This window comes from Acinonyx jubatus, chromosome C1, assembly GCF_027475565.1.
Source record: "Acinonyx jubatus isolate Ajub_Pintada_27869175 chromosome C1, VMU_Ajub_asm_v1.0, whole genome shotgun sequence".
Lineage (NCBI taxonomy): Eukaryota > Metazoa > Chordata > Mammalia > Carnivora > Felidae > Acinonyx > Acinonyx jubatus.
The window spans coordinates 97536175-97672378 of record NC_069381.1 but is presented as its reverse complement, the minus strand read 5'-3'; the positions used below and the strand labels follow the sequence as shown (position 1 = coordinate 97672378).

Below are 136204 nucleotides of genomic sequence, written 5' to 3'. Positions count from 1 at the left end.
CAATAGTGTTGAATATTTGATTGCATTAAACATGAAAGTGACAGTCTCATATATATTTGGTGATGTGTAAGATCACTTTGTAAGTTATAAGGTTCATTTCATACATGCACCTGTGATCCTTTAAGTTACTATCATCTATCATAGAAAGGCCTGATATAAAAGAATTTAGCATAGTACGTGGCACATGGTAGGATCTCAATAAACATTTGTTTTCATACTCCATTTTCTTTGCTGGGGAGGGGACCCTTTCTTTTAATGGATGCGAGTCACTGTCCTGGTCCTATCTTATGGTAAGATCTTTCATTGGGTTGGTCTTCAAAGTTCCATCAAAATGCTAGTCTCCTTTTCTGTCATATCAGAAATGGCAACTGAGATAGTCTGAACTTGATCTTTGTCTAGTTCCAGAGGTAGAAGATCCCAAAGTGAAATGCCTACATGGATCGGGCAGGTAATAAAATAAATCAGGATAGAGTAGAACAATGGAAAGGGGTGGGGCCTATGATGGACTCAAGACTATATTCCCTATCTAGGGAGGATATTTGTGTGTGTGTGTGTGTGTGTGTGTGTGTGTGTTTAAACAACACTGTACTATCAAATTCTGGACAATATAAAACCCACCCCTGCACACTATACTCCTGCAATACTAAAATCATTGCAGTCCCCTAAGAAATCCTTGACATCTTCTCTGGCCCTTATGTAGGCAATGCTCTCTGCTTGGGTACTCTTCCCTACCTCCTTCCCCCTTCACTAGACCAACTCATATGCAGACCTTCTCTAATTCTCAAGGCTGAATAGGGGACTCTATGCAGGGCTCCTAGACCAATTGCTGGTTTACTTTATCACTTGTTGCACTGTATGCTCCTTGAAGGCAAAGTACTTGGCATCGAGTAGGTACTCAAAAAATATCTGCAGGATGAATGAATGCATGCATGAGTAAATAAACGAATACATGAAGGTGGCCCCTTTTCTCATTCTTCGGTCTAATCCCATCCTATCTATAGGCACAAGATAAAGTGTGAAAATAAAAGGTTAGTAATAAAGGTTCATTGGTTCACTTGGGAACACAATTAACAAAAGTAGAAAGGGAGTCAGATAATGACCCATTTATTTATTTATTTTATTTATTTTGAGAGAGAGAAAGAGAGAGAGAGAGCGAGAGAGCAGGGAAGGGGCAGAGAGAGAGGGAGAGAGAGAATCTCAAGCAGGTTCCACACCATCAGCACAGAGCCCGACATGGGGCTCAAACCCATAAACTGTGAGATCATGGCCTGAGCCGAAACCAAGAGTCAGCCATTTAACCAACTGAGCCACCCAGGTGCCCCAGATAATGACCTTTTAAAAAAGCTGACTTCAGGGGCGCCTGGGTGGCTCAGTCGGTTAAGCATTCAACTTCGGCTCAGGTCATGATCTCAGGGTCTGTGAGTTCAAGCCCCGCATGGAGGTCTGTGCTGACAGCTCAGAGCCTGGAGCCTGCTTTGGATTCTGTGTCTCCCTCTCTCTCTGCCCCTCCCCCGTTCATGCTGTGTCTCTCTCTGTCTCAAAAATAAATAAACGTTTAAAAAAAAAAGAGTACATTATTTCTTAGCTGCAATTATTATCCTAATACATCCAGAAAAAGGAAAAGTTTTCCAACATCAGCCTGAAGGGAGAAAACATATGTTTGCTTTACACCAATGACTCTACCACTTGTATCACCTGGGATCAAAAGAAATAATGAGGGGCGCCTGGGTGGCTCAGTCGGTTAAGCATCCGACTCTTGATCTCAGCTCAGGTCATGATCTCGCAGGTTAGTGGGTCTGAGCCCCACATTGGGCTCTGTGCTGACAGTGCGGAGCCTGCTTAGGATTCTGTCTCTCCCTCCCTCTCTCTCTGCCCCTCCCCCACTCGTTCTTTCTCTTTCTCTCTGTCACCCAAAACAACTAAGTAATCTTTAAAAAAAAAAAAAAGGAAACAATGAGAAATAATTAGTGTTGTCAACACCAGCTTTCCATGCAGCAAAGATAACCTATTTTAGTTACACAATAGTTTGTATTAAATGATCCCAGTTTGGGCTAGGGGAAAGGAAAGGAGACTATCTCGAGCTGTTACTATCTGTCTGTGTCCATGCATCTATATATCTGTGCACTGGAATGTCATTCTGGATTTTCCTCATTCAAACCACCCATGCTGAAAGGTAACCCAGAAACTTATTTTTAACAGAGACCAGTTGTTGATGTAATAAAACTCCTGCTGTGGGTTAGATGACAATTTATTTTCAAATTAAATAGTAAAAAATGTTTCCATTTTCCTATCTCCCTACCTGGTAAGCGGAGTTGTATTTTCACTTAAAACTTTTCCTTAAGTCAGGGTACAACCCCCTTCCCTCTGCTCTGGGTCATGTGAGGCTGGCATGCTTTTCAGTTTCCACACTGAGGAACATGCAGAGAGTGAGGGAAGTATTTAAGAAAGAAGACATTTGGTTTTACTAAGTGGTTACACCATAAAATTAACTGGTAAGTTTATCGAACTGTTCAGCTCAGTTTCTGTGATGTGTGACCTAGGAGGTGGCAGGAAATAGGTAATAGGAGGAATGGGATCGCTGCTAGTTCTTGGGCACACAGTGAACTGCTTTCCCCCATCCACCCTTTATTGTTCATGACACAGGACAATTATTTCTATTTTTTGTTTGTTGGTTGGTTTTTCAGTTAAAAGAGACCCAGAGAGAAGATATATAGACACAGAGATCAATGGAACAAAACAGAAACTCCAGAAATAGATTTATGTAAATACAGCCAGCCATTTGACCCTTGACAAAACATAAACACCATTCAGTCGAGGAAAGATAATTCTTTTCAACTAATGGGTATTGGAACAATAAGTCATCCATAAGGGAAGAAAGAAACCTTAATAAAAAGTTCACACCTTGCAAAAAGAAAGATTAACTCAAAATGGATCATACGTCTAAATGATAAACAAAACAACAAAGGCTTTAGAAGAAACATACGATAAATTCTTGCGACATGAAGTTAGGCAAAGAGATCTTAGAAATGACACCAAATAGATGATCCATAAAAAAAAAAAAAAGGATAAACTAGACTTCATCAAATTTAAAAACTTTTGTTCTTCCAAAGAGAATGAAGAGACAAGCTGTGGACAAGGAGAATATATCTGAAAACTACCTATCCCACAGTGGACTTACATCCAGAATATACAAAGAGTTCTCAAACTCAACAGTAAAAAAGCAAATAACACAATTAAAAAAATGGGTAAGGGACTAAAAGAGACACTTCACCAAGGAGCATATAAGGATGACAAGCGCATGAAAAGCTAGTCGACATCATCAACTATTAGAAGCATGCAAATTAAAAATACATCAGATACCATTACTTACATACCTATTTGAATGGCTAAAGAGAATACAATTCCAAGTGCTGACAAGTACACAGGCAACTGCAACACCAGACATTTCTGATGGGAATGTGAAATGGTACAGCTACCCTGGAAAATGATCTGGTAATTTCTCACACGGTTAAATATCAATTTCACCCCCAACAATCCCACTGCTAGGTTTATAGCCCAGGGAAATGAAAACTTGGTTTATATAAAAACCTGTACGTGAACATTTACAGCAATTATATTTGATAGTCAAAAGCTGTTGAAGAGTCAAAGCTCTTCAACAGGTAAATGGCTAAATAAACTATGTGACCTCCACACCATAGGCCACTATGCAACAATAAAAAGCAACAAACTACTGATACACACAACACAGATGAATCTTAAAAACACAATGCTGAGTGAGAGAACCCAATACCAAAAGGTGACATACCATATGATCCTATTTTTTTGCCATTCTCAAAAATCCTCAAAGAAAGATCAAGCTATAATGGTGGAGAACAGATCAGTGGTTGGCAGGGTGTTTGGGGTGAGGCGAGGATGTGACGACAAGCAGACGGCTGAGGGAACTTTTTGGGATGGGGGAACTGTTCTGTATCCCAATGTTGGTGGGGTTTTCATGAATCCATATATGTGTTAAAATTCATAGAAATTTTCACCAAAAAAGTGTTACCACAGATAATTTTTTTTTAATTTGTTTTGAGAGAGAGAGAGAGCACGCTCATGCCAGTGAGCAGGGTAGGGGCAGAGAGAGAGGGAGAGAGAGAATCCCAAGCAGGCTCCATACCATCAGTGCGGAGCTGGATGTGGGGCTCAATCTCACAAACCGTGAGATCATGACCTGAGCCCAAACCAAGAGTCACTCAAGTGACTGAGCCACCCAGGCTCCCCACCATAGATCATTTTAAAATAAAGCAACCCAATGATATTGATTGTAATGAAAATAAAATCAAGTTACCAGATTTCTCAGAATATATTGTGTTATTTTATTGAAAAAAATTAAGTATTGTGAGAAGTAATTGAATACTGCCGTTTAAAAAAAAAGACCTTTTTTTTTGAAAGAGAGTTTTAGGTTCACAGAAAAGTTGAGAGGAAGGAACAGAAATTTCCCATGTACCCCATGCACAGCCTCCCCCCATTACCAACACCTTCCCATGCACAGCCTCCCCCATTACCAACACCTGCCACCAGATTATTACATTTGTGCAGCTGATGAACCTCATTATCACTCAAAGTTCGTTATCACCCAAAGAGTGCTATCTCTTCAGTGTTGTTGAATTTGATTTTGCTGATTTTTTAATTTTTTAGTTGTTGACCTAGGGTTTTACAACTAATTCAAATCTACTTTCAAATAACACAGTACCACTTTACGGGTGGTCTGAGTACCTTACAATAACAAAATAATCTTGACTCCTTCCTCCCATCCCATCTATCCCTGCTGTCATTGCTATCATTCATTTTACTCGTATACAAGAATACATAAGTAGTAATATACATTCAATACGCATAAGCATACACAATTGAATACACTATTATTTTGAACAAACCATTTTCTGTTAACTCAATTCATAAGAAAAATAAAAGTTTTAACCAATAGGGGCTCCTGGGTGGCACAGTCGGTTAAGCGTCCAACTTCAGCCAGGTCACGATCTCGCGGTCCGTGAGTTCGAGCCCTGCGTCGGGCTCTGGGCTGATGGCTCGGAGCCTGGAGCCTGTTTCCGATTCTGTGTCTCCCTCTCTCTGCCCCTCCCCCGTTCATGCTCTGTCTCTCTCTGTCCCAAAAATAAATAAACGTTGAAAAAAAAAATTAAAAAAAAATTAAAAAAAAAAAGTTTTAACCAATATTGTTAAAATGTCCATACTACCCAAAGCAATCTACACATTTCATGCAATCCTTATCAAAATACCAACAGCGTTTTTCACAGAACTAGAACAATTTTAAAATTTGTACAGACCCACAAAAGACCCCAAATAGCCATAATAATCTTGAAAAAGAAAAGCAAAGCTGGAGACATCACAATTCCAGACTTAAGTTGTATTACAAAGCTGTAGTCATTAAAAAGTATGGTACTGGCACAAAAACAGATACATCGATCAGCAGAACAGAAAGAAAAACCCGGAAATGAGCCCACGATTATATGGCCAATTAATCTTCCGCAAAGCAGGAAAGAGCATCTAATGGGAAAGACTGTCTCTTGAACAAATAGTGTTGGGAAAACTAGACAGCTACGTGCAAAAGAATGAAACAGGACCAATCTCTTTTACCATACATAGAAACAAACTAAAAATGGATTAAGGACCTAATTGTGAGACCTGAAACCATAAAAGCCCTTGAAGAGAGCACAGGCAGTAATTTCTCTGACGCTGGCCAAAGCATTGGTCTCCTGAAGCAAGGGAAAGGAAAGTAAAAATAAACTATTGGGGGCACCTGGGTGGCTCGTCAGTTAAGCATTTGATTCTTGATTTTGGCTCAGGTCATGATCTCACAGGTTTGTGGGCTCTATCTGCACTGATGGCATGGAGCCTGCTTGGAATTCTCTCCCTCTCTCTCTCCCTCTCTCTGCCCCTCCCTTGCTTGTGTGTGCACACGTGCTCTCTCTCAAATAAACTTAAAAAAACTAAAAAAATAAACTACTGGGACTACATCAAAAAGCTTCTGCACAGCAAAGGAAATAATAAAACTAAAAGGCAACCTATGGAATAGGAGAAGATATTTACAAATGACATATTTGATAAAGGGTTAGTATCGAAAATATAGAAAGAACTTATACAAGTCAACACCCAAAAACAAATAATTCAATTAAAAAATGGGCAGAAGACATAAATAGACATGTCTCCAAAGAAGACATCAGGGAAATACAAATCAAAACTACATGAGATATCACCTCACACTTGTCAGAATGGCTAAAATCAACAACAGAAGAAAAACGGGTGTTGGCGAGGATGTGGAGAAAGGGGAACCCTCTTGCACTCTTGCTAGGAATGCAAACTGGTGTAGCTACCATGGAAAACAGTAGGGAGGATCTTCAAAAATTTTTAAATAGAACCACTTTACGATTCAGCAATCGCACCACTAGGTATTTACCTGAAGAACAGAAAAATACTAATTCAAAGGGATATGTGCACCCCAAAGTTTACAGCAGCATTATTTACAATAGCGAAGACATAGAAGTAGCCCAAGTGTCCATCGATTGATGAATGGATAGAGAAGATATGGTAGCATACACAATGGAATATTATTCAACCATAAAAGTGAATGAAATCTTGCAATTTGCAACGATGTGGATGGAGCTAGAGCATTATGCTACGCAAAATAAGTCAGAGAAAGACAAATAGCATATGATTTCACTCATGTGGAATTTAAGAAACAAAACAAATGATCACAGGGGGAAAAAAGAGACAAACCAAGGAACAGACTAGTAACTATACAGAACAAACTGATGGTTACCAGAGAAGGTGGGAGATGGGTAAAATCGGTGATGGGGATTAAGGAGTGCACTTCTGGTGATGAACACTGGGTGATGTATGTAAGTGTTCAATCGCAATACTGTACAGCTGAAATTGATATTACATTGTATGTTACCTAACCAGAATTTAAATAAAAACCGAAAAAAATTAGAAACAAAAAGAAAAGAAAGTGAAAAGTTTTTATTTTACCATCTTCAATCCTCTTTTTTCTTAATGTAGATCCAAGTCTCTGACCTATATTCTTTTCCTTCTCTAAAGAACCTCTTTTACCATTTCTTGCCAGGCAAGTCTACTTGGCAATGTATTCTCTCAATTTCTGTTGGTCTGAGAATGTGTTTCTTCTTCACTTTTGAAGGATAATTTCATAGGGTACAGAACACAAGGTTGGTGGTTTCTATTCTCCCAATGCTTTTAATACTTCACCCCACCCTTTCTTTGTTTGCATTATTTCTTTTTTAAAAGTTCATTTATTTTTGAGAGACAGAGAGAGAGACAGAGAGAGAGAGAGAGAATGATATCAGGGAGGGGCAGAGAGAGAGAGAGGGAGACACAGAATCCGAAGCAGGCTCCAGGCTCTGAGCTGTCAGCGCTCAACCCCACGAGCTGTGAGATCATGACCTGAGCTGAAGTCGGACACTTAACTGAGTCACCCAGGCACCCCTGTTTGCATCATTTTTGAGAAGTCAGAGATAATTCTTACCTTTGTTCCTCTGTAGATCGGTGTTTTTTTTTCCCTTCTTGAAGGATTTTTTTCATTATCTTTGATTTTCCTGTTATTTAAATATGCTATGCCTAGATGCAGTTTTTGATTGGTTTGGTTTGCTTTGGTTGGCATTTGACACTGAACAGACTTGGTGTTCTCTGAGTATCCTGGATCTGTGTTGGGGCCCCTGCCATTTAATTGGGAGGATTCTCAGTATCGTTGTTTCAAATATCTCTTCCGCTTGTTCTCTGTTTCTTCTGGTGCTCTCATTACATATATGCTTACTTTTGTGGTTGTCCTACGGTCGTTAGGTGTTTTGTTCTGTGTTTTACGATCTTTGCTCTCTTTGCTTTTCAGTTTCGGAGATTTCTGTTGAGATAGCGTGACACTCACAGATTCTCTCCTCGGTGTGTTCAGCCTATCATAAGCACCTCAGAGTTAAGTCTTCATTTCTCTTTACGTGGTTTTTATCTCTGGCATTTCTTTTTGGTTCTTTCTCAGGATTTCCACCTCTACATACACTGCTTATCTGTTCGCATATGCTGTCTCCTTTATCCACTAAAGCCCTTTACATATTAACCACAGTTGTTTGTAACTTCCTATCTAACATTTCCAACATCCCTTGTCATGTCTGATGCTAACTGTGATTTTTGTCTTTTCATATGCCTTGTACATTTTCCTTGACAGTTGGACATTCTGGGTAAAAGAAACTGCTGGAAATAGGCCTGAAGTAAGGTGGTGCTGGGACATGGGATGGGGGGGGGGGTGTTAGGGGTGGGAGGGGGATGAGGAGCCTTCCCTAGTCCCATGATTAGGGTTGCAGACTTTTAGTGAGTCTGTGCCCCTGGACTGTGAACTTTTAGTGTTCTTCCATTTTCTCTTCTCTCCTAAAGTGAGATAGGAGTTGGCTATTTTTCCTTCTTCCCCATGGAGGGTTAAAGCTGACTGGGGTTGAGAATTTCCCTTCTCTCAAGTCAGTTTTGGTAAGTCCCCTGCAGCTTTGGCTTTGGTTAACTAGTTTCTGCTAAAGGCGGGCCTTTTCAGAAAGAACAGCTTGCTTGGATATATTTAAAAATGGTTCCTTCTCCCTCCCCCGCAGGAAGTGCCAGGATATTTTTTTCTGGTAATTACTGTGAGGATCTGATAGAGAGCCGAGAGGTAAATCTCACAAAATTGTGGAGGCCTCTCATGACTGGGCCCCTGGAGTTTTTATCTCAGAATTCTCTGCACTGAACCTCTAGCAATGTGCCCCACCACCCTGCCGCTGATTCCCAGGGGGGATTCTTTCTCTGTGTTTCTGCTCTGCTAAGCAGGGGTGCTCTGTATTCACCTCGCTCTTCAATTTGGAGGGCAGTGGTCTGCCTGTGGCATGTTCGCGCTTACGAATCCGAGAAGAGTTGTTGATTTTTCAGTCTGTTCAGCATTTTACTACTTAGGATGGCGTGGCGACTCCCAAGCTCCTTACGTGTGGAATAAGAGACCAGACGTCCAATAGTGTCTGTTTAGAACTCTCATTGTTAGATCTCATATACTAATTATTAAAATGCCAGTGATGGTTTTAAACTTTAAAATCAGACAGCTAACAAGTCAGATTGAAATAATTAAATCTAATATTATGAGTGAAAGATCAGGAGGGTCATTCTGGACATGTGTATGTCCTATTACTCCCTTGGACGGTGGCCTTTCTGAATAATACATTTTAATAACCAGGTGTACTGGAATTTTTTGAAGAGTGTGTAGGAGGAAGGAGAAGGGGGGAGAAAAATACAAAATGAAGTTGACAGTTGTTATTTTGGGATGGTGGAATAATTATGGGCTTTTTTGGTGTGAATTTGTTTTTATATATTTTCTACAATGAGCATATGTTATTTATAATCAGAAAAAAAAGGTGTAAATGCTACAAATGCTATGTAAAATAAAACACTCATTTTTTTAAATTTTATTTTAGAGAGAGAGCGAGCAGGGGAGAGTGGCAGGACAGAGAGAGAGAGAGAAAGAAAGAGAATCCCAAGCAGGCTCCACGCTGAGCACAGAGCCTGATGAGGGGCTCGATCTCACAAACCATGGCATCATGACCAGAGCCAAAATCAAAAGTCAGCATCGCAACCTACTGAGCCATCCAGGTGCCCCTAAAACACTCATTTCTTGATACTTTCTTTATATTTGCTTTCTAGTTTTGCCAATATTATTCTGCATAATTAGAGAACAGATTCAGGATACCTGAGTGGCTCAGCCGGTTAAGCATTTGACTTCAGCTCAGGTCATGATCTCATGGTTCATGGGTTCAAGCCCAGTGTCGCGCTCTGTGCTGACAGCTCAGGGCCTGGAGCCTGCTTTGGATTCTGTGTCTCCCTCTCTCTGCTCCTCCCCAGCTCACTCTCTGTTTCTCTCTCAAAAAATAAATTAAAACAAAATTAAAACAAAAAAAATAGATTCAATTTTGTAAAAGTTTTAAAGTAGGGAAATATTGGCACAACTGTAAAGTACATATTTCTGTGCTGATTTTCTTTATTAAGATGTATCATGCTGAGGCAGGAAAGATATAAAAAAAACGTAAAAATATATGTATGTTGGAGGCTTAAGAGAACATTCGTAAATCATTTTGTAGTACACCTCTATCTTTCAAGGTAGCTATACAATTTCAAGGGCAAGCATCTGACAGAAATAGTTGCAAGTACATTGGAAAATTTTAAAAGGATCTTCAGGGGCGCGTGGGTGGCTCAGTCTGACTTCAGCTCAGGTCATGATCTCATGGTTCGTGGGTTCAAGCCCCACATCAGGCTCTGTGCTGACAGCTCGGAGCCTGGAGACTGCTTCAGGTTCTGTGTCTCCCTCTCTCTCTCTGCCCCTACCCCACTTGCACTCTGCCTCTCTCTCTCTCTCTCAAAAATAAATGAACATTAAAAAAAGTTTTTAAAGAATCTTCAGACCACACAGTCAAACTCATCGTGCTCTGCTGGGTACCAACAATGCAAAGATCCTACTGATTCCATAGGCTCCTTCCTTAGGTAAAGTTTGAGAGTCAAAGCCAAAGTATAAAGAATGACGTCATCAGCCCTGTCCTGATGGGGCATGTCCCAGCTGGCCCAGACAGAAATTGCTGCAGGGAATCACGGAGAGGAAGGCTGAGAACACACTGAGGAGGTGAGAGCTATGAAAGGAAGGTGGGAGGAACTATCTTAAGCCAGGGATACCATCCCGGCACTGGCATAGAGACATTGTCAGGGACCGTGGTCAGAGAAGTCAATCTGGAGGATGCCTGACTAGTCTGGAGAGATTACATAAGGCACTGAATTCAAAGCTAAGATATTTTTATTTTTCTCTGTAGGCAGTGGAGAGCCTTTGAAGGATTGTGAACAATACATTGATATGATAGAGATTGTTCTTTTGAGGCGTTTGGATGCCTCAGTTGGTTAAGCATCTGACTTTGGCTCAGATCATGACCTCAAGGTTCATGAGTTCGAGCCCCGTATCAGGCTCTGTGCTGACGGCTTGGAGCCTGGAGTCTGCTTTGGATTGTGTCTCCCTCTCTGTCTGCCTCTCCCCTGCTGGCTCTCTGTCTGTCTCTCTCTCAAAAAATAAATAATAACATTAAAAAGAATTTTAAAAAATTGTTCTTTAAAGTGACTTACTTTGCAACTAGTTGTCTGTGGGATTATCCACCTCTACTAGCCGGTTAGCCTTGCAGGCAGAGATTGTGTGTCTGGTTCGCTGTTGTCATGGGACTCAGAACTGATATTAGACACTTCAACACCCTCTGTGCAAATCGGAGAAGGGTGGCCCCTTCCCTGGTCCTGCAAAGCTAATGTATGGTGAGCTGGCCACACCTGCATTAGCAAGATCTTCCAGGCAGAAGCAGTCCACACAAGGCTTCACGGGTTGGTGAGAAGAGCTAGATTTCAGTCCCACTCGCCCCTCCCTCAGGTATCCTTGTGCAGTAGACCACCTAGCATTAGCTGAAGACACTGAGAAGCTACACGCAGGGGACTAGTTCAGAAGTGATCCCACTAGGCAGTGAGCCAGGGTAATGGCAGTGGGGTTAGAAAGAAGAGGAGAGGTCTAAGCGGCACGTACACTCTCCAACACTTTGACTGGAAGGCTGCTCTGAGAGATCCTGGGTAGTATATGTCATAAGCACGGGCCTTTCTTAAAAATTTACTCCATTCAGCTCCTCAGTGACGCCTCTACCAGCAAACTCTGTTTTCAAAGTCTTGTGTGAAGGAGAAGGCTTCTCCATAGATTGGCCCTAGTCTCCTCTAGTCTCATTTGGGGGTGTTCAAGCGTGAGAGCTTACTCAGGAAGCTTTGGTTTTTCTTGAGTTAATAGTACTTACACATACCTGTCCTCCTGCTGTCTTAGAAAGAAGTTGTGAAGAATGTTGAACAACTGGTTCGCAATAATATTCTGGTGGTGGAAAGGACAGGGTGGGGGTGGGGAGAGAGGTTATTTCCCTTATGAGTTTCTGGTCATGAAGACCACTTCTATCAAAGTGAGGCCCACCCAAACCCCAGACCACTCAAAGTCTACTATCCCAGAATCACTTGTTTGCCTTGTGGCATTTCTGGTGGTTCCATCCTGCTCTCTTTCACTGGTGCTTCCTCTTTCACTGAATATCTCTTTGCCAGAGTTCCTTCTGGCATCGTCTTGTGTTTTGTTCTTCACTTACTTTACATGTCCACTCAGCAGTCCTATCCACTCCCATGATGCCCCAAATGTCCCACTGCCGTGACTCCCACTGATGATCTCCAGCTCATGCTTCTCTTCCAAACACCAGACCTTATAGCATCTTGATCATTTGACATTGCCTTCTAGATTTCTTTTTTTTTTAAATTTTTTTTCAACGTTTTTAATTTATTTTTGGGACAGAGAGAGACAGAGCATGAACGGGGGAGGGGCAGAGAGAGGGAGACACAGAATCGGAAACAGGCTCCAGGCTCTGAGCCATCAGCCCAGAGCCTGACGCGGGGCTCGAACTCACGGAACGCGAGATCGTGACCTGGCTGAAGTTGGACGCTTAACCGACTGCGCCACCCAGGCGCCCCGCCTTCTAGATTTCTTGAAGATTTCTTAAAATCAACATAACCAAAACCGAACTGATTACTTTTCATGTTTCATCATAAAAGTAATATATTCTCATAGTAACAAGTGAGACCATTTGAAATATGAATATAAAAAGGAAAAAGGAATCTCTACATCACTACTACATTTGTACATGCATATAATTTATGTTCGTTTCTGGTGTTTCTTAAAAAAAAAAGACTACATACACTCTCTCTGCATCTTGCCCCCTAACAGTGTAGTGTAGAAATTCCCACCCCCTTGCCCTACCACATTTACTAGTATAGACAGCATTCACTCTTTAAATTTTTTTTTTTTCAACGTTTATTTATTTTCGGGACAGAGAGAGACAGAGCATGAACGGGGGAGGGGCAGAGAGAGACGAGTCACAGAATCGGAAACAGGCTCCAGGCTCTGAGCCATCAGCCCAGAGCCCGACGTGGGGCTCGAACCCACGGACCGCGAGATCGTGACCTGGCTGAAGTCGGACGCTTAACCGACTGCGCCACCCAGGCGCCCCAGGATTCACTCTTTAAATAGCTGTATAGTAGTCCATGGTGTAAGTGTGCTAGGGTTTACTCCACTTCTCTCTTTTTTTTTAACTCTTTAATGTTTATTTCTTTTTGAGAGAGAGGGAGAGAGACAGAGACAGAATGTGAGTGGGGAGGGACGGAGAGAGAGGGAGACACAGAATCTGAAGCAGGCTCCAAGCTCTGAGCTGTCAGCACAGAGCCCGACATGGGGCTTAAACCCAGACCGTGAGATCATGAACTGAGCCGAGGTCGGATGCTTAACCAACTGAGCCACCTGGGTGCCTCAGGTTTACTCTACTTCTGATGGGCATTTCCCTTGTTTCGAGGTTTCCCTGAAAACAATTCATCTGCAATTCATCTATATCTTTCAGTAGTCTAGAATGGCTTAAGTAATATAAGAAACATCTTTTCTTCAAAGCTTAGATACAACTCAGCTGCCAAAGCATTCTGGCCTGGTCTGGTCCTTTTAAAAGGGAAAAATCTCCATTTTGAACATCTCCCAAGGCTACTGATATGTTTAATTTTTCTGCCTCTTCTAGGGTCAGTGTTGGCAGTTTACATTTGACTCAAAATGGGAAGGAAAGGAAAAATAAAATAAGATAAAAACAGAGATGGGGGGCAAACCATAAGAGACTCTTAAGTAGAACAAACAGGGTTGCTGGAGGGCAGGTGGGGGAGGATGGGCTAAATGGGTGATGGGCACTGAGGAGGGCACTTGTTGGGATGAGCACTGGGTGACATATGTAAGTGATGAATCACTAAATTCTACTCCTGAAACCAGTATTACACTATATGTTAACTAACTTGAACCTAAATTAAAAAAAAAAAATCATCCATTCCATCCATTTTCAAGTTTACTGCCACAGACTTTTATATAATAGTGTTCCTTTATGATCATTTTCATCTCTTTCCTACTAAATTCTTGACATTTCTCTCAGATCTGCTTTTTGTCCAGTTTTATGGAGACCAGGAAGAGGAACCACTACCATCCCCAAATTGAAGTCATCTTTGACTCTTTCCTGTCCTTCACCTTCCACATTTAATCTTCCATTCAGCTCTGCCCACCTCCAAAATAGCTCTTGGGTCCATCAACCCAATCTGGACCACAAGTGCCATTGCTCCTCCGTATCACCATCACATCTTTCCTGGACTATTCCAGTATAAATCATCCCTACACTTCCTCACTTGTACCTCAGCACCATTTCCACACTGGGGTGAGCAATCTTTTTTTTCTTTTCTTTTTTTTAAGGAGGGGAAAAACCCAATTTTTATTACATGTATAGGTATGGGAGCCCCAAAGAGAGGTGAGACTCCTGGGGTGAGCAATCTTAAAATTCCCATTGGATCATATCACTCTTCTGCTGAAACTCTTGCATGAAATTGCCTTTTTTTTTTTTTAGTTTATTTATTTATTTTGAGACAGAGTGCGAGTGGGGGAGAGGCAGAGAGAGAGAGAGAGAGAGAGAGAATCCCAAGCAGTCTCCAGAACCTGACCTAGGTCTTGATCCCACAAACTTTGAGATCATGACCTGAGCCCAAATCAAGAGTCAGATACTTAACCAAGTGAGCCACCCAGGCACCCCTGGAATTGCATTTTTAAGGTAAGTTCCAAAGTCCTTTCTTATGCATAGGATCCTGTGTGACCAGATTCCTGCCTACTTCTCAACTCTCACTCCTCACTATTCTTCTCCCCTATTCCGGTAAAATTTTAGTCCCAAAGACCTTTTCTTATTTCGCTAGAAGCACCAAGCTGGAAAGGATGGCTTATTTAATAAATGCTGGTGTAAAAACTGGCTCTCCATCCTGCAGAAAATAAAGATTTCTTCACCCTACCTCACACCATATTTTTAAGGTAAAATAAATTCAAATTTCTTACATCTTGAACCAAATTTTAAGAGAATATATGTATAGCCTACGAATTGGGTTCCAACCAAGAAACCCAGAAGCTATATAAGAAAATACAGATATATTTGATGATACAAACATCAAAACTAATCATGTGAACAAAGGCACCACAAAAAAGCTAACAAGATAAATAATAGTTTGGGATAAAATATTCACAAGGTAAATGGAAAAAATAAAGGTCACACTATATGTGTTAACAAAGAGCTCTTACAAATGATAAGAAAAAGACAAATATTCCAATAGAAAATATAGGCAAAGGAAAATAAAAGGAGAATCTCTCTCTCTTCCTCTCAGTGTTCCCTCTGAAACATTGTCAGCGTAAGTATGAATCATTACCTTTTTGGAAAATATTCTGACAATATCTATCAAAATTGTAAAAATATATCCCAGAGGGGCATCTGTGGCTCAGTTGGTTGAGCATCTGACTCTTAATTTTGTCTCAGGTTCTGATCCCAGTTGTGACAGTGAGCCCTGCTTTGGGCTCCGTGCTGAACATGGAGACTGCTTGGGATTTCTCTCCCTCTCTTCACCCTTCCCCTGCTCATACACACACATGTTCACTCTCTCTCTCTTTCAAAATAAATGAACATTTAAATATGTAATATATATATCCCAGAAATCTCACCCGTAAGAATCCAACCCAAAGAAATAATCATAAGAATATCAGATACAAGTAATAATGATGATACCACCAATAATAATAGTTGACATTTGTTAAATACATTTCATATGCCAGGTACTGTTATAACTATTTTACAAATAGTATGCCACTTTATCTACATGGCAACCCAATGAGGTAAGTGTTATCATTATTTCCCTTTTACAAGTGAACTAGAAAAGGATGTATATAATAGTGTTATTTATAATGGAGACACAGGGATTGCCTATCAATGGTGGAATGGTTGAATAGAATGTGACCATCCAGAGGCACCTGGGTGGCTCAGTTAAGTGTCTGACTTCCGCCCAAGTCATGATCTTATGGTTGGTGAATTGAGCCCCATATCGGGCTCTGTGCTAACAGCTCAGAGTTTGGAGCCTGCTTCAGATTCTGTGTCTCCCTCTCTCTCTGACCCTCCCCCTCCCCCACTCATGCTCTGTCTCTCTCTCTAAAAAACAAAAAAACATAGGGGCGCCTGGGTGGGTCAGTTGGTTAAGCGTCTGACTTCGGCTCAGGTCATGATCTCATGGTTCTTGAGTTTGAACCCCGCGTCGGGCTCTGTGCTGACAGTCCAAAGCCTGGAGCCTGCTTCGGATTCTGTGTCTCCCTCTCTCTCTGCCCCTCCCCTGCTCATGCTCTGTCTCTCTCTGTCTCTCAAAAAATAAATAACATTAAAAAAAATTTTTTTTAAATAAACATAAAAAAACTTTTTTTTAAATGTGACCATCCATATTATATGATAGTGTGTGACTATTTGAAAGAATGATTTGGATTAGTGGTTCTGAATCTTGACTAAATACAGAATCATTTGGGGAGCATTTGAAAAACACAGATGCGTGGACCCAACTCCAAACCAATAAATCAGCATCTGGGGGCAGTATGTATGTGTGTGTGTGTGTGTGTGTGTGTGTGTATATAACACAAACACAAACATGGAAAATGTTTGGAAATATACAGGTGTGGTTGCTATTAGTTAAGAAATGGGGTACAAATGGCCCACAAGTCCAGGACAGAGAGAGAGGAGGCAGAGACAGGATGGGAAGAAAGTAAAAAAGAAAGACAGGCTTTAAACTGAAGTTTACCATACAAAACAGCATATATTCTCGTAATAGTTATCTCAAGGAAGCGAGATTTTAGGTAATTTTTAATACTTTAATGCATAAAATACATATCCTATAAGCATGCATCATTTTTATAATCAGAAAAAGCTTTCACCGCTTATGAAAGAAATTGAAGAAGATACAAAGAAATGGAAAAACATTCTGTGCTCATGGATTGGAAGAATAAATATTGTTAAAATGTCAATACTACCCAAAGCAATCTACACATTCAATGCAATCCCAATCAAAATTGCACCAGCATTCTTCTCAAAACTAGAACAAGCAATCCTAAAATTTATATGGAACCACAAAAGACCCCGAATAGCCAAAGTAATTTTGAAGAAGACCAAAGTGGGAGGCATCACAATCCCAGACTTTGGCCTCTACTACAAAGCTGTAATCATCAAGACAGCATGGTATTGGCACAAAAACAGAAACATATACCAATGGAATAGAATAGAGACTCCAGAAGTGGACCCACAAATATATGGCCAACTAATCTTTGACAAAGCAGGAAAGAGTATTCAATGGAAAAAAGCCTCTTTAAACAAACGGTGCTGGGAAAACTGGACAGCAACATGCAGAAGAATGAAACTAGACCTCTTTCTTACACCATTCACAAAAATAAACTCAAAATGGATGAAAGACCTGAATGTGAGACAGGAAACCATCAAAACCCTAGAGAAGAAAGCAGGAAAAAACCTCTCTGACTTCAACCGCAGCAATTTCTTACTCGACACATCTCCAAAGGCAAGGGAATTAAAAGCAAAAATGAACTATTGGGACCTCATCAAGATAAAGAGCTTCTGCACTGCAAAGGAAACAATCAACAAAACTAAAAGGCAACTGATGGAATGGGAAAATATGTTTGCAAATGACGTATTGGATAAAGGGCTAGTACCCAAAATCTATAAAGAATTTGCCAAACTCCACATCTGAAAAACAAATAATCCAGTGAAGAAATGGGCAGAAGACCTGAATAGACACTTTTCTAAAGAAGACATCCAGATGGCCAACAGGCACATGAAAAGATGCTCAACATCACTCCTCATCAGGGAAATACAAATCAAAACCACACTCAGATACCACCTCACGCTGGTCAGAGTGACTAAAATGAACAACTCAGGAGATTATAGATGCTGGCGAGGGTGTGGAGAAACGGGAACCCTCTTGCACTGTTGGTAGGAATGCAAATTGGTGCAGCCACTCTGGAAAACAGTGGGGAGGTTCCTCAAAAAATTAAAAATAGATCTACCCTATGACCCAGCAATAGCACTGCTAGGAATTTACCCAAGGGATACAGGAGTGCTGATTCATAGGGGCACTTGTACCCCAATGTTTATAAAAGCACTTTCAGCAATAGCCAAATTATGGAAAGAGCCTAAATGTCCACCAGCTGATGAATGGATAAAGATGTGGTTTATATATACAATGGAGTACTACTTGGCAACAAGGAAGAATGAAATCTGGCCATTTGCAGCAATGTGGATGGAACTGGAGGGTATTATGCTAAGTGAAATGAAGTCAGCCAGAGAAGGACAGATACCATGTTTTCACTCATATGTGATCCTGAGAAACTTAACAGAGACCATGGGGGAGGGGAAGGGGGAAAAATGTTACAGAGAGGGAGGGAGGCAAACCATAAGAGATTCTTGAGTACTGAGAACAAACTGAGGGTTGATGGGGGATGGGGGAGAGGGGAAAGTGGGTGATGGGCATTGAGGAGGGCACCTGTTGGGATGACCACTGGGTGTTGTATGGAAACCGATTTGACAATAAATTATATAAAAAGAAAATGCTTTCACATTATCCTTCCCCCTCCGCCTGCTATGTGTTGCTCTTAGTTCACATAATGGCCTCTGCTGGAACAAGGTTCCTTTGATTATTTGCTGGCTGTTATCCCTGGGCCTGCAGAATTCGTTTGAGATGGATTTGTTCTCTCACACTCAACCCTGTCCCATTGTCCTTTGCTTCTAAAGCACTTAACACAGTTTGAAATTATTTGTATGGCTATTAGTCTGTCTCCCCCTCTAGAGTAGAAGCCACAAGAGGTCAGGGGCCAGGTCTGTTTTGCTCTCCATCAATTTCCCAGTGCCATGCCCACTGTTGGGCACATAGGGGGTCTCCAAAAAAAAAATCTTAGTAACCACTTGGATCATTTCTCTGTATTTAATAACTTTCCATACATTCCTTCCTTGTGTTTTAATGAGATTTTGTGGTCTTTGATGTCTGGGACTGTGTCTTACACCTTTTTATTCTCTTGAAATCTCAACAGATCTGTCTGTGGGTGATTTGATGTGTTACTAACCCTTGTTTCCCTCCGGAGCATCACCATCTTCCCTTATATCATGCCCACGGCTGCTGTCACTTTCTCCTGCTGCTCTGGGAGAAAGATAAATTGGAATGAATCCCAACCATCCCAGAGGCTTCCGTCCTTTTAAGTACACTTCAGCTCCTTTGATTATACTTTGATGGTCATCAGCTGCCAAGTAAGTTACCGTTCCCTTTTTTTTGTGAACTTCCCCTTCTCCAGCCCCCAGTGGTAGAGTTTCCCATCCCATGTTGGTATTAGCTGAATGATGTCCCTCGCAAATTCATATGTTGAATTCCTAACCCACAGTACCTCAGATTGTGACTGTATTTGAAGGCAGGACCTTTCAGGTGGTAGGTAATAAAATTAATATGAGACCTTTTGAGTGGGTCCCCAGTCCAATCTGACTGGCGTCCCTATAAGAAAAGGAAGACACAAGGATGCACCTACACAGAGGAAAGGCCATGTGAGGATACAGGAGAAGGCAGCCATCTGAAAGGAGTCTCAAAAGAAACCAACCCTACTGGCACCTCGATCTTGATCTTGGTCTTCTGGCCTCCAGAACCGTGAAAAAATTAATTTCTTTGTTGAAGCCACCCAGTTGGTGGTATTTTGTTACGGCAGCTCTAGCAGACTAACACACTCACTTGGGTTTCCCACAGCTGGACAGAGACATCTTAGTGGCACCACCCTGTGTTGTCCTACCTCCTATCAGTCAACCAGTTGCCCTAGGAAGGGGGGAACAACCTTTCAGCTGATGTCTTCTGAAGGGTGAGTTTCTTGCTTCTCTGGGGTGGGTTTCTGATACTCTTTCTACCTCTCCCAGAAGTTGGGGACAGTGTTCCTCTTTACACAGGAGTTTCAATCTTAGGACCACAGGAAGCTCACTATGACCACTGTCCCAGCTTTATTATTTCTCTTCAGGAGGCCTATCAGGTAGTCTTCAAATGAGTCACCTGATGTTCAGTCTTGGTAACAGAGTTCTTGGTTTAGGCATCCAAATCAGGAATCTACTAAAGTTAAATCTTTCTTCTGAGCTTTCTCTCAGGGCTTTGGGAAACCAAGAAAGCCCACAAAGGCTACATTGGAGAGAATCTTTCCTTTGAGAAAGAAAAAACGTCTCAAAATACATGCTGGAGGCATCATCACCAAAAGGAACACTCAGACCCTACTTCTGTTCCACTACTCAGAAACCACAATATTTGTTATTGAAACATGATTAAGGAGACCAAATGCCAAGGAAAACGAGGCATTTTACCACAGGTTTATGGAGGTTTATAATCTACAGTCAATGTTGAGAAAATAAAATTTGGCTTTTTGGGTCCCGCCAATAAAAATGATCAAGGTTAAACCATCTAGACAAAACAATAACAATAATAAAAATAGAAAAAAAAATTAATGAAGTCTGAAATCTAAACATCTATGAGTCTTTATTTTTAAACATTTCATAAAGAAAAAAAACTCTTGGAACGAACAAAGTGTCAAATGACTGGTACTAGTCGAAATAAGTCTTACATTTGGCTGTAGTTCCTAAACTTATCATATAAACACTAAAAGTCTTTCATTACCAAGTCTCTGCCTCATATCTAAGCCTCCTTGGGGTCATGGGATAATGGAGTGAAGACAGAGACAGGTCTGATTTGCAGAACATAGTATATTTTTACTGACTTCATTTCACACTCTAGCATCAGGAAAGGAACACAATATTTCAAACCCTATGCATTGGAAGGCTATGACAAAGTCCTATTAACAAAGGATACGTATGTTAAGTCCCCTTCTTCTGCACTGTAATACCTATCATGGCTACATGGCTACCTGCCAATTCATTCTCTCCCATTACCATGACAACCCCCATCATCATAAGCAGCCAGAACAACCCGGAAGTAAAGACTAAGTCTTTATCCCCAACTCATGTGACTTTATTTCAAATAATAATCTTGTTTTTCTGTAAGCTCTTGCCTTATTATGACATCAAGTAGCCAGTCACTAGCACTGGGGAGATCCAAGGGCTCTTGGGCTCTTGACATCTAGGACTGCTTAGATTCTGGTTTCCTCTTCAATAGCCCATTAAGAGTAAGATTAAATAAATCCTCAGTTTTCCAGCTCAATCAAATTATACCCCCATCATTAAATGAGACTAAAATGATCCAAGATAAAAGGCCACATTAAGCGACACTAGGCAACAAATAAACCACACAAAAAAGCCCTATCAGAAAGGAAATGGAAGAAACAGCATACAGGTCAACCCCATCTGTGGGGTTTTGTATCCCAGCTGGAGTGCCTTGAACAATTCACCATAACTTCTTTTGATTAATAATCTCTAGAAGCTTCCTAAACCAAAATGTCTGTTATAAATATTTCAGGTTCATTGAAATGATATAGTTAAAGATATAACAAACCATGGCTATAATTACTGGGGAATTATATTAGAGCTTTTCTCCACAAGCTGAGGACACAGTAATTATTCTTTGTATAGTTTGTAATCCTGAATTGGGTAAAAGCCAACTACTCCTAGAAAGACCGCTATATAAAATAGAAGAATACATAACTGACAAATCTGTCTGCCATTTGAGGGCCTATCCATAGCTGGGTGTTAGTCTCTTGATAACTGAATTTTACATTTTCTCCCTTAAAGCCTTAAGTAAAGTCTGCAGATTAGTTGTGTGCATTTAAATGAAGCTGAACACTGAGAATGCTTTTCTTTACGTGAAACGTGGCACGACACTGAAAACTTGCAAAATCATGGAAGAGAAATGAAAAGGGCCCATTTTAATAATGGGAGAAATAGAGACACTTAATTGTAATTCTGGGTGAGAGTGAGGACAACAGTGATACATACACACAAGACCATGAGTGGTGCCAAAGCAAATAAAAGCAATGTTCCCAGCAGGTTAGGGAAACACTTCACTGAAGAAGGAACATTTAGACTGACCCTTATAGGTGAAAGGATTTATGAGGCTATTTAGGAAGGTAAGGATGCTTATGACAAGAAAATGGCAGGTTGAAAAGCATGGAAGCAAGTGATGTCAGTGACAATGGCAAAGACCTTCAAAACTTCTCTCCTCCCTAAAAATAATGAGAAAACTGGCAACAGTGGTCAAAATCAACTTTTTCAGAAAGCAGTAAACTAAAGTAAACTTACTTTAAACTTACAGCAATCTGGGCAGGATTTAAAGTAAAGTAAACTTACAGCAATCTGGGCAGGATTTAAAGTAAAGTAAACTTACAGCAATCTGGGCAGGATTTATTCGAGAAAAACAACTGAGGGGCTCCCGGGTAGCTCAGTCGGCTAAGCGTCCAATTCTTGATTTCAACTCAGGTCATGATCTCACAGTCATGAGATCGAGCCCCGCGTAGGGCTCCACACCAAGCACAGAACCTGCTTTGGATTCTCTCTCTCTCTCTCTCTCTCTCTCTCTCTCTCTCTCTCTCTGCCCCTCCCCAACCCATGCTTTCTCTCTCTCTCAAAATAAATAAATAAACATTTTTTAAAAAAGGAAAAGTAGTTGAATCTTGGTGAAAAGAAAGCGTTTTGTGGTGTTTTAACTTTTCCTCTATTTCACTTGCTACTCTATAGTAGCCTTGAAAATTAACAGCCCATAATCATGATGAAAACCAGCAGGCTGGCAGCCACCAGAAGAGGAACAGGAATGGAGCTCCCCCACGGCCTCATTCCCAGAGAATTGTCACAATTTCACCTGGCTAGTAATTCCTTTCTTGCTGTCTATATCTGACCTCACTTGCTGTCTATCATTTGACTTGACTTTGGTTCTTCCGGTACAGACTTGTCCCTAAGCACATTTGTCAAAACAATTACAATCAACAGTTTTACTTCATGGCTGCCCAAAGAGGTGAATTATAGTTGGGGCAAGGAATAGACTAACCAAGAACTTAAAAAGAACTGGAAAATGAGATCTTCACAGAGGCTTTGGAAATCTCGTTGGCATTTCTGGGAATCCAAAAGGCTATGCCTGTACACATGGTTGTGCACATTCCCATGGGATAAAAAAATGCTCAGGAAAGAGCTGAAAAAGCCCTATGCTCTCACCTCTGGCTGACTTGAGGCTCCACATCAAGCCAGAAATGAATGCTAAGGCAAAGTTGTAAATTGCCTGGCTGTTTGTTGAAGGCAGGTTCTATAGGAAAGACTAAAAGGTGTCCTTCAAGCTAAAATAAAAGGACACTAGACAGTAGGTTGAATCCATATAAAAAATGAGCATCAGTAAAGGAAGCAATAACTGACGGAATTAAAGAGAGAAAAAGACAATTAAACAATAATAGTTGAAAACTCCAATACCCCACTTTCAATAATGGATAGAAGAACTAGACAGAAGATAAACAAGGAAATAAAAGACTTGAACAACACTATAAAGCAACGAGACCTGATACACATTTATAGAACACTCACCTATTGACAGAATATACTTTCTTCTCAAGTGAACATGGAACATTCTCCAGGAGAGGCCAGATGCATGGCCTTAAAGAAAACATCAATATTTTTTTAAAAGGACAGAAACCACATGAAATATATTCTTCAATCACAAAAGAATTAAATTAGAAATCTATAACAGTAAGAAATTTGGGAAATTCAAAAATAGTAAAAATTAATCCACACACTCCTGAATAACAAACAGGTCAAAAATGAAATCACAAGAGAAATTTTAAAATACTTTGAAATGAAAACATTAAAAACAAAGAAAGATCTCAAATAACTTCAACTTCTACCTAAAGAAACTAAAATAGAAGAGCAAACTAAACTCAAGGAAAACTGAAAATAGTAAGTAATAAAAATGAGAGTGGAAATAAATAAATAAAAGAGAAAATAGAAAAATAATGGAGAAATATCAATGAAACCAAAAGTTGGTTGTTTGAAAAGATCAATGAAACTGACAAACCTTTAGTTGGAATGACCAAGAAAAAAGGGAGACATCTCAAAATACATCTCAAGAATGAAAAAGGGGACATCACTAGAAATCCTATAGAAGTACAAAGATAACAATAATAATGGAACACTATGACCACTTGTATGCTACCAAATTAGATAACCTAAATGGACAAATTTTAGTAGCAGACACAAACTATCAAAACTGAGTCCAGAATAAAGAGGACATTTGAATAGACGTAAAACAACTAAAGATTTTTAATTAATAATCAAAAAACTTCTCTGAAAAAAACACCTCAGGACCAGATGGCTTCACAGGTGAATTCTACTAAACAATTAAAAAAGAATTTAAGGGCACCTGGGAGGCTCAGTCGGTTGAGCATCTGACTCGTGGTTTTGGCTCAGGCCATGATCTCATAGCTTGTGAGTTTGAGCTGTGCTTCGGGGTCCATGCTGGCAGTGCAGAGCCTTCTTGGGATTGTCTCACTCCCTCTCTTTCTGTCCTTCCTTGCTCTCACACATTCTCTCTCTCAAAATATGTAAATAAACTTAAAAAAGAAAGAAAGAATTTGCACCAATTATTTACAAACTCTTCCAGAATAAGAGGAAACACTTCTCAACTTATTTTATGAGGTAATACCCAAACCTGACAAAGACATCACAAGCAAAGAAAACTATTGAGCAATATTCTATATGAGTATAGGTTGAAAAATCCTCAAAATACTAGCAAACCAAATCCTGCAACCTATATAAGGACCATACATACAAAATGACCAAATGGGATTTACTGCAGGAACACAAGGTTGTTTTAACATATAAAAATTTAAAAAATGTAGCACACCATATGCATAGTATAACGAATAAAGCTCACATGATAAGCTCAGTAGAGCTGAAAAAGCATTCGACAAAATCCAACACCATTTCATGATAAAAAATGATAAACAACAAGTTATGAAGTTTGTTAGGCCATCTATGTAAATGGCCATCTACTAAAAGGCCACAACTAATATCATACCTAATGGTGAAAGACCTGGTGATCTCATAGTTCGTGAGTTTGAGCCCTGCATCAGGCTCTGCACTGACAGTGCTGAGCTTGCTTCGGATTCTCTCTCTCCCTCTCTCTCTGTCCCTCCCCGACCTCTCTCAAAATAAATAAACAAACAAAATAAAATAAAATAAAGACAAATTAATCATGTGGACAAATTTGAAAAACCTCTGCTAAAATGCAAAGAAAAAAGACAAAAACATTAAAATGACGAGAAGGTGATGGATATGAAGGAAAGAAAATGGAGACCCAACACAGAAAATCGGTGCACCTTAAGAAGAGATCAGAAGAAATAGGATAGAATCAATAATTAAATAAAAAATAGAAGAAAGCCTTCACCAGTGAAAAAAAAAAACCTGAATCCAGGGAATAAAGGACTCATGCGTTCCCTACAACATAAATGAAGAGACAAGATACGTTAGACCTGCCCAAGCAAATCTTTGTAATTTAAGTGATAAGCAAAGAATTCTACCAACATCTAGGATGGAAAAAAAAACTAAAAAGGAGCAAAAAATAAGGTGGCCTCAGACTTCTCTATAACAGTAAGTGACAGACTACAACAAGTTGACAGTTTTGAAGGAAAATGTTCTTAATCATCATGAAGACAGCAAAAACATTCTCAGATATCTAAGAATTTAGAAAGCATACAACTACATAGCCATCCTGAAAAACTGACCCAAATTCATGAGGACAGCTGGATTTCCACAGCCAAAAGAATGAAGTTACCTTACAAATACATGAAAGTTAACTCAACATGGATCAATGACCTAAATGTAAACACTAAAACTCTAACACCCTTAGCAGAAGATATAAGGGAAAAGCTTCGTGACATTGGATTTGGAAGTGATTTCTTGGATATGATACCAAAAGCATAGGTGACAAAAGTAAAAATCGATAAATTAGATTGTATCAAAACTAAAACATCGTGCACCAAAAAGGACATTGTCAAGAGACTGAAAAGACAACATACAGAATAGGAGAAAATACTTGCAAATCATATATATTTCTGAAAAGAGATTGATATACAGAATATATAAAGAACTGCTACAACTCAACAAAGAAGCAACTCAACTTAAAAATGGGCAAAGGACTCAAATAATTTATTTTCCAAAGATCTTCAAGTAGCCGATAAGCACATTAAAAGATGTTCAGCATCACTAATCACTAGGAATGCAAATCAAAACCCGTAATGAGATACTACTGCACACCCATTAGAATGGCTCTAATTCAAGAAATTGGAAAATAACAGAGATGCTGGGGAGGATGTGGAGAAATTAGAACTTTGTGCATTGATGCAGGAAATGTAAAATAGTGCAGCCATTGTGAAAAATGGTATAGCAATTCCTCAAAAAATTAAACATTAAATTAACATGATATAGCAATTCACTTCTGGGTATATACTGAAGAGAAATCAAAGCAAAAACTCACACTGTTACTGTACACCTATATTCATCATTTTTTCAGTTTATTTTATTTTTTTATTCTCAAGTTAGTTAACATACAGTATAGTCTTGGCTTCAGGAGTAGAACCCAGTGATTCGTCTCTTACATATGATACCCTGTGCTTATGCCAAAAAGTGCCATCCTTAAGGCCCGTCACCCACTTAACCCAACGCCCCCTACCCTACCCCACCAGCCCTAAGTTTGTTCTCTGTATTTAAGAGTCTCTTATTCACTCTGGAAAACAGTATGGAGGTTCCTCAAAAATTAAAACTAGAACTACCCTACGACCCAGCAATTGCACTACTAGGCATTTATCCACGGGATACAGGTGTGCTGTTTCGAAGGGACACATGCACCCCCATGTCTATAGCAGCACTATCAACAATAGCCAAAGTATGGAAAGAGCCCAGATGTCCATCGATGGATGAATGGATAAAGAAGATGTGATATATATATATATATATATATGTATACACACACACACACACACACACACACAAACTGAGTATTGCTCGGCAATCAAAAAGAATGAAATCTTGCCATTTGCAACTACGTGGATGGACATAAGGGAAGGGAAGCAAAAATAATATAAAAACAGGGAGGGGGACAAAACAGAAGAGACTCTTAAATATGGAGAACAAACTGAGGGTTACGGGAGGGGTTGTGGGAGGGGGGATGGGCTAAATGGGTAAGGGGCATTAAGGAATCTCCTCCTGAAGTCATTGTTGCACTATATGCTAACTAACTTGAATGTAAATTTAAAAACAAAATTAAATTAAAAAAATAACAAAAAAATAAAAATGAATAAAACAACACTGCTGAAAATAGAAAAAGACTCTCTTATTGTACACCTATATTCATAGCAGCATTATTCACAGTAGCCAAAAGGTAGAAGCAATCCAAGTGTCTATGAACATATGAATGAATCAGCAAAATGTGGTACACAACATAATGGAATATAACCTTAAATTATATTCAATATAATATTGGAATAAATTGTATTCCAATCTTAAAAGGAAGAAAATTCTAACATGGTACGACATGGGTGAATCTTGAGGGCATTGTGTTGAGTGAAATAAGCTGGTTACAAAAGCACAAATATTGAATGATTCCACTTACATGAGGTACCTAAAGAAGTCAAATTCATAGAGTTAAAAAAGTAGAACAGTAGTAACCAGAGTCTAGGGGAAGAAAGAATGGGGATTCAGGGTTTAATGAATAGAGTTTCAATTTGGGGAGATAAAAAAGTTCTCGAGATGGGTAGTGGTGATTGCTATATAACGATGTCAATGTACTTTGTGTCACAGAACTGTGCACCTAAAAATGGTTACAATGGTGGCTTTTATGCCACATATATTTTATCACCTAAAAACACAATCCATATAGAAAAATATAGTGTATGGTGTCTGCTCTTGTTTGGTCTGAGCAGGCTTCGTCACCAGTTTGTCTCACCAAGCATGCCTGTACAACTTCAGTTCTTTATTTTTCATAAAGGAATGTCCCCTATGGATTCAATAAAATTCACTGCAGAATAGAAAAAAAAAGAAAAATATCGTACATAATATAGCAAGGAAACATACAAGCCAGAAAAATACGATGACAGAGGCTAAAAATATCAATTATGACAATAAATGCTAGTGGGTTAAACTCCCTTATGGACACAATGATTTCAATTTTCTGCTCTATTTTTTTTTCTTTTAATGTTTATTTCTTTTTGAGAGAGAGACAGAGACAGAGCACAAGCAGGGGAGGGACAGAGAGGGAGGGAGACACAGAATCTGAAGCAGGCTCCAGGCTCTGAGCTGTTAGCACAGAGCCTGACTCAGGGCTCAAACTCGAGAACCATGAGATCATGCCTGAGCTGAAGTTGGATGCTTAACCGACTGAGCCACCCAGGTGCCCCTCAACTTTCTGCTCTTTTTAACAGACACTATGAAAACAGAAAAGCCAGGCAAGAATACTTATGTGTCATTACTAACATCAAGAATAATCATATAAAGCATATACTACTAAGAAGTACTAAATAAAGCTGGCAGAAACACTATGGCAGTAGAAGTTTTAACATGCCTCTTTCAGTCTTTGGCAGATGAAGAAGGCAAAAAATAAAATAGAAATGTGGGCCATCTTATCAAAAGCTCATAAAAATTGTGTAGGGATGTTTGGCTGGCTAAGTCTGTAGAGCATGCGATTCTGGATCCTGGGGTTGTGAGTTCAAACCCCACAATCCCCAAACATAAGTAAGAGATTATTTAAAAATAAAATCTTTGGGGCACCTGGGTGGCTCAGTCGGTTGAGCGTCCGGCTTTGGCTCAGGTCATGATCTCGCAGTCTGTGGGTTCGAGCCCCACTTCAGGCTCTGTGCTGAGAGCTCAGAGCCTGGAGCCTGCTTCTTGTTCTGTGTCTCCCTCTCTCTCTGCCCCTCCCCTGCTCATGCTCTGTCTTCTCTCCATCTCTCAAAAATGAATAAGCATTTAAATACATACATACATACATACATACATACATACATAAAATAAAGTAAAATCTTTAAAAAAGATTTTGTAAAATCCATGGCAAAGAGAATCTTAAATATTCTAAAAAGCCATCATACTGGCTACATCTTTTGACCAGTGCAAAACAACAACAAAAATAATGATTATATACAAACCAATTCCAACTACTTGGATTTTTCTTAATAATTAAAAACAACAGAGACACAAGACACTTTAGCTAATCTTATAAAGTAAAAAGAAAATTACAATATACAATACACAAAATAAGAATCAGAAAGATATAGACACAGATATGGAGAGATTACTCTGTTAAACCACATGCTAATCAATTTAAAATCTGAATGAACTAGATGATTAATTACGAACATTGATTGAACAGAAGTTAAGAAAAAAATTAAAAAAATAAAAAAATAATTAAAAAAAGAAGTTAAGAACATTTTAAGAGAAACCACTATAGAAGATATGATAACATTGTTAAGAAAGTGCAGGGCTCAATTTACTAATTCTTTTAAACTTCCAGGGAATATATAGTTCCCACAATTTTTTTTACAGAGCACCAGAAAAACACAGAAAAACTCCCAGGCCCATACATTCAGACTTTATAAATGAAAATATCTGTCATTTTTGCTGCTCTTTTAAAAAATATAAAATTGACAATTGAAATCTCCTTCCTTAATGCCTTTCCCAAGCCCCCCATTTCTTCCCACCCACTACCCTTCTTCTGCCTAAACTACCTTGTCTGCACCTGAGCTCTTCCTGCTTACATGCTTTGAGATAAAGGTGGGATTTTAATCAGTGAGGACAAGATAAACAACTGAGTAAATGATGGAAAGGAACATACTCACCTCTTTGGAAGAAAATAAAGCCAGGTCCCTATATTCCTCCATATACCAAAATGCATTCCAAGTAAAAGAGTTAAATTTAACACATTTCAGGAGTTAAATATAAACACAAATTGTAAAAGAAATCAGAAGAAAATAGACATGAGCATTTATCTAAGTTTGTGTGTATGAGGAATATATTATATACTGAAGGTACAGAAAAAAAATTTAAAGTTTATTCATTTAGAGAGAGAGAAAGAGAGAGAGAGGGCGGGGGAGGGGGACAGAGAGGGAGACAGAGAATCCCAAGCAGGCTCTGTACTGTCAGCGCTGAGCCTGACGCAGGGCTCGAACCCACAAAACACGAGATCATGACCTAAGCCGAAACCAAGAGTCGGATGCTTAACCGACTGAGCCACCCAGGCACTCCTGAAGGTACAGAAAATTTTAATTAAATATTCAAAACTTCAAAATCAGAAAACATAATTTCACAGTAGAGAATAAGCAGAGAACCTGAATAGGCAATTCACAAAAGAAGAAATACAAATGATTAATAAGCACAAAACTACTACATCTCCAGTTACCAAAAACATGCAAATGAAAATCTAACAATGAGATACACTCTTCAGTGCCTTCCAGCCCACCCCCCCCCACCAATTTGATAATTTGATGAAAATCAGAAAAAGATAATAGTGCTTAGGAGGCTGTGGGGAGTCTGTCCTCATATATGAACATTTGCAGTGTAAATTGATATAAAAAAATCATGGCCACTAACCCAATGAGTCTACATCTTAAAATTTATCTGAAGGATATATGAGAGGTATTTTAAGTCTCTGTATGCCTCATTTATAGTAGGAAAAATGGACATAAACTACATATCTGGTAATTGGACACTGGCTATAAGTCAATGGAAGACTCTGCAACCTTTAAAAATTACATAGTAAAAGAGAGGAGTCTGGGTGGCGCAGTCGGTTAAGCATCCAACTTCAGCTCAGATGATGATCTCACAGTTCGTGGGTTCAAGGCCTGTGTTGGGCTCTGTGCTGACAGCTCAGAGCCTGGAGCCTGCTTCAGATTCTGTGTCTCCCTCTCTCTCTGCCCCTTCCCCACTTGCACTCTCTCTCTCTGAAAAAAATTAAATAAACATTAAAAAAAATTTTTAAATTACATAGTAAAAGAATATTTAATAACAAAAAAGTGTTACTAATGTTTTGACAAATGGGAAAAAAGCTGGTCACAAAACACTACCCATACACGGAGGTTAGGAATCATTTTCTCGAGGCGATGGGATTATATCTAATTTTTATTTTCATGTTAACTTTTTTTCATTGTTTGACTTTCTTTTTACAATTAACATACTGAGATTTTTATAAACAGAAACAAGATGTAATATGCAGATAATCAAACTCAATATTCAGAGTAGATGATGTTGCGATCGCTCGGAGAGAGTGTATAAAATGGAAAGGGCAAAGGATACCACCCATGGGAACAACTAGATATGAATGAGTCTGATGGTATTTTTTTGTCCTTAAAACAGTGAGACCTGTCCATCAACCTTAAGGGTGGTGCATATAATGTGTAATCGAATTTGCTTTCCTGCTCAATTACCTAAGTCTTCCATGGGTTTTTATGATTTAAATGCAGATAGTACCCAGGGCATATCACACTCTTCCTGAGCACACCCAAAGAATCCTGAAGGATCATTCTCTCTCCCTTGTGACCCATATCATGGTGCAACCAGGGCTCCTGGCTTCCTCTCCCCAGTTCCCTTATAGAGATCTAGATCTCACACACACACACATACACACACACACACACACACACACACACACACACACACCCTTCCCAATTAACTCTCCCACACTTACCCCTCCAAGCTGGTTCCAAAAGGGGCAGAGAGAAGATCTGTTGACCTCAGCTAGAGGAGGTGTTTTAAAATCCTTCCACCCCTCCCACTAGGAGGCTATTCCCTCCTCCCAATCCAGGATTCCTCAGAAAAGTGGGGGCGGGGGGGGGGGCAGCAGTGGGGGGGATGCTCTTCACTGCTCATGGGCAATTCCTCTATAGGAAATGCAGATCTTCAAGTACAATAAAGAAGACGGAAGTAGTTTTACAAAAGTCCTATCTCCTCAATTACGAGATTAGTTGGCCAACAAAGTAGATCTGATGAAAATAAATTTTCTTGAAACATTCTATATCAATTTCATTTTTGAGAAATAATGGCACCATGAGAGTTCACCTTTTTTTCATCACTTTTAAAAATGTGTGGGTTAAATCCTTGTTTGAAAATCTGGGACAGTTCCTAAGTGGTACCATTAATCGAAGCCCTCCTACCTGGCAGTTGGAATGCTACATACATATTGCAGAGCGATCAGCACAATGGAATTGTAGTAAAGATGTTATTATTGACATTTCATGTTAAAGAAGAAGAAAATGACAACGAGAAGTTTCCCTGATTCTAAAACCATATTCATGTGATACTGTGAATACCATAGAAGGTACTTAAAATATGTTTTGGGAATATTTTGAACTGCCCTAAAGCTAAAATTTATTAAACATCAAATAAAGATGTTAAATACGAATGTGGGGAAAAAGTGGTGGAGTTGGGGAAGCCTGGTCATTTGCTCTGGGCTTTGAAATGTGGCTAATACTAGAAAATGTTTATGGTTCCCTTTGCTGTTAGCAGCAAGCTTCTTCTCCTAACAGGTTTTAGGCTGTTGATTAATTTTAATTATTGGCATAATTAAAGGTATATGGGGAGGGATAACCTAGAGGCTATATGACTTGGACTTCCCTTGAAATCACGGGTAGAAGCCTTGGCCTGAGATCTTACTTCTTAAGAAATTCTTCCTTGAAAAAGATCCATTGCTGTTACTAACCAGTTTCCTAAACTTGGATCCCAGAAGTTCTAACTCCTGCCCCCCTCACCCCCGGGTGCCCCAGGCCTTTTCACCTTTGCTGTATCAACCCCTCCCACATCCCATGTAGGTCAAAGACTCTGGGAAGGCTCACTGCTTGAGCAACCCACCTCACTGTTTTCTGACAATGTCAAGCCTACTACAATGCCTGGCACAGATTAGGCCCCAGTAAATCTTTCTTGAATATACTAGGTGGAATGTCGGGTTAATAGCAGCCCTAGAGTGAATAATGAAAGTAATCCCAAAGGGTCCCCTACAGACATGGAAAACTTTTCCATTTCCTCTATGAGCTCATAACTGGATTTGGCCCATTAATGAGAAGTCTGAATTTTGACAAGCTTCTCAATCCATAATATTGACTCATTTAATTCTGGAGAAAAAAAAATCTCAATGGTTCTAAATATAGGGAGAATCTTCCTTAAAATGGTCTGCTGGAGAAGGAGCCCAATCAAAATGTCTGAGACTTGGTCTAAGATCAAGAAGATAAGATACAACAAGTGTTGGCAAGGATGTGGAAAAAAGGGAATCTTCAGGCACTGTTGGTGGGAATATAAATCAGTGCAGCCACTGTGGAAAACAATAAGGAGGTTCCTCAAAAAATTAAAAATAGAAATACTGTAGGGGAACCTGGGTGGCTCAGTTGAGCGTCCAACTTCGGCTCAGGTCATGATCTCATAGTTCGTGGGTTCGAGCCCTGTGTCGGGCTCTGTGCTGACAGCTCAGAGCCTGGAGCCTGCTTCAGATTCTGTGTCTCCCTCTCGCTCTCTGCCCTTCCCCCACCTGTACTCTGTCTCTGTCTCTCAAAATTAAATAAACATTAAAAAGGTTTTTTTGAAGAAATACTATATGATTCAATAATTTCACTATTGGGTATTTCCCCAGAGAAAATGAAAACGCTAACTCAAAAAGATATATGCACCACTATGTTCACTGCATTATTTACAATAGCCAAACAACCTAATGGGTCACAGTCTTGTGGGCCAAGCTCCCATTTACATGGGAGCAACCTGAGGGTCCATCAATAGATGAATTAATAAACAAAATGTGGCATATATACAATGAAATATTACACAGCCATAAAAGATGAGGTCATGCCATTTGAGACAGAATGGACAGACCTGGAGGGTACTATGCTAAGAGAACTAAGTCAGACTAGAAAGACAAATACTATATGATTCACTCATAAATGTGATCTATGCACCAAAAGCCATAAAATACCTAGGAATAAAGCTAACCAAAGAGGTAACAAAATCTACCCACTGAAAACTATAGAAAGCTTATGAAAGAAATTGAAGAAGACACAAAAAAAATGGAAAAAGATTCCATGCTCCTGGATAGGAACAGATATTGTTAAAATGTAGCTACTACCCAAAGCAATCTAACATATTCAATGTAATCCCTATCAAAATAACACCAGCATTCTTCACAGAGCTAGAACAAACAATCCTAAAATTTGTATGGAACCAGAAAAGACCCCAAATAGCCCAAGCAATCTTGAAAAAGAAAACTGAAGCTGGAGACATCACAATCCTGGACTTCATGCTGTATTACAAAGCTGTAATCATCAAGACAGTATTGTTCAGGCACAAAAACTGACACATAGCTCAGTAGAACAGAATACAGAACTCAGAAATGGACTCACAAATGTATGGCCAACTAATCTTTGACAAAGCAGGAAAGAATATCCAATGGAATAAAGACAATCTCTTCAGCAAGTGGTCCTGGGAAAACTGGACAGAGACATGCAGAAAAATGAACCTGGACCACTTTCTTACACCATACACAAAAATCAACCCAAAATGGATGAAAGACCTAAATATAAGACAGGAAGCCATCAAAATCCTCAAGGAGAAAGCAGGCAAAAACCTCTTTGACCTTGGCCGCAGCAACTTCTTATTCACCGTGTCTCCGGAGGCAAGAATAACAAAAGCAAAAATGAACTATTGGGACTTCATCAAAATAAAAAGCTTCTGCACAGTGAAGGAAACAATCAGCAAAATTAAAAAGCAACTGATGGAATGGGAGAAGATATTTGCAAATGACATATCAGATAAAGGGTTAGTATCCAAAATCTATAAAGAACTTATCAAACTCAACACCCGTTTCTTCCAGTGAAGACATGAACAGACACTTCTCCAAAGAAGACATCCAGATGGCTAATAGACACATGGAAAAATGCTCATCACTCACCATCAGGGAAATGCAAATCAAAACCACAATGAGATACCATCTCACACCTGTCAGAATGGCTAACATTAACAACTCAGGCAACAACAGATGTTGGAGAGGATGCGGAGAAAGAGGATCTCTTTCGCATTGTTGGTGGGAATGCAAACTGGTGCAGCCACTCTGGTAAACAATATGGAGGTTCCTCAAAAAATTAAAACTAGAACTACCCTACGACCCAGCAATTGCACTACTAGGTATTTATCCAAGGGATACAGGTGTGCTGTTTTGAAGGAGCACATGCACTCCAAGGTTTATAGCAGCGCTACTGACAACCGCCAAAGTATGGAAAGAGCCCAAATGTCCATCAGAGGATGAATGGATAAAGAGGATGTGGTATATATGTACAGTGGAGTATTACTCGGCAATCAAAAAGAATGAAATCTTGCCATTTGCAACTATGTGGTATTATGCTAAGCGAAATTCGTCAGAGAAAGACAAATATCATATGACTTCACTCATATGAGGACTTTAAGATAAAAATAGAGGAACTTAAGGGAAGGGAAGCAAAAGTAATATAAAAACAGGGAGGGGGACAAAACAGAAGAGACTCTTAAATATGGAGAACAAACAGAGGGTTGCTGGAGGGGTTATGGGAGGCGGGAGGGACAAAATGGGTAAGGGACATTAAGGGATCTACTCCTGAAATCACGGTTGCACTATATGCTAACTAACTTGGATGCAAATTTAAAAATTAATTAATTAAAAAAATAAATGTGATCTAAAAAAAATAATGAATAAACAGACATAAAGCAGAACCAGAACTATAAATACAGATACAAACTGATGGTTGCCAGATGGTTGCCAAAATCGGTGAAGGAGAGAGGGAGATACAGGCCTCCAGTTATGGAATGAGTAAGTCCTAGGAACAGAAAGCAGAGCACAAAGAATACAGTAATACTGTCATAGCGATGTAATGATGTAACGGCACAGATCGTAGCTATACCTGTGGTGAACACAGCATCATGTATACACTTGGCAAATCACTTGTGTGACACCTGAAACTAATGTAACAATGTGGGTCAACTACACTCACACTCAAAAAAAAAAAAAAAAAAAAAGTTCTGTCTTGGTTTCATAAGGATTCCGCCAGTGTCTGTTCTCAACTTACTGTTTGTTCCCTGAACTTGTCCTGAAACACTCTTTGAAAGAGAAGTGTCCCCTTTTCTCTTGAGTTAACTCTCTTTCACAGGAGGCAGACCAGAAGGGGTAACTAAGTACATGGACCTTGGCAGAAGACAAAAGGGGATCTAGACCTAGCAGTCACATACAGTCAGAGTCTGGAGGCTGCTTCAGATTCTGTGTCTCCCTCTCTCTCTGCCCCTGCCGTGCTTGCACTCTGTGCCTCTCTCTCTGTCCCTCTCTTGAAAATAAACATTAAAAAAAAAAGCTATTTAATGAACTCCAAGTTTATTATTTTCATCAACAGAGGAGGGATTATAAACCTACTTAATAGAGTTGTTCTGAGAAGTATGACATAACCATAGAATGTATTTCACATGGTCATATGGAGCATGGCACTCAATGCATGGCAGTTGCCATCCTCACTGTCATTATTGTCATTGAACAGCCCATGGAAACATAAGGGCTGGCTAGAATCAAAACCCCTCAAGAATCGTAGCAGTATACAGCAGAGTGACTTAACAAGTGATCTCTAAAGTCAGATAATCCAGGCTTTGCCAATTATTAGTTGCATGGCTTGGGAAAATTACTTAACTAGAGCCTCAGTTTTCTCATCCATAAAATGAAATCAATAGCACGCATTTCACAGTTTTCTTCTGAGGATTAGATATGCCAAGGAATGCAAAGGTTTAGGACAATGCTCAACACACGTTACCTCTTTTAACATAGAACCTAGAAGAGAATGCAGCACATAGTAGGTACTCAAAATATTTGATGAATAAATAAATGTGATTCCTCCCCCCCACTCCGGAACTATCTTTGGAATACTAGAAACTAGTTAAGGAAATTTTTTGATACCTTGTGTACGTACATCTTCCTAGGATAAACTTGAAGCTATCTGGGGTGGTTTGAAATGCTTGAAAGGAAACTGAGACACACAAAGCTTCGGTGCCCACTCCATTTCTCACTGAATGCCATTTTATGACCCCTTGTCATAAAACCTTTTACCTAGTCCCCTTTCTCCTTACCAGCTGACTCCTTATCAAGCCACATCCCTCTCCAGATGGACTGGATTGGGAAGATTATAAATTCTTTCGCCGTGAGAAAATCGTCTCTTCACAACAAAATGAAGATGTTTTGGGAGCTATTCATAAATTAATGAGTAGCTTCTTCTGGGATGCAGCGGACTGGAGGAATAAAGACAGCTATTTATTGTCTAACTTTCCCCTTAGGCTTTATTGACAGTTGTCTTCATGTATGTATTCATTCTTTTGACCAAGCATTCCTTGGATAAATCAAAGGTAACCTATATATTAGTCAACACGCAAGAGCCAGCTTCTCAGCTACCAAGCAAACAGAAAAATCTAGACACTGATCCAACTCCTAATGACTTTTTTTTTTCTCTGAATGTGCTGCTCCCTCAAATGCCTGGAATGAAACTGATACCATTTCTAAAATGTTTCCTTTAGATGAATTATTTTAGGAGATCTGATGGTTGTACCAAAAATTCCTTAGTTGAGGAATTAAGATAATACATTACCTCTCTATGGAGGCAGGGAAATGTTTGTTAAAAAAAATCACCAAATTCATTTATTCTACAACTCTAGGATGTTGGTACTCTAGGATGAATGGTTATTTTGGTAATAAATCTATAAATACATGGACAAGATTATTATTTTTTTTTACAATACCATTGACTATATTCTCTATGCAGTACTTTCCATCCCCATGACTTACTCATTCCATAACTGGAAGCCTATACCTCCCACTCTCCTTCCCTCATGTTGTCCCCCCCCCCCCGCCAACAAACATCAGTTTGTTCTCTATATTTATGGACGTGTTTTTCTTTTTTGTTTTGTCTTTTAGGTTCCACATATAAGTAAAATCATATGGTATTTTTCTCTTATTTCATGTATCACAATACCTCTAGGTCCATTCATGTTGTTGCAAATAGTAAGATCTCATTCTTTCTTATAGCTGAGTAATATTCCATTGCATATGTATGCCACATCTTCTTTATCCATTCTTCTACGGATGGCCAGTTAGGTTGTTCCTATATTTTGGCTATATATCTTTTTGAGTTAGTGTTTTCATTTTCTTTAGATAAATTTTCAATAGTGGAGTTCTGGATCACATAGTAGTTCTATTTTTAATTTTCTGAGGAACCTCTATGATGAGGCTGCACCAGTTTGCATTCCCACCAACAGTGCACGAGGGTTCCTTTTTCTCCACGTCCTCACCAACACTTGTTATTTCTTGTTATTTTGTGGACAAGATTATTTAATAATCAACCCTTGTTTGCTTACTTCCATTTTCAGAATAAGCATCTCGGACCTTGTTAAGGGGGATCATTTCTCTCGAATATATTCTAGTCCTAATTCTAATTTTGCACAGAATGGTGAGATTAGATAGCAAGAAGGTTAATGTGGAATGGTCGTTCTGGTCATCTGTAAGTAGCTTTCTCAGAGCTAAGCAACCCACAGACCCCTTGTCAAGTTAGTTCTAGAGAAGAATATTCCTTTTGAGTACATTACTTGATAGGTCAGTTAAGCTAATCTTGACTTGTGTCTGGGCTTTCATTTAAAACATCCTCTGTGTCCCAAATACTGTGCTAGTTCTTAGTTACTAAGATGAATAAGATAACAGTCCTTGTTTGCTTTTGAACGCAGTGCAGCAGTAGAGTTGATAAGGAGGAGTGGTGAGAAATTCATGCATTCCTTCAAAATCATTTAAATGCCTATGACACCCAGGGTTCAGTGCAGTGAGCTAGCATGTAGTAAAAACAGAAGAAAGACATGTCCCCCGTCTTCACAGAGCTTATGGCCTATGAACGACCTAGGGAAGACATCATCATTTATTACATTATACAGTAAGTGCTATAATGGAAAAGTATAGGATGCCTAAGGGCACATGACAAAGGTAGAGGGAATAATAGAATTGATTTCGATGAAAGATTGCTAGAAACTGTTGAGGCACAGCAACAAATAAAACTCGGAAACAAAGTTTCAGTAGGTTTAAATTCTGTTGTAAGTGGTTCAATCTTCAAACAGTAAGTGAAAGACTTCAGACTTAACTAACTGGGTCAATAAAATCAGCAATAAATGTACATTTCAAACTGTACCCATGGTCTGGGTCTGGCTTCTCCAACAACGGTGAGGTTACCCCACAGGACTTACAGTTATACGCTAATGAGCCAGCACGTCCTGTGTACTTGGGCTCCCTTGATGGCACACACTTAAAAAACACCTGTGATTAGCTATATACTTGTCCCCAAAGACACCCACATTCTAATCCCCAAAACCTGTAAATGTTACCTTTTATGGCAAAAGAGACTCTACAGATGTGATTAAGGTAAGGATCTTGAAAGGGGGAGATTAGCCTGGATCATCTAGGTGAGCCCAATGTAACCACCAAGGTCCTTAGAAGGCGGGGGGTGGGGGGGGTGGGGGTGGGGAGAAGGTCAGAAGTAGAACGCTACGCAGCCACAGAAGCAGAGACCGGCGTGATGAGGCCAGGACCAAGGAATACTGCCGTCTCTGGATACTGCAAGAGACAAAGCATGGAGTCTTCCCTAGAGAATTCAGAAGCCACTAGCCCCACTGACATCTTCCTTTTAGCCCCTGAAGACTCATCTTGTAGCCTGACCTCCGGAACCGTTCTAGAATAAACTTGTGTTTTCTAAAGCCACTAGGTTTGTGATAATTTGTTAGAGCAACAGGAAACAGATACCACACTCCATTACTTAAGTCAGCAAAGAGGGACCTCGGGAGTCTTTATGGAAGTTAGTGTGGTTGGCATTTCCTTACCACTGGTCTCTTCTGTTGCCATACTTCCTGTAGAAGCAAAATACTCTTCATTCTCCTCCTCACCCTTGGCCATAGTGTCCATTCAGAGGAAACTAAGATGGAAAAACAAATTACAATAACTAATACATTGAAAAGACGATTATTTGAAAGTGAACTGCTGCTCTCTAATTTTCTTCCTTATAAACTTGAGAATTAATCTTTCCAATCTACGCTGCGTAAGAGGCAAGAATATTGTAAGACATAACAACTCATTTCAGATTACTGTTTTTCTATTTGCTATTATCAAGGAAATTAGTGTGCGGGGTGGGGGGAATCATGAGGCTTTGAATTGTTTGCTGGTGACAATCAATCTTCATTTCCTCACAAAGGATCAGCAATGTGGTGAGATGCCATCCTTGATGTTGTCAGCATTTCTTCAGTGCCCACTGAAAGAATGAGTGTGGGGAAGGAAGGGACGAGTGGCAGACCACACTCCAGCTGTAGGCAGTGTAAAACACGTTCCAGCCCTCCTTCTTTTATCTCCGAAAACGTATAATTGAATCGTGCTACACAATTAAGCGGATGCGAGCCGCCTGCAACAGCAAATAGGAAAGCAAACATTTGCAATATGAAGTGCATCTATAATAATTAAAGTGGCTCGAGGAAGCAAATGAGTCTGTTGTGTTACCACCTGCAATAAGAGCTTGGCTTCAGTGATTTTAAGACCCTAATGATCTGATGTGATGGATATTCACCAACTCTCAAGTGCCTCCCAGTGCGAGGTATCTCCTGTCTGCCTCTCTGGATCCAGAGCCCCTGTGATCACTGTGTCCGCTGTTATCAGCGGGCTTCCTTCCGCATACTGACTTCTCTTCTGTGGTTTCTGGAGGCTCTGCCCACATATTGATAAATCACGCATTTATTAAACTCTCCTCCGAGTTGAGTGTGCATTTTTTGCCCATCTTACACAATCATCTCATTCAATTTCTTGAAGTTATATTTTGGAGCAAAGCAATTCCATCAGAATCTATTCTTTTGTTTTAAATATTTATTTTTGAGAGATACAGCACGCATGAGTGGGGAGGGGCAAAGAGGGAGGGGGGCAAAGGATCTGAAGCAGGCTCTGCGCTGACAGCAGAGACCCCAATATCTGAAAACTGTTCTATGATAAATACATAGGAGCACAATTTCTGTACATTTTCAATCTGATTCTATTAACAATCCAGTTGATGAATGAATTTATGCTTCTATGAGTATGTAAGTGAATTTCTTTTTCTTCGTATCTTTAAAATTAGATTTTATGACTCTCCCTCCCCAATCTAACAGATTTAAAATTATATCTTTATGTTGTTTCAATTTACATTTCTCTGACCCTCCAGTGAATTGGAGCATCTTTTCATCTGTGAATTGCCTAACAAAAATTGTGAATTTTTGTAAATTTCCTATTACTTTTCTTTCTAATTTGCAGGGTTTTTTTAAAGAAAAATCTTAAATTTTATTGAAGATCACACATCTAATAAATGACAGGGTTTTGATTCATACCCAGGCAATCTAATTATAAAATTCTTACTGTTTTGCTTGTAATCAGCTGAAATGAGGTACATTTTCATTTTAATTTCCAATTATTCGTTGCTATAATATAGACATACAATTGATTTTTACATACTGACTATATCCATACACCTTATACAATTTTTTAGTTGTAGCAGCTTTTTGGTAAATCGTTTAGGTCTTTCTATGAGGTAGGAAATGTATCCCTCTCCTCTATTTTCTGAAAGACTGTGTAGAATTGGTAACATTACTCCCTTAAATACTTGGTAGAATTCACAAGTAAAGCCAGCTGGACCTGGAACTTTCTTTGTGGAAAGATTTATAATTGGGATGTCAATTTCTTTCATTGATAGAGACTCAATATTCAGGTTACATATTTCTTCTTGGGTAAGCTTTAGCAGTTTGTGTCTTTCAAAGTATTTCTCCATTTCATCTAAATTGTAGAATTTACTGGAATAAAGTTGTTCATAATAATGTCTCACCAACCTAGAGGATCTGTAGTGATGTCTATTCTTTTACTCTTGATATTGGTAATTTGCTGCACTTATTCTTGATATATTCTGAATATTAATCCTTATCTCATACAGAAGTGGCAAATATTTTTTCCTAATTTATTGCTCTTCTTTGGACTTTGTGGTATGTTTAGTCATGTAGAAGGAAAACTTAAATTTAGATATAATCAACCATATTAGTTTTTTTAATGATTTGTAATTTTCACTTTTTATCTGAGAAATCTATCTATCCCACAAGGTCATAAGAATATTTTTCTGTATCACTTTCTAATAGTTGTAAAGTTTTTTTGTTTTTTTTTTTTTTTTTCCATTTAGGTCTGTAACTCACTTGGAATTTACTTTTATTACAGTGAGAAGAAAGGATCTAATTTTGTTTTCTTTGATATGGAAACCCAGCAGTACTCACATCAACAACTGAATAGTTCGCTCTTTTCCCACTGACTTGTGAGGCCATCTTTTAAAAACGCCAAACTGTTTTATATGCTTGGTCTTGTTCCGGGATCTCTATTATGTTCAGCTGTTTCACTTGCTTTTGCTGCATCAACACTACAGATTCTCCATAAGTTTCGATATCTGGGAAGTCAAGTCCCTCTGCTTGCTCTTATCTTTCAGGATTATGAAACATTCAGTGTGAATATTTTTGGACCTTTATTTTCCAATCAAATACTAGAATTATTTTGCCAGCTTCTATGTTAAAACCTTGTTCTATCTAGGTTCTATCTTGTTCAATCTATGTTCTATCTAAAATCTTGGTAAGATGTTAACCAAAGTTGCCCTCGTCAATGATGCTGCTGAAACTGCCTCAGCAAAACCAAGTGCCTCGGTCACTGCGGACCCCAGCTGAAAAAAACCAACACATCACACACATGGCCTCCACATCACTCCCATCTTCCAAATTCCAGCTGTCGCTGACTGATGGACACTAAATCACACCTAGAAGCCTGGCTATAAGGGACTATGGGAAAAGTACATTTTAGCTTTAAAACCTTTGCAGTACAGAGCAGTTAACAGGTTTCACACTATGGGTGGCAACCTCTTAGTGGGTTATGAAATTAATTTCTTGATTTCAATAACCGATTTATTTTCAATAATTGATTTCTATTAGTGGGTCATAAATGGTATTTTAAAAAATGAAATAGAACAGAATATAAGTTATCAGTGTACCTAGCAAGAATAGTTTCATTAAGGGTCTATATATATATATATATATATATATATATATACATATATTATAACTATATATATAAAACTTCTATGAAACAATACTTATTCATTCATATACACACACACACACACACACACACACACACACACACAAACACATACATATAAAATATTTTAGGGGGAGGAGCCAAGATGGTGGAAGAGAATGGAAGGTTTTTTTTTTTTGCTTCTCGGGTCCATGAAACACAACCAGACCAACACTAAACCATCCTGCACACCTAGAAAACCGATCTGAGGATTGACACAACAATATGCACAACCTGAACCACAGAACTCAGCAGGTATGCGGTGTCGAGAGGTGAACCAGGGGAGAGAAGCCACAGAGGGCAGGGAGTTGTTTCTCCTCGTGGAGAGAGGATGCAGACGGGGGAGAATATGGGAAAAGCACCCCCCCCCCAAAACAGCTGGAGAGAAAACAGAAAAGTGGAAACAGCCGCAGGGACTGAACTGAAAAGGGAGAAAGGAGAGGAGAGGGTTTAAATTCCATTAAGACTATAAACAGGGAAAGCAGAGTCTGCAACTCCGCAGCTGATACCTGGTGGTGCTCCGGTGGGAAGGGTGAAACCCCAGGAGCAGAGTGGGGTCCGGGGCTCTTCGGGCCACACGGGGAGAGAGAGGTGGTTCCCCTGCTGGGAGGACATTCGGTAGAGGCTGTGCGGCCACCCGGTCCCAGTGGACCCCGGAGAACAATCGCATTCGCTGGTGCTGGAACAAGGTCGCTGGGGGTGAAGCCAGATGTGCATTGAGATTTTCCATAATCCCTGAAAGGCTGCTGCCACCCGATCGCGGGAACTTTCTCTGGGACGGGCTGGCACCCAGCCCAGCCGCAGTCTCTGGGAGTCAGCAGCACAGTCCCGCCAACGTTCCTGGGGGCAGCGGCACCCGGCCGGTGCTCGGTGAGAGCCTCCCGCAGAGGGGCGGAGTGGTCAGAGCCACGGTCCCTCGGAAGTGAGGGGTCAGGAAACACAGTCTCATTTGAGATAAAACTCAGGAGGGAAGTGCTGCCTGGCACCCTGATGGCTTGGTCACGCAGGGTATAAAAGCAGGGAGCTGCCGCAAGACAGAGACAAAGGTTGGGTGCGCCACGAGAGACAGGGTAGCTGGGTGACGCCATTTTTTGCCCCTCCCACGCATGCGCATATACACACCTACACGCGCCACAACAATCCACCCTGGTAAGCTAAGCAGCGCCATCTAGTGGAGAACGGAGCCATTACACTGAGCCCCGCCCAACTGGGCCAACCTCACTCTTCAGAAACATGACAAATCTCTCCGCCTGCTTAGTTTATGGACTATAAAGTGCTTCATAGTTTGACTTCTAGGGGAAAATGGTGTAATTTCAATCGTATTTCAGTCTGTTCAATTTCTTTTCTTTCTCTTGAATTCAGAGAGAGAAAAAATTTATTTTTATTTTCAATTTTTATTAAAAATATTTTAATTTTTTTCTATTTTTTTACTTTTTTGTAAATTTTCAAGTTCTATTTTACTTCCATCATTTCATTTTATTCTATTTATTAATTTTATCAAATGTTCAGTTTTCCAGTTTTCCTCCCCCCCCCCCCCCCCCCCCCCGTTTCTCTAATCTGTCAAGCTCCTTTCAACAACCAGACCAAAACACACCTAGGATCTAGCTTCCTTTATTGAGTGTGTGTGTGTGTGTGTGTGTGTGTGTGTGTGTGTGTGTTGCTTTTAATTTTTTTACCTTATTAATTTCTTTTCTTCCTTCAAAATGATGAAACAAAGGAATTCACCCCAAAAGAAAGAGCAGGAAGAAATGACAGCCAGGGACTTAATAAACACAGATACAAGCAAGATGACTGAACCAGAATTCTGAATCCCAATAATAAGAATACTAGCTGGGGTCAAAAATAGATTAGAATCCCTTTCTGCAGAGATAGAAGAAGTAAAAGCTAGTTAGGATGAAATAAAAAATGCTATAACTGAGATGCAATCTCTAATGGATGCCTTGCCCTGGCAAGGATGGATGAGGCAGAGCAGTGAATCAGTGATATAGAGGACAAACTTATGGAGAATAACGAACCAGAAAAAAAAGAGGGAGACTAAGGCAAAAGAGCATGATTTAAGAATTAGAGAAATCAGTGACTCATTAAAAAGGAAAAACATCAGAATCATAGGGTTCCCCAAAGACGAAAAGAGAGAAAAAGGGGTAGAAGGATTATGTGAGCAAATCATAGCAGAAAACTTTCCTAACCTGGGGAAAGACACAGACATCAAAATCCAAGAAGCACAGAGGGCTCCCATAAGGTTCAACAAAAACGGGCCAACAACAAGGCATATCATAGTCAAATTCACAAAATACTCAGGCAAGGAAAGAATCATGAAAGCAGCAAGAGAAAAAAGTCCTTAACCTACAAGGGAAGACAGATCAGGTTTGCAGCAGACCTATCCACAGACACTTGGCAGGCCAGAAAGGAGTGGCAGGATATTTTCAGTGTGCTGAATCAGAAAAATATGCAGCCAAGGATTCTTTATCCAGCAAAGCTGTCATTCAAAATAGAAGCAGAGATTAAAAGTTTCCCAGAAAATCAAAACTTAAAGGAGTTTGTGACCACTAAACCAGCCCTGCAAGAAATTTTAAGGGGGACTCTCTGAGGGGAGAAAAGACTGACTAACTAACTAACTGACTAAATAAATAAATAAATAAATAAATAAATAAATAAATACCAAAAGCAACAAAGACTAGAAAGGACGAGAGAACACCACCAGAAACTCCAACTCTATGAGAAACATAATGGCAATAAATTCATATCTTTCAGTACTCATTCTAAACGTCAATGGGCTCAATGCTCCAATCAAAAGACATAGGGTAACAGAATGGATAAGAAACAAGATCCATCTATATGCTGTTTACAAGAGACCCACTTGAGACCTAAAGACACCTTCAGATTGAAAGTAAGGGGATGGAGAACCATCTATCATGCTAATGGTCAACAAAAGAAAGCCAGAGTGACATACTTATATCAGACAATCTAGACTTTAAAATAAAAACTGTAACAAGAGATGAAGAAGGGCATTATATCATAATTAAGGGGTCTATCTACCAAGAAGACCTAGCAATTGTAAACATTTATGCTTCAAATGTGGAACACCCAAATATATAAATCAATTAATCACAAACATAAAGAACTCATTGATAATAATACCATAATAGTAGGGGACTTCAACACCCCACTTACAGCAATGGACAGACCATCTAACAGAAAATTAACAAGGAAACAATGGCTTTGAATGACGCACTGGACCAGATGGGCTTAACAGATAGATTCAGAACATTTCATCCTAAAGCAGTAGAATATACAGTCTTCTCCAGTGCACATGGAACATTCTCCAGAACAGATCATATACTGGGACACAAATCAGCCTTCAACAAGTACAAAAATATTGAGATCAGGGGTGCCTGGGTGGCTCAGTTGGTTGGGCGTCCGACTTCGGCTCAGGTCATGATCTCACGGTCTGTGAGTTAGAGCCCTGTGTCGGGCTCTGTGCTGACAGCTCAGAGCCTGGAGCCTGTTTCAGATTCTGTGTCTCCCTCTCTCTCTGACCTTCCCCCGTTCATGCTCTCTCTCTGTCTCAAAAATGAATAAATGTTAAAAAAAAATTAAAAAAAAATATCGAGATCATACCGTGCGTATTTTCAGACCACAACGCTATGAAACTTGAAATCAACTACAAGAAAAATTTGTAAAGATAACAAATACTTGGAGACTAAAGAGCATCCTACTAAAGAATGAATGGGCTAACCAAGAAGTTAAAGAGGAAGTTAAAAAGTACATGGAAGCCAATGAAAATGATAACACCACAGCCACAAACCTCTGGGATGCAGCAAAGGTGGTCATAAGAGGAAAGTATATAGCAATCCAGGCCTTCCTAAAGAAGGAAGAAAGGCCTCAGATATACAACCTAACTTTACACCTTAAAGAGCTGGAAAAAGAACAGCAAATAAAACCCCAAACCAGCAGAAGACAGGAAATTATAAAGATTAGAGCAGAAATCAATACTATTGAAACCAAAAAACCAAAAACCAAAAAACAAAAAAATCAGTAGAACAAATCAATGAAACCAGAAGCTGGTTCTTTGAAAGAATTAACAAAATTGACAAACCACTAGCCAGTTTGATCAAAAAGAAAAAGGAAAAGATCCAAATAAATAAAATCAAGAATGAAAGAGGAGAGATCACAGCCAACACAGCAGAAATAAAAATAATAAGAGAATATCATGAGCAATTATACGCCAATAAAATGGGCAATCTGGAAGAAGTGGACAAATTCCTGGAAACATAAATTACAAAAACTGAAATAGGAATAGACAATTTCAACAGACCCATAACCAAAAGTAAAGAAATCAAATTAGTAATCAAAAATCTCCCCAAAAACAAGAGTCCAGGGCCAGATGGCTTTCCAGGGGGAATTCTACCAAACATTTACAGAAGAGTTAACACCTATTCTCTTGAAGCCATTCCAAAAAATAGAAATGGAAGGAAAACTTCCAAATTCTTTCTATTAAGCCAGCATTACCTTGATTCCAAAACCAGACAAAGACCCCACTAAAAAGGAGAACTATAGGCCAATTTCCCTGATGAAAATGGATGCAAAAATCCTCAACAAGATATTAGCCAACCAGATCCAACAATACATTAAAAAAATTATTCATCACGACCAAGTGGGATTTATACCTGGGATGCAGGGTAGTTTCAATATCCACAAAACAATCAGTGTGATTCATCACATCAATAAAAGAAAGGACAAGAACAACATGATCCCCTCAATAGATGCAGAGAAACCATCTGACAAAATACAGCATCCTTTCTTGATAAAAACCGTCAAGAAAGTAGGGATAGAAGGAGCATACCTTGAGATCATAAAAGCCATATATGAAGGACCCAACGCTAATATTATCCTCAATGGGGAAAAACTGAGAGCTCTCCCCTAAGGTCAGGAACAAGATAGGGAGGTCCACTCTCACCACTGTTATTTAACATGGTATTGGAAGTCTTAGTCTCTGTAATCAGACAACACAAGGAAATAAAAGGCATCCAAATTGGCCAGGAGGAGGTCAAACTTTCACTCTTTGCAGATGACATGATACTCTATATGGAAAACCCAAAAAATTACACCAAAAAACTGCTAGAACTGATCCATGAATTCAGCAAAGTGGCAGGATATAAAATCAATGCACAGAAATTGGTTGCATTCCTACACACCAATAATGAAGCAACGGAAAGAGAAATCAAGGAATTGATCCCATTTACAATTGCACCAAAACCCAAAAAATACCTAGGAATAAATCTCACCAAAGAGGTGAAAAATCTATACACTGAAAACTATAGAAAGCTTATGAAAGAAATTGAAGAAGACACACACAAAAAATGGAAAAATATTCCATGCTCCTGGATAGGAAGAACAAATATTGTTAAAATGTCAATACTACCCAAAGCAATCTACATATTCAATGCAATCCCTATCAAAGTAACACCCACATTCTTCACAGAGCTAGAACAAACAATCCTAAAAATTGTATGGAACCAGAAAAGACCCCAAATAACCAAAGCAATCTTGAAAAAGTAAGCCAAAGCAGGAGGCATCACAATTCCGGACTTCAAAGTTGTATTACAAAACTGTTATCATCAAGACAGTATGGCACTGACACAAAAACTGACACATAGCTCAATAGAACAGAATACAGTACTCAGAAATGGGCCCTCAAATGTATGGCCAACTGATCTTTGACAAAGCAGGAAAGAATATCCAATGGAATAAAGACAATCTCTTCAGCAAGTGGTCCTGGGAAAACTGGACAGCGACATGCAGAAAAATGAACCTGGACCACTTTCTTACACCATACACAAAAATCAACCCAAAATGGATGAAAGACCTAAATGTAAGACAGGAAGCCATCAAAATCCTCGAGGAGAAAGCAGGCAAAAACCTCTTTGACCTTGACTGCAGCAACTTCTTACTCAACATGTCTCTAGAGGCAAGGGAAACAAAAGCAAAAATGAACTATTGGGCCTTCATCAAAATAAAAAGTTTCTGCACAGCAAGGGAAGTACTCAGCAAAACTAAAAGGCAACCAATGGAATGGGAGAAGATATTTGCAAATGACATATCAGATAAAGGGTTAGTATCCAATATCTAGAAAGAATTTATCCAACTCCACACCCAAAAAACAAATAATGCAGTGAAGAAATGGGCAAAAGACATGAATAGACACTTCTCCAAAGAAGACATCCAGATGGCTAATAGACACATGGAAAAATGCTCATCACTCACCATCAGGGAAATACAAATCAAAACCACAATGAGATACCACCTCACACCTGTCAGAATGGCTAACATTAACAACTCAGGCAACGGCAGATGTTGGCGAGGATGCGGAGAAAGATCATCTCTTTTGCACTACTGGTGGAAATGCAAACTGGTGCAGCAACTCTGGAAAACAATATGGAGGTTCCTCAAAAAATTAAAACTGGAACTACCCTACGACCCAGCAACTGCACTAGTAGGCATTTATCCATGGAATACAGGTGTGCTGTTTCGAAGGGACACATTCACCTCAATGTTTATAGCAGCACTATCAACAATAGCCAAATGTCCATCGATGGATGAATGGATAAAGAAGGCGTGGTATATATATACAATGGAGTATTACTCGGCAATCAAAAAGAAAGAAATCTTGCCATTTGCACCTCCATGGATGGAACTGGAGGGTATTAGGCTCAGTGAAATTAGTCAGAGAAAGACAAAAATCATGACCTCACTCACGTGAGGACTTTAAGAGACAAAACAGATGAACACAAGGGAAGGGAAACAAAAATAATATAAAAACAGAGGACAAAACAGAAGAGACTCTTAAATATGGAGAACAAACAGAGGGTTGCTGGAGGGGTTGTGGGAGGGGGGATGGTTAAATAGGGAAGGGGCATTAAGGAATCTACTCCTGAAATCATTGTTGCACTATATGCTAACTAACTTGGATGTAAACTTAAAAAATTAAATTAAAATACCAAAAAAAAAAATGCTACCAAATAAAAGGTTGAAAGTAAAAAAAATATTTTAAACACATAAATAAGGGATAACAGAAAGAGAAAGTAAGAATAAGAGGAAGAAAGAAAATATATATAAAAATAAAAAAAGAAAACATTTCTTATTGTGGGTCACGATGAAGAAAGTTTGGAGGCCAAGGTCCCAGGAAGGTGTAGAGACACTGTGTGCTAATTCATCATGTCTTCTACAATATCCCTTAGTTTGCTAAGGAAGTCTCCTTTGATTCATCATCCGCTAATACCTTTTATTTTGAATAGGTGAATTTTGCCAAATAATATTTACATATATATTGAGGTAATCATTAAGTTCTTTCTCCTTTAATATGTGACACAGATGAATTTTCCAACACTGTATTATCTTTGCATTTTTCTCTCTAAAAATATTTTTATAGTTACCTGTTGTGCCCTAGCTATTGGGCCATGACTCTCTTGCTACAGCCCCTGCTGCATATACCACCCGTAATTTCCAGCAGATTCTGTATTTGCCCAGTTTGTCAAAGATGCTACCATACATCCTGAGTCATTCTCTAACAACAAAATAGACCTATGCTTTGTGATTCTTTATTAAATTAACAGGAAGCCTAAATACCTGCACTTTATTTTTAAAAAAAATCCTTTATAGATACTGTTCTAATTTCAGAACCAATAATCTAATAAGAATTTATAACAGAGGACTAAGTCCTACTGGAGAGCTGTATTTTAATTCTGATATACTAGTGACAATTATTTCCATGTTTTTGTTGAGAATACAAATCTACTAACAGTATCTTCATCAACTTGACCTCCACAAAAACACCTGCCCAGATTATATTCATGTAAGCAGTGCCCCAGACACGTTCATGTGCTTTTTTGTTCTATCGTGTTTATTTGCTCCTTTAAAAAAATTTTTTTAATGTTTATTTATTTTTGAGAGACAGAGAGACAGAGCACGAGTTGGGGAGGGGCAGAGAGAGAGGGAGACACAGAATCTGAAGCAGGCTCCGGGCTCTGAGCTGTCAGCACAGAGCCCAACGTAGGGCTCGAACCCATCAACCAGGAGATCATGACCTGAGCTGAAGTCAGACGCTTAACTGACTGAGCCACCCAGGCGCCCCTATTTGCTCATTTTTAAATACTAAAGAATGTCCATTGGCTGCTCGAAAGCAGCCAAATGACAAATACTGCATTTTCAACGGGCAGTGGTTTTCACTCACCAAATCAGGAAACTACAGCACAGTATCTTTTAACGTATCAGTGTGGTACCAAGGTTCCGAACCAGCTGTTATAAGACCTTTGACCTTTAGGCGTCTTATATTTCTCTAGCTGCTTGTGAGGAGAAAAGAAATTTAATTTTGAATGCAATAAAAACATTAAAAGGATGCTTTTTACAAATCACCTGCACAAACAAAATATGTTACCTGTAAATTAGCTTTCTGATCATTTAATCAATGCAAATACACACATGTGCAGTCTTCGACAGTTAATACCGAAAGGAAACAAAATCTGATTTTATAAAAGGCAGTACAGTGAACACACAGTAATTATTAAACTTCCCAGAAGACCATCTAGAAAGAAATGACTACCTAATTAGCTGACACGAGCAGCTGATCACCTGCCCGGCCTGTTTAAGTAACATGTGTTCAAACTGTGTGTCCTCCTTCCGTTCTTCCACCCCATAGCTGGGAAAAGACGATACCCAGGGATGGGGCTAATAGAATCCTCCTCTATTTAGCCAGAGGCAGAGGGAACCCCAGTGCCAACCGAGAGATAGGTTCCCAACTGGTCTTCAGTTAGAACAAAGCCACCACACTGGTTGCCTCTGGGCGTTGGGCCTATGAGTGATAGATTTTTTTTTACCTTCTAGTTTCCAAATTTTCTATAACGGGATGTATTCCTCTTCTAATGCAAAGGCCGTGCTAACTGACCAAAGAGCACATATATGCTAGATCGTTGTTTTATTTTTAACGCCTGACCATTAAAAAGAGCTTCTAAGTGTCCTTATAAGTTCTTTCTCTCTTCCTCTCCTGGTGGTGGGCAGGGTCTCCATTTGCCAGAGAAAGACAAGCAGGATTCCACAGTTTGGGGGTTTGGGTCAGATTTGCCTGATCTGGGATTTTTTTTTTTTTAATTTTTTTATTTTTTTTAATTAAAAAAAATTTTTTTTTCAACGTTTATTTATTCTTTGGGGGACAGAGAGAGACAGAGCATGAACGGGGGAGGGGCAGAGAGAGAGGGAGACACAGAATCGGAAACAGGCCCCAGGCTCTGAGCCATCAGCCCAGAGCCTGACGGGGGGGGGGCTCGAACTCACAGACCGCGAGATCGTGACCTGGCTGAAGTCGGACGCTTAACCGATTGCGCCACCCAGGCGCCCTGCCTGATCTGGGATTTATAAAAATGATACTGCAAAGAATTCCACGGTTTTCTTGATGGCTAGGAACAGTAACATTTATTAGATCCTCACTGGGTCTAGGGCCCATATTCTTCTGGGCATGGCAGAGAGAAACAAACAGCAGTAAAGATGGCCCTTATTTATGAAGAACTTAAAACATGATCAAGGGCATAAAGGACAGAAAAATACCTGAACACAAAGGTGGAGGCTAATATAGTGCAAACCATGATGTTAATGTGGAAGAGGACAGGGAAGTGTCAGAGCCAACTTGGGGGGGGGGATGCCCCCAAGATTTCCAGAAGCAGTCACAATGACGTCTTCTCTTTACTTCCAATGCAATTCCCTTCTCTCCAAGAGCTAGTAGAAAGAGAAATTCTGAAGAAACAGAAATGCTCCTTGTTGGGAAAGTGACCAAAAGCAATGCTGTGCAAGCCTGTTGACTCCAGGTTAGTACCACTCCTATTTGAGAGAGCACTCAAGTGTCTAGGGAAACAGATTTTCAGTATATGATTTTAGAAAACTAAGTGCGACCGATTTATTTGAAAGTTGGTGGTACTTCGCAGAAAACCATTTCCTATGAAATTACTTGCTTTCCACTCTGACTAAACAGGCAGAGACTGATCTGGGACTAGAAGTGTTCAAGCTCTTAAATGTTACCCAAGTGCCTTGTTGCACAATGCCCAAAATAGAACACAAAATTGTGAAAGGTCACGTTCTTTTCTTCCTTGTAAAAAATGGCACCTTTTGGGTGACTCAGTCAGTTAAGCGTCCAACTTTGGCTCAGGTCACAATCTCATGGGTTTGTGGGTTCGAGCCCTGAATCGGGCTCTGTGCTGACAGCTCAGAGCCTGAAACTTGCTCCGATTCTGTGTCTCCCTCTCTCTCTGTCCTTTCCCTGCTCATGCTCTGTGTCTCAAAAATAAATGAACATAAAAAATTTTTTTAAAAAAGCACCTTTCCCCCCTAACATCCAAGTGCTCAACATGTCACTTTCTAAAAAAATTTTTAATGTTTATTCCTTTTTGAGAGAGAGAGAGAGAGAGAGAGAGAGAGAGAGAGAGAGAGAGAGAGAGAGAATGAGCGGGAGAGGGTCAGAGAGCGAGGGAGACACAGAATCTGAAGCAGGATCCAAGCTCAGAGCTGTTAGCACAGAGCCCGACATGGGGCTCGAACCCACGGACCAAGAGATTATGACCTGACCCAAAGTTGGACGCTTAACTGCCTGAGTCACCCAGGCGCCCCTCAACATGCCATTTTTTAACTGCCCTCCATTTTTAAAAGCTTCCTCACTTACTGACACAGTTCTGACACAGTTATTGCTGGTACTAGAATCTGAGATGGAAATTTTCCTGGAGGTGCACACAAGTCGTAACTGAAGAAATGACCCAAGTTGAGTGTCAAAGAGAGTGAACAAGCAGCTGCAGCCATGCCTTTGGCTCTGAGAGAATCCCTTCAATACACTTGGCTTTTCCGAGTGGATTGTCTGTGGGACCAACGGCACAAGGAGTTCAAGCCAACCATTAGCCTGGGAACCAAGCTGAGGACCCAGGTCTCATCAGTTAGGGTAAAGCTGGAGGCCTCAGGCCACACACAGTCACCTCTCAGTGCTTTTCCTCTGGCACCAAAGTGAAATGCTAACGCCAATCTGCCTCAAGAGATTCCTGGTGAGTGAGGCACAAATGGTAAGGGGGAGGCGTCAGATATGGTATTCAGATGAGATGTGAAGGGTGGTTTCTCTTATCCCACTAGTGTGGTGAGAAGAAATCTTACATGTCTGCCTTTAGGTCAGGAGGAAAGATAAGTAATACGATCCGACTTCCAGAAACAAATTAGCTTTCCCCTCCGGCATGTGGATTTGAGCTACCTGACCAGATGTCAAGGTTCTGAACTGAACGTGAATTCTGGACGACTGTTCCCCTGATATGGTGATGTTTCTCTCATGCAATGTCTTCTCCATCTTCCCTGGTGCCTGAAAACAATGAGCCCATAAGGAGTACCTTCCATGTACGTTCAAGCCTGTATTTCGACAACTCTCTGAAGTTTCCCAGAAAAGCCTGCCTTGACCAGAGGCAAGGAGATCATCTGCTTGTGACGGAGGCTCGGGGGCTCTTCACTTAATCATCTGTGTTTCTTCATCCGCATCAAAAAACTCCTCCTCTTCCTCACTCTCACTCCCTAAAGTGTTCTCCTTGTCTGAAGACTGAAATAGGAAAGGAGAGCAAGGACCAAATTATTATTTGCCATTCGACAGACAGATGCATTTTTATGACATCTATTTCCCCTAAGAATTGGCCCTAAAGTGTTCTAAGAAAGTAAATGAATCACAAGCCATCTTTATTTCTCTCAAAAAATCAACTGCTGGGGCGCCTGGGTGGCTCAGTCGGTTAAGCGTCCGACTTCAGCTCAGGTGGCGATCTCGCGGTCCGTGAGTTCGAGCCCCTCGTCGGGCTCTGGGCTGACAGCTCAGAGCCTGGAGCCTGCTTCCGATTCTGTGTCTCCCTCTCTCTCTGCCCCTCCTCCGTTCATGCTCTGTCTCTCTCTGTCTCAAAAATAAATAAACGTTAAAAAAAAAAAAAAAACTACCACCATACCTGTGGGGGATCCAAGGTCTGTAAAGATAACGCCTCCTCCCCCAGCCTCCGATATGAATACACCTGAAGGTCAGAAAATGTCTCTAGCAATGGGCTGTTAAGGGTTTCTGGCAATAATAAACTCAGGAGGCCCGAAGTCAGGCCGGTGGCTCCGAAGACAATGAAGGGTAAGGACCACTGCACATATTTCTGTGGGGGCAGAGAGTAGAACAAAAACCATACAAAAACTCAGTATTCGTTTCCCAGCGCATGACATCAGTAGTTTTATGACCGAGGAGCTGCCACATTTACTACCCAACTCACGCCTCCCCACTAGAATGTACTGTCAGCCACTTGTTCCCCAACGAGAGAGACCCTGGAAAATCACCGAGTGGTTGCTCGGCCACACAGAAGGGAGAGCGAGAACATAAAAAGGCAGCAGAGGTATGGGGATCAGAAGGAGTGGGGTGGGTACTGCTTTTGCTCCAGGTGACTCGCTTATAACACGGGGATCTCCACATACTTTTCACTTAGGAGACTCCCTAGATACTCGCTCCTGATGAACTTTGATGTTCTCAACCTTGGAATCGGCCAAACAATCCCACATACGCTCGCTCATTCATTTGGCACCGTAACCAGGAAGACAGGGGTTAAGGGTGTAAACACCCCGAAAAGAAAAAGAGAAGCCTGAAAAACCTAGCACACCCGTGTGGTTTGGAAACTACCTGAACCGAACACGGTAATTCAAGCATTGCTTCAGAGATCCAAAAGACATTCTCGGGAATATTTACATAGTTTCTTTAAACACAAACAGGTTCGGGGCACCCAGGTGGCTCAGTCGGTTAAGCGTCCGACTTCGGCTCAGGTCATGATCTTGTGGTCTGTGGGTTCGAGCCCCGCGTCGGGCTCTGTGCTGGCAGCTCGGAGCCTGGAGCCTGCTTCGGATTCTGTGTCTCCCTCTCTCTCTACCCCTCCCTCACGTGTGCTCTGTCTCTGTCTCTCAAAAATGAATAAATGTTAAAAAAAAATTTTAGGCACACACAGGTTCAAAGATAACACAGAAAACTATCTTTGGGATGCTGCTCTGGGCCTTTCTGAGCTGATTTTAACATTCTTAAATTCCCGCACAAGAATGGTATTATCATCTTCTCATTTGGGCTTCCAAACTCTGTGGATGAGACCACTACTAGTTAGGATCTCCTCTCGGATTTAATAAGTTCCTGATTTTTGAGAAGTAAAGAGATGATGGAGATGATCGAGAAGAGGGCAGGGGGGAATGGAGGCGATGGGGAGCGGGGAGGGGAGAATCTCACCTCTGCCACCCACACGGAAACACACGTCCAACACTGTGGGTGTGTTGCTGAATCAAGGGAGACACAACACTTTGATCTCTTCTCAACTGAGCAGGGATCAGTAGAGACAGAGTGCTGGGTTTTCTAACGTTCTAGGAGGGCCATCCAAAGTCGGAGATCTTTAGAGACAAACACCTGATGTCAGACACATTTTGCAGAATGGAGCAAATCCGTATGAGAGGATGGTCTTGTAATGTAAAATTAAGCATGAAACACGGAAAGAGATACTCATGAGAAGGAAGTGAACTCAGAAAAAGAAAGAAAGGAAAGGCTTTTCCAAGACATCCTCCTGTACTAGTGAGACAGGGAAACCAAAGGGACCCTGGGAGAGAGAAAGCTGTTTCATGGCTTTGCTGCTTTACCTGTTTCTAGTCTTCCTAGGACCTGTACCCTCACCCCACTTTACACATGCCTTGTAATGTAAACAGCATATGTCCTTGTAAGGGACAAGGAGTTAATGATTTCTCTACAACAGATAACATCTAAGGAAGGGGCAAGTGAGAATGACCAGAGGAAGCTATCGCACGCGTATTCCAGACCCCTGCGGTAGACAGTTCATGGCCAAGATCCCCTGGCTCCAAGGTGTAACACCTGGCCCCTCATCCTTGATCCAACCGGTTCCTGGCTGCCTGAGAGGACACGTACCCCCAGAGCCCCGTCCTCAAGAAAAACCCTGACCCTGAACAACGACGAGACTCTCTCCTTTCCTTTCTGAGTCTCTCGGACACTCACTCTGTGTGTACCTGCTCTCTCTGTATCTTCAGTAAATGCTGCTTTCACCTCCTGCTGGCTCGTGTTGGACTTCTATCCTGCATGAAGGCAAGGGCCCTCTGGGCTGGTCCTGCGGGAACCCCGCTGGGTCCGTGGACCTGGCCTGCCAGCATTGCTAAGAAGTGCTAAGAAAAGTTGCCTGAGTGACAAACAGCTATCCGCACACCCAATCTTGTCAGCCTTTGCCGAGTCCTGGCTGGCAAGGCCACAGGTCAGACCAAGCACAGACATGCGTAGGGCTCCACGGATTCTGTCACAGAACCTGAACATGTCAAGTTCAGGAAGGATCTTCAGAACTGCCATTTAGTCTATCTTTTGACCATGAACTTTAGAAAATGCTAGAAACTCTTAATAGACACACTGCTAGGCATATTTCCTCTTCTAATTTTCTTTTTAAGAAATTTTTTCACGGTTATTTATTTTTGAGAGAGAGAGAGACAGAGTGCGAGTGGGGGAGGGGCGGGAAGCGAGGGAGACAGACTGTGAAGTGGGTTCCAGGCTCAGAGCTGTCAGCACAGAGCCCGACACAGGACTCGAACTCACGAACCGTGAGATCGTGACCCGAACCGAAGTCGGACGCTTAGCCGACTGAGCCCCCCAGGCACCCCTAGTTTTATTATTCTAAGTGGTGTGCCATCGGGCAAGTTAATCTGCTTCTGCTGCATTTCTCATCTTTATTAGAGGGTAACGATAATGCTGCCTCACACGGTGGCTGTGAATAGTACTTGAGACGATGTGTGCTGAAGTGCTCAGCACAGAGCCCAGTCCACAGCCGAAGCTTAAAAAATATTCGCTAAGTGACTAACCTACGAATGGAGACGGGAAGGGGCAAGCTGGCATTAGCTAACCCTCCAGTAAATACAGAGAAGCAAACAGTCAGAGCCTCTGGTACGAGTCCATCTGCCCCGAGGGATCCGTCACCTAAAAGGGTCCTTAATCTAGAAGGTACAAGGTTCACACTTGGGTCAGGCTGATCGTAAGTGGCAACTGCTCCTTACCCCTTTCTACTCAAAAGCATAAGCATTTCCAAAGCAGAGGATCGAGAAAAACAAAACTAGGAGGTACAAACCAACCAGTGAGGGGACGAAGGGAGCAATAATCCCACCAACTCGGGAGAACATAGAACAGGTTCCAAGCCCAACATTCCTGAAAGGAATACAAAAAGGGGGGAAAGTCAGTAAGTTCTGGGTGGGGGGTAGAATTTAAAGATGCCATGGCTTAGTGGACCTATAATCATGAATCACACAGTGGAGGAGGCACAGGCTCCTGTAGAGCAGTGCTGCCTACCGGAACATTCCGAGATGCTGGAAATGTTCTATAATTGCGCTGTCCAGTATGGAAGCTGCTAGATGCCTGTGGCTATGAGCACTTGAAATGTGGCTAGTGAGAATGAGGAACTGGATTTTTTTTTAATGTTTATTTTTGAGAGAGAGAGAGACAGAGTGCGAGCAGGAATGGGGCAGAGAGAGAGGGAAACACAGAATCTGAAGCAGGCTCCAGGCTCTGAGCTGTCAGCACGGAGCTTGATGTGGGGCTCACACTCATGAGCCATGAGATCATGACCTGAGCTGAAGTCGGATGCTTAACTGACTGGGCCACCCAGGCACCCCGAGGAACTGGATTTTTAATTTATTTCACTGTAACTGATTTAAATTTAAATAGCCACATGAGGCTAGTAACTACCATACTGGACAGTGCAGTTACTATAGAGAATAGTATAGAAATGACCATGTGAATATTTCTTGCCAAATGTTCTCATGGGTTTTGTGTCAAATGTTCTCATGGCTATGAATTAATATAGCCATGAAGACCCAGGGCTTTATGATCTGAGAAGTTTGCCCATTTAGTTAAAGTCAACTAACTGGCGATTAAAGGGTCAGGCATATAAATAGGAACGAGGAACATTATGTTTGTGAGGAGTACGGACATGCAAACGGGGGTAGGGCATGGGAACGAGGGAACAGGCAAGGTGGCCATCCACCGCTCCCCCCACCCACCCATATCCGCTCTCCAGAGTGTCCCAGTTTGGACAAAATGATCATCCTAGTTTCATAGCCAGCAGGCAGAGAAAACAGGTCAGAGGAATAATTAGGAAATGACTAGTCAATCACATGCAGTCTGGGAAAAACTGGAAGAAAAGGGAGCTGATATTAATAGGCAGAAAGAACCAGGAAGTCTGATGGATGTGGGAAACACTTGGAACGCTCCTCAGAAGGACTGGGGAAGGGCTGACCTAGGGAATACCCGCTGGGTTCACAGAGGCAATTCTGAGAAGAATAAGCTGGGTCCCTGCCCTTCAAATTTGGGTTTAATTTTTTGTTTTCAGACTTCTTTTAGAAGGGGAAACTTCAGATCAAATATGTTGTTTTTCATATAAGCATGTCCTACTTGTTAGAAACCACACTTAACAATCAATACGTAAACCTCCTGTTCACTTATTACTATATGGAAATATCTTTTTTTAAGTTTATTTATTTTAAGAGAAAGAGAGAAGAACAAAGAGACAGAGAGAGAGAGGGTGCGAGCAAGGGAGGGGCAGAGAGAGAATCCCAAGCAGCTCTGCACTGTCAGCATGGAGCCCGACATGGGGCTCAAACCCATGAACTGTGAGAGCATGACTGAGTGGGAATCAAGAGCCGGACGCTCAACCAACTGAGCCACCCAGGTGCCCCTGGAATTATCTTTTTACAGATGTGTATATTTTGTGTTAAAATGTAGGTTCTGAGAGAACACGGACCCAGTCCTCTTGTCCGTCTGTGCCTGACAGAGGCTGGGTGACTGAATCAATCAAGTCCACTGAAATAAAAATGGCAACCGAGCCCCATTTGGGTGATGGGATGTGCTTTGCGTAGAGTACTTCTCTCACGATTTACACAAGGGAGTTCGGCCCAAAACACAGCTCCGCCTTCCCCAGCCAACCGGGCAAAGTGTGGTCTACACAGACAGCTTCTGGGCTTGCAGCTGCTCGCTGACTTGTTGCTGGCCCCCACTCACTGTGCTCCCGGTGGAATGAGAACCACACCTCTGTTGCTGTGAGCATCTACAGCGAAACATGCGGGATGTGTGAGGCATACCTGATGACTGTGGGGTACAGCTCAGACGTGTAGATGTAGACCACGTTAAAGGCAGCACTGATCGTCAGCTTCCCGAGCAGAGACAAGGAATGGCTGTTCACCACTGCAAACACACCCGTGTCTGAGGAGGACAAGGGTTAACATTTGTGAGGTCCTTCTGGGAGAAAAATTCCTTTAAATGACACAATTATGAACTAAGCCAGAGGCATTAATATGGATCTCAAACAGTGAGGAGGTGGTAAAACTGAATACACACTCAGAAGGTTTAGTAAGCACACACAACACACACACACACACACACACACACACCACACACACGAATCTTCTCAGCGTCTTGGCTATCCCTGTGAAGTCGTCCATAATGGCGGTCATCATGGGCGACTGAACTTGCTCACTCCTCAATGGCAGAGCTCTTGGAATACTTCTTTACTAAAAGCAGGCTTCGTGGGGATCATTAAGTCTCATCCACCACGGGGGCTACTCGCCTCTCCTTCCCAGCCTTGTTCAACAACCAGCTCACTGCACTCTGACTTCTAATAACATCCTCTGCTGAAAGTCCTACTCTTAAAGGTCAACGGTGAAGTCCTAATCACCAAAGTAATTGCCTCTCATTGCCCCTGACATTTCTGCCAAATGGAACACACCTGTCCCCTTCCTTGGGACAGCCTGCAGGACTCATAGAAACCACTCCACCCTTAAATAACTCAAAAGCAATATGCTTTCCTCCCTTTGACCTCCACTGTCCCTATGTCCTGATCCATTAAATGGCATGCTTCAGACACGCTTCTGCAGTTGCTTACTTTTCCATCTTGCCTGCCCCAAATATTTCAAGTTACTTCAGCCTAAGGCTGGTATCTGGTTGTATCTGTGCCCCTCACGGCAATACCGTCTTCCACAGTACAATACTCAGCAGTGCCCACTGCATATCTGTGGAACAACGAAGTAGAAGGACTACAATAGGAATTAATTTAGTGAGAAGAATCTGTGCTCAGGTTCTTTCAACTTCTAAGGAGGGGGTTATTTAAACATGCCATCCTAAAGTATGCTTCGCCTTCCTTGCTTGACTATGAAATAAATCCTCATCTACTTTAAAGACGGCATCCTGAACACAGTGGCCCAGGCATTGCCAAACCCGACCATCTGGGGCTTTCTCCTCTTCTGCCAGGCTATTTGGAAGAACATGCTAGCTCTCTTAAGGACTGAATATATTATTTTAGGCCATGAGGTGCTTCTGGAAAAAGAACTATGCCGTTCAGCATTTTCCCCGAGAAATACGTCTGCACTTGAGATCAACAATCTCATCGATTAAACCAATAATAAGGGCAATTCTTCAATTATTTTCCAGAAAACTTAGCATGTCAAGAAAAGGTATTCAGTGGCCTTGAAGCCAACAGAAATGTGCACATTTGCTTTACTGCAAATGATCTCTGGGACTGTTTTCAATCCATACAGGATGGTGTCTTTCGGAACTGTATAGTGACACTCTAACATCTTTAACAACAGGTTAGGGGATTACCATCCTGAAAATTGAATTCTTTTTTTTTATTAAATTTTTTTTAATGTTTATTTATTTTTGAGACAGAGAGAGACAGAGCATGAACGGAGGAGGGGCAGAGAGAGGGAGACACAGAATCCGAAGCAGGCTCCAGGCTCCGAGCTGTCAGCCCAGAGCCCGACGCAGGGCTTGAACTCACAGACCGCGAGATCGTGACCTGAGCTGAAGTCGGACACTTAACTGACTGAGCCACCCAGGCGCCCCTGAAAATTGAATTCTAATGGCACACCATGGAAGACTTTTATCTACTCACCCGCAGGATCCAAAGCTGGAAGAAGTCTTTTGCATGAAGCTCAGGACATTTCCAGCTGTAACCCATTTGTGGAGCCTGGCTCCAGCCGCACACCCACAGAGTGCTTGCAGAAGCCCAACACCTCATCAGATGCTTGAAACTTCTCTTGTACATCCCTGCCAATGGAGTCTGCAGTCACCACTTGAATCTGGGGAGAATTCACTTTCACCCAAGGAAGCACATGTCAATTTCAGACAGCTCTGTTTATTAGAAAATTCCTTACCTAATGAAGGGTTGGTATCTGAAATCTATAAAGAACTTATGAAACTCAACACCCAAAAACCAAATAATCCAGTGAAGAAATGGACAGAAGACCTGAACAGACACTTCTCCCAAGAAGACATCCAGATGGCTAACAGACATGAAGAGATGCTCAACGTCACTCACCATCAGGGAAATACAAATCAAAACCACAATGAGATACCACCTCACACCTGTCAGAATGGCTAACATGAACAACTCAGGCAACAACAGATGTTGGTGAGGATGTGGAGAAAGAGGATCTCTTTTGCACTGTTGGTGGGAATGCAAACTTGTGCAGCCACTCTGGAAACCAGTATGGAGGGTCCTCAAAAAATTAAAAATAGAACTACCCTATGATCCAACGATTGCACTACTAGGTATTTATCCAAAGAATACAAAAATGCTGATTCAAAGGGGCGCATGCACCCCAACTTTTATAGCAGTGCTATCAACAATAGTCAAATTATGGAAAGAGCCCAAATGTCCACTGACTGAAGAATGGATACAGAAGATGTGGTTTATATATATATAATGGAATACTACTTAGCGATGAAAAAGAATGGAATCTTGCCATTTACAACAATGTGGATAGAACTAGAGTGTATTATGCTAAGGAAAATAAGTCAGATAAAGACAGATATCACATGATTTCACTCATATGTGGAATTTGAGAAACTCAACAGAAGAACATAGGGGAAGGGAAGGAAAAATAAGATAAAAACAGAGAAGGAGGCAAACCTTAAGAGACCCTTAAATACAAATTTACCCAAGGGATACAGGAGTGCTGATGCACAGGGGCAATTGTACCCCAATTTTTATACAGCACTTTCAACAATAGCCAAGTTATGGAAAGAGCCTAAATGTCCATCAACTGATGAATGGATAAAGAAGATGTAGTTTATATATATAATGGAATACTACTTGGCAATGAGAAAGAATGAAATATGACCTTTTGTAGCAATGTGGATGGAACTGGAGAGTGTGATGCTAAGTGAGATAAGTCATACAGAGAAAGACAGGTACCATATGTTTTCACTCTTATGTGGATCCTGAGAAACTTAACAGAAGACCATGGGGGAGGGGAAGGGGAAAAAAAAGTTAGAAAGGGAGGGAGGCAAACCATAAGAGACTCTTAAAAACTAAAAATAAACTGAGGGTTGATGGGGGGTGAGAGGGAGGGGAAAGTGGGTGATGGGCATTGAAGAGGACACCTGTTGGGATGAGCACTGGGTGTTGTATGGAAACCAATTTGACAATAAATTTCATATTTAAAAAAAAAAGAGAGAGAGAGAGAGATACCCTTAAATACAGAGAACAAACTGAGGGCTGCTGGAGGGGAGGTGGGTGGGGGATGGGTTAAATGGGTGATGGGCATTAAAGAGGGCACTTTTGGGGATGAGCACCGGGTGTCCTACGTAAGAGATGAATCACTGAGTTCTCTTCCTGATGCTAAGACTATACTGTATGTTAACTAACTTGAATTTAAATTTAAAAAAAGAAAATTATTTCTTATCTTTTTTTTAAAGTATATTTTTTTGTTTTAAGAGAGAGAGAGAGGGAGGAGCAGAGAGAGAGAGGGAGAGAGAATCCCAAGCAGGCTCCAGGCTGTCAGTGCAGAGCCCGGCATGGGGCTCAAACTCACAAATTGTGAGATCATGACCTGAGTCGAAATCAAGAGTCAGATGCTTAACTGACTGAGCCACGCAGGCACCCCTCTTATCCTTCTTGAGGCTCCTTTTTGGGGAGCTTCTAGACTCTTGGTCATCCTGAATCAATATTTAGTAGTGCTTTTTAGCCACTGGGCTAAATCCTTTGATTCTTGACCTTGATCTGAAAATAAAATCAAATATTACTGTCTATTACCAGTGAATATCCAAAGTAACTGCTTTGAAAAAAGAGTGATTTAAAAAGGAAAATTAAACTCAATTATCTTTGGGGGAAAAAAAGGTAATTCTTAAAACACGTGTATCCTTCAAAGCACTGAATTCAAGACGTTGTAAGTTTTTTCCAATGATGCAGTTATACGACCAATATTTTTGGGACTAGCTGTCTGGAAGTTTTCTTAGAGCCCATATGACGTCATCAGAACAAAAAGAATGTTTTACTCATATTTCACTGACCCCAAATAGTAAAAATTAAGCTTAATCGTCCACTTCATTCACTGGCTGAATACGGCAAATTTGGGATGGTTCGCATATATGTTAAAATTCTTTAAGACAGTGGTATGCCCTCTACTATGATACATAATTGCGGGCAAAAACCCACAATTCATTTGCTTCCCCTTTTTTAAAGGAAAATACCGTATATGCATAAAGATCTGTCACTACAGTTTTTTCTAAATTTCTAAGTTAGAAATTTCTAAAATTTCACATGAATGAAATGAGTCAGTTTGAGGACTTCTGTGTCTGGCTTCTTTTAGTTACCATTCATGCTTTTGACATTTATCCATGTTGTTGTATGTATCAGTAGGTCACAGTTCAATCCTTTTAATGTTTTGAGTAATATTTCACTGTATGAATATACCACAATTTGTCTATCCCTTCTTCAGCTGGTGGGTATTGGGCTCCTTCCAGTTTGGGGGCTATTATTAATAAACCTACTATGAACATTTGCATCAAAGTCTTTGTGCAAATCTGTGTTTCTGCTTCCCTTCAGAAAAGGTGAGTCATATGGCAAGCGTATATTTCCCTTTGAAATAAGCTGCTAATGTTTTTCAAAGTGTCGCTACCATTTTACATTTCTATCAGCAGTATATAAGAGTTCTGGTTCTCCTGTATCATGGTCAGTGTTTGATACGGTCAGCCTCTACGTTCTCTTATAGAAGTTGTATGGTTTTAGCCTTTGCATTTAAGTCTCTCGTCCATTTTGAGTTAATTACTGCATATGATGTGACATGCAAGTTGAAGTCAAATTTTTTGCACATGGATATCCAATTATTCCAGCACCAAGTGGTAAAAAGATTATCTTTTCCTCACTGAACTAACTTGTCATCGTTGCCAAAAATCAATTAACCAGATACATTTTTCTCTTTGTAACGTTATAATTGGATAAAACATTTTTAAAGGGTGATCAAAACCTCAGGCCCCTCAAAAAACAAAATAAAAGTCACCTGACCATATGCATGGGTTTACTTCATACTAAATTCTGTTCTATTATCTATATATCCATTCCTATCTGCCAATATCATACTGTCCTGATTCATGTAACTTTGTAGGAAGTTTTAAAATCAGGTAGGGTAAGTCTTCCAACTTTGTTTTTCTTGATAAAACTCAGTTTGGATATTCGAGGTCCTTTACATCTCTATAAAAATTTTGGTATTAATTTGTCGACATCTGTCCACAAAAAGAAGTCTGCTGGAAACTTTACTGGGATTGACCGTGCTGAAGACAGTGTGATTTGGGAAGAACGGACATCTTAAACAACATCTTTGGACCTTTAGTAGTATGGTAATCTCTTCATTTATTTTTATTATTATTATTACCACCAATTCATTTATGTAGTCTCTGCTTTGATTTCTCTCATCAACATTTTATATTTTATAGTTTTCTACAGGTCTGAAACATATTTTGTAAAACTTATCCCTAAATACATCATATTTTTAATTTATTATAAATGGTATTGTTTTCTTTCAATTTTATTTTTTCTAAGTTTGTTTATTGAATTAAGTAATCTCTATACCCAAAGTGGGACTCAAACTCACGACCCTGAGATCAAGAGTCGCATGCTCTACAAACTGAGCCAGCCAGGCACCCCTCTGTCATTTTAAATTGTTTGTTGCTAATAGATAGAAATAAAAGGGTGTCACATGACTCTGAAACTCATTAATTTTAGTGGATTTTAATATTTCCTAGGATTTTCTATGGAGACGACCATGTACCCTTGTGAATAAAGACAGTTTTACTTCTTCCTTTCTAATTTGGATCCCTTTAATTTCTCTTTATTGGCTTATCATATTCATTAGTAATTTCAGTACAATGTTCCATAGAAGTGATAAGAATGGACATCCTTGCCTTTGTCCTGATCTTAGGGAACAAGTACTTAGCTTTTCACCATTAAATGCGATGTTGGCTGTAGGTTTCCCCCAATGACCTTGATCAACTACTTCCAGTTGGTTGATGGTTTTTGTAATGAATGGATATTGAATTCTGACAAGTGCTTTTTCTACTTGTATTGAAATGATCATATGATTTTTTTTCTTTCAGCTTTTGAAGATGGTGAATAACACTGATTAGATTTTGAATGTCAAAATAACCCTGCACTGAGAGCATAAACCCTGCTTGGTCACGATGTATTACCCTTTTTGAGCATTGCTGGATTCAATTTGCTAATATTTAGTTGAGGATTTTTGTCATCGATATTGACCTGCAGTTTTCTTGCAAGGTCTTTGGTTTTATATCAGGATAATTGCTGGCCTCAAAAATGAGGTTGGGGGAGTATTCCTCCCTTCTGTATTTTCTGGAAGAATATACAGGATTAGTATTATTTCTTCCTGGAATTCTACCTGGAATTCTCTTACAGGAATGTTTTTACCTACAAATTAAATTTCTTTAATAGATAGAGGTCTATTCAGGTTATCTGCTTTTTTGAGTAGGATTTGGTAGTTTGTATCTTTGAAAGAATGGATCCATTTTGCCTAAGCTGGATTTACTGGCATAAAAATGTGTGCAATATTCCTTATAGATGCCAACAGGTTCTACGGGTTCCCCTCTTTCATTCTTGATATTGCTGATGTGTGTCTTCTCTCTTTGGCTGGAGGTTTACTGACTTTATATATCTCAACAACAAGCTTTTGGTTTCACTGATTTTTCTCTAGTATTTTCCAGTTTTTATTTCATTGATATTTGTTCTTATTAGTTCCTTTCTTCTCTTTGCATTGTGCTTAATTTGTCATTAAAAAATTTTTTTTAATGTTTATTTTTGAGAGAGAGAGTGCGAGCGGGGGAGGGGCAGAGAGAGAGGGAGACACAGAATCCGAAGCAGGCTCCAGGCTCTGAGCTGTCAGCAGGGACCATGAGATCATGACCTGAGCTGAATTCGGACGCTCAACCGACTGAGCCACCCAGGTGCTCCTGTCATTACTTTTTTTTTTATTATTTGCTTAAGAAAGAACCTTAGATCATTAATTTGAAAACTTTTCAACTAAATTTTTCTCTAAGCCCTGCTTTACTGCATCCCACAAACTTTGAAACATTATAATTTTTGTTTAATTAAAAATATTTTCTAATTTCCTTTGCAATTTCCTTTCTTCTTTGACCCGTTTTTACAAGAATGTCTTTTAAAATCCAAATATCTGAGGATTTCCCTAATATCTTCTGGTTACTGATTTTTAGCTTAATTCCATTCTCATCAAATAACTATTTTGGGGGAGCACCAGGGTGGCTCAGTCAGCTAAGTGTCTGACTGTTGATTTCAGCTCAGGTCATGATCTCATGGTTCATGAGTTCGAGCCCCACATCATGCTTTGTGCTGACAATGCAGAGCCTACTTGGGATTCTCTCTCTCTCTCTCTCTCTCTCTCTCTCTCTCTCTCTCTCTCCCTCTCTCTGCCCCTCCCCAATTTGTGTTTCCTCTCTCAAAAATTTTTTAAAAATAACTATTTTGGGAAGATTTCAATCCTTTTCAATTTTTGAAACTTGTTTTACGGCCCAAATGTGACCCTTCTCGGTAAACGTTCCATGCGCTTTTCAGATGGAATGCATATTCTGCTGTATTTGGGTACAGTGTTCGACAAATGGCAGTTAGGTCATGTTCAAGTCTCCATATCCTTCGGCATTTTCTGTCTGGTTTTTCTATCAGTGGTTGAGAGAGGGGTGGTGAAATATCCAACTATGATTTTGGATTTGTCTATTTATTCTTTCAGTTCTATCCAATTTTGCTTCCTGTATTCTGAATCTGTTATTAGATGCATACACAATCAGGACTATTACATCTTCTTGATGAACACGCTTTCTCATTACATGTTTATAGCTTTCATCAAATGAGGAAAGTATCTGACTGCCATTTCTGCAAATAATGTTTTCTTTACTTCCTCCTTCTTCGACTCCAATTACAAATACACGTTAGGCTTTGTGTTGCCCTATAACTCATTGATACCTTGTTAACTCTTCATTCAATTATTTTTCTCTGCTTCATTCTGCATGGTTTCTTTAGATATGTCTTTTTCACTGATCTTCTGTGGTTAATCTCATTCACTGGATTTGTTTTTCATATAACATATGCTTCATTTCTAGATGTCACACGATGTCTTTTTTTTTTTTATCCTTTATTTCTCTGTTCATGATGATCATGCTTTCCGCTATCTTCTTAAATGTGTGGAACATCTTGATAATAGCTGTTTTCAAGTTCTTGTCTCCTCATTCTATCATCTGGGTCATTTCTGGTTTTGTTTCTATTGATATGTTTCCTGGTTATAGGTGGTATTATCCTGCCTGGTAGTTTTGGCTGGATGCCATACACTGTGGATATGACGGTGCTGGATTTTACTGTCTTCCTTGACTGCTCTTTGTTCTGGGATGCTGTTACTTTGTTTTTCTTCTTTGTTTTTTGGGGGAGGCTTTTTTTGTGTGGAGGGGATGCTGTTACTTTGAATCATTTGATCCTTCTAAGATTTTTAAAGCACTTTGAGGACATGCAGAGAAGGTCTTAAGGTAGGGCTACTTTGACCCAGGAGGTCTCTACTCAATGCTGCACATCTGGCTGAAAAGAACACAAACTAGGCATGGCCTTGGATTCCAAGAATTATTCCAAATGCTGCTTCCTCGTGGTCCTCTCTCTGGCCTCAGTGGTTTCCTCAAACTCCTGAACATATCAGGAAGCAGCCTAAGACTCAGAGGCCCCTTCTGCAGATCTCTGGAGCTCATCCTCTGTGTATCTTACTCCTCTTCAGTCATTTTTCTAGCGAATTCTAGAAATCGTGGCCTCCCCAGGTTTTAATACTGTCTTCTCAGTTTAGTGCTGGGCTCCCTGTCCCTGCACCATGACTTGGACACCCTGGGTTAGGTCAGTCTTGGGGAGCACTTTGTTTCCTTCCCCTCGGGGATCACTGTCTTTCCTGGACAGCCTGCTGTCCAGTGTCTGAAAATCAGAGTTTTTTATATTTGTCTGGTTTTATGGCTATTTAACACAGGAGGATAGCTGGTCTCCATTCCTATCATGGTCCAAAGTTGAAGTCCCCATAGTGTTTTGCCGTGTCGATTCTCACATGGCACCTTCTGACTTTACTGTTGTTGCTTCTCTCTAATCACTCATCTTTCTCACCAGACTGTAAGCTCTTAGGGCCTAGGGACTAGGTCTTGTTTATGAATTGTGTCCTGTACATGGCCAGCACAAGAGAAGTCAAGTGAATAGAATGGGCAGATCAAGATAGATAAAAGAAATGAGATAGAGAGGTGCTCAGAGTGGAGCACCTTGAAATGTTTCAACTATGAAACTTGTTTATCTGGTCGTGTGCTGTGACTTCCTAGTATTCAGACTCTGGCAGGACCGTAACTGCCAGGAACCAACCTCCTTGCCAGTAAGAGCCCAGTGTCAGTCAGTCTGACAGTGCAGGTTCTTGAACCCTGGCCAATTCCCATCAGACCTATCTGCTGAAGAGTTAAGAACTGACTCTAATCAGGCAGCGTTAATTCTCTAAGACAAAAGTCTCACCATGTGCAATGAATACATTGGCTGTAAAACTCCAAGATGGCAAATCAGCATTCCCCCAAAGGCACTGATTTTAGAATCAGAAAGATCTGAAATCTGAATCCTAGGTGTGCTGCTTACCTGCTGTGCAAACCTAGGTAAGTTGCTTGACCTATCTGAACTTTAGCTTCCTTATAAAATGGGGGTAATACCTAATATCTTCTCTAGATGAAGACAACCCAGTATACAGTTAACCCTTAATAAATGATAGTATTGTAGGTTTAATTAGGATCCTTTAAGCAAAGATAGACGTCAGGTAAAATGCATTAGTAGCCACCTGGTAACACTACCCCCAGGCAGAACATTTACTTGGAGGCCACCCAACGTGCAAATATGCACTGGGCAGGACACTTTGCCTAATAATTATAAACCACAGGCCGAGGGACGCCAAACAATCTGTTTTCTAGCTTACTGGCTGTTTCTTCTAGGGGTGTGCCTGTCCGTCTCTCTGTCTGTGCCTCAGACACAGAGAACCACAATCGTACTCAGGTACTAAAAAACAGTTGGCAGGTACTGGGACACTTAAATTGGCTGGAAGAAGAGAGGGAATATATGTTTGGCGGGAAAAATTGAGGGGAAAATGGGTACAAAAAGTTCTGACGAGATGCTAATAAAATTTTTCAAACTACTAGGTGTCTTTCTTAATATATATTTATCAGAACTTCTGGAACAGACAGCTTAAGGCTGAGCACTTTGAAAACACTGAGATTTACAAGAGGGCCATCGAAATATTTTAAGAAGTAAACAGGAAAGGTTCAAAGAACGTTTAGAGAACAAATGTTTTCAGCTCAAAGAAGAAAAGGTTCAGGAATAGTTAAGATGACTCCTGGCAAACACAGGAAGGATTATGCAAAAGAAGGGGGTGGCCACCTGTCCTCTCGCCCTAGTGATGAATAAAATGAAAAGAAATGGACTCAGTTGTGACAGAAGAGGCCCACTCTAATGGCTATTAAAAATAGAAACAATTTTCTAAGGGACAGTGTGAGATTTTTTTTCCCCTGGAAATCTTCAAAAAATAGAGTAGACGTCCACTTTTCTGAGGATAAGAGAGGTACCATGTTGGTGAGGCGCTTTCCTGGGGTCTGAAAGATTCCGTTATGCTGTTTCTTATTCACAGTCCACCAAGGGGCACAATCAACAAAGGGCTTGAACTTTTCCTCTCTCTCTCTCTTTTTTAAATTTGTTTAATGTTTATTTATTTTTGAGAGAGAGAGAGAGAGAGAGAGAGACAGCATGCAGCATGAGTGGGGAAGCGGCAGAGAGAGAGGGAGACACAGAATCTGAAGCAGGCTCCAGGCTCTGAGCTGTCAGCAGCACAGAGCCCTACACAGGGCTCACACCCACTAACTGTGAGATCATGACCTGAGCCAAAGTTGGACGCTTAACCGACTGAGCCACCCAGGCGCCCGCCCCACTGAGCTTTTTCTCTCAAAAGTGGGGTGGGTCTGGATGGAGACCACACACCTGCTTTCACTTGGGTTTCTGTAGAAAGGGCCCCGTGCAGAGTGTCAGGAGGGGGGGTTCCCTGGAGTGCACAGATAGGTGAGAGGGGGAAGGACATAAACTGGCCTGGCTGGCAGAAGTGTGAGAGGTGACAGGTGTGCTTAGAGCAACAAGGAAACATTTTTCTCTCCAAGGTGACAGATAGAACAATGGACTTTTAGAGATAGAAAGCAACTGAATTTCCAAGGTGTCTATGAAAAACAAAAGCTGAATCTAAAGCCACAATATGATGGTTTGAAACCACTACTGTCTGTCCCAGACCAACAGAACCGGGCGCTTAATTCTACGAGCCCACGGCAGGGCAGCAGCTGAGGACGGTCTCCCTTTCCCGGCACTAGCAAAGGTAACAGTTTCCTTAGACAATAAAAAACAAGCAAACTTACTCACTTCTCTAGTTTCTGCAATTCCATGAAAATCACTCTAAGGCTGGGTCAAATAACTGGGTCAAACCCACAGTCATGAACAAACTGCCCTCTGGATTCGAGGCACAGAACTTGAGGTGGCAACTGGCAGCATAGCAGGTGTCCTGGAGGGTTCCAGAACTAGAACACGAGGCTTTGGGGTCTGCAGTGGGGCACTGGTGCAACTGAAACTCGAGGAGAAGCAATGGCCAAAGGTGCATTTCATACGTGATTTGCTGTCAGGAAAGACATTCTCCAGCTGCCTTTCTAGTAGCTGTCAAACTCCAGTAGCTGTGAAACCGCCTCACAATGATTCCCACCTGAAGTAAAAGCTCCAGGATGGGGCCCCATTAAGATCCAAAAGCCCCCCAAACAGGGCTTTTGCTATACCGTATACCCCCAGCAGCACCGGGTTTGTTACGGCCTGCTCCTCATTGTTGAAAATGGGGCGCCTGGGTGGCTCAGTCGGTTAAACCTCCAACTTCAGCTCAGGTCATGATCTCACGGTTCATGAGTTCGAGCCCCGCGTCGGGCTCTGGGCTGACAGCTCGGAGCCTGGAGCCTGCTTCTGCTTCTGTGTCTCCCTCTCTCTGCCCCTCCCCAGCTTGTGCTCTGTCTCTCAAAAATAAATAAAATGTTAAAAAAAATTTTTTTTTTAAAAAAGAAAAGAAAAACACTACCCAAATCAGTTTTTTGATGTTTTAGCTAGTAAGCCTCACATGTGTTAGTGCAAGAAAAAAAAAAGGTTGAGAACCATCACTCTTATACACTTTCTATAAAGGGAAAGAAATCAGGATGCCAAAGGGACCCTTTTCTTGCAGCTATGTTTACACAGCCACAAATATATAAAAATGCCAAAGTTTCCTAAAGCTGTTTTGTTCACACTTTATATAAGAATGAGAAAATGTCAGGCATCACCAACCGTGAACACTACTCATATTGTTGCTGCTGTTATCAGGGTGCCCTGGGAGTATGGATGGAGGTGCTGAGGGTGCCGTTGAGAACCAGCGTCTCTGACCTCTGATCTGTGACTGGCTGGAACGGGGAGTGCAATCTGTAACCCTGGATGGAGTTTCTCTCTGCAGAACTACATGGTCCTCCCCATCAGCAAATAAGCAACTCTAATACCAGCGTTGCAGCCCAGACGCCCCAGATGGTGGCTTAATAGCCCACAAGAATTAATAGTGCACCTCTAAGCACATTATTCACCCAGAGAACAGTTTAGGCAACGGGCAAGATTCTGGCCCATTATGCTCCACACAATCGCTAAATAATATGCAATCACAGAAATGAAGCATGGCATATGGTAATCTCTCCACGATATTGGGATTCATTGTAATAAAAGCGCCGTTCAGAACCCTTATGTAGAAATCTGAAAGGCTTACCTTTCTTTTCTGGAAGGAACATCACAATAAGACAAGCCAGTCCTCCTAGGCACAGAAATGCTGCTAAGGTCCGCTTCCGGCCACACCTAAACAATGGAAAGAAATGACACATTTCTCTTGGGGATCTTGTAAACGCATCTGCGGCTTCTCCTGAACCTCCTTCCTGAAACGTCCCCAGTGGCATTATATACGTTCGTCTTTGATTAAGGAATGGGTGGCAAATGGGACTGACCAGGACATAGAATATGTGACCATCACAACGCAAAGAACTAGCTGGATGGCAGCATCAAACGACGTGTGCAGGAGAAGAACAGAATCGCTCTGTTCCTGAGGGTTCGCTCTGTTCCGGGTGGTTCTGACTGCTTTCTGTCGAGCATTTTACTTAGTCCTCAAAATAAACCTATAAGGCGTGTGCTGTGCCCTCCGTCTTCCAGAGAATGAAAATAAAACATAGAGAACGGAGTCTCCCAACTCACTTCCTTTCCTCGGTACTGAAATCTTGAGCACTTCAGATTTTATTTTATTTTATTTATTTAAAAAAAATTTTTTTTTTAACACTGATCCATTTTTGAGAGACAGAGAGACAGAGCATGAGCAGGGGAAGGGCAGAGAGAGAGGGAGACACAGAATCCGAAGCAGGCTCCAGGCTCTGAGCTGTCAGCACAGAGCCAGATATGTGGGGCTCGAACTCACGAACCGCGAGATCATGACCCAAGTCAGAAGCTTAACCGACTGAGCCACCCGGGCGCCCCAAGCACTTCAAATTTTCAACACTGTAAAACAAGCCCCTCTCTCTTAAAAATGCAAACTGAAAATAATTTCTTGTTAGTACATCAGAATCAAGTGAAATTTATGGCACGCTTTATGAAGGGAAATCATTTTCAAAGAAGAGCTTGAGGCTTGGGCGAAAGACACTGGCAGTGACAAGCCTCCCTTCACGAGGAGCCTATGACCCGCTAGGTCCCCTGCAGGACCTTTGGTAGCACCTGTAACTTTTCTGACAATTTTGCCAGGGAATTTTATAATCCCTAGTTTGAGGGTAAGTACAGCTTACTGAGCTTGTTAAAGCCGTAAAACTAACATGTGGCTAGGACCAGATTTGAATTCAGTGGCAGCGGCTGGGAGACAGGACAGGACGTGGGTCCCCAGGTCACACTGTGCTTCATGTAACACCGGTACTGAACGCCCTTCAGCGGACAGGCACCACGCTAGGCAGGCAGTGGGGAGGCAAAGCCACACAGGGAACTCCCGTGGATGGCACCCTTCTAAACCTTCAGTCGTCCTCAGAGGGGCGCATGGGCAGCTGTGACAGCATAGAGGAGGGGCATCTGGCACACCGGAGGGGTTGGGGACGGATTTCTGAATTTGCAGCCTGACTCTGCTCTTGGACCAGCACTGACCGCAAGCTTGGTCACTAACAGAGAGGTCGGCAGAGACAACTTGGACCGCCCCCAGAGAAAGGGTTCCACTGAACAGAATCCAAACTTGCCCTTTGGAAGGCACTAAGCATGCCATTCATGACAACATCACCAAGGAATGCTGTTTTGCTTTGAGTGATGGTTTCTAGGTAGTGGGACAAGGCACGATCCAGCAGATTCCTGGTTCGTACAGAATGGGGTTTTCGGTTGTCCTGGTCAGGAGCTCAGGAACAGAAGTGACCTCAGGAAACTGAGGAAAAGGTACTTTGTCAAAGAGTTTTGAAAGGGCCTTGTAAAACTGCCCACTGACAATGAGAAGCAAAAGGAGGGTGTATTCCTCCCCTCAACAAAGTCGAGTGGGTCTTAAGAGGGAAGAAAAGTCTTTCCAGGCCCTCCAGTTCTATGCCTTGTGAAGGAATGTGCACGTGACAGGGGCTGGGTCCATGGAGTTCTGTCTACACAGAGCCAATACTCCTATCTGTTGGGGCTAACATATGACACACAGGCTACTCAAAAACCTTCTGGTGGTAGTGCATTTGTATTGAACACCTACGTAAAAACTCACAAACATGAAAGCCAAGAAATGCCACCCTAAAAAATGAATTCTGACTGCATTTGGTCTGAGAATAAGTCACCATCGAGTGCTTAACAGATACTAGCTGTGGACAAAGACAAAAATCTTTAAGTATTTACGGATATAAGAGCATGTGTGTGTATGTATTCTACGTAGTCCGCTTCATACTCGTCTATACTCACCATTTTTGGTTAATCAAGTAGATGCAGATAGGGTAAGAAGGAATCTCTATGAGGCCAGACAGGGCCAGGTTGGCATAAATATTTCCGCCGAGATCACCTGCACTCAGAGTGAGGCCATAATACACCAAGCTGCACACGAACCTGCAGTTGGGGGTAAAAGACAAGAAGGACAACAGAACAAGTACATTAAGAATCTGCCGGGGTGGGGCGCCTGGGTGGCGCAGTCGGTTAAGCGTCCGACTTCAGCCAGGTCACGATCTCGCGGTCCGTGAGTTCGAGCCCCGCGTCGGGCTCTGGGCTGATGGCTCAGAGCCTGGAGCCTGTTTCCGATTCTGTGTCTCCTTCTCTCTCTGCCCCTCCCCCGTTCATGCTCTGTCTCTCTCTGTCCCAAAAATAAATAAAAAAAACGTTGAAAAAAGAAAAAAAAGAAAAAGAATCTGCCGGGGAAGATTCGATCACTGGTTCAGTGTAATGCCACGTGTCGTAAGCAGTAAGCTTGACATTCCCACTGACCTTCCTATCCCGATCGAAATTTTTACTAGGAAAAAATACAAACGTAAGGGGCCTTGGAAATTATCTGCGCTGCACTTGGATGCTATCTAAAGCAAATGAGTGGTCAGCTGCTAAAAGAGCAAACACGCTGACTTTCATCAAGCATATCTGCATTTAATAGAAGACAAGGACGATTCTTACTTTAATCCAGCAGTTACCGGAACCCTTGCCGTAGGTGACTGCTGGGTCAAAATGACTCTAGAGAAGAACTCCCGGGGGGAAAGCCAAGAGAGGATGGTGTTGAGAACATGCACTGAGAAGCGACTGGAGTCGGCGGTGGTGACCTGTATAGGCCAGAAATGACTGGCACTGCACCCCCCTGACCAGGTTCTTGACCCCGCCCGACATTCAGCAGGTGTATGTGCTGTAGACAACCAGACAGGAAAGGGAAGACCAGGGGACAGCAGAGGAAGGACGCTTTAAAAAGCCACTAGTTTATTTCTGCATGCCGTTACTGCAATACACAGGGAGAGCCTCCTGGGTGGCAGGCACTGAGCCAACCTCTCAAGGTCTGGGAACCGAGGAACCCAGGAGCTTTAGTGTTTATTTATTTTTGAGTGAGAGCGTGTACAAGCAGGGAATGGGCAGAGAGAGGGAGACAGAGGGTCCAAAGCGGGCTCCATGCTGACAGCAGAGCCCTGATTCTGGGCTCGAACTCAGGAACCACGAGATCATGACCTGTGCCGAAGCCGGACGCCCAACTGAGCCACTGAGGCGCCCCAAGCCCAGAGGCTTTAAATAAGCCAAGCAAAGTACCATCCTGAAGCCCCAGGTTGAGGATTTCTCAGACAGAGTGAAGGAAATAATACAAACTTGTGTGCCTAGGAAACTGCACTATTAAAAATAAAACAGAACAGAACATACAAAAATAAAACCCTGAAACTAGGCTTAGTAGTTGATGAATATGTTTCCTAACCATACGTTTCTATTAAATGTACTACAGGTTTTGGGAGCACATCAGTTTTTACATTTTGCAATTCACTTTGACAGGTGTTTATTCCGGGGACATTTCCATTTGCTTCCCTTTAATTTTCCTTAGAACAAATCCGATGAGCTGTGGCGTGATGAGATCAAAAAGGAAAGGGAAAGCCTTCTTTCCATCTCTGCCAAAACAGCAAAGTGGGCCAAGCGCCCTGGGCTATTAAGAAGGGGCTGCAGTGGACAGGAGACGTGTGGGGGATGGGAAGAGGGGACCCTGGAGCTCGACTGCTTGGTGGGTCATCCCTTCCTGTCAAATGAGCCAGGGGTGCCAGCTACTTCCCATTACCTCTCACTGGGCGAGCTGTCACTCGTGTTCTAAGGATGATGAGCAGTGTCAGAGCCAGGACATCATGAGTAAGGATGCAAGGGGTCACTGAGTTGTCTGTGTTCCCTGCCCCCCAGAGCCCTGTCTGTAAGCAGTAAGCTAAACAAATTTAAACCTAATTTAAACCTAATTTAAACCAAAGGGTTTAAATTAGGGTTTAAACCAAAGGGCGGGTCAAGAACCTGGTCAGGGGGGTGCAGTGCCAGTCATTTCTGGCCTATACAGGTCACCACCGCCGACTCCAGTCGCTTCTCAGTGCATGTTCTCAACACCATCCTCTCTTGGCTTTCCCCCCGGGAGTTCTTCTCTAGAGTCATTTTGGTTTAAATTAGGTTTAAATTTGTTTTCTAAAGTATTTTTAAAATCCTTTGTACCTGCAGTAGATACCCTCCTCTGACAGGTGTATCTATCAGTGTGTTCACTCTGCATTTAAAATAGAAATCCCAGGGGCGCCTGGGCGGCTCAGTCAGTTAAGCATCCGGCTTCGGTCATGATCTCGCGGTTGGTGGGTTCGAGCCCCGCGTCGGGCTCCGTGCTGACAGCTCAGAGCCTAGAGCCTGCTTCAGATTCTGTGCCCCCCACCCTGGGCTCTCTGCCCCTCCCCACTTGTATTCTCTCTCTCTCTCTCTCTCTCTCTGTCTCCCTCCCTCTCAAAAATAAACATGAAAAACTAATAATAATAAATAAATAAATAAAATAGATATCCCGGTGAAGCAATTCCCACCATGGAAACACACATACGTATTTAAACCCAGTTGTGATGGCAGCAAGTCAGGCTCAAATAAAGCCCAGTTCAGGACACACGAGGCATCTGGTGCCCTCTCGTGGGGAGGGAGAACGGGGAGAGCACGGGCAAGGAGGGCCTACAGTCCCAAGGCGGGCACTATGCTTGGGAGCTTCCTTAATGGCAAGTTGGTCATTGGGATGCATAATTACAGCTATTAAAATCATCTTGATCCTTTTTATGGGCCCAAGCAAACTTTAAAATGCTTGCATAATATTTAACGGTATATTTAGGGCATCAAAGAACTGTTGAAAAAGGAACCACTGTGGGGAGTAACCAGAAGAACAGATGTGAAACACAGAGGTGTGATTTTACTCCCGGGGAAGGGCTTTCTTCAACGACAGACCCACAGAAAAGAATTCGGAATTTTATGGCATCTTCAGAAAGAACAGCAGTATGTGGAATGACTCTGCTTCTGTTATGGCATATTTTAGCATTCGGAACCCAAGGGGAAGAGGTTTATTTGAGAAGAACTCCTGTGGCTGTGTAAGATATAAAATAAACGGGGACGGGGTGCCTGGGTGGCTCAGTCGGTTGAGCGTCCGACTTCAGCTCAGGTCATGATCTCACAGCTCATGGGTTCGAGCCCTGTGTCGGGCTCTGTGCTGACAGCTCAGAGCCTGGAGCCTGCTTTGGATTCTGTCTCTCTCTCTCTCTCTCTGCCCCTCCCCCACTCACACTCTGTCTCTCTCTCTCTGTCAAAAATAAATAAACATTAAAAAAAAATTTATAAAATAAACAGGGACGCTCTCCCTGGCTCCATGTCTACTTTGTTGGTTTGTTCATCTGTTTTTTATCCCCTGAAGGCCAGACTCCAGAAGTTAACATGCTTCCAAAGAACAAACAACCTTAAAACAAGAAGTAAATTATCCTCAAGAAGAAGGCAGAGGGTTTGACTGTCTATATGACATGCAAATGCTGAGTTTTACGGAGCCCTAAGCGCCAGCACATATTTTCTAAGTGTTTGCACTCGGCAGAACCTCAAATTAGTTGCTCCTGTGCTGGGTTGTCAGGTTTGGCTTTTAATGGTTCCCTTAATCTCCACGCCTCCAAGCTTGGGTCCCCCGGTGAACACTTATTATGCATCTGCGATATTCCAGCACTGTGCTGGGTCTGTGGGGAAGGTGGCAGTGGGTGTGACCTGACCACACAGGTGGCAGCCAGGGAGAATCACGATATGGAAACATATATTCACACCTTCTTGTTCTCAATCTGCTGTCCTTTACAGCTGTGTACCTAAGATCACTTTCATATAAAATTATTCTCCTTGGCGAGGCTGGGTGGCTCAGTCGGTTTAGCGGCGGACTTCAGCTCAGGTCATGATCTCATGGTTCGTGGGTTCGAGCCCCACATCAGGCTCTCTGCTGTCAGCGCAGCTCCTGCTTGGATCCTCTGTCTCCCGCTCTCTCTGCCCCTCCCCTCTCTCTCTCTGCCCATCCCCAGTTGGTGTGCTGTCTCTCAAAAATAAAGATTTAAAAAAATAATAAAAAAATAAAATAAAACAATTCTCCTGAATCCCCACATGAAAATGTAGGTCTCCGCACAGCCTTCAAGGCAAATACGCACCAACCACAGCACAGCAGTCCTTTTAGGCCAGTAAATATGATGCTCACACCCAATACTGGACCCAATAACATCGATGGCACCCTAGCAGAGGGTGCAGGCATACCGAGGAGATATTGCGGGTTACGTTCCAGAACACTGTAATAGCCATAAAGCGATGATCGCAGTAAAGCAAGTCAAATAAACTTTTTTGTTTCCCAGTGCGTATAAAAGTTATGTTGACACTATACTGTAGTCCACTACGTGTGCAAAAGCATTATGCCTAAAAAGCAATGCACCTACCTAATTAAAAATATTTTGTTGCTAAAAAATGCTAACCATCATCTGAGCTTTTAGCAGATCATCATGTTTCTGCCGGCGGAGGGTCCTGCCTCGATGTGGATGGCTGCTGACTGATCGAGGTGGTGGCCGCCGAAGGTTGGGTGGCTGTGGCTGTCATTCTTAAGACAGCAGTGAAGTCTGCCACCTTGATTGACTCTTTCTTTCACAAACAATTTCTCTACAGCATGTGATGCAATTTGACAGCATTTTGCCCACGGTAGAACTTCTGTCAAAATTGGAATCTAACTTCTCAAACCCTGCTGCTGCTTTATCAACTAAGTTTCTGGAGCATTCTAAATCCTTTGTCGTCATTTTGACAGTCCGCACAGCATCTTCACCAGGAGCAGATTCCATCTCAAGAAACCACTGTCTTTGCTCATCCATCACAAGCAGCTCCTCATCCGTTCAGGTTTGATCATGAGGTTGCAGCCATTCAGTCCCATCTTCAGGCTCCGCTTCTAATTCTAGTTCACTTGCTGTTTCCGCCACATCCACAGCTACTTCTCCACCGAAATCTGGAACCCCTCAAAATCATCCATGAGGACTGGATCCAACTTATTCCAAATTCCTGTTAATGTTGATATCGTGACCTCTTCCCATGAATCACAAACGTTCACAATGGCATCTAGGAATAGTGAATCCTTTCCAGGAGGTTTTCCATTTACTTTGCCCAGATCCATCAGAGGCATCACTATCGATGGCACCGATATCCTTACGAAATGTGTGTCTTAAATAAGATCGAAATTACTGAAAGTTGAAATTACTCCTGGATCCATGGGCTGGAGAAGGTTGTATTAGCAGGCATGAAACCAACATTAATCTCATTGCACATCTCCATCTGAGCTCTTGGGTGACGAGGTGTGTTATCAATTAGCAGTAATATTTTGAAAAGAATCTTTTTTAAAATCATTTTTAAGGTTTACTTATTTACATTGAGAGAGAGAAAGAGAGAGCGAGCATGTGTGTGACAGTGGGGGAGGGGCAGAGAGAGGGGGAGAGAGAATCTCAAGCAGGCTCCATGCTGTCAGCTAAGAGCCCCACATGGGGCTCGATCTCACGAACCAGGAGTTCATGACCCAAGCCGAAATCAAGAGCTCAACTCCCAACCAACTGGGCCACCCAGGCACCCCAGAATCTTTTTTTCTGAGCAGTAGGTCTCAATGGCAGGCTTAAAAATTTAGTAAACCGTACTGCAAACAGATGTGCTATCATCCATTCTTGGTTATTACATTTACAGAGCACAGGCAGAATAGATTTAGCATAATTCTTTTTTTTTTAAGTTTATTTATTTATTTTGAGAGCAAGAGAGAGAGAGTGTGTGAGCAGAGGAGGGGCAGAGAGAGAGGGAGAGAGAGAGAATTCTAAGCAGGCTCCACCCGGTCAGTGAGGAGCCCGATGCGGGGCTCGAACTCACAAACCGCAAGTTCATGGCCTGAGCTGAAATCAAGAGTCAGACACTTAACCGACGGAGCCACCCAGGCACCCCCAGATTTAGCATAGTTCTTAAGGGCCCTAGAATTTTCAGAATGGTCACTGAGCACTGGCTTCCACTTAAAGTCACCAACTGCATTAGCCTCTAGCAAGAGTCAGCCTGCCCTTTGAAGCCAGGCATTGACTTCTCCTCTCTAGCCATAAAAGTCCTACATGGCATCTTCTTCCAAACGAAGCCTGTTTCATCTACGTGGAAATCTAGTGTGTAGTGTAGCCACCTTCATGAATGGTCTTAGCTGGATCTTCTGGAGAACTTGCTGGAGCTTCTACACCAGCACCTGTTGGCTGCTTCACTGTGAACTTTTATACTGTGGAGATGGCTTCTTTCCTTAAACCTCATGATCTAACCTCTGCTAGCTTCAGACTTTCCTTCTGCAGCTTCCTCACCTCCCAGCCTTCATAGAATGGGAGAGAGGGTGTTGCTCTGTACCAGGCTTTGGCTTAAGGGAACGTTGTGGCTGCTCTGATCGTCTCTCCAGACCACTCAAACTTTCTCCGTATCAGCAATCAGGCTGTTTTGCTTTATCATTCATGTGTTCACTGGAGTGGCTCTTCTCACTTCCTTCCAGAACTTTTCCTTCATTCACAGTGTGGCTAACTGGTCGGCACGAGAAGCCTAGCTTTTGGCCTACCTTGGCTTTCAACCTGCCTTCCTCAAAGCTGCGTCCTTTCTAGCTTTTGACTTAAAGTGAGAGGTGTGTGATTCTTCTTTTCATTTGGACACCTGGGGACCACTGTAGGGTTATTAACTGGCCTAATCCCAGTATTGTCATGTTTCCAGGAGGAGAGGGGTCCCAAAGAAGAGAGATGGGGGAACGGCCAGTGGGCGGAGTCGTTGGAACACACACAACATTTATTAAGTTTACTCTCTTCTATGGGTGTGGTTCGTGGTGCCCCAAAACATCCCAGTAGTAACACTAAAGAGCACTGATCACAGATCACCATGGCAAATGTAACAATAATGACAAAGTTCGACACAGAGCCGTGAAGCGAACAAATACTGTTGGAAAACGGTACCAACAGAGTCGCTTGCTGCAGCGCAGGCACACACCTTCCACCGTAAAAAACGCGGCATCTGAGAAGCATAGTAAAACGTGGTACGTCTATACGGTATGCAAGTACCGCCATCCACTTGACCCCTTCCCACGTCATTCTGCAAATGGGACCATCTTCAGTCGTTCGATGCAATTTACATGGATGCCGAGAGCATTCTGAGAGGCAGGTAGGAATGAGCTATTCAAGTGGCTTCAGGTCCGTCATTTCACACTCCCAGGATCCATCAGGGCAAGGAACAACACCGCCCACCCCCGTGAGTGAGTGAGTGAGTGAGTGAGCAAGCGGGAACGCCACAGAATGTGCTATCTGACCACTCGATGCCAAACCAAAGTTGGTATTTTAAACTCCTATTTAGAAACTCTTCTGTTTCTAATATGCTTTCTTACTTTCCTTTTTTTTAGAGGTGGGGGAGGGCAGTTCTTAAATATTTACATTAAATAGCTCAGAAGCACAGATGTGCTTCTGCTGTCTGTTTATTCAAGTTCAATGGACGTGCTGTCAGGCCCCATCAGTTCCTCCTGGACAGGGAGGGTGCTGCAAAAGCAGAGGTGAGCACGACACAGACATCAAGACACAAAACTTGTTTTCATGAAAACGTCAGGCTGACAAATCAGGTTACGTTTTCTGTCGCCCTGTACAAGGACGTCATCAACAGACCTCTAGCACCCTGAGTTGAAGATCAAGACAACACCCCCTAGATATAATTACCAGATGAACATCAGGGTCAGCGTGTGCCCCAAGAGGATCCGGTAACGGAAGAGATCCAGGAAACTTCCGGTCTCCCTGTAGCTTCTGCTGGCCGGATATGTTAGTGAGAACGTACACTTGAGCTTGTGGTTCCTCTTGGCAATGAGGTACAGAGCCGCTTCAGCCTCACTCAGCCGACCCTGGGAGTATAACCAACGAGGTGATTCAGGAATGAATCTGAAAGAGACGTCATTAAAGGCTGTATATTCATATAGGTACACGGGCACAGGAAGGAGCATGTAGATTTCCTCACCACAACTGGATTCCACGTGAGGTTTAAAACCAACTCTTCCAATGACATGGGGGGGGGGGTCCCCTTCAACAGCGTGCCAGTGTTAAACAGTGGTCTGCTTTACGAATGGAAACCAAGAACACACTTCCAAAACAGCAGCCAAAAAAAAAAAAAAGTAAGCAGTATGCATTTCCTTTTGAATAAATTTTAATAGATAAATGACAAGTTAAGCCTAGAATACTGAAAAATTCAAATTTTTCATAAAGCACAGGTCGGAGAGAGGGCTCTAAATCATAGCCATGTGTTAGAACAGTACCACAGAGTGAACAGGTGTTTAAGTTCTGACAAAGCTTCACAAGATAAAAATATTTATCGTCTTATCAGAAAAAAATAAATTTTTAAGAAGTGTTTTTAACATAGTGATATGTTATTAAGAAGGCAGAGATTATTTTAAGATTCTACATGAAAATTAAACAGGGTTTAGCCCATCTCAGCTACTTTTGAGCATTTCCACCTTCAAAATACTCGAATTAGCTGATACACTTGCTTTAATATGTCCTCAGGATATTTCCTGCCCCCCCCCCCAAGATCTTAAAGAATAAAAGTCATCTCCTGGTTAACTTTCAGTTACATAACAACAATTCTTTTCTACTGAATACTGAATACTGAATGTCAGTGATGTCACCACTGGTATTTTCCAATTGTTCCAAGACTTAACTATGATGTGTCTCCTCTCACAGCCGTGTGCACACTTCTAGAGGACCGAGGACTTGTGAAAGGCCAAACTGTGATAGGAACACAGACACGCATTTAATAAATACAGCAGCCAGTGCCTTTTGACCTAATGTGACATTATTTGCCTAAAATGAAACTTCTCTAAGGAAACTTGGCTATTTAAGGTGCCTTTTGGAATTCTTCATGCCCTTCTGTAAGGGCGGTGAAGTGGCAACAAAACCCACAGAATTTGGAACTTCACGGACAGCCAGTCGGTCGATAACCATTTGTTGAGCACATTCGATTTTGTATTGAGCTGTGTAGTAGGTGCTCAGAGGAAACAGAAAGGCACGAATTCTCCCAGAGCTTTGCTGCTGGACAGAGAATATCCATGCAGATCTGATTGTCAACAAAAGCAGGAATGTAGGCCATCCTTTATTTCCTTCTTTATTGCCCTCTGATTATTATTACTAATACACAAGGTGGATGATCGAGTAAAATATCGTTCTCTTGGAAGTTAGGTCTGCCGATCATCAAGTGGACCGACTGACCCTATCCACAAGGCCGCTTACAAGGTACCACATAAGCATCAGCTGAGTCTAAATGCAAATAAAAAAGAGCATAAATGAAGCCTATTGTGATGAATGTAGACAGTACACCTGGGAGAGATAAGTGAGCTACCAGAAGTCTATCATAATAAAAATCAAAAACAAGGAGAACTGGGAGGTAAGAAAAAAAAAAAAAAGACAAGGAAATAGCCAAAATACTAACAGTCATTATCTTTGGGTAATTTAGGTCATTTTTCCCTTCTCCTTAAACTTCCATTGTTTCCAGAATTGTTGATAAGCATTAATTATCGTTAAAATGTTTATAAATCGGGGCGCCTGAGTGGCTCAGTCGGTTAACCGTCTGACTCTGGCTCAGGTCATGATCTCACGGTCCATGGGTTCAAGCCCCATGTCGGGCTCTGTGCTGACAGCCCGGAGCCTGCTTCAGATTCTGTGTCTCCCTCTCTCTCTGCCCCTTCCCTGCTCATGCTCTGTTTCTGTCTCTCTCTTTCAAGAAATAAATACATAAATAAGAATATATAATAATAATTATAATAAATAAATAAAATATTTATAATAAATAAATAAAATAATTATAATAAATAAACAAATAAGAAGAAATAAATAAACATTAAAAATTAAAAAATGTTTATAAATCATGGTTAAAGATGAGACATGACAGATATTGAGGCTTTGGATATTTGAGTTAATCAAGTATTTCTACTTGGGAAAGCATGTATCTTGGGCACTAACTGAGGACCAGACATGTTCCCACATTTGGGGAAGCCAATGAGCTTTCTTATACAAAGGCTCACCTATCTGCTAATGGATGGACTTGGGAATGTAAATTCTGACACATGCAGATTTTTCATATCAAACAGCAAGAGGTGTTTTGAAAGAAAAAGCAGTCTTTGAACACACTGCCCTCTCAGTAGTGCTGGGGACAACTTCAGAAGCCACGGTGCTAATTTAACAATGTTGCCTCTGCTCGAAACATGTCCTGTGAATCTCTTAGAAGATGGAAAATCTTTGTAAATTATGGGAGTGTGATTTTTTTAAGTAAAGCTGCTCAAATCCAAGTACTGTGAAAACGAGGAATTTTGTAAACTAAGTGATAATGTTTCTAGGAAAAAACACAAGGTATGACCCTAAAATAATGTGACATTTTCGTATGTGGCTGACAGCTAATTCTGAAGGCTGATTCCAGATGTTTTTGTGCCAACACCTGCCCAACAGATACGAGGGATCTTCTGTGGGGAAGGCCCTGGGCTTTGCTGCTGGGGGACACGTAGCCAAGCCGAGAGCCTGCAACCGTCAGGGAGCTCCTGGTACAGAGAGACGGGCTCCACTCCAGCACGAGGTGGAAATAAGAACCCCACTCGAAGGGCATGGGTTTAGTGCTGCAGAATTCAGAAGCAAATGACTTGCAGCTAGAGGTGTGATCAGAAGTTTGGAGGGGGTGGCAATTTGAGCACTCCAGAAGGCTAGGAGTTAAACAGGAAGAAATGGAGAGAAGGGTGTTGAAGGGGCAGGTGCAGCAGTGAGTAGGAGGTAGGGAAGCAGGCCAGCGCCAGGTGAGTGCTGGAAACTCCATGCAGCCGGCTGTGTCTGGAACACAGGGTATGGGAAACAGGGTGGGAGAAAATCAGGGCAGATCAGCTGGAGGCCGACTGTGGGAAGGCTCGCATTCCAGGCCTATTTCAGTTTTACATGCTCTTGTCTCTCCGTTTCCTATTTTTTCCTGACCTGAATTCATTTCCCAGTGAGTAGATGTCCCCACCTAGCGCTGGGCCATAAACACTCTTCCGACTGAGCCAGCCAGACGCCCCACTGTTATATTCATTTTTGTGCTTAATTCTCTTATTTCAAAGGGAATACAGAAACAGATTGCAGCTCAACCCTCACCAAATCTCAATTAGTGGAACTTGAAGAAAGAACTACTGCGTTAAAGATGTATCTGAAGGAAAATTCTACTACAGTTATCCCTCATTTTACGGCATAGAAGTTGGGACCGCCGGCTGAAAGTTTCGTTTATTCCAAAGATTCTAATGGTTCAAATCAGAGGTCTGAAACCTCAGGAGACAGCCTTTCACAAGCACATTGAAACTTCTAGTGAAGTAAAATTAAAAACTCGAACTTCTTAAGCACATCATTAAACTGATGAAATAAGAGATGAACCAAGTATTACTTTGCGACTAAAGATCCGAATGCAGTACGGTATTTACAGGCAAAACTGGGTTCCTTAGCCCCAACAAGATGGTCAGCATTTAATGTTAATTTTACGGAGAACTCTGTAAATGTCTCTGAAATATCTGTTTTATTGTTACCGGACTCTATTTGGGGAAAAATGTTAATAAATAACATTCCTGTATTCTATATTATGTGATACATATTCTATAACAAACAATATTAATAAAGTGTCTGCTGTGGGGAAAAAGCACTGATAAGATAGCTCTACGTTGGTGGCTCACCTCCCGCATTTGGAGAGCCACAGTGGGGCATCTGGGCAAGTTGTTTGGAGCACCCTGACCAGGCATTGAGCCCATCCACCCTACGGGTTTCTGCCATATGTGAGAATCTTCCCGCACCCACGTTTAGAGGCCCTGAGATAACAGTCACGCGCAGGATAAAGAGGTGCCACTACGCATTGGATACGGATGGAGTGTCCTGTGGTATCGTACCTGGGCCATACACCTAGCACGTGATCTGATCCAGCCTAAAGATCTTTACGCTTGAGGCATTAGAAATGGGTACCCTGGGTCAACAACTCGAAGGTTCAAATATGGTCTACGGAGAGGTTACTTCAAATAAGGGATACCTGCATTCTGAATTAATTAAGCATCTCTCCTCCCAGCATCTGCCAAGCTTTGGAGTGCTTGTGGAATTTAGCTCTTCACCAAAGTCAGTTCAGGTAAACTCCTGAAAGGGAATAACGCCACTCATTGACCCGCATCCTCTTAAGACATTCCTTCTGCGTATTAAACCTCTTAGAGGAAAAACTACTTACAAAGATAGGAGGAAGACCACTGTTCCCTGCAGGTTAACCAGAATGGCGAGGGTCCTCCAGGAGCGGATGAAGTATCCCAACAGGGCATACTGGGCGATGCCAACCGCAAAGAAGAGGCCACCGATCGATCCTAATTCAGGGAAGAGACGCCTGTTACTGGAGACGGCACCCTCCCTGTCACCCTCTCCAACCCAAGTCACAAGCCAATGCCTTCCTTGGGAGACATCAACAGGAAAGAAAATCCTACCCAAATATTGAGTATCAGATGATAAAAGTGGAAGAGAGGCCAGCAAGTTAGTGGAAAAGGAGGAAGGACAGGTGAAAAATATGAATGGCATGTGGTCAAGATGACTTGTAAGGGTTTGTCCAAATGCCTTCTGCATTGAAGGCTGTGTTGACATCTGCCTGAGCATGTGCTGAAGCTTAGACGATGTTTTCCTGGATGGTGGTAAGGTTTTTAGGTCATGAGATGATTGCAGCAGTGGGACTTCATCTTATCACAGGGCTGTGCCTCAAATCCTTATTTTAAATCACAGGCTGCTCCTCAGCTCTCCCAACTGCCCTTCCCTACTTCATTTATTATCACCAGATATATGACATTTTCTATTTGTTTCTTGTCTGTCTCCATGACACATGGATTTTCGCCAGCACCCTGATGGAAAAAAATCAACCATGGGATTATTAAAAAAAAAAATCCTACGTTTTTTGAAATAAATGCTGAGACGGGAAGTAGGCCCACTAGCTTTGCTCAATATACTTGTGAATTTATACCTCGGACACACTTTTTATAATTACTACCATCACCATCGGTAGCGGTAATAGCTACTATTTATCGTGTATTAATAAATGTATTACATACATTGTCCTACAAAGCAGGTGCCATTGTGGACCACGCACAAGGAGGAAGCAGCACAGAGAGGTTGGATGCCACTGTTAGGGCACGGAGCTGTGCACAGCATGCCTGAGACCATACCCCGATCTGCCTGACTACAGAGCCTGTGATGCTATACCAATCCTCTCTCTCCGCCCTTCTGGGGAGAAGCAGGCTTCTGGGGGCAACCCACAGCAATGGGACGATCTTGTTACAAGACTCCTCTACGACGATCCCATAAAAGAAATGTTTACTTGTATTCTTGCCCACAGGCTTTCATTTTCTAGCAATGATGACTTGTAGGCTCTGTGCCCTGGTGAGGAAAGGGGGGAAGAAGGGAGAGCCGAGACAGCATCTTCAGCGTGTTCTGAGCATGTGGTCAGATAAGTAAGGGAGTGGGGACGCCATGATTTCCCTGGAAACTTAAGATAATCAATAGCTATTACAGGTTCATTACAGTGTATCAGACAGCACCTAGCTTGCAAGAGTAAGACTTTCTGTCCTTGCTCAGAACAGCTCCGAGCACTTGGTATCCACGGACAACAAGGTAGGTGAAAGGAAGACAGCCCACAAAATGGGACTGTTTTAGAGGGGCTGAGTTCAGACCCCAGTTCTGCCACTTGCTGTTGTGCGACCTTGGGCAAATCACTAAACGTCTCTGAGCCTCACTTTCCTCATCGGTAAAACAGAAATAATACTACCTACCTCAAAGAGTAGCTGTTAGCTTCAGATGGAATAATGCATGCTATGCAAATGTTAGCTATACTATCCTGCTGTGACACAGGTATGGCCCTTGACATCTATTAACCTCCCCCTACCCCCAAACAAAGCCATCTGGAAGCCTCCTGTGGTGAGTATCTGCTACAAAATATTGTCTACCTAGCACTATGCCTAATTCCAATATTCCTTCTCTCTTCTGGAGAGCGGACCTCTCTTTACTTCATCCCCGTGGTTCAAGTGGGGGCTGACCATCCTGGTCCCCCTCACTGCAGTGACCCCTGCTGGGCCAGTCGAGCTCTTACCCAGGATTATTTTTTAAGTAGGCTCTACACCCGACGTGGGGCTTGAACTCACAACCTCAATACCTGGAGTCGCATGCTTCACTGACTGAAGCAGCCAGGCACCCCTTACACAGGATTTTAAAATACTGTACTTGGTGGTGAAACCTGAGAGCTATAGCGTCCCATCCGTGACTGTGCAGCAGAAGCTTCTCAGGGAGGATGGGGGGCAGAGACGAGGAGCATCTGACTTCCTGGTTCCAGGCATCTCTGAGGCCTGGCTTGGGTATATTATCCAAATAATTTCCCTTTATATGCAGATGTTCAGCAGAGTTGAGTCTCCATTACTTACGATCGGTAAGAGTTGGTATCAATTGGGTATGATGGACAAGAGGAAATGATTCCAAGGGGTCTAGTTTAATGGCCTTAAAGACTGTGATGACCATGCACAGAGGTGCTGGAAGATGGAAAATGCAGGTGAAAGAAAGCAGTATTTTTATTTGAGGGTCCAACTGACATTCATATCTAATGTCCAGCAAGAAGCTGCACGTGTATGCCTGGAAATGACAATGGAGATAAGGTGTGGAGATGGAGGTGTGGTAAGGCTCTAGGTATTTGGTAAAAAAAATTAATGAAAAAAAATGAACACTTCCAATCACCATTTTTGCATCTTGTAATTCTGGAGTACCAGACTGGTGGTTTTATAACTGTTTGTGGGCGGTTAAATATTTATCCCAGTTTTCAGATGTCTTTTCTGTTTAAGTAATTTTCAAGCCTGCTATTTTTGCTCCATTTGAACTAGTAAAAGCCAAATTGTGGCAGGTGAGACTTCATTTTTTTGTAAAGGGTGCCAGCGAACCACCCAGTTTTCAAGCAAAGCTTCGAGGTCCCCCCGATTCCTTTCTCTCCCCACTCCGATCCTTCAGCAAGTCACTGTCCCACCAAAATCCAGCTCAAATGGACCTCCTCGCTGCTCCTCTCCCTGCACCTGTCTATGCTTGCATCACGTTTTGCGGGCCAACCACAACCACCTCCCGAATGACCCCTCAATTCCTCCTCTTGTCCCTCAACAGTCCATTCTCCACACCTCTGCCAGAGGCGTCTTCCTGTATCCTATGTGATCCTACTGCTCCACTATTTCATTCGCCCGCTGACTTCTCACTGCACTTTGAATACAAACAAATTCCTCATTTGGCCTAGCGCGGGGCCTATGTCATCCGGTCCCTCCAGCGTGTCTCTCCCCGGCCCACGGAATCAGTATTTAGTAAAATACAGTAAGAAGGTGCCGGGAGAGGCGTGTCTAGGATCTATGTCTGAGCCATTTTTCAGTTTAAGGTGAAAACAGTTAACGCCGCCGTTCTGAGGAAACAGACCCTCTCAGAACAATCTGGAGACAATCTGTGAGGATAGGAGGCAAGCTCCGGCCCCAGGGGAGACTTTCTACAGAGCAGTATGAATACAATGACTCATTCAAGGTCATACAGATCAAACTCTGGAACGCAAATCTAATGGTTAGATAGTCCCAAGTCCAAGTGCATTTTTGGACTCTGGGGTTAAACTGGTGCCCAACAGGGTTTTCTGGGGCAGCTCACTATCTGCGTTATGTACACGGAGTGAAGCAGTACCTGCGAGCGCCCAGTAGGCGGTGCCCACACATTCGTTCAGCAGGACAAAGGCCACCAGCGACATTCCTCCGTTCATCACACCCACCAGGAAGCGAGTTATTGCAAAGAACTCATAGGAGGGGGAAAACCCATTTGCAATGGCAAATAAGATGTCAAGAGCAAAACCTGGAATAAGAGGAACAGCGGTCAACAATCCAGACACAAGACAGCATTTGATCAAAGTAACAAATTATACTCATTACATTTGTAAAGATAAATCTTTGTAAGCTTAAATTTTCTGAGCCGTGCTCTTTTAAAACTGTAAAAGGAAACTGTAAAGAAAAACCGAAGTTTTTCTTTATTCGTTACAAGTGGATATCTGTCCATCATGCACCATTGTTATTCACAATAACGTTGGAAATGGAAAAATCCCAGCTCAGACTCAGCTTGTCAAGAGAACTCCACTGAGTCTTACACAACACAGTTGAACTGAACCGACACACAAGATATAAGGAAATGGATCCAGTACTCTGGTTCCATCTCTGTTCTCCTTAGAACCATGGTATAAATTAGAATTCAGGAGGTGCCGAAAGCACCATCATTTCTGAAAAGCTTAACTGCAAATACATGGCCTTCCTCAGGTATGCTGCTGGTCCTTTTAACACGCTTTGCCAGAAGCAACTCTGGCTGCGGTGTGGCCTCCTGCCAGTGTAATAAAAATCAGTTCTGTATCCACATGGCAATTTCCTGAGAACCTTAAGGAAAGAGTCCCCTTGTTATTTCCCTGAGAACCTTCAGGAAATAAGTCCTCCTAGTCAGTTCATGAACAGTCTAACACGTTACCTGTGAGATAGACTTTTTTCCTCCCGAAGCGATCTGAAAGCTGACCAAAAGAGATAACTCCCACGAACACACCACTGAAGAAGAAAGAGCTTGCTGCGCTGACTTTGTAGGATCTGTTGGCAATTAAAAACCACTAGGGGAAGAAAAAACAAAAGGGACACTGAGATCACAGAAAAGACGGATGGACGGAGTTAGCTATTAAAAAAAAAAGAAAAAAAAAAACACAACAGATGTACAACCAAAACTTGAACACTGGAAATTGTCTACTGCATGACTCATTACTAACCAGGATTTGGTAGGTCATCTACCTTGGATAATATCCAAGATTTTGTCATCAGAAACACTAGAATTCATTATTATAATGTGCTGCCACAATACTGTATACACATCTTATCACAACACTGAATACGGTATGAGGGCTACTTTTATATATGCATTTGGTGGCTACGTCCCTCTTCTTAAGCCCCTGTATTTTTTTTTTAAGTTTATTTGTTTATTTTGAGAGACAGAACATGTGCATGTGGGAGGGGCAGAGAGAGAGGAAGACAGAATCTTAAGCAGATTCCGCACTGCCAGCATGGAGCCCAATGCGGGGCTCAAACTCAAGAACTGAGAGATCTTGACCTGAGCTGAAATCAGGAGTTGGATGCTTAACCTACTGAGCCACCCAGTTGCCCCCATACAATAGAACATTATGCAACCTTAAAAGGGAAGGAGATTTTGACAAGCTACGACAGAGATGAACCTTAACCTTATGCTAAGTGAAATAAGCAGACAAAAAAAAAAAGACAAATATTGTAAGAACTTATTTATGACTGTAATATTGTGATTTATAGTAAGAAACATATATTTGGTCTTCGTCCTCTATTCCTAGCACACAGTTCCTAAAAACCCTTGTAATTTCCTACAGAAATATTTAGTAGTTTTGTTCCCAGTTCCTGAAATAATTTCAGAGCAATAAAGGAGAGGCTGTTGTTTTAACAGCCTCTTTCAACCACACCTGAGTTTAGTAAGATCACTTTTGGAAAGCTCCTGGTTGGGGGCTCGTAGCCAGGGGAACCCTCCCCTATCTCCCACCCCCGCCTCCGGGAGGGGGTGAGGGGCTGGAATTGCCGATGGCCAATAATTTAATCAGTTACGCCTACATAATGACACCTCCCCAAAAACCCAAAGGGACAGGGGCTCGAAAAGCTTCTCAGCTGGTGAACACGTGGAGGAGCTGGGAGAGTGGTGCCCTGGGAGGGCGCGGGAGCCTGCGCCCCTTCCCACCACCTTGTCCCGGGCATCTCTTCCATCAGGCTGTTCCCAAGTTATATCCCTTGGAATAAACCAGTGATCTGGTAAGATGTCTTCCTGAGTTCCGTGAGCCACTCTGGCCAATTAATCTCTCCCGAGGAGGACATTGCAGGGACCTCTGATTTCTGGTGGACCAGAAGCCCAGGAAACGAAGCAGACTCGCATCTGGCGTCTGAAGGTGGCGGCAGGGTGAGCCTTGTGGAATCAGTGGGAATCAGTGGAATCTGATGCTACCTCCAGGTGGATGGTGTCAGAACTGAGTCGAGTTGTAGGACATCCAGCCGGTGAGGTGGAGCTGTGTGACGTGGGAACCTGCCTCACCTGCCCCCACAAACCCTACCTCACGCATCTGGTGGCCAGAAGGGTCCATGGTGAAGTAGTTGACAGTAAAGGAGGCACAGGGGGAAGCTTTTTCCTTCACCTAGAGTAGTCAAAGCCAGAGACGGAAAGTCAAATAAGGGTTGCTAGGGGCCGGGCGAATGGGGAGTTACTGTTTAATGGGAACAGGTTTTCAGTTTGGGATGATAGAAAAGTTCTCGAGATGGACGGTGGTGATGGTTGCATGACATGTGTATACTTAACACCACTGCACCCTCAAAACGGCTGAAGTGTTAACATTTTATGTTATTTTACCACAATAAAAAAAAAAAAAAAAAAACCTTGAGTACTATTATCTTGTGGTCTAGGGAAACTTATGAACTTAAAGAGAAGGCAATCACCCCTGCTTAAAATGCTATTATATGAAACCCTGTTGGCTGCTGTGTAAGGTGATATTTGGTTATAGAGGTAAAAGTGAACCTGCATCACAGAGACAGAGAAGCAGGAAATGCTTCTCTCTCCCCTTCGCCGCCCCCTCTCCTGGAGTCCCCGAAGACAGGCTTAGGAAGAGCCCCAACACGCAAGGAGGAGCCCCCCCCACCCCTCGGCTGTCCCTTTGCCTCTTGGACCTCCCTTCCCACGCTCTGACAAGCAGTCCTCAAGGCTCAGAGCACATCTGACTTCTCTCTTGTATGGCGATGGTGAAGTTCTTGACCACACAGCTTCTGGACATCTCTGTGCAGCAACAATAACAAAATTCATAGCAATGATGACTATAATATTCCCTGGAAAATAAACAAGGGTAACGCCTCCTCACTAATGCAGGACTCGACTTCTGAATTCCCCGGGTCTTCAGATGCAGTTCTTAACGAGGTTAGTGAACTGGTTTTCCCAGGCCCTTGTGGATGAGAAATCGCAGACTAGGGTGTCACTGCTTTTAGAAAAAGTAATCAGGAATTACTGCTCCTGGTGGCAGTCATGATTCAAATAAGAGGGAAGGAAGCGGTGTGACAAATATCTGCGATATGTTCTAGACAGGTTTCCGTTCGGGTATTCAACAAATATTTTATTAGTTTCTACTGAAGGTTGACAACTACACTAAACACTGGGAACACAGATTGAGTAAGTTGGACATGGTCCCTTCCCAAATAGACGGTCAGTGCCAGTGGAATAAACACACAGGGATAGACTAGGAGGGCAGCTCTTCAAATCAGGTAATCAGGGAAGGCTTCTCTAGGGAGGTGATGTTTGGACCTGAATGATGAGAAGTGACCACTCTGGAAAGCTGTTCAGGGAACATGAGAAGAAGTGCCCCTACCCTAAGGTGAAGGTCCAGCAGTGCGCCTCCAGCAAGTGCTATGATGAGGCCAGACAGGTGCATGCGTGTCAGACCACACAGAGCCCTGGGCCACGGAAGGAGCCGGATTACTCTAGTGCAAAGGGAAGATGTTGGATTACTGGAATTCTGTTTCCAAGGATCACTCTTAGAGAATGCATTACAACAGAGAAAAGTGGGAGTGGGGAGGCTAGTACCTTAGCTCAGGAGACCATGGTGGTCTGGATGAGGGCAGAAGCGATGGGGATGGAGAATTACAAGGACTTGTGATAGATTCCGAAGGCAGAAGTGGCAGACCTTCCTGATGGATGACACAGGGTGGGGGACGGAGAATCAAGGGCTTCACCTAAGTCGTTACCTTTGGCCACTCTGTGGATGACCTTTATGGAGGTGGAGAAGGTGGCAAGTGGGGACCAGGCATGTGGCGGGAAAGAAAGAACTCTGTTTGGACTTGCTGAGGTTGGGATGCCTATAAAACATCCAAGTGGCGATGCCGAGCAGAAATCTGGACACGAGTCTGGAGCTCCAGGGAGAGGTTATGAGGGTTTAAGAGGGTTTAAGAACCTGTAGAGAAGGAAGAGGCTCAGGACTGGGGCCCAGGACACCCCCATGTTCAGAGGCCGAGGAGAAGAATGCCCATTATAGCAAACTCACAAGTAGGACTCAGAGACGTAGCAAGAAAACAGGGCGGAATGTGGTGTTGGAAACGCTACAAGAAGAAATTGGATGTGGGGAGGAAGGGGTGGTCAAGCGCGTGGAATGCTGCTTTAGAGGTCAGGTGAGATAAGCACAGGGACATGCGGTTATATTTAGAAACAAACGGACACTTCAAAATAGCAATTGCGGTGAAGAGTGAATGGAAGCCAGACTGGAGGAGGACAAGGAATTGCTGGCAGCAGTTCTGTACAGAATGGCTTCCAGAAGTTTTGGCTGTGAAGAGGAAGCAAGAAATGGGACAGTGTGGGGACAGGTATGCGGGACAGATTATTGGCTTGTTTTCTTTTAACATGGGTGCATCCTGATGAGAGTGAGTCAGCAGAGAAGATATCCCTGCAGAAGAAAAATATCTGGAAAAGCAGGAAGGGATGGGCTTGAGGGTACAGAGCGGAGAGGTTAACCGTTCACAGAAGCCGGGAGATGTCGCGGTAAAGGGAGCCAGAGAGGAAAGGCAGAATGTGGACTCAGAAGCAGGCAGTGAAGAAACCCCTGCCTGATTGCGTCATTTCTTTTTCAGTGAAATATCAAGTGAGGTCACTAGCCGAAGGAGAGTAGAAGTGGGGGAAGGGGGCATTTCAAGTTTCAGGAGGACTATGACGGACTCCTCTGAGGAAAGGGACGTGACCCTTTCAAGGGAAATGTTGCAGGAGACTGCCGCACCATGGTGAATATACACTTGAGCTGTGTAGTTACCAATTTTGTGAGGAGGATGTTGGGAGTTAAGCTTACACAGAGTCGGGGACTTCTCAGGAGAATTACAAAGAGAGAGAGGCACCAGGGCGCTGTGGGGATTCACAAAAGAGTGATTAGTATAATACTGGAATATATGCAGTTTAAGGAGAAAAGCAGGCATAGGGGATTGTGGGTAGAGAAATAAATGTCCTGACCAGAAAAATCCCCTACATCATTAACCTCCCTGTACTTCCCATTCTTGCCCTGACTGAAGCTTGGTGGTCCCCTGCAGAAATCACTCAGTGAACCGGATCCCTCTCAACTGGAGCCTGCTTTTCCTTTTCCACCCATGGACCTGAGAGCCTGGGATGGGAGAAGATGACCAAACTTCAAAATCATCAACTCACGTGAAGGTCACATTACCAGACGGCGTAATCCACTACCCTTCTAGAGCTGACAGAGATGCTAGCTTGTTTTGAACAGTAGCCACTCTCCCTCTGTTCCATTGTAACAGCATGTTTACTGGGCATATGGCTACCCAGATTGAAGACTAATGTCCCAACCTCTCTCACAATTAGGTATGACACGTTATCAAGTTCTGCACAATGAATGCAAACAGAAGCACCATGTGGCAACTTCCAGGACTTTGTCTTAGGAGACGGGTGATTTACCCTTTGCCCCTTCTTCCTTTCTGTCCCACTACTCAGAATGTCCATGGGGAAGCTGGGGCTCTATCTGAGGCCATGATGAAGAGGGCCACAAATTAAGGATGGTGAAGTCAAAAGCTGAAGGAGCCTAGGTCCCTGAGAACACTGGGGTAGGGCCCAGGCATTGGCATATTTTTTAAGTTCTCCAGATGATTCTCCTAGGCAATCAGGTTAAGAACCCCCATCCTAGACCTAGTCATCTTTAATAGCTGTATCACCTCTAAAACCTTGACCGTGAACATCTTACTCACTCTCCTTCTACCCCCTTCTCTTCCAACTCACTTCCCCCAGTACCCTGCTCCAAACATTCTTGAAGCTCTTCAAGACCCCAGTCACCACACTCTACACTAACTGTAGAGTGACTCAGTATGGCCTGAGTCAGCAAAAGAGATTCAATCATAGTAAGAAGCTCTGATTTAAGGATCTGTAAAGGGTAAAATATATTGTAAAGTTCACATGAAAGAGTTCTGGAAGCTGAAGGATAAGCTCTATTTTGTAAAACAAAGTAGTTATTTTGGATTACAGATAGTTCTACTGTAGAATTTTCAATTCATGAGGAATGTCTACGGTGACATTTTTCTAGGTTGAAAAAGAAATCCAATATTACATATCCTGTTGGCCTAGAAAAGAAAGGACCATATTTGTCACAGGGATATCCCTTCTACAATGGCCAATAAACAAGACCTCATTGTATTGATTTTTAATATCCTGAAGTTCAAACAACTTCTTTTTATATTTTTTAAGTTGTTGGTATTTGCTTTGGTGTTTTTATGCCTTTAAAATGTGGTCTTCACCTTTGGTCCTGATTATCCCATACTTCGATTTTTACTAGTCTGTTTCTTTGGCCAAGGTGTTCAAGCTCATACTGATCTGTTTTGTGCTTAATTAAGAAGTGGCTAATCTGCCTTCTCAATAATCAACTGTTCTGTTGATCACATTTGTAGAACTCAAATCCACCAAGAAAGCCATAATAACCATTCTTCCAACAACTGGAAAGCTGTCGGCTTGGATACAGTTTTAGGATGAAGTAGCCCACAAGATGCGTGACCAGCAAATTCCAAATTCTGATTCTCAGTTTCATGTGTGAAAGTAATTTCCAGTAATTCTTCTTCATGTCAATGCTGGTTGGGGTAATGCACTTCCTTAGTTCTCCTGTAATACGTTCAGGAATGGATAAAAAAAAAAAAAACTAAAGGCATTGTCAAATTATAAAAAAAAAAAAAAAAAAAAAAAAGCAAAATTATGGGTGCCTGGGTGGCCTAGTTGGCTGAGCATCCAGCTGTTGGTTTCAGCTCAGGTCATGATCTCATGGTTTGTGGGATCGAGCCCCACATTGGGCTCTGCGCCGACACCATGGAGCCTGCTTGGGTTTTTTTTCTGTGTCTCTCTCCGTTTCTTTTTCTGCCCCTCCCCTGCTTGTGCTCTAACTGTCTCTCTCTCAAAATAAACCAATGTAAAAAAAAAAATTTTTTTTCAAAAATTAAAAAAAAAAAAAAAGCAAATTAAAGCATACAAAACTGAAACCCAGGAAAACTCCTTGACAGATCTAGGTAAACTGGGCATGGTTGATTTAGAAATGTCCATTCAGGGACTTAGGACAATGTGTTTACAACCAGCTTTCCATATGCACCACTCCCTAACACATGAGATTTTGGTTTGTTTTGTTTCCAACTTTTAAAACTTTTCAAATATACTTTATTTATCACATACCTACTATGTGATCTAAAGAGTTCTGTTTTGTCAAAGCTCAGACAAGACACACTAGGACCGTGATCCCTATAGTATTCAAGAAGATTGTACTGGTGTAAGGTTTTGGAAAGAGGTCACTCACCAGACTCGACTCAATTGCTAGCATGTTTTCTTATCCCTTTGGCCAATACTTAAACCAAGGTAAAATCCAAACCAGGATATCACCAGGTCATTGCAAACTAAACTATAATAAACCTAAATATGGTAACCATTATATTCTCAAAGAGTGTGTTTTTTATGAGGCATACATGTATAAATGTATAAGTCACTCAAATCCTTAACTGGCTAGAGAGTACTGGAGGGATGACTCTCTTATTATTTTAAGCGACAAGTCAAATTCCAAAGCTAGAATGTTCTTTTTTGTACAATTCATTTGAAACTGAAAAACCACTCACAAGTTGAAAAACCTGGAAATCTTCTTTTCCTATACATTAACAGACAAGAAAGAAGAGAAAGACAAAATATTTTCAGTCTTTCAGGATGACCTAGATAAATCCATTTCCGTCTTATAACCAACATCTGTATTTTTGTTCATATGCTTACCAAAATCATTGAGTTCATCAGCTGGGCATTTATTATACTGTATTTTCAAAAAGGATTTGAGGGGGCTAGCACTAAAAATGTGGGCAAAATCATTCACCCATCTAAAGAAAGTAGCCCGGAGGGAAAATCAGACACCAGCAGCAGATGCCTCAGACATAAAAGGTGAAAGGAACATAAATATGGTGAATACTGGCGTGGTACAGAGCCAGGTGCCATGCAGAGCCATCCAGCTCTTAAGGATGAAAAAAAGGCAAGAAAATAGAAGTGAAGAGTGTTGACTATTGACTGGGTAGCAGGGAAAGATCCAGGAAGATTTTTAATATCTGGATTCTTATTGCTTAGAGGCTTAGAATAAGATGTCACTTCCTGTAAAGGGTAAGTATTATGTGTGTCAACAAAAGGTGTTTTAGCTGTAACACAGAGATTGGAATAGACCCATCAAAGGTCATTATGGTGATCCAAGCCAGCCAGGATGGGGTGGGGGCCTCAGAGAAGAAAATGGATTCAAGATGGAAACAGAGATTTGGGTTGAGCCATCCATAAACAGCTATTATATGACACCAAGAGATCAATCACAGATTGAGTGAAGCTGGAAGATGACTTTTTAAAAAATTTTTTACTTTACATAGTGAGGTGGGGGAAAGGAAAAGGGAGAGAGAGAATCCCAAGCAGCCTCCATGCCCAGCGTGGAGCCCGACGCGGGGCTCAAACTCACGAACCGTGAGATCAGGACCTGAGCCGAAATCAAGAGCTGGACACTCAACCAACTGAGCCACCCAGGCATGCCTAGAGAGAAGATGAGTTTTAAAAGAAGTACCAAAATGTATTTTTAGCATCTCCCTTGAAATCATCAGACCTTAAGCTTTCTGGAAATGTCACAAGTCAATTCAGTCAATTCAGTCCTTTTTTCTGACATGGCAGAAATAGGATAATCTAAAAAAATTAATTATTGCTTCAAAATGGACGGCATGCTTATACAATCCTAAAAGTAAAATTAATGTCCAAGTAATGACAACTGCCTATCAAATGGAAAGGCACAGCACCTTATAACCAGATAATTAACAACCAACCAACTTTTGCATAATACTCTCCCCTTATCCCAACAACCACCTTTTAGAATTAGGTATTTATTATTATTATTATTAATTATTCCCATTTGATGGATGACGCAGCTGCAGCTCAAACATGATCACACTAGAGTAAGCCTTGGGGACTGTACCTGATGCTGACATCGGTCTCAAAACCTCCTTCTTTGAGTACTATGTACTCGAATTAGTTAAGTAGGACAACTGTGGGGCTAAATCAATGAAATAACACTATATTTAAGTGTGTTAAATCCCAAGCACAGAAATTCCCATATACCAGGGAAAGAGTTTCTATTTCTTAACCCTTAGCATGTGTTCCATCCAGGAGGCTATGAAAAAAAAAATCAACGATATTAGAACACTAGAAACATGTAGGTTTTTGTGGCTCAGGGTAACAGAATCAGGGGCTCCTGGAAAGGAGAGGGCAAAGGAAGAAAAGGAAGGTCCTGTGTCAGATATGAAGTTAAGGTCACATGACCCACGGGTGTGAGGAACATGAGAAGGCTCAGAGTGAGGAGAACAGAATAACTTAAAAATCAACCTCCAGGGGCACCTGGGTGGCTCAGTCGGTTAAGCGTCTGACTTCGGCTCAGGTCATGATCTCAAGGCTTGTGAGTTCGAGCCCCATGTTGAGCTCACTGCTGTAAGCACAGAGCTGCTTCGGATCTTCTGTCCCCCCACCCTCTCTCTCTACCCTTACCCTGCTTGGGCTCTCTCTCAAAAATAAATAAATCTTAAAAAAAATAAATCAATCAACTTCCAAAGTGTTTTTGAGGGTGGGCAGGGGAGGGATTTATCTCATTCCATGGTGCATGTTTTAAATACAAATACTTAAAATGTCTATATATTTTTAAAATATTTTACACTTTTTAAGTAATCTCTATACCCAGTGTGGGGCTCGAACCCCAAACTCCAAGATCAAAAGTTGCATGCACCACTGATCAAGCCAGCCAAGTGCCCCCAAATTTCTATACATTTTTTTAAGTTTATTTTTTATTTATTTTGGGTGAGAGAGAGAGGAGAGAGCGCATGCGCAAGCAGGGGAGGGGCAGAGAGAGAGGGAGAGAGAGAATCCCAAGCAGGCTCCACGCTGGCAGCCTAGAGCCTGATGCGGTGCTCAAACCCATGAACTGTGAGATTCATGACCTGAGCCAAAACCAAGAGTCGGACGCTGAACCGACGGAGGCACCCAGGTGCCCCCCAATTTCTGTATTTTTAAATGAACTTTTATCATGTACTCTTTGACATCCTCATATGACACACAGGAGCTTTTTCGCTAGCTTGCTTTTTCCCTCTGCTGAACAGCCCCATGCTACCTCACCCCTCCATACAGCACTAGAACACAGATTATAAGATGCTTCCAAAAATCGGTCAGGGCTATCAGGAGACGAATAAGCAAGAAGAGACCCTCTTAACTCTGAGAACTGAGTCACACACCCAGCCTCTGCCCTGGGCAACTTCTCACCGGCTCTGTCAATGTCACAAATTTGTCTTGTCTCTGCTCCGGTTTTTTTTCCTGTGATCTGAACTGCCCGCTCCTCCCCCTTCTATTGTAGGGTGACATTCCACGGAATGAGGGTTGAGAAACATGCTGTAGCCACAGACGACTCTAATGGAAGGAACAACACATTATGTAAACAAAAATCCTTTAGCCTAAGCTCTTCCAAGCAGGGGGTCATTTCCCTTCCCTAAGGAGGCTGTGCCTGCCTGTCCTTGTCTTGGCCCTCAGCGGTGAAAACGAATAATCCCTCACTCACATGTGAATAATACAGAGCCGCTGCCCTGCAGGGCCCATGGAGGGCACGGCTCCCCACAGGGAAACAAACGTTCATCACTCGACTTTGCGTGAAGCCTGGCACCTCCAGGAACTGATTGCCTCCTCCCAGTACAGCCCTCCCCCACTCACCCCAGCCCCCCTCGTCCCTGGTGGGCTCCTGTTCACCCTTCACGGCCCTGCCTGGTCCACCGAGTGGGTCCATCTCCCTCCCTACTTTGGCTTCAAGTATGATGTTTGGTGAATTACACATTTCCTTGTCTCTCGCGTAGGATGCTGAGAGCTTCTTACAGCCCTATTTGCGTCTAAGTGCTTACCTGTCAGGACCAGCACTAATTAAATATATGCTGAATTATTCATGCAACAAGAGTGAATGATGTGGGTTACAGGCATCTTCATATACAATATCTCGATGTCACGACTTCAAGGATTGAGTTGTGCGTTTATGGACAGGCAGGGCAGGAACGGCCTTACCAGTCACCCAGGGGCCACTGAGTGGCGCTCTCGTGACAGGAAGGGAGAGGGAGATCTGGAATCAGAGGGGTCTCCTAGAGGACATAGAGAATACTTTGGCTTTATTGCTAGCCTCTACATTAATGAGAAAGAAAACTATGGAGGAAAAAAAAATTCCCAAACGATGGCAGTTTCCTGCCTAGAAAGGCAAAGTCTGTTCCATTGAAACACGCTTCCCAAAGCCTGCTTTGGGCGAGCACTGTGAGCGGTCCACAAATACCTGCACTGAGACAAGTGTGGAGGGTCTGCGGGGGGTAAGAATGCTGCCGTGAACAACCCACAGACCATCAGTGACCCCGCAAGCCAGGCAGGGGCCGTGGCAGGTCTCAGAGTCGCGTCCAAGCCCCTTGCCTGGCTTCTGTGTCTCTGGGAAAGGTGAACTTGTTCACAAGCTTGGTGTCCACCACGAGCCCCGACTCGGACTTCCCCAGAGGGGGAACAGACCCCCCCCCAACCGTGGCACAGCCTACCTTCTACTCCCAGCAGTCCTGGCAGGCTAGCCAGAATGGGCAGACAAGACTGGGCCTGTGTTTTCTGACAGAGCTCTTTGTCACTGGAAGTCCCGCTTTAGGGAAAATCAAGTCATATTAGAAGTGCCGTAGCCCTACCCAGACTCTCAGCTTGTCAGTAGCTTCCCTGACACGCCTGCAGGTCATCCCTGAGGGCTCTGCACAGTGCTGGTTACGGTGGCTCCGTAGAAGATTCTGGATTCTCTGCTACCAAGTCCAACCAAATTTCAGCCCTCCGCCGTCCTGTATGTCCCATAAAAATATTTAGAGCCTCGTGCAGGAAAATCTCGCTTCAGTAGAAAATGCGGTAACAGAGGCCTCCAGCGATTCGGGACTACTTGGCCAGGGTATTTCAGGAACAGTTTCATGGTGATTAACTAACTTGCTTCATTTCAATGTAGTTGTCACTCTGAATTACCACTTAATGGGTGAAGTGTGCAGGCTATAACAATCAGTAGTGCAGGCATAAGGAAGCAAGACATTAAAAAAAAAAAAATTAGCCCCTAAAGCAATTATTGTAGTGAATTTTTCAAATAGTTTTAATACCCGGTCCTTTGACCCGAGGGTATGGCTTGGGGAAAATATATTAATCTCAAGATAATAATCAGTCAATTTCAGTTCTTCGATATCTACAATGATATTAAAGATTTCAACCTTACTCTTTTCGGTTGCAAACATTAATTAAGCATGATAATTGTGTGTCTCTGTGATATTTGGTACTTTCTGAATGAGTCAGAGCTCAGGGAATAATTTGAATACAGCAGACAGCAATTTGCTACATAAATTCACCCCAATGCCTATTAGCTCATTGTGAAATAGTCAAAGCTCCTAGATTAGAGGGGTTCTTTTTTGCATTAATACCAAGTTAATCACATCTACGTAACCTTTTATTCACCCTTCCCCAAACCTTCCATGAATAACTTCTGTAAGCCCTGACCTGAATGGAATAAGGTACCGGGTGGGAGTTTTAAAGTACGTATTTTGAATACCGTCTCCTGAAACGATAGAGCTCTACAGGATCCATCCTGGTATTTATTTTCAGGGGGATTAGGTGAGAGGTGAACAGGCTTTATGCTTGTTTTTTTTAAACCAAATACCAAATTTGGTTATTTTACACCAAATAATTTCCATCAGAACCATACAGCATCTATATACCACAAACCTGCATCTTAAGGGTATTTACCAACTACTGGGTAAGTCACTTACTGGGTAAGTTCAGGTGCCAGTTTCAATGCTACCCCCCTGGAGATTTGGAGGAGCAACTGTAGGAAAGCCTACAGAGGCCATTAAAATGGACTGCATGCTGACAGTCAGTGCAGGGTGTGCTTGGGGACCGCATCCGCTGAAATAAAGATGACCTCATCTGGGGGCGCGGAGACCAGCAGCTCCTAAAGGGGTGCTGGCGAGGGTGCGGCTGCGGTCGCCATCCTGCCCTCCACTAGTGGCCCCGGCTGCTCCATCAGCCTAGTTCTCTCTGTTCTTCCCTCTGCTGCTGCTTCTCTTCTGACTCTTGTCATTTTGGTAGCAGCGGCAAGAAACCTGGAAGCCGCCCATAGCACCCTCTTCGAACCACCCCCGGGACTTGGAACGCCACCCACACGGGGCTCCGATGTCCGGGGCGGAAGGAGAGTGTGGGAATTCACACGAGACGCCCACGGCCCGAGCGGTGGGCAGGAGAGCACGCAGCCTGCATACTCTATTTGCACCTCAAAATAAAAGGGGAAACATGAGATCTGCTGCACTAAAAACGCAAAGCAGAGAGCGTCCTCTCAGGTCCACCTGAATATAGCCGGAGGAGAGAGGTGTGTGGTACCATCCACACGAGGGCAGCCGGCTGCTGAGTCTAGATGCAGGTGGACTCCCGAGGAGCAGGGAGACTGCCACTCGTTTGACTTAATTCTCCTTCACTATTTTTTGTTATATCAGGAAACGAGTAAGTTTATTTGGGCTTGACAATTACTGAGGCTTAACTGAATCGTTACTACTTTGACAGTACTTGTGTGATTTATTGTTTTATGTTTTTTGGTGGCGGGGGGGAACGGCTGGCCAGGTTCCTCATGAGATGTTTACAAACATCCTGAGAGTTGTATGATCACCTTGGGGACAGCAAACTCATGAAAGATTTGCAGGTGGGCTGACCCCCTCTTCCCTTTTTTTTTTTTTTTTAACATTTTATTTATTTTTGAGAGACAGAGAGAGACAGAGCATGCGCAGGGGAGGGGCAGAAAGAGGGAGACACAGAGTCTGAAGCAGGATGCAGGCTCTGAGCTGTCAGCACAAAGCCTGACATGGGGCTCGAACTCACAAACCGTGAGATCATGCCCTGAGCTAAAGTCGGAAGCTTAACTGACTGAGCCAGCCAGGCGCCCCCTCCCTCTTACCTTCTACCTCAGTCATATGCCACAGTGGAAGGGCCACAGAAATCTGTGGCCCGGCTCCTCCATTTACAGTGTGACACTGAGTGAGCCACCAGCTACTCTGAGCTCACGAATTCTGATATTTTTAATTTGCGAGCCACAATGCAAACGCTATGACTGTCTGCCCTTCTTCCTTAGAATTCACTCTCTCAGAGGCAAATCCAAGCAGGTGACGGGCAGCCCGGGCTCGGTGAGGATTTATTTTGCTTAGCTTTCCACCCAACATGTATGCACCATGGGCCATCGTCCCACAGTCACCTGGCCGACCTTCATTCCCACCAACCCACCGACCCCATACCTCCAGCCACTCTTCCCAGGCAGAGCCAAGCTCCTCCCTCTGTTCTGCATGGAAGTGCTTCTGGGGCTGTGGAGGGCGGCTGGGGGCCATGGGGGTATGGAAGCCCTTGATCTCGCTTCTCTTCACTGACAGCAGCAAAGTACCTAGCTATTTTAAATCCTGAAATGCCAACTGAGAAGACGTTAAACCTAAAGGCTTCTGTCTGTTGAGAAAAAACAAGCCTGAAAATCACTGGAGTAGTGGAAAGAATATGGGCTCATCGAACCCAGACCGGTGACTTATTAAATACGTGATTTAGGGCAAATTCCTTCAACTTTCTGCCCACCAGTTGTTTCATCTATAGGGCAGGGCTATGGCCAGGACTAACGAAGCAGCACATGGGGAAGGTCTCTGAGAGAGAGAGCCTTTCCCATAAGAGCAAAATAAAGTAGTCATAGTTACCTGCCTCTTCACTCTCCTCTACCCACCGAACCTTATAAAACTCATCTGCACCCACAAACTCTTTGCGTGGAATGGTCTCACTGCAGCAGAGGATTCCGTGAGGACCGTGGACCTCTGTCTCGTTATGCGGCCAGCAATGCCACCTGCACTCCTCCATCAGCAGAGTGGGCAGGCCACGGTCGCCCTTGCGAAGCATCATGAACCCACTCAGGCCGGAAGCAGCCAGTTTAGCATCTGGGATGCCCCAAAGATAACCCGTCCCCATGCGGGATAACCCGTCCACCCCCTGGAGGTGCCCACAGAGCAGCAGTGCAGCAATATCTCCAACTGTGCAGCTGGACAGCCCCACCACCACCTGCCATTCTGGACACATCTCGGGGCACCTGCTGGAGACCAAGGATCACGGTCCGCACAGAGAATATTTGTGCCTTGAGATACACCTCTGAGGTAGATAACTGACCTCCTGATGGGACGGGAACCTCATGTGTGCCTCTCTACCACGGGAGGAAAGTAGCAGGCATCTATAAATCTATAATGCGAAGACATCTCAGGAATGAGAAAGGACAGGTGAGTAACAGGAAGGAGGGAGACAGGGTGGGGAAGGAGGAGTGAAAGACAAAGAGAAAAACAGGGAGGTACATGCAGAGAGAATGAGACAGAAACGTCAGAGAAAGAGAAAGGCAAGACAGAGACAGTGAGATAGACACAGAAAAAGGCAGAGAGGAAGAAATGGGAGGTAAATAACGAGAAAGGCAGAGATGGAGAGAGGTGAGGATAGAGAGAAACAGGTGCAGAGAGACAAAATGACAGAGAGCGGGAAAAAATAAGGAGAGAAAAGAGAGAGCAAGAGAGAGGGGTGTGGGGAGGCGGGGGAGGGAGACAGGCACACAGTTCCGGTCTGATGAAGCCAGATGGCGAGAGAGACAGTGATTCACAGATGTGCCCCAGTGGTCGTTAGAAGGGGACATGACAGGCAGGTAAGGTGAAGCCATCTTAGCCCATCATCCTTTTTTTTTTCAGAGCTGCTTTAAACATCATTAGCGCTTGCTGGGAAAGCTATTTAATCCCATTTCTCCTGCATCTACCAACTCTTTATCTTGGGAGTAGTAGCCCCTGGGACTCCCTTCTTTCCCTATTCAGCCTCCAGTCGAGCACTGTGAAGGGGGTGAGCCACTGGGCACCAGCACGGGAGGTACGCTGGTGACCAGGGCGCCCAATCCTGCTGGCCTGGAGCGTAGTTTCTGACGGCACTCTCCTTCCTTGGCCCATATCAAGGCCTTATCTAGCATCAGGTGAGTAGTAGTTGCCCAAGGAATATTTGCTAATAATGGGGTCCCTCTGATGATATCTGAAAGGGCTCCTAATTATAGATTTCATTAGTATTAATTTAATTCAATTCCATTGAAATGTGTTGAGTGTCTGTGCTGAAGCACGGTGTTGCTATGGTATTTAATTTACTTTAAAGTATGAAGTACATACCTTGGGATATTCTGCATAAACATTACTTAGGCCAAGCTCCCATCTGGTACCAAGATTATTCTAGTGGAGGCTGTACTGGCCAGTGGTGGTCAGTGGGCCCATTCTCCAGAGCGAGGTCCTGCAAGGACTTTAATCACTGTCTCTATCAGCAATGGTTCCTTTGCTTCTTCTTGATTAAAGCAGTGGCCTGTTGACTAGCAATGATATGATCCCAAAAAACAGGTTACCTCTGGTGAAATTAGAGACACCCAAGTTATATAAATTAGGTCAATATATTTTAGAGACATTCACTACCCTTCCCTAAATTTGTGGGATAATCCAGTGTGTTCTGTATTCTTTATAAAGGGGTGATGCCCTCGGCTCAACTCCCTCCTTGGTCCTGAGACAATACGAATTCTGGATGGTTCTGCTTGCTTGATGCTGACAGGGAGGGGAAGTGTCAGTACTCTCACTATGGAAAACTGGAGTTTTTCTGTAGTGACCTGATATGCAAACTGTAGAGTACCGACCGAACCACAAAGCTATGACTTCTCAAGCCTGTAAGATATTTTATTTTGTGCTTCTCTGATAATAAGAATTAAGTTGATAAATGCTTCTATATGGGGCAGAATCTGGTCCGAGATCCACTTTCAGTTTAATATGGTAATGGATTTGTTGGAGGGCAGACCTATGGCTCTCACCCACCGCAAAATCCTATGAGGACTGTTTATAAACAGAACAAGGGCTTTTTGGAGAAATGACTAATTCCACAGTTGGGGTGGGGGGTGGGGTAAAAGATGAACCTGAAATACCTTGTTATGACAAAATTTTTTCAACTCCCCCCCCCCCCCAATGATGGGCACATCAGAAGGACACAGGAGGACTTTCAGCTCCAGGAAAATGGAATAAATGTACTTTTCCTTGTTTCTCCCAGTAGATACCACTAAGACCCCTGGGCATCGGGTAGAACACAAACATAAAAGAATTCTGAAAGACGGAGGGAAGACCAGCCAAGACCCTGGGACCCAAGGAATGAGCCAGTGGTGAGTTCCCGGGTTTCTCTTTGCTTCACATGCCCAAGACTGGGGACTGAAGAAGACAGCAACTTAGAAATGCCAAGAAAATTACAAAAGAAGCCCCAAACAAAACCTACTTTCTCCAGCCAAAGGCCTGGGAAAGGGGCAGCCCAGAAAGACAGAACATTGTTAGATTATAGCCGTTTTATTCTGGCCAATCACCACCATGAGAAACAAAAACCAACTATGGCCCCAACCCCATCCACAGCGAAGGCTAAGTGGGGAAACTAACCCTTCCCCCCAGGCTGGGTAGTAATAAGTGACCCCACCTTACTCCACTTGGGTGTGTCAGAAAAAGACAAACAGGTGAGCCAGCACGATCATTCCTGCCGCCTGCAGTAGGAACCCTCCATACCACCGCCACCACCACTGGTGGTGGTGCGACCTCACGGGGAGACAGGATTTCCAACACCATGTGACAGTAATGAGGCCCCTCTCCCCTCTTCCTGGGCCAGAACTGTGTCCGAGAAAGTCTGCTGAAATGGAAGATTTACTTAAGGCCCAGAATCTCTTAACATAATCCCCCTAACTGCTGGTTTCAAACAAAAATAATTTGTGATACCAGCAACCAGGAAAATCTCAAAGTAGAATGAAAACAAAACAAAACAAAAAGACAACTACTGAGATGGCAGAGATGTTAGAACTATCTGACAAAGATGTGAAAGCGGCCATCATAACAATGCTTCCAGGAGCACTTACAAACATGCTCGAAACAGATGACAAAATAGACCCAGCGGAAATACAGAAAGTCTCACCGAATAAAGAGAATATACTAAAAAAGAACAAAATGGAAAGCTTAGAACTAAAAAACCGCAATGAGTGGGTTTAACAGCAGAATGAAAGAGACAGAGGGAAGAATCAATACAGGTGAAAATGGAATAAAGGAAAATCTCCAATATGAAAACAAAGATAAACTAGACAGAAGAAAATGAACAAGGCTTCAGAGATCTATGGGGCTAGAGCAAAAAAAAAAACCCTAATATTTCTGTCATTGGAGTTCTGGAAGGAAAAGGGGAAGAGGATAAGCTTAAAATTAAAAATAAATATAAATACATAAATACATAAATACAGAAAGAAAAAGGAAGGAAGGAAGGAAGGAAGGAAGGAAGGAAGGAAGGAAGGAAGGAAGGAAGGAAGGAAGGAAGGAAGAAAGAAAGAAAGAAAGAAAGAAAGAAAGAAAGAAAGAAAGAAAAAGAAAGAAAGAGGGGCACCTGGCTGGCTCAGTCAGTCAAGCGTCCGACTTAGGCTCTGGTCATGATCTCACGGTCCGTGGGTTCGAGCCCGTGTCTGACTCTGTGCTGACAGCTCAGAGCCTGAAGCCTACTTCCGATTCTGTGTCTCCCTCTCTCTCTGCCCCTTCCCCGCTCATGCTCGCTCACGCTCTCTCATTCTCTCAAAAATGAATTATCATTGAAAAAAGTGTTAGAACAGAGTACTTGAATAAATAACAGCTGATAATTTCCCAATTTGTCAAGAGCCATACACCTACAGATCCAAGAAACTCAGTAAATCCCCAACAGGATAAACCTGAAGAAATTCACACCAAGAAACATCACAATCTGACTTCTAAACACTAGCGACTAAAACACTAAAAAAAATCTTGAAAGTAGCAAGAGGGAAATTCCCTGTAGGGAAAAAAAAAAGAAAAAGCAATTCAAATACCACCATATTTCTCATCAGAAGCCATGAAGCCTGAAGGAAGTGGCACAGGAGTTTCTAATGCTGAAGGAAATCAACTGTCCACCAAGAATTTTATTACCAGTGAAAATAAGTGATGAAGGAAAACTAAGAGAATGTGCCAGCATCACAATTACCCTAAGACAGTGGCTAATGGAAGTTCTCTAAAAAGGAAGAAAACATAAAAAGGGGATCGTGGAACATCAGGAAGTAAAAAAGAGCACTGTAAGAAAAAACTGGGGTAAATATGTTAGACTTTCCTTCTCTTGAGTTTTGTAAATTACGTTTGATGGCTGAAGCAAAAATGATAACACTATGTAATATGGTTCTAAAAGTATGTGGGAAAAATATTTAGAACAATTATATAAATAAACCGGAGAGGGCAAAGGAATGTACAGTGAAGTAGAATTTCTGTATGTCACTCAAACTGGTGATATGACATCAATAGACTGTGATAAGTTATGTAAATATAAGGCAATGTCAAGAGCAATCACTAAAAAAGCTATAAAAAATACTATAGATAAGTCAGAATAAATTCTAAAAATGTTCAAATAACCTATAGAAAGACTGGAAAAATCAAAGAAAAGAAACCAACAACAGAAAACAATAAAAAATAATAAGTTAGAAGAGGTAAGTTCTATCGTATAAATAATTATATTAAATGTAAATTATATAAAAAATATAAATAAAGATAGAGATTGACAGTGTGGGTTTAAAAACCGGACCCAATTATGTGCTGTCTACAAGAAACTAATTTCATACATACAGACAAGCTGAAAGTAAAGTGGAAAAATACATAATCATGCTAACAAAACTAATCGAAGAAAGCAAGAGTGGCTAGATTAGTATCAAACCACATTTCAGAACATAGAAAATTACCAGGGACATAAAGGTACATTATAAAATGATAAAAAGAAGCAAGAAGACATAGCAATCATCCATATGTATAGACTAAACAGAGCTAAAAAATATATGAAGGAAAAACTAGGAGCAGTGAAAGGAGAATTCAACAAATCTACAATAATAATTGAAGACATAAATACTCTTCTCTCAACAATATAGAACAACTAGGCGGAAAATCAGCAAGGATATAGAAGAAATCAACAATACCATTGACCAACAGGATCTAAACAATATTTATAAAACACTCCACATAACAGCAGCAGTTTGTTCAAGTGCCAGTGGAACATATACCAAAAGAGACCACATCCTGAATCATAAAGGAAACCGTAACAAATTTTTAAAAAATTGAAATCACACTGTCCTCTGACCATAATGGAATCAAACTAGAAAGCAAAAACAGAAAGCTAACAGGAAAATCTCCAAACACTAGGTAACTAAACAAGAGACTTCTAAGTAACCATTGGGTCAAAGAGGAAGTCTTAAGGAGGAAAAAAAAATACAGTGAGCTAAATGAAAATAAAAATACAACATGCCAAAATTTGTGGGACACAGCTAAAACAGTCATGAGAGGAAATTTTATAGCACTAAAATACTTATATTTGTAAAGAAGAAGACTCATTAAAAATCTAGGCTACCAACTCTATAACCTTAAAAAGAAAAAGAGAAAAAGAAACTCAAAGCAAGCACAAGAAAGGAAATAATAAAGGTAAGAACAGAAATCAATACAATTAAAAATAGAAAAATAACAGGGAAAAATCAATGAACAAAATGCTGGTTCTTTAAAACAATCAGTAAAACTGACAAGCTTGTATGACTGACAAGTAATTAAATAGGACAGAAGACACAAATTACCAAGATCGGGTAATAGAAGAGGGGATTTCATTTCAGACTCTGCAAACATCAAAAGAATAATAAAGTAATACAATGAATGACTCTACACACGTAAATCTGACAACTTAGATGAAATGGACCAAGTCCTTGAAAAGCACAAATTGCCACAACTCACAATACAAAATAAATCATTTAAACAGCTACATAACCTTTAAGAAAATTGAATTCATAATTTTAAAACTCCCAAAAAAGAAATGTAAAAAAAAAAAAAAAAAAAGCCCAGATGATATTACTGGAAAGTTCTACCAAATATTTAAAGAACTAACACAAATTCTACCCAATCACTTCCAGAGAACAGAAAAGAATGGAATACTTCTCAATTCATTTTATGAATGCACCCTGATACCAAAACCAGACAAAGGTCCAAAAAAAGAAAACAACAGATCGATATCTCTCATAAATACAGAAGCAAAAATTCTTAACAAAATATCAGCAAACAGAATTCAGCAATATATACAGAGAATATGCCATCAAGAGATGCAAAGCTGGTTCAATATTTGAAAGTCAATCAGGACAACCCACCATAGTAGAAGGTGAAAAAAACCCCACATAATCACTGCAATTGATGTCAAACACTGCAAATTGCTCTATTTGACAAAATTCAATACATATTCAAAATAAAAACTAAAAAAAATTAGAGGGGCGCCTGGGTGGCTTAGTCAGTTAAGCGTCTGACTCTTCATTTTGGCTCAGGTCGTGATCTCATGGTTGTGGGATAGAGCCCTGTGCTGGGCTCCGTGCTGAGCGTGCAGCCTGCTTGAGATTCTCTCTCTCCCCCTCTGCCCCTCTCCCCCACTTGCACACTCTTTAAAACAAATAATTGAATGAATGAATGAATGAGTAAATAAATGAATAAATAAATATTTTAAAAAGGACGCAAGAGCCAGCTTGAAGCCAGCTTGAAGAGATTCCCACTGGTAAACTGGGGATAATTTGAGCACCAAAATAATTAAAGATGGTAAAAAATTATAAATAATTAAGAATAGGGACCAATAAGTACATACTAATGATAGATATACAGGTAGATACATAGATAGAGATAGAGATAGAGATAGAGATAGAGATAGAGATAGAGATAGAGATAGAGATAGAGATAGATAGAGAGATAGAGAGATAGGGACAGACAGGCAGGCATACAGATGGACAAGGGAAAAGAAAGGGTTTTGCTTCCAGCTAAAAATGGAATGCCATGGAAATCTTAAAAAAAAAAAAAAAAGCTTATAGATATAGAGAACAGACTGGTGATTGCCAGAGGGAGGGGGTGGAGGGGGTGGGTAAAATAGGTAAAGGGGTTCAAAAGGTACAAACTTCAGGTTATAAAATACATAAATCCTGGGGATGTAACGAGCAGCCTGATGACAACAGATAATAATAATGCACAGATGCTAAAAGAATACATCTTAAAAGTTCTCCTCACAAGAACAAATTTTGTAACTATGGATGGTGATGGATGTTAACCAGACCTACCATGGTGATCATTTTGCAATGCATACAAACATTGAATCATTATGTTGTACACCTAAAAGTAATATAATGTTATAGGTCAACTATACTTCAAAAAAATGGGGGGGGCGCAGAATGCCAACTGGTAAATATGGAGGAAGTGCTAGAGTAAAGAAATCATCATTTTGCAACCATCATAGTCTTAGCTTGGTTTACAAAAGCATCATGAAAAGATGCTCCATTTGGAGTGGGGGGTTCTGATAAGAGTACATTTGCATAATCTTGAAGTGATTCTCCATAGATTACATATTCCTGGAAATGAAAAGAATGTTCACTGGACAGGGGAAAAGTCAAGCAATACCTGGAGTGGCTGATCAAAATTATCACCAAAAAGGGACAGATGGATAGCGTATGTGACCCAGAAGGGCATATTACTTATTACTATTCTGACTTCGGATGTGTAACGTTAATGAGAAATCATCAGACAGACCCAAAATGGAGAACATTCTTATTTTTAAAAAGAGGGGAGGTATGTCTTCTTCAAAAGTATCAATGTCATAAAAGGAAAAGGCTGAAGGTGAAAAGACCCTAAGAGCCATGACAACTAAGTGTTAACATGTGACCCTAAAACGGAACTGAGTACAAGAGGGGGAAACCAGTGCTAGCAAGGACAGTACTGGGTCAAGTGACAAAATTGGGTATGGATGGTAGATTAAAATACAGAATCAATGTTAAACTTTTTTTTTAATATTTTAATGTTTATTTATTTTTGAGAGAGAGAGAAGAGAGCCAGAGAGACAGAGCATGAGCGGGGGAGGGCAGAGAGAGAGGGAGACACAGAATCTGAAGCAGAACAGAATTCTGTCAGCACAGAGTCTGATGCAGGCTCTAACTCATGAACTTTGAGACCATGACCTGAGCCAAAGTCGGACGCTTAACGGACTGGGCCACCCGGGTGCCCCAATGATAAATGTCTTGAAGTTAGTAATTGTCCTGTGGTTATGTAAGAAAATTCCTTTACTTTTTAGGAAGTACACGCAGAAGTATTTGGGCATAAAAGAACAACAGTGTGGTATATGGAACTTTCAAAAGGCTTGGAAAAAAACGGATAGTAATGATAGGTGAAATTAAAGGATGTAAGGGTATTTATTCTCTGTAGGAGTCTTGAAATTTGCCAGTTTGAAATTATTTCCAAATTAAAAAAACATTTTTTTAAGTTCTTTGGCTACCGTTACCTATCAAAGAACTAAGAGATGTGCATACCAATTTGTACGGGATAGGCTTCCAAAAAGTAGAGTAATTAAGAGCATAGGCCTCTCAGTTAAGACAAACTTGGCTTCAAATCTAGCTCTGACCCTCTAAGCTGACCTGACCTCAAGATGCCTCGATTTCTTCACCTGTAAAATGGGGAAAATAACGTTGACCTCATAAATTATTCTGAAGGTTAATGAGTTCAGGGAGCGTTATCACAACACCTAGCATATAGTTAGTCATCATTCCACAGTGCTACTTGCTATTTCAATAGGTTAGCAGTCGTGGTACTCAGTTAGCACTTGTGGTGACGGTCATTGTTGCTAGCAGGCCACAGAGGTACAAAGATGACCAAAATATGGTTTCTGACCTCAAATGACTTCAAAAGAAACAGAGTTGAACCACAAGCTACCGTGGGTGACATAGTGCACACAAAATGTTACCGCAGCGGAAACAAGCGTATTTGCTTCTTCTGGGGGGTGGACTGGAAAGGATATCACAGGGAAGGTGACAGTCAAGGTGAGCAGTAGAGGGTAAGGTTAGGATTTCACCAGGTGGACACAAGGGTGAGGTTAGGGCATTCTGAGGTCAGTTACCTACCGAGGTAACAGGTAGGCCTCAGGCACTCAGGGCTTGGGTGGGAAAGAATGGAGGCAGAGGGAAGTGCAGGTGGGGCTGGAAAAGTACATCCGGGCCACAGCTGTGGAGGGTAAAGGGCCTTGAATGTAACACCCTAAGTGGGTTTCACGGTTTCCTGTGTGCAGTGGGAGAATCGGGGGAGGTTTTGAGTGAGGGGTGACGTGACTGGATGGTTGTCATAGAAAATATACCACCTGGCAGGAGCTCGGAACGTTAATCCAGTAATCATGCCTTCAAATGGAAACTCTTAAGGGAAGGCCAAGCAAATAGCCCCTTCGTGTCTCTTCTGTTTTTGGCACGTCCTGCCCAAAGGATGATAATCAAAACAGTCAGCAACAGGTAAGACTGGCTGATGCCATGGTGCACACACACACACACACACACACACACACAGGGGAGGTTGGGCAGGGGATGCAGGCAGGGCAGCTGGCAAGCACTCTGGTAGCCCTGCAGGGGGGCAGCCAAATGGATCTGGGGGCAGCTAACTGGCATGACAGTCAGCACCGGGAGCTGGCAATGCCCACCAGGCATTAACCTTATGGTTACGATCACCGGGACCAAGGGCTAGGCCAGGGTGGTGGTGGGCAAATGGATAGCTTGTGGGGAGCAGGCAAAGGACTGAGTATGTCAACTTTTAAACAACCAGTACACGTGCTTTCCGGCTGAGCGCGAGCCGTGCCCCTCTTACGCCAAGGTTTCCTTCACCAGACTATCCATCCTTAGTTTATGTACCTGGGGCTGGCCCAGAAGGTGCCATCCTTACCAGAACTATCTTGGCCACAAAGCCCCCTTCAAAGTAAGGCTTCCTGCACACACGAGGCGGTCCCACCTGTATTCTATATTGTACAGTCAAGGGGCCCCATGTGATCTACACACAGGACTGGACTGAATCCACACGAACTGTGGATGTTGTAGACAGTCACCACATTTCTGTCTCTTGACTCGGCTAATTTTTGTATACATAAGAAAAAGAAATGAGAGTTTTAATTCACTTTTTAAAAGGACACTGTAGTCCAACTTCGGCTCAGGTCATGATCTCACAGCTCGTGGGTTCGAGCCCCGCGTCGGGCTCTGTGCCGACAGCTCGGAGCCCTGGAGCCTGCTTCGGATTCTGTGCCTCCCTCTCTCTCTGCCCCTAACCCACTCGCATTCTGTCTCTGTCTCTCTCAAACATAAATAAACTTTAAAAAATAAATAAATAAATAAAAATAAAAGGACACTGTAATTGGAATGTGGCTCTTCCGGAGTGCACATCGTACTTCATCTAACCAGTCTGGTGAGGCTCATGCTTTTCCTGTTTGTAGCAAGAAGGAAAGAGAATATGTTCCCATACGACATTCTCCTTTAAACTCTCCAATGTACCCGACAGCTATTTGAAGAGGTGGCTGACATTTAAATCAACAAGACAGAAAAATGGTTCCATCTGGACCAGGAGAAACGTTCACCCAGCGATCGTGATCTTGTTTTCCCGACGGCCACCACTGGTGTTACCTCCGAGGCGATGGAGGTGAAAGTGCTGCTGAAGTGCACGTGCTTCCGGACCTCGCTGCCATTGGCAGTCAGCAGCCAGTCCCCCAAGGCGTGGTCGTCACCCGCCGACCGGTTGCCGTGGCTCTGGTTGGGCAGGAGCTCTGCCAGGTCCCAGTGGTAGGACGGCGTGGCCCCCACCAGTGCAATGAGGATGGCCTCCGTGGCCACGTAGAGCTGAAGGAGCAAACATACAAACTCATCAGTGTTGAGATCGCGATCAGCAGGCTCACAAGCCCCGCAAGATCAGTTTCTTGCTTTTGTGTTTTCGTGAGCTACACAAAACCAGACACATCAGAAGCAAAGGAGAGAAACTTGGAAAGGAAGCTTCCCGATCTACTACCAACAGCATCATCAGCAATCCCACTTGTAAAGCACCTTAGGCTTTTTCGGGGGGGGGGGGAGGGGGTCTCCTCTACATTTGAGACACATCTGATGCTCAGGACCCTGCACACGGATGACAGTATGACACTGGCGAAGGTGGGGATGGGCGGGGGACATTACGGCTCTGAAACACTACACTCTCAGTTCAGATAAGCAGGCACCAGGCTCCAAGAGTATCTTGGCCTTGGATTCACCATCTAAACAAAACCTTTTGTGGCACAGTTAAATGTCTCAGAAAACAGCACACATATATTCTCTCTCTCTCTCAGAGAGAGAGAATATACATACATAGTAAAAGAATATAGAGAGAGCATATTCATATAGAGTGTATATATATACACACAGAGACAAAGAATCTATATAGTGTGTATATACAGAGAGAACATTTATAGAGTACATATAGAGAGTATATATAAAAAGTATATATAGGAAGAAAATATATAGAGAGAGAAGTAGTATAGATAGATAACACATATATACAGAGAACACAAATGAAAATACTTTATTAAAGCAGGTAAGCATAATATGTACTTGAGTAGGCACTATTCTATTCTATTCTATTCTATTCTATTCTATTCTATTCTATTCTGTTTTATTTTAAGAGAGAGAGAGGCACAAGTAAGCAAGGGGCAGAGAGAGAGAGAGAGAGAGACAGAAAGAGAGAGAGAGAGAGAGAGAAGTGGAGCTCATTCCAAGGGGCCTTGAGCTCCCAGACCGTGAGATCATGACCAGAGCCAAAGTCAGATACTTAACCAACGGACCCACCCAGGCTCCCAAGTAGATACTATATTAAAACATAATAGACAACTTTCATAAGCTGTAAAGAAATTCAAAATCCCATAATAAATACTCACTTTATAACCCTTAGCTCTACTTAATCATTATTTAATCTAAACATAGTTGTTCCCCTAAAAAAAAAAAATTCCCTCATTCATTCAAGAAATAATTATTGAGCACATATGCCATTTGTCTCTGATTGTTCTGGGCCTTACAGCTATTCACAATCGGGTTTACAAGCTGTTGAGCCCTATGCAGCCTTTATATGCTATGAATTTCCATTTATATTAGTTCTCATTGCCGGATGATTATTTCAAGCTTCAAATGAATTTGGAAAACACAGAATCAGTCTGTTCCAGTGAGAACTCTCTCACTAAGGAAGAAATCTTATTTTAAGAACTGATCCCCATTAATTTAGAACCTGGTATCTTAAAATACCTTTAAACACAATAAGCGTTTTACAAAGTACGAAGCTGTGATTTCGCTATAGCATATAGTAACACCCCCACTGGACAGATGTGCTGACTGAGGCACGAAAAGGAGGAGATTTGCCAACAGCTTCGGCTCCATCCATCAGTGAACCCCGAGCTCCTTCCACACCACGGTGTAGGGGCATATTCAGCTGTTAAGTGGATAAGCTAAAATGCCAAAGGCAGAGTAATTTATCACAAGTAAATGATGGAATTAGCGTCAAGGAAAGAGAAAGGAAGTCATGCCATTGTGTGTGTCATAAGAGAAAGCTAACGTAAAACCCAGGGTGTGATTTTTGCACTCTCTGTGAGGCTGCGAGGATATGAGGCAGCCCCAATCTGTTTTGAGGCAAATGACGGTGGGCCTCCCGAGAGGTACCCAGCCACCACAGGTCAGTCTGCATGGGTGATTTATTGTAGAAGGCAGAAGATATCATGTTTCTAGATTTATATTGCTTCCTGGCCCCTATTTGCATACTATTAGGGAAGTTTTAGACCAGGAGGCAATCAGTCTGTAAAAATAAAAACCTTAATAATTACAAGAACAGATAGATTACACATTTGGCAGCAGCTATAATTACAAAGCCGCTTGCATCGTGTTAGTAACTGCCCCTTCTTATTATAATCTGCTGATCTTAATTGAAGGGCAAAGAAATGAAAAAATATGGGGCACGTGAACTCTGGAGATGAAGCAAAACACATGTTCAAAACAGAGCCGTCAATCGGGCAAAGCAAACTAGTTATATTTTCCTTCTTAAATATGCTATTTTCTGCTTTTGTGCCTCCCACTTGCTTTACATGGAAAGCACTTCACCTGGTTCAGCAGCGTCTCTGAACCTTTTCCATCCTCTGGGATGCGACTCAGGTACCACTTCCCACCGCCCCCCCCCCCCCACCTCACCTTCCTTTCGAACCCACCGGAAGCCCTCTCCTGCTTCTGTTCACCCCCAAAAGCTCCATCTAGACCTTTCTTAGTAAGAGACAGATCATTTTCTTCACGCCATCCCATTTATGTACTTGCTCATCTTATTTTTCCTACCAGAACATTCTGTCCCTGAGGGCAGGATCTCTGTGTGATCCACTCCTGGGCTTCCACACCAAACAACTCAGGGCCTGGACACATGAAGCCCACACTCAGCAAGTGAATGAATGAATAAATGACTGGGATAGAATGCTAATAACAGCAGCAAATGCTTCTCTAAATTCTAATTATGCGCCAAGCCCTATTCTAGGTGCTTGTTGAAAATACGTTAATACATCATATTTTTATCTGGACTGTTCTAAGATAAGCAATGTTCTAGGTAAGAGAGGAAATGCTCAAAGGATCCTCTACTCTGAAGTGTGCTTTTTCGTGGACACTCCCATTCTCAGCAGAAGCTACGATGTGTGGAAAGCAGTTCAGAAACTACATGCACCCCAGTGTTTACTGCAGCATTCATTTACAATAGCCAAATTATGGAGGCGGCCCCAGTGTCCAGATGAATGGATAAAGACACTGTATGTTAACTATCCTGGAATTACAATTAAACAATTAAAATTTTTTAAAAAGAAAACAGTTCAGAAACAAAGAGGTGGTGCTCATACACACGCTAATTCACAGAGGGGAGCAGTGAAACCCAGTTAATCAGTATGATCTGTGTTAATCAGTATTATTCCCAGCAACCTGAAGCCCGATGAACGCTTTCACCTTCTCATCTCCTCTGCCCTCCTCCCACCCCTCGCAGCGTTTCCAGTGTGCACACCATGCGTGCACACACACGTGTACACCCAGGGACCTCAACTGCACACACAGAGCCGTGGCGTTATGTCACCAGACGGGTCAGACACGTGCAGCCCAGAACTCCTGCTTCTCTCCGCCAGAGTCCAAAGAGTCTCTCAATCCTGTCTGTATTACCCTATAACTGCCATGCCCACGGATTCTTGTCGAATGATCACACCCATCAGCGGCTGGGTCTTAAAGCCACAATCAGAAACCACCATCCACGCTCGTTCCAAGTGGGGTCAACAACACCGCAGAGAGGCCATTACCTTCTCCAACACCCCCTCCAGGGAAGGAAAACAAGTGTCACAGATGGCTGCACTTTTTCTTCCCCTTTCAGTGTCATTATAATTAGGTGACTACAATGCACCAGGGGACTGAAATTTCTGAAGTTGCAAAAAGTGAAGGTTTTAAAAGTGATTTTATATCGACAGCATTATAAGCTTTTATACCACTCCGGAAACCAAACCGTCCCCCATAAATGATCTCATCACAATATCTTGTGCTGTGAAGTCATGGGAAGTATGATGTTTAGGTCTTAAAGTAGGTAAAATGGGCAATTAAGTGACTCGTTCAAGATCACGTATAACACTAATAGCAAAACCAGGATGAGAACGAGATCACCTCATGGGAAAAATGGAAGATGACTTTGTTGTTGTCATTACCGTTAGTCTTTTCTGCACTTCGTACTCCGTTACTGACTCAACCAAAGCATTACGTGGGCAAGCATATCATGACAGCACGCCCAGATGCCCAGTGCCCAGCACAAACTGGGTCTTCAATCAATGTCGGGTGACTTACAGATACCACCTATTTTTTTAAAATTGAAAATATTTAATATCATGCCCTGAATAACTGGTGTCTCGAAGTCCTGTTTCTTTCAACTCTAATTCATCCACATAATGCCACCAGATCGGTCTCCCTGAGACACTCCTCATGACATTCTTCCGGCCAAAGCATATCAATGGATCAGTGATAAATGTCTTAACGTTCCAGATCCCCACTGTATGGGCCAGCTGCTACCTAATCCACACTCACGCTTTCTGTACTGGCATGCTCAGCTCCCCATTGCATGACTTCTCATGGTGTGTGTGAAAAGAGGAAGGAATCTGTATACCTGAGTTGGAAACTCAGCTCTGGGAACCTTTCAGCAAATCAAAACCTCTCCAAACTTCAGGTTTTCTTTTCAGCGAGACTGGACACTGGTAGTAACCATCTTAATCTAATTCATTCATATCTAACTTATTCTGAGGGTCAAATGGGATGTTTCCTTTAGCCAGCAGTAAACTCTACAGCCCCATACAAATGGCATCTATCAGTGCCTCCCAGACTTTAAAGCCCAGGGTCTGGTCCTGTAGCCTGGGAAAGACCGGAGTTCCACATTTCTAGCAAGCTCTCCTGAGCTCAATGCTGCTAGTCTGGGCCACACTCTGTGTAGTAAGCCTAAAAGTTGTTCTGTCTTCTACACTTTTTTTCCCCCAATTTTACTGTTTTCCATCTGAAATGACCTTCCCACTTCTCTCTAAACCCAAGCTCCCAAGTTCAGCACAAGCTCAGCCCTTCTCAAGTCTTCAACAAACCACTCCAGACCACACTGATGGCTCCTTTGTTAATCTCCAAAGCAGTCAATGGCTGCACTATTTACTGGGGAAATATTATTTTGTATCTAACAGTGCAGATATAGTGAAATTCTAATTTGTTAATGATCTGTCTTCTCCTGAACGAAAGAAACGCTAACTTCGATTTCTATATGCTTCCAAGTAAACCCAACATACCACTCTATAACTAACAGCCTAGGATACATTTTAACTAATTCCTTGCAAAATGGTGTAGAAAAAGAAAAGAAAAAGATGATGATCAAGATAAAAAACCAGTAATTTCAGGACCTAATCTTTGTTCCAACCACTAATTAAGACTTTGGATAAAGTATTTGGGTAAACAGTGATTTAACCTGCATCTGTTTCCCTAGCTTTCTCCCAAATGAAATGGAAATACCCCCACCTGACTACCTTCCTTCTGTGACTTCAGTTTAATTCTTAAAAAATTTTAGTGAGCTCCACCACTTTGCAACACATTATATTATGGGCCTCAGATGATAACAAGGATGGCTAAAAAATAATCACTTCCTTCTAGGCAAATACATTCAAGTGAGGACAACAAACGTACCGAAAGCTACAAACACAAGGCAGATTTTCACAAATGCAGTATTAGCCACGGCGGAAATGAGGTGATGAGAGCACAGAGAAAGTAGATGGGAAATCTAACTGGGGAATAAGGAAAAAGTTGCAAATATGACACCAGAAACTGGGTAGAGAAAACCTAGTAGGGGTTTAATCAAAACCAAATTCAGAGGAAGGAACTTTTGGGGCAAAAAAATAGGCCAATCAGAGTCGAGAAGGTAAACCACATATTTTTAGTGTTCTTTGAAGAAATATTACAGGACAGCTCAGCTTTTCCCAAACTTCGGTCACCTGTGTGCTCCCTGCAACAATTTTATGTGCCGTTTTTTGTTTTCTATTTACTTAATAGTCTTCTTTTTTTTTTTTCTTTTAGAGAGACAGGGAGAGGGAGAGAGAGAGAGAATCCCAAGCAGGCTCCACACTCAGCACGGAGCCTGACACGGGGTTCGATTCCCCAACCCTGGAATCATGACCTAAGCCAAAATCAAGAGTCAGATGCTGAACGGACTGAGTCACCCAGGCGCCCCTAACGGTCTTCTTTTAAATTGATTCAAGATGTTTCTTTAAGCTTTTATTTCAATTCCAGTTAACATACAGTGTAATATTAATTTCGGGTGTACAATATAGTGAGTCAAGACTTCCTTCCAACAGCCAGTGCTCACCACAGCAAGTGCGCTCCTTAGTCCCTACCGTATATTTCACCCACCCCCCCTCCCCTCCCCTCCGGTAACCGTCAGTGTGTTCTCTAGGGTTAAGAGTCTGTTTTATGGTTTGCCTCTCGCTCTTTTCTTTCCCCTTTGCTTGTTTTGTTTCTTAAATTTCACATGAGTGAAATTACATGGTATTTGTCTTTCTCTGACTTAATTTCACTTAGCATTGTGCTCTCTAGCTCCAACCACATCATCACAGATGACAAGATCTCATTCTTTTTTGTGGCTGAATAATATTGCATTGTATATATATGCCACATCTTTATCCATTCATCCATCGATGGACACTTGGGCTGTTCCCACAATAATGCTGCTGTAAACATCGGGGTGCATGTATCCCTTCGAATTAGTATTTTTGTATTCTTTGAGTAAATACCTAGTAGTACGATTGCTGGATCATAGGCTAGTTCTATTTTTAACTTCTTGAGGAACCTCCACACTGTTTTCCACAGTGGCTGCACCAGTCTGCATTCCCATCAACAGTGCAAGAGGGTTCCTTTTTCTTCACATCCTTGCCAACACCGGTTGTTTCTTATGTTGCTGATTTTAGTCATTCTGACAGGTGCATGTGATATCTCATGTAGTTTTGATTTGTATTTCCCTGATGATGAGTGATGCTGAGCATCTTTTCATATGTGTGTTGACCATCTGTATGTCTTCTTTGGAAAAATGTCTATTCATGTCTTCTGCCCATTTTTTAATTGGATTATTCATTTTGGGGGTGTTGAACTTTTATAAGTTCTTTATACATTTTGGATACTAACCCTTTATCAGATATGTCCTTTGAAAATTCAGTTCAAAATTTTTAACTTAAGTGAATTTGCAAAGAAATAAAATTTTGTATCAATAGAGACATGACCAGACAGATGGAACTATCAAAATAAACACCATGTCATAATGCCAAGTGTTGGCTAGTGTGTTTTTACTTAAGACGGGCCACAAGAGATATTTTCAAGCAGGATTTGGGGAGAGAGGGTGAAAGCAAAGGAGCGGCCGTCTTGTTTTTTTATGCTCAGAAGGCTGGGAAAGGTGTTTTTTGCCTTTCTTTGCCACTTCTTTGCTGGCTCGCTCTGCTGGTAGAGCACAACAGCTGGGCCTGCCACGGATCCACGTTCCCCTGGACCCTCCCTCAGCATCTCTGACTCCCGGGCCAAGTATGTGTTTTCCAAGATGAAAGGCAGTTGCTTCATCAAGGTTGGAGGCAGTGAGAACAGCACAGATTCCCGTCAATTCGGATGGCTTCCAGACCATACTTTCCCTTCCAGACTGCCTTCCCTGCAGACTTCAAGCTCCAACATCAGACACAAAGACAACAGCCTTACAGGGACGGCTTAACCAACTCTCGCAATTGTGCGTGGTCAAATCTCTGTGACAAATTATTCACTGACTATGTGTATAATCATACACATATGAATACATATCACACACACACACACACACACACACACACATGTCCCCATCCCAGGAGTTCTGCTTTCTGCCTCTTGGGTTGAACTACAACTCACACCACCTTCAGCAAATATGGCACAATATTAGCACTTGTCAAATCTAGAAGTAGGCACAGGTATGTTTGTGACATTAGTCTCTGTGTTTCATGTGAAATGTTTCTTTGAAAATAAAATGACCACTACCATAAAGAAAGAATAATGTTATTAAATTTCAACTAGGTAAGGTTTTCTGCCCAAGTCTGAAGTCTGAGCCTTCTTTAATTCTTACTTCTAGTTCATTTCCTTTGCTAAAACAGAAATAGTTGCAAAAGTGTTGAGAAGTGCTAGCACCAAATGAGATTGTCTTCTTAGATGAAAGAAAGATCAGGGCGCCTGGGTGGCTCAGTCGGTTGAGGGTCCAACTATGGCTCAGGTCATGATCTCGCAGTCCGTGGGTTCGAGCCCTGCGTCGGGCTCTGTGCTGACGGCTCGGAGCCTGGAGCCTGCTTCGGATTCTGTGTCTCCGTCTCTCTCTCTGCCTCTCCCCTGCTCACGCTCTGTCTCTCTCTCTCTCTCAAAAATAAACATTTAAAAATTCTAATTAAAGAAAGATTAAGGAAGAACTGAAAAGGGAATAACTCTCTCACTTTACAAGCTAATGCTATTCAACGTAATTTCCACAGACCACTTAGATCTACCATGCAGGGCACCCTTTGGGACACGAGAGAATGCCGAAAGATGGAAGATTAGAAACGACTGAGAGAGTAACAAAGAATCAAGAACAAAGGTGAGAGGATGTCCCTGGAAGGAAGGTTGAGCTGTCTTCCTCTTGGACACTCTGAAGAGATGTAATGACAGGTAAGGGTAAACGTTAATTTCGAAGCAAAAGAAAGGAGATGTTTAGGAAGTTTGTACTTCTATTCCATCCATAAAGTGGGACCAAGGAACATCTGGAGAGAGTGTGAGCAATGGAGTCAGGCGAAGTTTGAGCTTAGGAAGAGTGGTCAACAGCCAACCGGAGGAAGTGCAGACCAGAGGCGGACAATGGCCCAAAGCATGGGTTTCAGAACTCCGAAAGAGAGAAACCAACCAGCCTATGGTGGCAACAAGAGATAATGGAATAAGCAAGTTCTGGTACAGCCACACATTGCTACACTGCTACAGCCATTATAAAATATGTGGTTGTTCATTTATGACTGCAGCAAGGCGTGCACGATATTGCTGACAGACAAAAATTGAGGTTAAGATACAAATTTATGCAAAAAAGGCAAATGTACATGTTTGTCTAACTAAAAGTCTGGAAGACAGTCCACCAACATGTGAGTGTGTTTCATGTCTGGTCCAAGTTCTGGTGATTCTTTCCCTTTTCTCTTTTCTATGTTTTCTCTTTTTGCTACACCCCCCATATACTCCTTGTTGAGCCTCATACAACTCCCCTAAATGCAGATGCTAATTTCTGCCTGAACAGTTGGTTAAGGGAGTCAGAGATGAGCTTCCTGAGTTGTGCGTATCTTGGGGTTGGCCAGCTCTCCCTTATAAGGCAGGCTTTGACCGTGGTGAATGGCCAAGCTCGTGTTCCGAAAACCTCAAGGTGACATTGACACAATGCCAACTAACTGCTGGGCATTGGGCAACTTGAAGAAATCCTGAACTTGCAAAACAAATGAATTACACTTTCGTGATCCAGCCACTTCCCAGAGTACACAAACGACTGAGGGGTCCCCTACTGAAGCTCTCTCAGCCATCTCAGAGCAGAGGGTCACAGCATTCAACACGGCATTCAGAGAGTCTAGCGTTCTCTCTGCCACACATCGTCTATCTTCACATTTTTAATGACGTGTGTGTGTGTGTGTGTGCACGCACGCACGCTGTCTTATTAAGGTAATACCTTCTCTGTCAGGGCACATGCTGAGTAGCTGTGCTGTGTGTGGCCCCAGCAGGCATGCTGCTAGAGTGTGGGTGCTGTGGGGGTGTTGAGCCAGTTGCTTTCTAAGGCACATCCCAATTCTTCAGATGCCCGAGGCTCAAAGGGGCTCCCTAAACCTCCCAGAAGCTCCCTGTATTTCCATAACCTCCCCAGATGGAAATCTGGACTGGCTGATTTGCAACTTCACCTGCTTTACACCAGGGGGCAGTGTCTGTCTACAGACAACAGCTTTCCTGAGGACATACTAGGGGGCAAGTGTAGCTATGGTCTCTTTAGGAAGCGAGCGCCCTACTTACCTAAAGTGATGGAATATTCCACCAGCAAAGGTTCCCCGGATTATCACCCAAACTCGCGGCCACCGTCTGAGGGCAGACACAACTAAATCTGAGGGTAAGGGCGGTGTAAAACTTGCCCAAACTGACAGAGAACCTGGTAGATGTTCACGTGTTCTGGAGTCATGATAGAGTGGCTCTCATGCCGGGTGTTGTCATCACGGCTGAACCCCTGGTGGTGGTGAGACTCTCCTGAGGCACAAGGGCTGGTCTCAATGACCAACACAGTGAGGTCTTCCCTAATGTCTGCCTACGAACTTCATTACTTGCTTAAGGTTGAGGGGTCGGAACCACCTCAGCGATACCTCATCAAAAGAAGTCTTTCCACGAATCTCCTGGGGAGATTAGGACCGGGAGGCAAATGCAAGCACGTAGGAGACATTCCCTGTGACAGTGTTCTACACAAAGTTCAAGAGCGCACCCTGAACAAAACTCTCTCTACCTCATTCTCTTAAGTGTGAAATTCATAGACCACAGTTGACAGCGCTAACTGGTTAAAGGGACGGCAGGAGAAAGGTGGACGGTTACTCTCATGAAGTGAACTGTAGCCTTTGCTTCTCAGTATGCCGATCTTTTCTATGCCACACTCTTCTTTTTTTTTTTTTTTTTTAATTTAACACAGAGAAGCAAAACAAAATAAAGTTCAGGAACCCACCATCCCAATTAACAAGCTACATTGTATTATATTTGCTTCAGATTTTTAAAATACGGTATTATGAATACAGAGCAAACCTCTTCTGTAACCCCCTCACCCCCACCCCTCCTTCCTTCCCTGGAGGTAACCAGTCTGATGGATTGGGTGCGGAGCCTTCTACCCCATATGTTTATACTGCTACATTGTCCATATACACTGATAAACCAAATATGGTACAGTTTCCTATATTTTGACAATTTTTTCAGATTTTATTTTAGAGAGAGAGAGAGAGAGAGAGAGAGAGAGAGAGCGTGCATGCAAGTAGGGGAAAGGGGCAGAGGGAGAGAGACCGAGAATCTGAGGCAGGCTCTGTACTAAGCGGAGGGCTCAATCCCACGACCCTGGGTCCATGACCTGAGCCAAAATCAAGAGTGAGGCGCTCAACCCACTGACTGAGTCACCCAGGAGGCCCGATATTTTTACAATTTTTAGTAAGACTTTTGTGTCATATTGTATATATCACACTTGTTATTTTTTTCATGTAACACCGTGTTTTAGAAATTCATTCCTGTAGTTGTTTATCGATCTGGTTCATTCATGCCAACCTGTTATAGACCATCAAATTTATGCCACATTTTGATTACCTGGTCCCTTTTTGGGAGTCACTAAGGTGGTTACTAATTTTTATTATTACAAACAGTGCGGCAGTAAACATCTGAGCCATATCTTCATGCACGTGTTCAAGAAATATTGGAGGATGTACACCTAGGAATCTAAAGCTGGGTTTCAATTTTACTAGACCGTGCCAAATTATTCTCTGAACGGCACAGTTCCCGCTCCTCTTTTTCAGCACACCTGTACTGTTAGACTATTTAATGTCTGCTCATCTATTCAGTGTGAAATGATATTTCATAGTCATTTTAATACGCCCGTCCCAGGTGACCACTGAAGGTAAACATCTTTTCCTGTGTTGACTATCACAGTTTCCTCTTCTGCACAATACCTGGTCAGTGATTCTGCTTTCTAAAACACCATGAAAGGATGTTTATTGCGTGAATGATCTGAAGGCACTGGTAACCCCAGGGTTGATAAATAAGATTGGGGTTATTAAGAGTTTACATTAAAATAATGTGTTCCAGAACACCGGAAGACTGTACCTCAAGCTGAGGTCCACGATGACATCACACTTTTGCTGGCGAAACTAATGCCTGTTACAGGTTACATGTTCCCGTTGGCTCATGGATGTTTTAAATCCTGTGCAAATTATACTACAATCTGTGACGCATGATCCCCGGGAAAATGAAGGAGCTGGAGTCGCCGGCTTAGAACACAAAGAAGTGGGTTCCATTTTCACTTTGCGTCTAAAGGGCTCAAAAAACAAAGAACTGCATTCCAACCTTCTTCCTCCAGATAGCCTGGCAAACAAACACACACGTACGCAAACACAAATGACGATGACAGCATCGGCTCTGAATCACTACCAGAAAATAGAAACAGAAATAAAGCACACAGAATTATTCACATTTAAATACCACAGATAGCTCTTGTCCAAGGGAGGGCACCTATATTTGGACAGTAAGAGTTTTTCTAACTACAAAATTGTGAACATTGCCGCGCGTTCACGAGACAACAATTTTTACCTGTGGCAATCCCTTTTCCTCTAGCTTTCTGCTTATCTACTTTCAAACCGCCTCTCACTCTTGTCAGGGGCATTTTCATCAGCATAAGAAGGGAGATCTACAAAATCTGCATCAATCCTTTATGTACCTGAAAGGTGACCACTATAGAGATTCTAAAGGTTGTGTTTGCAAAGCGTGTGGCCAGAAGTCACCTTGCTAAATAAAGGCAAGCGGATATTGAGGTAACTTGCGATGCGCTACCTGATGGTATCCACAATCCACAAAAACCGTTAACCTAAAGACCTTCCGAGTTGGCTTTGTGATGTGCTTTTGTCCTTTTAGTTTGAACTTGGATGTTCGAAGTAAGGGGGGTTAAAACCATTAATAATAATAATAATAATAATAATAATAATAATAATAAAACCCCGATAGAAGAAAATGCAAAGATCTGAATTTGCCATCTCTGTCCCTTCGAGTTCTGTGTTTCTCGACTGGGGTTGGTCATTGCCACACTGCAGATGCAGAAAAGGCTCTTGTTTCAGCAGTGGCTCCCTGTCTGGCTGTCCCTCTCTCTGGGAGTCCCGCCTACTGTGTACAGGGCTCTCTTTCTGCTAGCGCTGCTGTGCAGGTGGGTCTGCATGTTCCTTGGGCAACAGTAGACCAGGGCTTTGGTTTTTTTGAGGGTTTTTGTTGTTGTTTTTGGTTTTGTTTTTAAGATTTTTTTATTTATTTTTTTAATTTTTGGGGTTTTTTTTTGTTTTTTTTTCAATATATGAAGTTTATTGTCAAATTGGTTTCCATACAACACCCAGTGCTCTTTAAGATTTTTTAAAGTAATCTCTATACCCAACGTGGGCTCAAACTCCCAACACCAAGATCAAAAGTCATACACTCCACTAAGACAGCCTGGCACCCCAGGGCTCTGGTTTCTTTTCTTTTCTTTTTTTTTTTCTTTTGAGTTTATTTTTGAGAGAAGGAGCAGGGAGAGAGACAGAGAGAATCTCAAGCAGGCTCTGCACTGTTGGTGTGGAGCCTGACGTGGGGCTCGAACCCACGAACTGTGAGATCCTGACCTGAGCCTGGGCCAAAATCAAGAGTCAGACCCTTAACTGACTGAGTCACCCAGGTGCCCAGGGCTTTGATTTTTGAAGCAAACATCAACTTCCCATTTAAGCCAACTCTGAAAAGGGCTTCCTACTTTCTTCCTCTGCTGGAAGAAGCAACTTTCACAAGATGATGAAAGCATCATATTTTAATTGTGTAATGGGGCTCCTAGTATTCCCACTCCACAGGCCATCCCAAACCAAAACCATCTCCAACAAGTGACTTGGTAGAGAAGTCTTTGGTGATGTCCACTTTCATATCCAAGATAGCTTTGGGTGACCCCAAGACCACCTTTATCATGTATATCAATCGGGCAGTTGAATACTCATGAATATGTACCACTATGAAGGATTCACTTCTGCCTGGACTGAGGCATTGTTGGGACAGACACAGCTACAGGGTGCCTCCCAGTCCACACCTACAAAATAAACAGTCACTCACTCCCAATACTCATAAGACCTGGTTCTTCAATGGCAAATACTGACCACATGTCAGGCAGGGATCAGTGAACAATCATGGTCACAGGCTTAGAGCTCTTTGGTACTAAACGCAAACCAACTGGGCCAACCATAAAGAAAAGTAAATGAGAAAAACAATAGGTCTCAAACCCAGAACCGTGGCCCTTTTTTTTTTTAAGTTTTTATTTATTTATTTATTTATTTATTTATTTATTTATTTATTTAGAGAGAGCATGCAAGCAGGAGAGGGCAGAGAGAGAGAAGAGAGAGAGAAGAGAGAGAGAGAGAGAGAGAGAGAGAATCCCAAGCAGATTCCTCCAGATCAGCACAGAGCCTGACAAAGGGCTCGAACCCACGAACCATGAGATCATGACCTGAGCCAAAATCAAGAGTGGGACACTTAACTGACTGAGCCACCTAGGGGCCCCAGAACAGTGGCCTTTTTAGTGCTGCACTCCCTCAAGACAAACTTATTCTAAATAGGCAGACACCTAGCTAGGCCTGTAACAAGATAATGACAGCAGATGGAGTATAGGCATGGGGGGACGGGATTGTTCAGAAAAGGAATTATATTCCTGGAATTCTTGGTTAGAAGAGGAAAGAATTTTCTCAAAGAAAAAGTATTATAAATGAACATCAGGCATCATGGGTACAATGAAATACTCTCTGTATTAAATACTGTTTTGTGATTTAGGAAGTACTTTTTCCCCACAGGAAAATTACAGTTAAAGCTGAAACACCGAACTTAAAGAACTCCAGAATCCTGAATATTTGTGAACTGAATACTTGCTTTGCTAAAAAAAGGACTGACATCATCTATCAGTCCATCGTTTGAACAGCTCTTCTGGCTGGAGATAAAAACAACTGAACTTGCAAACATTTTAATGGAAAACAGAATCAGTAAGGCAACTCTTACCCTCCCCCACCCCCTACCTTCCTGTTGAGCAGTTGCCTTATGCCAGTTTCAAGCAACTGGTGGTTATACTCACGACTTCCCTGTACTTTCCTCGGGATAATCATCGCACACTAACTGTACTTATTGAACTGTCTGCCTGCCTCACCCACCCCCCACTAGAATGGGGGTCTTCTGGGGGGAAAGGGGCTTTGATTTGCCCACCACGGTAGCCCCTGCTAAGCAAATAGTAGGCATCATTAAATATGTGCTGAATGAAGGAGTAGTAAAATGAGGGCTCACAGTAGATACTAATCAAGAATTTGTGAATGAAACGCCTTTAGAATATTGGGAGAGGTAACTGATGTCATTAAATGGGCCATTTAGGCTGGCAAAGGAAGAGTAACTCTTGCCTGGCAAAGTGTATCTATAGCGACCTTGAGCATACCAAACCCACATTTTTGGGCTGGGGTGGGCAAGCAGTGTGGGAGAATTTTGTACAGTGAAGAAATGATTCTACTTTATAACTGAATCTTATACATATTGTAGATGACATTATTCAATTTATAGTAGTCTCAGCCCGAGGCTGGCCTCTGGGCAGAATGACCCAGCAGAACCTGAACGGGGGAGAAATAAACCCCATGCACGGAAAGCACCTGGAACAGAAAGCCCCCTGGAATCCAGGAAAAGATGGTAAGTGGACACCCAGAACTGAAGGAGGCCGCTCTAGGTCGGACCTTCGTCAGCGTCAGCGGCGACCGGGGCTCACTGTGTGCTCTAGATTCCAAGGTGACAGAGCCGCAGGTGAGTAACAATTCCGTCACGCGTTCACGATGTTGTCCCAGGTAACTGCAGAACCCGGCATCCGCTACGATTAACCAGCTCATCGGCGGATAAAGTACCACCAACCCCCACCCCACTCCCTCTCCCACTCGAGGTGGCAGGTGGGTGGGCCTGGCGGAACAGCCCCAGGGGGCAGGCTCTGAGGCTGGGGCGGGCACCAAAGACCAGGCCTGACGGCGACCTGGTGCTGGGGCCCAGGCCGGCCCTCGCGCGGGACGGGGGCAGGGGGCTCGTGTCCCCCCCGCCCCCTGGGGTTTGCAGAGCCTGGGCCACCGGCCGGGCCCCTCGGGGGATCCGCGGGAGGCGGGGCAGCGGGGCGCTGGGGGTGGAGGGGGACTCACCTGCAGCAGCACGGCCAGCAGGAAGCACAAGTACATCTGGTAGATGCCCATCTCCCCCACCGCCTGAAACGCCTCCTCCACCTCCATGGCGGCCCCGGCCCGGCGGCCCCGGCTCGGCCCGGTGGCGCGGAGCGGGAGCGGGAGCGGGAGCGGGGGCCGGGGAGGGGAGAGAACGGGTGGGGCGGGGGCGGGGGCAGCCAGAGCCGGCGCGGGGGCGGCGCGCGTGCGCGGGCGGGGCGGGGCGGGGCCGGGAGGGGGCGGACGCTGGGCTCGGTGCTCGGGGCGCGGGGCTGTGCGTCGGGGATCTGGGTCGGAGAGGGGCTGGCGTGCGCGCAGCTCGCGGGGCGAGGGAAGAGGAAGTGGGCGCGGGCTGAGACATCCGCGGCGATGGAGAAACACGGAAACGGCTGCCAGTCGGGTCCCCGGCCCTGCTTGGGGCGGGGGCGCGATTACCGGGCGACCTGGTGGCGGCTCGGCATTGTTTGTCCTTTTGTATAAATCGGGGGGCTGGGGGCGTGCCAGACCCTTCGGAGAAGAGGGCTGGCCGGCCTTTCTTTCTGGTCCAACGTTGCGCTAGCGCTGTGGGGGTCACACGTAAACACATTCTTGCAAAGCCGGGAGACTCATTTGCAAATAGAAATACGCACGAGGTACAAAGGAAATAAAGAGCCAAGGTTAAGCTGTGAGACTGGAGGTGATGGATGCCAAGGTGTTTGTGGGATAAGCAGCACTTGCCAGGCGGGAAAGGTGGAGGAAGAAGCGGCAGGGCGGAAAGAGAGGTCGCCCACCTTAAGTCCCCTCATTCCTGCGTCTCCTGAGGTTGGTTTTAACAGCTGCCTAGTATTCCCTGGTCCAGGCCATGACCCTCAATACATTGTGAACAGAAGAGGTGACCAGCTAATGTTTTACCTAGGCTTTCACATCTAAAAGAGTGCGATAGGCCTAAGTCTTCTTTTCTTCCTACTGTCCCTGTTTGCATTTGGCATTAAGATCATAGCAGCTTAGCAAAATGAGTTGGAAATGTTTGGTATAACTCTCCTTTAAACCATCTGGATTGGCTTGTCTTGCCGGGGCGAACCCCTGTATTACAGAGATACATAGAAATATCAGATATATTTTTATGGCTTTGTGTTCTTAAATTACTTGTATCATTTAAAAAATGCTTCTATTTTAATCGAGATTTTTTGTTTTTGGTTTTGTAATTAACTTGTTCATCTTGTTATAGGGTTTTATAAACTCATGCTCTAGTTGCATTGATGCTCTGTTTTTCATTCTTAATATTGTTTATTTTTATTGCTCATTCTTATCCATCATGCTGGAGTTTCTCTATTCTTTCTTTATTTTTTAAAATTTTTTCTCTATTCCTTTTTTAAAGAACCAGTTTTTATTTTATGGTTTTTCTTTCTGTGTTTCTTTGTTTTCTATTCTGTGGATTATGTGAATTCTTTTCACCCTTACTTACTTTTGTTACTCTGCATTTCTTTTTTTAGCTACATGACTTGAAAGTTTAGCTTATTTGCTTTAAATTTTACTTTTCTTTTTAATGTTTATTTATTTATTTTGAGACAGAGGGAGAGAGAGAATCCCAAGCAAGCCCTGTGCAATCAGAGCCTGACAGGGGGCTCGAGCTCATGAACTGAACCATGAGATAATGTTCTGAGCCAAAACCAAGAGTAGGTGGCTTAACTGACTGAGAAACCCAGATTCCCCTAATGTTACTTTTTAAAGAATAATTACATTTCAGGCTATGCATTTCTCTTTGCTCTGTCCTATAAGTTTTGTCATGATGTGGTTTCTCTTGTCTTTAGTTCTGAATATTCCATGATATTGTAATATACTCTTCAAACCACTAAGTTATTTGTTAATGCTTTCTCCCTTCTTTTCTTTTTTTTTTTAGTTTCCAAGTAAAGGTTATTGCTATTTTTAAACCATCCTTTTATTGTTGATTACTAATTTAAATACCTTGTGAACCAAGATGATATTAAATCTTGGAAATTGTTTGAGGTTTCTTGTGACCAGGAATGTGGTCATTTTAGAAAAATGGACTGAATGTACTGAAAATAGTCTCCATTTGCTTGGGTACAAGATTCTCTATATATTAGATCAATCATGTTAATTGTATTCAAGTAATGTGTATTACTACTGGATATATCAACTTTTAATAAACATGTCAAAATCTTCCAAAATGTTTATTGTTTTTGAGTTTTTATCAAGTTCTCTTTTTATTTCTGTAGGTACATAAAAGGACCAATTGAATCATTCCTCTTGTGACAAAATAGCTCTTTCCTCTTTTTAATGCTTTTGTCTTCATTTTTATTTTGTTTGATAATAATATTGCAACATCAGGGTTTTTAAATATTATTTTCCTTGTAGTCTTTTTATTTTCATCCTTTTGTTTTTACTATGTTTTAGAAATGTTTATGGAGGGAGGATTTTTTGTCCATCCACTTTGATAGTCTTTGTCTTTTAACATGTGAGTTAAATCCATTTATATTTATTGTGAGTGATATATTTGGAATTTTTTTCTACCATTTCATTTAGTGTTTTCTGTTCACCATCTTTTTTTTTTTCTTGGGCATCTGTTGGAGTCTGAAAGCCATTTTCATCTTGCCTTTCTCTCTTTTTGCTATTTTAGAGACCTACAGATTGCGTTATTATATTATTATTATTAATTTGGTAGTTACACTTACATTTTTTAACATCCTCATAACTATATACTGTTCTACAATGTTTATAGTTATTTAACACGCCTATTTTCTTTTCAAACTCATAGGAAACTACACAAGATTCTGAAGGAGTTCAGAACAAGTCTCCCTAAAATGTGTCACTTCGGCATGTTGACTATTTTAGCTGAAGGCAATAAAGGCACAGCAGACTCAAGAAAAATTTTCCCCTCCTTTAAAC

General features: G+C 42.3%; 1 protein-coding gene across 4 annotated transcripts; it reads right to left on the bottom strand.

Moving 5' to 3' along the window:
• Window positions 1–53619: 53619 nt before the first annotated feature.
• Window positions 53620–133449, bottom strand: SLC22A15 (solute carrier family 22 member 15). Of its 4 annotated transcripts, none has more exons than XR_003420525.2 (12): window positions 133301–133449; window positions 117408–117620; window positions 92204–92336; window positions 91382–91546; window positions 87888–88017; window positions 83348–83563; window positions 75567–75707; window positions 73393–73478; window positions 60331–60451; window positions 58326–58402; window positions 55155–55343; window positions 53620–54763 (listed from the first exon to the last, which is right to left on the bottom strand). XR_003420525.2 is itself a non-coding variant. In XM_027060811.2 (12 exons), the coding sequence occupies exons 1-12, from the start codon at window positions 133385–133387 to the stop codon at window positions 54674–54676; spliced, it is 1644 nt and encodes a 547-aa protein (XP_026916612.1). In that variant the 5' UTR covers window positions 133388–133449; the 3' UTR covers window positions 53620–54673. The 4 variants fall into 4 exon arrangements, 3 of the variants coding, with proteins under 3 accessions (XP_026916612.1, XP_053070621.1, XP_053070622.1); XM_027060811.2 differs by having other exon boundaries at window positions 58330–58402; XM_053214646.1 differs by lacking the exon at window positions 55155–55343 and having other exon boundaries at window positions 58330–58402.
• Window positions 133450–136204: the final 2755 nt, after the last annotated feature.

What these genes read in the sequence shown, in the direction of transcription:
- SLC22A15 (XM_027060811.2), bottom strand. Translation starts at nt 133,387, where the DNA reads ATGGAGGTGGAGGAGGCGTTTCAGGCGGTGGGGGAGATGGGCATCTAC. An exon ending in GAAAAAAGTCTATCTCACAG is followed by an intron (nt 91,547 to 92,203) that starts GTAACGTGTTAG and finishes CTCTTATTCCAG; the next exon opens with GTTTTGCTCTTGACATCTTA. An exon ending in AGACCTTGGATCCCCCACAG is followed by an intron (nt 54,764 to 55,154) that starts GTATGGTGGTAG and finishes TTCCTATTTCAG; the next exon opens with TCTTCAGACAAGGAGAACAC.